The 136,901-nt window shown below is 37.9% G+C and overlaps 22 protein-coding genes, 1 long non-coding RNA gene and 2 other non-coding genes across 40 annotated transcripts; 12 read left to right on the top strand and 13 right to left on the bottom strand.

The window, feature by feature from the left end:
* The first annotated feature begins 17,949 nt into the window (after positions 1-17,949).
* Positions 17,950-19,647, top strand: PRXQ (Thioredoxin superfamily protein). The gene is made up of 4 exons (XM_086640463.1): positions 17,950-18,392; positions 18,470-18,607; positions 18,700-18,789; positions 19,313-19,647. The coding sequence occupies exons 1-4, from the start codon at positions 18,147-18,149 to the stop codon at positions 19,529-19,531; spliced, it is 693 nt and encodes a 230-aa protein (XP_086496589.1). The 5' UTR covers positions 17,950-18,146; the 3' UTR covers positions 19,532-19,647.
* A 290-nt stretch (positions 19,648-19,937) lies between these two features.
* LOC147540748 (20 kDa chaperonin, chloroplastic-like) lies at positions 19,938-22,175 on the bottom strand. Its single transcript, XM_086640462.1, has 6 exons — positions 21,823-22,175; positions 21,493-21,706; positions 20,906-21,085; positions 20,666-20,821; positions 20,498-20,575; positions 19,938-20,364 (listed from the first exon to the last, which is right to left on the bottom strand). Exons 2-6 carry the CDS (start codon positions 21,694-21,696, stop codon positions 20,191-20,193), a joined length of 792 nt encoding a protein of 263 aa, XP_086496588.1. The 5' UTR covers positions 21,697-21,706; positions 21,823-22,175; the 3' UTR covers positions 19,938-20,190.
* A 254-nt stretch (positions 22,176-22,429) lies between these two features.
* Positions 22,430-26,547, bottom strand: LOC147540747 (beta-galactosidase 15-like). The gene is made up of 13 exons (XM_086640453.1): positions 26,183-26,547; positions 25,995-26,090; positions 25,773-25,885; positions 25,593-25,659; positions 25,253-25,489; positions 24,892-25,086; positions 24,234-24,796; positions 24,048-24,151; positions 23,829-23,938; positions 23,505-23,732; positions 23,189-23,400; positions 22,822-23,098; positions 22,430-22,735 (listed from the first exon to the last, which is right to left on the bottom strand). The coding sequence occupies exons 1-13, from the start codon at positions 26,360-26,362 to the stop codon at positions 22,628-22,630; spliced, it is 2,490 nt and encodes an 829-aa protein (XP_086496579.1). The 5' UTR covers positions 26,363-26,547; the 3' UTR covers positions 22,430-22,627.
* Positions 26,548-28,235: 1,688 nt separating this feature from the next.
* LOC147540746 (sterile alpha motif (SAM) domain-containing protein) lies at positions 28,236-32,694 on the bottom strand. The gene is made up of 10 exons (XM_086640454.1): positions 31,332-32,694; positions 31,067-31,228; positions 30,563-30,916; positions 30,382-30,445; positions 29,985-30,202; positions 29,777-29,890; positions 29,247-29,352; positions 28,919-29,130; positions 28,640-28,743; positions 28,236-28,511 (listed from the first exon to the last, which is right to left on the bottom strand). Exons 1-10 carry the CDS (start codon positions 32,193-32,195, stop codon positions 28,367-28,369), a joined length of 2,343 nt encoding a protein of 780 aa, XP_086496580.1. The 5' UTR covers positions 32,196-32,694; the 3' UTR covers positions 28,236-28,366.
* Positions 32,695-33,317: 623 nt separating this feature from the next.
* Positions 33,318-36,669, bottom strand: LOC147540745 (putative polygalacturonase). The gene is made up of 5 exons (XM_086640458.1): positions 35,824-36,669; positions 34,972-35,092; positions 34,592-34,840; positions 34,263-34,416; positions 33,318-34,131 (listed from the first exon to the last, which is right to left on the bottom strand). The coding sequence occupies exons 1-5, from the start codon at positions 36,265-36,267 to the stop codon at positions 33,606-33,608; spliced, it is 1,494 nt and encodes a 497-aa protein (XP_086496584.1). The 5' UTR covers positions 36,268-36,669; the 3' UTR covers positions 33,318-33,605.
* A 1,437-nt stretch (positions 36,670-38,106) lies between these two features.
* Positions 38,107-41,231, top strand: LOC147540744 (pollen receptor-like kinase 3). Its single transcript, XM_086640455.1, has 2 exons — positions 38,107-39,721; positions 39,970-41,231. The coding sequence occupies exons 1-2, from the start codon at positions 38,335-38,337 to the stop codon at positions 40,626-40,628; spliced, it is 2,046 nt and encodes a 681-aa protein (XP_086496581.1). The 5' UTR covers positions 38,107-38,334; the 3' UTR covers positions 40,629-41,231.
* A 1,046-nt stretch (positions 41,232-42,277) lies between these two features.
* LOC147540743 (exocyst complex component EXO70B1-like) lies at positions 42,278-44,825 on the top strand. Its single transcript, XM_086640457.1, has one exon. It carries the CDS (start codon positions 42,699-42,701, stop codon positions 44,559-44,561), a length of 1,863 nt encoding a protein of 620 aa, XP_086496583.1. The 5' UTR covers positions 42,278-42,698; the 3' UTR covers positions 44,562-44,825.
* Positions 44,826-45,772: 947 nt separating this feature from the next.
* LOC147540742 (protein LAZ1 homolog 2-like) lies at positions 45,773-49,952 on the top strand. Of its 2 annotated transcripts, XM_086640460.1 has the most exons (10): positions 45,773-46,547; positions 46,639-47,140; positions 47,464-47,677; positions 47,821-47,877; positions 48,009-48,117; positions 48,281-48,465; positions 48,553-48,641; positions 48,798-49,047; positions 49,251-49,484; positions 49,572-49,952. In XM_086640460.1, exons 2-10 carry the CDS (start codon positions 47,109-47,111, stop codon positions 49,794-49,796), a joined length of 1,395 nt encoding a protein of 464 aa, XP_086496586.1. In that variant the 5' UTR covers positions 45,773-46,547; positions 46,639-47,108; the 3' UTR covers positions 49,797-49,952. The 2 variants fall into 2 exon arrangements, with proteins under 2 accessions (XP_086496586.1, XP_086496585.1); XM_086640459.1 differs by having other exon boundaries at positions 46,098-47,140.
* Positions 49,953-50,016: 64 nt separating this feature from the next.
* On the bottom strand, positions 50,017-50,574 carry LOC147540741 (protein trichome birefringence-like 16). The gene has a single exon (XM_086643239.1). It carries the CDS (start codon positions 50,572-50,574, stop codon positions 50,017-50,019), a length of 558 nt encoding a protein of 185 aa, XP_086499365.1.
* A 59-nt stretch (positions 50,575-50,633) lies between these two features.
* Positions 50,634-51,746, bottom strand: LOC147540740 (uncharacterized). Its single transcript, XM_086640464.1, has 4 exons — positions 51,510-51,746; positions 51,162-51,416; positions 50,882-51,080; positions 50,634-50,763 (listed from the first exon to the last, which is right to left on the bottom strand). Exons 1-4 carry the CDS (start codon positions 51,604-51,606, stop codon positions 50,757-50,759), a joined length of 558 nt encoding a protein of 185 aa, XP_086496590.1. The 5' UTR covers positions 51,607-51,746; the 3' UTR covers positions 50,634-50,756.
* A 651-nt stretch (positions 51,747-52,397) lies between these two features.
* Positions 52,398-62,260, bottom strand: LOC147540739 (protein trichome birefringence-like 16). Its single transcript, XM_086640461.1, has 6 exons — positions 62,188-62,260; positions 61,210-61,290; positions 60,771-60,992; positions 60,549-60,686; positions 54,171-54,369; positions 52,398-53,803 (listed from the first exon to the last, which is right to left on the bottom strand). Exons 3-6 carry the CDS (start codon positions 60,892-60,894, stop codon positions 52,975-52,977), a joined length of 1,290 nt encoding a protein of 429 aa, XP_086496587.1. The 5' UTR covers positions 60,895-60,992; positions 61,210-61,290; positions 62,188-62,260; the 3' UTR covers positions 52,398-52,974.
* Positions 62,261-66,808: 4,548 nt separating this feature from the next.
* On the top strand, positions 66,809-67,351 carry LOC147540738 (uncharacterized). Its single transcript, XM_086643238.1, has one exon. It carries the CDS (start codon positions 66,809-66,811, stop codon positions 67,349-67,351), a length of 543 nt encoding a protein of 180 aa, XP_086499364.1.
* Positions 67,352-76,023: 8,672 nt separating this feature from the next.
* On the top strand, positions 76,024-78,981 carry LOC147540737 (uncharacterized). Its single transcript, XM_086640452.1, has 5 exons — positions 76,024-76,777; positions 77,703-77,755; positions 77,842-77,886; positions 77,983-78,027; positions 78,421-78,981. The coding sequence occupies exons 1-5, from the start codon at positions 76,637-76,639 to the stop codon at positions 78,806-78,808; spliced, it is 672 nt and encodes a 223-aa protein (XP_086496578.1). The 5' UTR covers positions 76,024-76,636; the 3' UTR covers positions 78,809-78,981.
* A 1,555-nt stretch (positions 78,982-80,536) lies between these two features.
* Positions 80,537-83,162, top strand: LOC147540736 (Subtilase family protein). The gene has a single exon (XM_086640450.1). The coding sequence runs from the start codon at positions 80,546-80,548 to the stop codon at positions 82,928-82,930; it is 2,385 nt and encodes a 794-aa protein (XP_086496576.1). The 5' UTR covers positions 80,537-80,545; the 3' UTR covers positions 82,931-83,162.
* A 123-nt stretch (positions 83,163-83,285) lies between these two features.
* On the bottom strand, positions 83,286-93,963 carry GCR1 (G-protein-coupled receptor 1). Its single transcript, XM_086640451.1, has 9 exons — positions 93,561-93,963; positions 92,738-92,769; positions 92,437-92,606; positions 86,069-86,163; positions 85,268-85,369; positions 85,077-85,130; positions 84,166-84,309; positions 83,993-84,063; positions 83,286-83,891 (listed from the first exon to the last, which is right to left on the bottom strand). The coding sequence occupies exons 1-9, from the start codon at positions 93,726-93,728 to the stop codon at positions 83,786-83,788; spliced, it is 942 nt and encodes a 313-aa protein (XP_086496577.1). The 5' UTR covers positions 93,729-93,963; the 3' UTR covers positions 83,286-83,785.
* TRNAS-GCU (transfer RNA serine (anticodon GCU)) lies at positions 93,844-93,925 on the top strand. The gene has a single exon. It is a non-coding gene; the product is annotated as a tRNA-Ser (tRNA).
* A 1,175-nt stretch (positions 93,964-95,138) lies between the features above and the next one.
* Positions 95,139-97,315, top strand: LOC147540733 (F-box protein At2g16450-like). The gene is made up of 2 exons (XM_086640449.1): positions 95,139-95,284; positions 95,403-97,315. Exon 2 carries the CDS (start codon positions 95,432-95,434, stop codon positions 97,097-97,099), a length of 1,668 nt encoding a protein of 555 aa, XP_086496575.1. The 5' UTR covers positions 95,139-95,284; positions 95,403-95,431; the 3' UTR covers positions 97,100-97,315.
* A 1,142-nt stretch (positions 97,316-98,457) lies between these two features.
* On the top strand, positions 98,458-98,539 carry TRNAS-GCU (transfer RNA serine (anticodon GCU)). Its single transcript has one exon. It is a non-coding gene; the product is annotated as a tRNA-Ser (tRNA).
* A 3,761-nt stretch (positions 98,540-102,300) lies between these two features.
* On the bottom strand, positions 102,301-105,054 carry LOC147540731 (RING-box protein 1a-like). The gene is made up of 5 exons (XM_086642581.1): positions 104,829-105,054; positions 104,678-104,728; positions 104,539-104,598; positions 102,692-102,763; positions 102,301-102,584 (listed from the first exon to the last, which is right to left on the bottom strand). The coding sequence occupies exons 1-5, from the start codon at positions 104,962-104,964 to the stop codon at positions 102,547-102,549; spliced, it is 357 nt and encodes a 118-aa protein (XP_086498707.1). The 5' UTR covers positions 104,965-105,054; the 3' UTR covers positions 102,301-102,546.
* A 2,780-nt stretch (positions 105,055-107,834) lies between these two features.
* LOC147540730 (exportin-T-like) lies at positions 107,835-114,442 on the bottom strand. Of its 3 annotated transcripts, XR_015226345.1 has the most exons (16): positions 114,118-114,411; positions 112,109-114,010; positions 111,904-111,993; positions 111,732-111,821; positions 111,468-111,572; positions 110,923-110,982; positions 110,442-110,504; positions 110,271-110,366; positions 109,866-110,030; positions 109,403-109,576; positions 109,230-109,295; positions 109,046-109,144; positions 108,690-108,836; positions 108,395-108,582; positions 108,231-108,292; positions 107,835-108,140 (listed from the first exon to the last, which is right to left on the bottom strand). XR_015226345.1 is itself a non-coding variant. In XM_086644631.1 (14 exons), exons 2-14 carry the CDS (start codon positions 113,822-113,824, stop codon positions 108,493-108,495), a joined length of 2,961 nt encoding a protein of 986 aa, XP_086500757.1. In that variant the 5' UTR covers positions 113,825-114,010; positions 114,118-114,411; the 3' UTR covers positions 107,835-108,492. The 3 variants fall into 3 exon arrangements, 1 of the variants encoding a protein (XP_086500757.1); XR_015226346.1 differs by having other exon boundaries at positions 108,231-108,582; positions 114,118-114,442; XM_086644631.1 differs by having other exon boundaries at positions 107,835-108,582.
* Positions 114,443-115,214: 772 nt separating this feature from the next.
* On the bottom strand, positions 115,215-117,615 carry LOC147540729 (phenylalanine ammonia-lyase-like). The gene has a single exon (XM_086644414.1). The coding sequence runs from the start codon at positions 117,546-117,548 to the stop codon at positions 115,404-115,406; it is 2,145 nt and encodes a 714-aa protein (XP_086500540.1). The 5' UTR covers positions 117,549-117,615; the 3' UTR covers positions 115,215-115,403.
* A 2,125-nt stretch (positions 117,616-119,740) lies between these two features.
* LOC147540728 (PHD finger protein ALFIN-LIKE 3-like) lies at positions 119,741-123,305 on the top strand. 2 transcript variants are annotated; one of them, XM_086644630.1, is made up of 5 exons: positions 119,741-120,099; positions 120,201-120,233; positions 121,361-121,589; positions 122,125-122,260; positions 122,802-123,305. In XM_086644630.1, the coding sequence occupies exons 1-5, from the start codon at positions 119,997-119,999 to the stop codon at positions 123,066-123,068; spliced, it is 768 nt and encodes a 255-aa protein (XP_086500756.1). In that variant the 5' UTR covers positions 119,741-119,996; the 3' UTR covers positions 123,069-123,305. The 2 variants fall into 2 exon arrangements, with proteins under 2 accessions (XP_086500756.1, XP_086500755.1); XM_086644629.1 differs by having other exon boundaries at positions 119,748-120,099; positions 122,799-123,305.
* A 1,025-nt stretch (positions 123,306-124,330) lies between these two features.
* LOC147540727 (uncharacterized) lies at positions 124,331-125,132 on the top strand. The gene is made up of 2 exons (XR_015225212.1): positions 124,331-124,619; positions 124,726-125,132. It is a non-coding gene; the product is annotated as an uncharacterized LOC147540727 (long non-coding RNA).
* Positions 125,133-126,216: 1,084 nt separating this feature from the next.
* Positions 126,217-128,149, bottom strand: LOC147540726 (6-phosphogluconate dehydrogenase, decarboxylating 1, chloroplastic). Its single transcript, XM_086640448.1, has one exon. It carries the CDS (start codon positions 127,892-127,894, stop codon positions 126,407-126,409), a length of 1,488 nt encoding a protein of 495 aa, XP_086496574.1. The 5' UTR covers positions 127,895-128,149; the 3' UTR covers positions 126,217-126,406.
* A 937-nt stretch (positions 128,150-129,086) lies between these two features.
* LOC147540725 (polyadenylate-binding protein-interacting protein 4-like) lies at positions 129,087-136,269 on the bottom strand. Of its 12 annotated transcripts, none has more exons than XM_086638770.1 (16): positions 135,781-136,163; positions 135,277-135,398; positions 134,904-135,177; positions 134,670-134,831; positions 134,442-134,578; positions 133,454-133,644; positions 132,706-132,883; positions 132,377-132,613; positions 131,827-131,915; positions 131,597-131,669; positions 131,452-131,485; positions 130,745-130,932; positions 130,456-130,602; positions 129,976-130,074; positions 129,814-129,879; positions 129,087-129,418 (listed from the first exon to the last, which is right to left on the bottom strand). In XM_086638770.1, exons 3-16 carry the CDS (start codon positions 135,040-135,042, stop codon positions 129,389-129,391), a joined length of 1,770 nt encoding a protein of 589 aa, XP_086494896.1. In that variant the 5' UTR covers positions 135,043-135,177; positions 135,277-135,398; positions 135,781-136,163; the 3' UTR covers positions 129,087-129,388. The 12 variants fall into 12 exon arrangements, with proteins under 12 accessions (XP_086494896.1, XP_086494890.1, XP_086494893.1 ...); XM_086638764.1 differs by having other exon boundaries at positions 130,745-130,941; positions 135,781-136,033; XM_086638767.1 differs by having other exon boundaries at positions 130,745-130,941; positions 131,827-131,912; positions 135,781-136,033.
* Between the last annotated feature and the right edge of the window lie 632 nt (positions 136,270-136,901).

The following is a 136,901-nucleotide window of genomic DNA, read 5'->3' as shown; positions in this document are numbered from 1 at the left end:
AGAACCTCTTAAGCATCTCAACATTTGTTTCTTGCTTCGAATACTTATTTATGAACAAAACACCAACACATATATACAATCACATCACTCACACAAAAGAGCTAACACATGCTCAAACATACACAAAAAATCACTTTATTTCACTATTTTTCTTTCTTTTCTTTTTCTTTTTCTTTTTCTTTTTTTTTTCATATCACTTTTTTTTTCATTTTTCATTTTTTCATTTTTTCATTTTTCATTTTTTCTCATAACACAAATTCAATCAACCAAAATAAAATACTACACACATAACTCTATTCTTGCAATCAACTTTTCATTTCATACTTGCTTTTGACATTCTTCATTCTTTTATCTCATGTCTTCATTCTCGGGATATAAGATGATGGATGGTGATGGAGTATCCGCTTTCCTCTAGTTGGCATTCTCATTGGGTTTCATGGACTACAAGGGCAAGGTTAATTCGCTATCCTAATGTCACTCCTAGTGGCTAAGGAAATTGAGCACACGAGATCAAATGAGCTCTTTTATAAGTTACGAGGTTGAGTAGCTCTTCATTCTACTCGGAGTTAGCGCGGAAGAGTACACTCGAATGGCAATTTATGCTTTGAGCTCTCACATAGGTTAAGTCTCCACTAATGACTACTTTAGGTCTCTTAGAAATGTTTCTTCTTCACTAAGATGTAACTCACATGGCACAACACAAACACTAAAAGACTCGACTTTCATGCAAAGGCCATTAGCAATCACAAAACTCATCAACTCGACACATATGCATCAAAATTCTTAAAACTATCACTAGAATCACATGCAAATCTACTTAAATTGTTCAAAATTTTCAAATTTTGGCTAATTTGAACCCTTTTGTCTTTGAAACCCATGGTCATGCATTGGTTATGGTTATATCCCGCATCCCCAAACTTAAAACTAACATTGTCCTCAATGTTCTAAGCATATACTCACCAAAAGATAAAGAGGCACATCAATCTAAAGAGAAGAGTGGAGAGATATTACCATAACCGAAGGAGATTAAAGATGATACTACCAAGGCTCATGTATAAAGAGGTTCCAAGTTGATGCCAAGCTCGCGCCATCCCCAAACTTGGAACAAACAACGCCTTAGAAGTAAAACATATAAGAATTGCTCCTAAAATATCAACAAATATCATAAGAATGAATCACATAAAAGACATGACCACATACAAAATCTACCACTAACGCGGGTATACACGATTGCATTGAGCTATGCAATTAGCCTTTAGTTCTCTTGATTTCGCACAAGAACACGAGTTATGTCTCGTGGAGGGTTTCCAGAGATGATACCCACAAACATCAAGACCATTAATCGGCCTAACGATCATAAAGCAAAAGACGGAATATTTGGGGGTCAACCCAAAGAAAGCTATATGCAGGTGCTAATCGTCTCAAAAAAAAATAAAGAATACGAAGTGCACATGAGACGATAAAAGAAAACAAGCCATCCCCAAACTTAGTGGGTGCACAGTCTACTAAGTAGGTATAAATAGAAGGAACGACAACAAAGAAATCATCAAAAGGATCGACATACATGTGAAGAGTCAAAATATCAGTCGAAGGCAAAAAATCATCTGGAAGCTTAGTGGACAGAATATCCACTATGTCCATAGACGTCTTTGGAAAGACGTCTGAAATGTCCCAAAAGGGATCAACAACCGAGTTTGAGATCATGTGGAAAGTCGAATTAGACTCTAAGGGTAAGGCAGTATGCTCGGGGACCAAGTCAAGGTCTATGGCTTCCTTAGGCAAATAGTCTGACAAACTATCCAACATGTCACTAACTACTACGTCATCAATATCCTCAAAGACATCTGGGGCCTCGCAGTCAGTTATAATATCAGGCCTTCCTAGCATTGCATCTAAGACTGACTCCTTACAAGTGTCAAAAATTGGATAGTTCGGAATCGTGTCATTCTCAAAATTGTTCGTAGAGCAACCATGAACATCAACGTCTAATGTAGTCCTATCATGATGAGATGACACATGTTGAGGAAACGAGACAACAAGGTTATCAGTTTGTTCAAGCTCTTGGGTCCTCTCAGTTGATTCGTCGACATTTAACTTAGTACTAGGGTATGACGTATTACCCTCGCCATCGGACCTAGTACCCTCTTGAGTTTGGGGTGGTAAAACCCCTTCCTCGTCGGCTAATAACTGTGATGTAATCATCTGTACTTGATGATTTAGAGACTCAAACTGATGATTTAGAGACTCAAACCTCTGTTGTAACTCTTGTTGCATTTGAATCTGTGTCTCTTCATGTTGTAACATCATTTCAGTCAGACGACTCGCAAACTCTAATTGAGATCTATCTTCAAGAGTCTCTTCATGATAAGGCTCACAAGTGTAATTAAATGAAGACTCTTGATAATAACTCCCACCGTACATACTAGGATCATACCTGCCTCTAAAATCATTGGTCTCAGAATAGTGTGGACTATAAGGTCTCTCGTACATATTTAGTGTCGGACCATATCCATCACTAATTTGACCATCTCTATACATATGTCGGTATTCTCCTAGGGTCATACGAGATCGGTCAGGCTCAAATGGTCTATTCCCCTCACTAATCGAAGCATCTCTACACATCCTTTGGTATTCACCTAAGGTCATATCAGGTCGGTTAGTGCGGGGAATCCTCGAAATAAGCTCATCATCATCATCAAATGGCCAACCGTTATAAGAACGGGCCATGATCTCACAATGCTCAAGGAACTAACAAACAAGCTATCAATGCAAATCAAAACTCATCCAACCAATCACACACACATAAGAAAGAAAGAGATAGAATACGATACTAGCGGATGCTCCTCTCGTTTCGTTCTTCCTTCCGATTCCTTTGTGATTCTTTTGTTCCCCTTCGCTCATATGTTCCTGTTTTTTTTTTTGGCTTTTCTCTTAAAGTGGTACCTAAAAAAAAGAAAAGATAAGAAACTACAAAAATAAAGAAAGAAAAACGTCTAAGTTAACAAATAACACTAAACTAATGAACAAAACAAGCAACCGATATCCTAACTACTAAACCTATCCCCGGCAGCGGCGCCAAAAACTTGATGGGCCTAAAAATAGGTCTTTTCCCGCAAGTATACGGGGTCAAGTTATAGTATTGAAAATAAGATCGAGTATCGTCCCAAGGGATAAGTAGGCAATTTCGAATATTGACGGCGAGTTTAGCCCAATAATCAAAATGTTAATAGCTAACTTAGACTAACACACACACCACTCATGAATTTGATGGTTGATTTGGAAGAAGTAAGAAAACGAATAAAACTAAATAAACTAACTAAGAGAGAGGAGAAGATATCTAAGGTTATAAAATCCACCACATAATTTCACTTTATAAAACAAGCACTTAATTACTTAAATCTCTTTTGTATTTACTCGAGATCCAATATAATGAACTATTTGGATTCCGGATGATATTCTAGATGAAACAATTTTATAATTAAGAATGTATGATTGACTACCATATAAAACTAATTTCTTACACTATCATTCAAGATCTAAAAGGCATATCTCATCTAATAAATCAATAAAAGCATGAAATATCTAATTATAATACATGAATGACAATAAGGTTATAGAATCAACATGAAATGACAATCAATAGGCATTAAAGCACATCAAAGGATTTAATTAATCAAGAACAAGTATTATAAAGATCCAAAATGGGTTTCATTTACAACCTTAGATTGCTAAATTAACTATACATGGAATCTAGAATAACATTCATTGACATTGTAAAATAAATGAAAATACTAAGAAATTAATGGAAAGAAATCACCAAGAATGCTCAAATTCCATATTCCCATGTATCTCCATTTTGATGTCCAAGATTTGCTCCATTTATGTTCAAGAATTGTACTCCAAGAAATCCAAGTAATAGCTATTTTATTGCAACCCAAATAAGAAAAAGAAAGGAAAAGAAGAAATTAGATCTAGAAAGTTGGAAAGAAGAGATGAAGAGGGTAAAGATGATAGAAGAATATGGAAGGGAGAAGAAGAAGACTATTAATGGAAGAAAGAATAGTGGTAGAGAAGAAGATAGAAAAAGATGGGTTTCATAGAAGAGGGATTGAGTAAGAAGAGGTTTATTAATGGTAGAAGAGGTAGATGAGAAGAAGGAGTAGATAGAAAAAGAATGGAGAAAATAGATTTAGTAGTAGAAAAGAGAGAAAGAAATAGGTGAGAAGAAGTAGAAGAAAAGAATGGGGGATTAGAGTTAGAAGATAGAAAAAGAAGTGGCTTAGAAATTAGGTAAGGAAGCCATTTGAGAGGGTTGTTGAAGTCTAGGTTTTAATGGAGGAGAAAAAGACTTATTTATAGGTGGGTTAGGGTTTTTGGTGGTTAAAATGGTAAAAAGGGTAAAGCTGAGGGTTAGTTTTGGAATTTTTAGGGTAAAAAGCACAATCTGGTCGGCGGCTAGGGTTTGGTTGGGGTTTCGGATGATTTGGTGTACCCGGTTATAATATAATAGGGTGAGACGTCTCGGCAACCGTCGGATTTTCACGCGCACGGATCCGGGTGGTTAAGAGGAGGCCACGTGTCCGGGAGCAGGGTAATAAAACACTTCGGGTGCACGGAATAAACAATAAAAGAACGGGATGCACAGGAGCCGTCGGATCTTGAAAACACGGAAGGGAGCGGCTAAGATTAAAACCTGAGATCGGGGCTACGCAACTAAGTTGCTTCGGGTAACACGGGAATGGAATAAAGGGGTGACGCTCAGCAACCGTCAATCTGGGACACGCGGAGAAGAACGGTCAAGATTAAAACGTTGAAGTGGGACTACCGTACTAACTTGCAACGCGCTACACCAGATCATGCTCGATGGCTCCACTTCGCTGCTTAGCGCGAACACGCGATTTAGATGCTCCGGCCTCCGAACTACGACACGTGTCCCTAAGCATACCGCGGGCCAGAAACTTGCCCGAATATATCCCACCTGGTCAACAGTGTTTGACCCAACTTTGACCTTGATTTATTCCTCCATCCGGACTCCGATTTGACTTCCGTTTTCTCCTACGGACTCGTCTCGACCTCTACTTTTCAACCACGCACTGACTTCGGCCAAATTTCCAGAATGTCCTTGCCTCCAAATGACCAAAATACCCTTCATGCATCTTTTCCTCGTTTTTAACCGTTTTTCACATCTAACTCCGCAAAAGACACCTAATCAAGAAAACCAACCATTTTATTATAATAAGGACTCGAAACGAACTAACTCGACTAAATTAAACGACTAAGATGGGGCATTTTCATGACCCATCAAGTACAGACCGGATATAATGGGTCTTCATATGGATGATCGACAGATGGAGTGAGTGCTTCAAAATCTACACATGGTTTTGAGGGACAAAAGACAAAGCAATCTAGAGGACTATCAATGACACCCGGACTTAAACTAGGGTTCTCTAAAACAGGTACTTCGGGTTCCTTCAATGGAGAAACCCTACTATCAGACTCATCATCCCTAGAAGTCGAGTTAGATAGTCCTTCTATAATTTCTTTTATCATGTTATCATCGGTGTCCCTAAAGAATTCTAAATCTTCGCCTAAATCAGGCGAGTCAATCCTCTCATTTAGCAAATTGGTCAACCATGATTCATCATCCTCAGTTGAGTCAAACGACTTCAAATCATCTTCAACTCTAGTGAACTCTTCATTATGGTCTGAATGTATTTCAAGTTCGATACAATGAGAGGATATCTCAATATCGGGCTCCATCGTTTCTGAGATTTTAGTCTCAATAACGATGTTGTCGGGAGAACTGTACTCCTCTAAAATTGTATCCTCGTCATCATAGTACACAGGACACTGTGGACCGTACTCTACATTCTCATGGTGATCTTCTTCTATAATACTGGTTGTTATTTCTTGTAGAGGTCTACAGGTATTGTCAGTCTTTTCTTCTAAAGTCTGACAAAACTCGAAAGTACTCTTTTGAAGATCACTAACAGTTTGGGTCAATGAAGTGTAGGGTTTTATACCCTTCTACTAGTGTTTATAGCGGAAATATGACATCTAATGTCTACACTAGTATTCCCAGGATCACATGCAAAACTAGTAATTAATCTAATGGAGATAGTGGATTACCTTAATCGCTTTTCCCTCAAACTAGTTGAATTGATTGAAGAAGACCAAGAGCTTCAAGTGTAGCTCCTCTACTTGGGACACGAGCAATCAATTTGATCTCCCACCTTGTTGTATAGCTAGCACACCAATGGTGGTTGGATAATAAGAAGACCTTCTTCTTGCTTGACTAGATAGATAGTTAATGGGAATTAGCTCACTTTCTCCTCTCTACTTGATGTGGTAGAGTAAGAAAGCTTAGAGAGAAATTCCACACCTTATTCTCTGCCCTAAGAGTGTTTATATAGAACCCTAATAAGAATCCACCTCCTTTTAGGTTTCCCAAAACACCCTTTAGAATAAGATTTAGGGAAATAGTCGAAAATAGCAACTATTGGTATTTTCTCAATTCCCTAAGGAGATGACGTCCAAACCCAGCCAAAATTGGCAGATTTAATGTTCATAACATAAGGAAACGTCCCTCCAAAAATCAGCCCAATCCGAGCCCTAAAAGTGCCCGAATCGGCCTAGGCCCAAAAACCCTGCTTTTGGCCTTTTTGTACTATCTTTGCCTAATTCCTTTTTAGGCCTATGAGATATGTTTATGGGACACTCCCATGATTATATCTCACTCCCACTAGTCATATCCTAGATCAATTTGTCACTCTTATGTGTAACCCGTTGTAGGATCCGATCGAAGTTAGCCGCGAATTACTTCGTAATTCGACGATCGTAGTTGGTCTCTAGCTACAACTCTACGATCCCTAAATCAATCGGACTTGATGATCTTCCACATCAATTGTCCTATCCGACAAATTGTTCGCATTGTCACCTTGGTCGAAGGACATCTCCTTCAACTCCTTCAGACTCCCACTTGGACTTAGAACAAGTGCAATGCCTCGATTCCCGTGTCAATTTAGTATCCCATCTGATACGTCACGTCATTCAGACTTTCTTGATATCCGAGTACAACTGTAAAAGACAAACGATTAACTTTTAATCCGTTTGAGCGCGGCCACGCATTTTCAGTTGCTACTCATCAAGTGGCCTTGAGACACTTTGTACCTAATGTGATTAGGGTGACACAATCCATTCTTGCGCTCCCACTTAACTTCATGTCTATCCTGTCCTTCCCAGTGTCCGCCTTTATAACCTCCTTTTACGGCGCGGCGTTTAACGGAACCAAAGTCGGGCATTCCTTACATAAGATGAGTGGAGCACTCATGTTTTGAGGAATCTCTCCAATTGTCTTTATGAGAAGTATTGACGTTCATCACGAGTGATGTACTTCTCATTTGAGGGTTATCCAGTGTATAAACCTTTTACACACCCACGTAGTCGAATAGAATATACTATTCCTATAGCCCATGAAACTGCGCTATCCCATCGACTCCCGTGCTAGTCTTCGTGAGTCATCGTTGTCCATGCAATGACCTGGACCAGGGATTTGATAATAAATATTCCAAGTTCACTTAATAGGGTTTCATTCATCAGATCACGTATCTGACAAACCTATTCGGAATGTTTTATCATCAATGGACTGTCGTTTAAATACTAAACCAAATTTAGACGACTTGTGAAATAACTCTATTATTTCTGATAACGAGAGTTGTAAATCTGAGCCTCTTCCGTAAAACTCTTTTTACCCACTCAGTTTTACTCGTCGAGGTTTAAAATTATACCTCATGCCTTAGACTGTGTATGAATCTCATACTATGTCTTAGGTGACAGTTCAGTTTGACTACCGTGGTAGTCGGTTTTAAACTTTGCTAATTATCAATTAATTTGAAGACGGTTATCTTCAACCTTGATAATTTCTAATAACTTTTACTAGAGTTAAGGCTTTTAATTCTTTATGTAGTATTTGCAACAGTTCCCGGCTTAAACACTTTTAGCCTACTTTCCTTCCATGTCTGAAAGTTTGCTACGATGACATGTTCAATTTTGTACTACTTCATCCTTTAGCCTTCTAGGATGTACTAAGTAGTGTTTCGGTTTTCCAATCCGAATTCGGATGTTTAAATGCTAATCATGTCCAACATGATTGACTTTATGTTTTCGAACATAAATGTCTCTCTCATGCGTGCTAGCTCATCGGTGTCTTTTCAGACTCCGATTTTTGCAACGCCCTCTGTCATGAGTTTTTGGGTCGAAATTCTTTTAGACTTTCCGAGTCTTAGATTTTCTGTTTCGGATCTCAAGCATCTCAGCGTACTGAGTCTCTCTAATCCTATCATCCTTTTGATCTATGCTTATAGATCTTCAGATGCCCAAAATGGCATTTTATCCTTTTGTGTGTGGTCCTTTATTGAGTCAGTTCGTTACTGTTATACAACACCTTATGTCGTACTCAATCTTTTGTATGTACTCTGCATACGGACCCAGAAGGTTTGTTTACTCCCACTTACCTTCTTGAAACTCGTGATTCAAGATTTTCTTCATTCTCCATGAATCAAATTTCTCTGATTGCCTTTTGAATCGAAGATTCTAACTCTTGCGTGCTTTTAATCCGTCGATAGATTTCTGAAGCATGCTTGTGGACATAACTTGATTGGAAGAATCTTTATTCTTCTTGTCTCGTTTCGGGAAACACGAATGTTTCCATCCTTCTCAGTTTTCTATTTTGGAAAACCAATTTAGGTCTTTTGTTGACTTAAATTATCAAGCTTCATGTCTTGACGAGATATGGATTCCACGATGATTTTGGGTTCTAGCCAAAATCTAGAGTCAGTTTCCGTTTCTGCGCAGGTCTTTTATCTCTTCAGAAATAACCTTTATTTTCTGTGTCTTTGAGATTTGACCTTTTAGGGCTTTTGAACAACAATTTGGAATTTTCTCAATTACTTTAAGATATTCCTTTAGAGACACTTTCACTTGTTTTGAGAGTTCTCCGGCGAATGACATTCGCTTTTGTGCGGTGGGTTTATTAGATCATGTCTTTAACCTTTCCTTTTCCGAGGAGCCGCAGTTTGTTGCTCTTGGTCGAATTTAATCGACTTGTACAAGTTTCATGATTGTTCTTCATGACCCTCCATGATTTTTCTCATGATCGAATTAAATCGACTTGTACTTTTCTCCCACTTATTCTTTTAATAATTAGTGTTTTCTCCCAGACTACTAGGTGTGCTAATTATTAGAAGAATACTATCATGAGCAACAAACACTTTGTTCTCTTGATTAGTTATGGAAGAAGCCCAAATTTCTTTTAAAAGAAATTGCGTCAGATATTAGCTAGTTTTGTAATGCTTTTACAAGCTTAGCTGTTAGACGGAATTTTGGTAAGTGTGAAAACAATCGTTTATAGAATATGTCCCAAAATATTCGGAAGACTGGCTTAAACCCATCTTTGATCGAATTATGCATAGCAATGTTCGATTGCTCCCACTGAATCCACCATCCGTCGGATGTGTTCCATGGAGCAGAGTCGGGAAACTGTTTCTCAACTCTTTTGATGGTTATCAAGTGTTTGACTCAAGTTTTCACTATCTTGTCAAAGTGATTCTTTACTTCGGTTTGTACTTTGTTTGAACCTTTCAAACATTCTGACTTATACTTTATGATTTGTACGTTTCCATACTTCATGAAGTTGTCAGAGTACGTATTTGAAGTTTCTCTCGTTAGCTTCTGCAAGTAAACTTATAGGTCTGCATAACACCGTATGAGTCCTAATAGATTACAAGTCTTTATGTCTTTTGAAAAGGGTGACTTTGTCAATTAGTCCTTAAGACCCAATTGACAATGCTGAAGTTTAATGAGTTTGAATCTCTTGATTTTAGCCATTATCAATGTTAACCTTCAGTTAATTTTATCACTGGTTTAAAACATCAGACGTTTCTAGAAGAACAAAATAATCACTATTAAGTTCTAAGCTAGATCAGTGTCTAAAAGAAGACTTCGATCCCTTTCAGCATCCCTAGCATTACTGCTTCTGCTCCCTCTTGGATCTTTACTTCTTTTAGTCAAGTATGTGATTTCCTTGAGCTCCCGCTGAGCCGCTCATCTGGTCTTAAATACCTGATGAAGGAATTTTACGATACTTGTTTTTAACTTTGTTAACAAGGATACGGAATCGGAATTCATAATTCCATTCCTTTTGTCCTCCAGGTGCTAAAGGTAGTTTCCTTTTAAATGGTCTAGCCATTGTTCAGAAACATTCACAGTAATGAGAAATACTCTTGATCATGTACTCGGTAGCTGCTTTTCTTTGATCAAATGTTTGTCTCACTTGACTGATCCTTTTGCCCTTTTGAATCTATTTCTTAGATTTTTTGTACCAAATCTCAAGAACCTTTCTTAGACTGGATATTCCCGTATGTTCTGCTCAGTTTGTTTGTAACAACCTGAGTGACTCATCTAAGGTCTTATCTATCTTTGTTCAATCAATATTGAATTGGGTGATAGATGTATTCTGTTGTCTTCCGTTAGGATGACTTTCAGATTGCCTTGGAGGTCTCGTACCTCTCCATTTATGACTTCTGTGGGAAATTCTTCCTCAGTTTGTCTTAATGGTTATGCTAGCATTCATTATTCTTCCAAAGAGAATGTTATACGATTGCTTGCAAATGGCTTTTGACCTTCTCTTGTATGAGTCAACATTGGGATTGGGTATTCTAGTGACCTTCATTTTGAATCTGAGAATTATTCTCGGATTCATTCTTCCATTCTAGGAAGTGGATCAGCACCTCCCTTAGGTGTGATTCAATGTTGAAATCGTTTGTGTCATCTTAAAACTACATAAAGAAATGGCAAAGTTTTAAACTCGTTATCATTTTGAAAAACTTAGTTTTCCCACATTATTCAATAAAAATCGTCCCCGATTGAATAAGTGATTCCAAGACCCCAGTTCTTCGGAGTAAAGCGGACGAAGGCCCTACCCTTTGACTCCGTCGTTCCGGGTGAGTGAACTACTTCACTGATCATACCTTATGACTCTTGGTTGATAGATTTCATTAATGAATGACTAATCTATCCTTTTGCCTCGAGTATCCAAGACTCTCTTGCTGATCTCGTTGAGTAGAACCATTTAGACGTGTAGGCCTCTTCTATAGACCTACCCGCATTGTCCCAAGGTAGAGGAGGTACTCTGCGAAGGCCGACCCACCTTCCTCGAACAAGGGCGCAACGAGTGTCTTAATCTGGATAGGCGATTACTCAAGATTACTTTTGGGGACTTTTACGCTAGTCTGGCGTTTGTTATAGTGAACTATTTAGCCTAACTAACATCCACGACATAAAGCGTAAATAAGTAAGTAAATGCGCGCGAGAAAGTAAATCAAGCAGACATGGATCCTAGTATGGCCCCTAACCTAGAAGATCTAATCTCCTTTGGTTTTCTTCTTGTTTCGCCTTTTGGTTCGTCTAGATCTCCATCCTTGAACCTCCATTGATTTCTCCCACTCGCCTTTGGATTCCATCCTTGAGTTTTCTTCAATGGACTCATTGACCCTAAACTCTAATTACAAGACTCTAACGATTCGCAGATCGTATAAACTTGAAATTAAAATTAATTACAAAGCATGCACCCATCCGTGCTTAAAACAAGAATAAAGATATAAATCTATGGCCATACTAGTTTCCCGCATTCACATCACATGCAATCATATAATATATCAAGGCTAAGAATTATATATGCATGATTATCTTGGGAGATACTTTTGTTGACATCACATGTCACATTACGGACCTTAAGTCTAAATTCGAAGAATTCAACTAGTGGTGCGTTCCGGTTTTATCTTTTATGATTTCTAAAATCATCTTTAAGAAAAACTCCGTTTCGGGTTTTGAAAGCCCGGGTCAATTTCGGAAAAACATTGGTTCGATTCTTAATGATTTCATAAATCAATTTAAAGAGAAATCCGTTTTGGCCTTCTGGATGGCCCGGATTGATTTTGGAATTATTTGGTTGGAATCGGAAGAAATTTTGGCAAAAACTCCCACTCGAATGATGGTTCCTTTTTATGGTCCGAAAAGCCTCGAAAAAGCCCGGGACAAGTCCTAGACAAGTCCCGGCCCAAGCCCAGAAAAGGGCTCGGACAAGGTCCGGACATAGCACGGCCCATAGGCCGGCATGTCCTGGCCGAAACCTATCAAGGCCTGGTCTCGTCCTGGCCGGAGCCAGGACGCTAGTCCATGTACCAGACGCGTCCTAGACGTGTCTGATGCTGGACCGGACCAGCACTAGGTGTCTCGGACTAGTCCGAGACACCCAGAACCTCCCAGACGCGTCTCCAAGACGCGTCTGGTCGAGTGCTCTGGACGCGTCCTAGACGCGTCCAGGAAGCTCCCTCCGCAGCTGCTGGTCGCGTCTCCAAGACGCGTCCCAACAGCTGCTCTGGACGCGTCTTCAAGACGCGTCCAGAAGCTTCTGTCGCAGCTGCTGGTCGCGTCCTAGACGCGTCTCAGCAGCTGCTCTGGATGCGTCCAGAGGACGCATCCAGGAGCTCCCGGTCCGGCCAGGAAGCTTCCTGGCCGGACACTAGGGTTTTTCAAAACCCTAGTTTCCAAAAATTTTTTTTTTCTTTTGCAACTCTAAGTTGCTATTTTCCAAATTTAAAACTTTTCTTAAAATTTTGAAATCTTTTAGAACACTTCTAAAATTTTTACAAAACTTGTAGAAACTTTTAAAATTTCCAAATTTTGTTTTGAGAGTTTCCCAAAACTCAAAACACTTCTTTTTAGAACACTTCTAAAATTCCAAAAATCTTTGTTTTTCAAAAGTTTCCAAAACTTGAAAACAACTCTTAATCAAACCAATTTTGGATCAAAGTCTAGGTTTTTGAAAACTTTTTCAAAGAACAATTTTGAAATCTATTTGAAAAATTCTTGAATCCCATTCAAAATCAATCAATTTCTTATGTTTAAAACTCTTTTAAACATAACTATCAACTTAATCAAGCATGGATTAGTCCGAAATTCAATCTAATTGAGTTTTAAAACACTTTTAATCATCAATTTGATTCTTAATTTGAAATTCATTGAATCCCATTCAATATTATCAAATTGTGAGTTTAAATAGTTTTAAAACACTTTTAAAATATTTTTATAAACTCAATTTATCAAACTATCAATTATATCTAATATGAACTAGTTCGATTCTTAGCAAAAACTAGTTAATAGCAAGAGGCTCTGACGCCACTGTAGGGTTTTATACCCTTCTACTAGTGTTTATAGCGGAAATATGACATCTAATGTCTACACTAGTATTCCCAGGATCACATGCAAAACTAGTAATTAATCTAATGGAGATAGTGGATTACCTTAATCGCTTTTCCCTCAAACTAGTTGAATTGATTGAAGAAGACCAAGAGCTTCAAGTGTAGCTCCTCTACTTGGGACACGAGCAATCAATTTGATCTCCCACCTTGTTGTATAGCTAGCACACCAATGGTGGTTGGATAATAAGAAGACCTTCTTCTTGCTTGACTAGATAGATAGTTAATGGGAATTAGCTCACTTTCTCCTCTCTACTTGATGTGGTAGAGTAAGAAAGCTTAGAGAGAAATTCCACACCTTATTCTCTGCCCTAAGAGTGTTTATATAGAACCCTAATAAGAATCCACCTCCTTTTAGGTTTCCCAAAACACCCTTTAGAATAAGATTTAGGGAAATAGTCGAAAATAGCAACTATTGGTATTTTCTCAATTCCCTAAGGAGATGACGTCCAAACCCAGCCAAAATTGGCAGATTTAATGTTCATAACATAAGGAAACGTCCCTCCAAAAATCAGCCCAATCCGAGCCCTAAAAGTGCCCGAATCGGCCTAGGCCCAAAAACCCTGCTTTTGGCCTTTTTGTACTATCTTTGCCTAATTCCTTTTTAGGCCTATGAGATATGTTTATGGGACACTCCCATGATTATATCTCACTCCCACTAGTCATATCCTAGATCAATTTGTCACTCTTATGTGTAACCCGTTGTAGGATCCGATCGAAGTTAGCCGCGAATTACTTCGTAATTCGACGATCGTAGTTGGTCTCTAGCTACAACTCTACGATCCCTAAATCAATCGGACTTGATGATCTTCCACATCAATTGTCCTATCCGACAAATTGTTCGCATTGTCACCTTGGTCGAAGGACATCTCCTTCAACTCCTTCATGAAGATGATCCTAAAGATGGAGAGTCAATAGTTTCACCGTTATCCCACTGAAGTTGAGACACGTGTGAAGCATGAGACTCTTCATTAATCCTCCTTAGTGCACTCATAGACTCTTCATGAACCTTCTTTAACATACTCATAGTTTCGGCCAACGAAGGTGATGCTGAAGATGAAGGATCAATAATTTCACCGTTATCCCATTGAGGTTGAGATACGTGTGAAGCATAAAATTCTTCGTTATAATGCATGTAAGAGTCATTAGCTTCAATGTTTTCCCATTGAGGTTGGGACACATTTGGAGCATAAGACTCTCTACTATAATGCATGTAAGATGATCTGTCAGGATATCTATAATATGGTTCGTAACCTTCTTGAGGTTGATAATAATCCCTATGACCATCATTATGCACATTGTCTCTAGGATGACTATTACTATTCTGCCCATTTGCTAAATACCACCATGGTAGATTTGAAAAACTCTCGTCCCTTCTGCCATTCTGTTGGGACCACGATCTATCCATTTCTCATCAATATTTTTTTTTTTTTTTTTTTTGAGATCGAAAACCGAGGAAGCCCTACGAAGATCCTATAGGAAAGCAAACACAATCAGGCTGACTCCACCAAGCAACCTAGACAAAATCTAGCAATGGGTGGGTTTGTCAGATTCACCTAAAAAGCTAGACAGCTCCTACTTCTCCACAACACTTGAACTTTGACTGTTTATAAAGGTTACTCGACCAGAGTAGTCGGTAGACAATTCTCCAGGAAGACAACCAACGATGAACGTTGTGATAGCCGTCTTCCTTCGGCAAACGTTTCCTCTTCTCGAGGCGGCCTTTTTGACAAGAATTGTTTACAAACTTTCCTCTGAGAATGCCTAGATAAAAGTCAATTTCTCGAGTTGTTTTTGAAGGGTCTTATGAGCTCGATACCTTAGGGGCTGATGTCTAAATAATATTTTAGCTTTTTAAGTGAGGTTTGGGTTCGTGAATGTTGTCACCTATGTGGGCAAGAGAACGGTGATGAAATCCGTTTCTTATCTTGTAACTGGGTTAGTGCCCTTACTAGAATGATTACACTAAACAGTTCGATCAAAGCAATTAGGCACACGAATTCACACCAAAACCCACTGACAGGAGATTCGTGGGTGTTCAAGAAATTTACCTCCCGTTCAAGACGGGCGATGACCTTTGTAGATGACCCGCGAATGTTCCGACCCGAGGCTTCGTTTTGGTTTTCGGTTACAATTTAATTAAGCCCTCCAATTTAGGGTCAAAACTTAAAAATAAAAAATAAAACCAGAAAGTCTAAAAGTCTCTCTCTCTCACAAAAAAAAAATAAAATAAAATAAAATAAAAATAAAAAATAAAAGAAAATGTAAATTCTTCTTCTTGAGCTCCTCTCCTTGTTGCGCCTTCTCCTTTGCTCCTTAGTGTTTTTTTCTACACCAAAAACGGAAAAGCAAGTAAAAGTGTCCAAAAATATAAACTTACCAAAAATAAAAATAAAATTAGATCAAATTTAAACTAAGTCCCCGGCAGCGGCGCCAAAAACTTGATGGGCCTAAAAGGTTACCCTAAATAGGTTTCCACCCGCAAGTATACGGGCGTCAAGTAATAGTTCCGGTAAGACCGGTTCGTTCCTCAGAGACTAAGTTAAATTAATTCTAACCTTAAAACTATTGAGATTTAAAATTGGTTTTGATGGTGATAAAATAGAATTAAAATATAAAACTCAAGAAAAATAAATAAATAAATAAATATTTCGATATTCAGACAAAGGGAACCTAGGGTTTTCGAATCCGTTTTCCTAACAATTCTAAGGACAAATTAGTTTTGGTCTAATTCGATAGTTCTTTGTATAACTCAGGTTTTCAGTCCATGAACGGTCTAAAAAAACCCGGAAGATATTATCGTTAAAATAATAAAAACTGTAATAAATTTATCATTAGAATAATTATTTAAACTTTATCTAAAACCCTAGATATAACGGACTTAGCTACTCATGCTAGAAACGATAAATATTTGAAGTAATAGAAGAAAAAGAAGAAAGAAACTTACTTTTCTGCGCTTTTCCCACCAAACAGACCCTTAAGGAATTGATTTCCTTCTGTTTTTCCCGGAAATCTGCCAAACGCACCCTCTGGGAAAACGATTTTCTCGTCTTCCCGGAAATATTTTCCTCTCTGAGAAAATTATTTTCTCTTCTTCTTCAACTCTGTTTTCTCTCTCTAACCTCCTGTTTTCTCTTTCTTTTCTTAATCTAATCTCTCTCTCTATGTTATTTCTTGCTCTCTCACTGAACAGGAAACAAAAAGAAAGAGAAAATCGAATAATCAAATTAAATTTCTAAAACCGAGTCTCTCTCTCTCTCTACAATATCTCTCTGTCTCTCTCTTGTTCTTTCTCTCTTCCTCTTTAATCTCTCTCTCTCTGTCACTAAGAAAACAGAGATTATAAAAGGAAAGCAAAAAAAATTAAAAGTTAAGAAACAAAACGAAAGATCACTCTCGGTTATCACTTTCTCTCTCTACTGCTCTCTTCTCTGTTCTGTTCTTATAAAACCGTTTCTCTCTCTACTGTTCTATCTCCAAACCCCTTGATCTTTCTTAGCCGAGAGGACCCCAAAGATGAGATGCCCTTAATCAGCCGAACTCTTCTGTTTTTATAGAAAAACCAACTGAAAAATCCTTTGTTTCTGTTTTGATTCGAATTGAATCGAATCTCTCAGTTCTCTCTCTCTAAAACCGTGACTGTTCTCTAACAACCGTGATTCAACTCTCGGTTTTTGATTTCTCTTCTATCTTCTTCACTCCTTCTCTCTCTCCTGTTTTGATTCTTTCCGAGAATATCTCCTTCTCCCTCTCTCGGTTTCTTAGAAAGAGAGAGAAAAGCCCGATGAGAAGACGTCGGCCGTTGAGGAGGTTATATGCTCCTAATCCAGTGCGTCGCGGCCGGACGAAAAATGGTACGGCTCCTGCTCTTGGATGTCGCCACGTGTCTCGGCTAAATCGGGACCGTTAAATAATCCCGTGTTTTGATAATAGCTTGGTGTACTCCTGACCGTGACAGAAGGTGTCCCGCGATTTCTCTGGTCCCTCCGATGACTTCCTGGATGCGCGCCACGTGTCCCTCTTGACCTTTGGTCAACTGAATTTGACCCAAACTTTGACTCGCTCTATTTTACTCATCCGAACTCCGATTTGACTTCCGTTTTCGCCTACGGGTTCGTCTTGGACTCTACTTTCCATCCGAGCACTAATACTGATCATGAAATCAGAATCAGCAAATGACCAAAATACCCCTAGTCTGCGTTTTCTCCGACTTTTATCCGCTTTGCACACATAACTCTGAAAAAGGTACCTGAGTAGAAAAAGGAGTAATTTCATGAGAGTAACTGCCCTAGATAGACTAACTTGTCCAAATTAAGAGACTCAGATGGGACATTTTCATGTCTCATCATTAAACCATAATAATAATAATAGGTGGGGAGTTTGGCTGCCAACACAGGGATTTCCCTTGGCTTAATTATACCATCAATTTCATTCTTCATCATTAATTAATGATGAAGAAGAGAGAAACAATTAAACCCCAACACCCATAATCCTCTTGCTGTCTTTAGATGAAAAAACAAATAAACACAGGCCTAATGCCAAGATTAGGGGCTCTAATTTTAACCCCATACAACTAACTTCACCCCTAATCTAACAAATGGATATATCTAGATAGATCACCACCACCCTTAGAGGCTAGAGGAAAGTTTCTCAGTGTGGGGTCAGCATTAATCCACATTTACAAGATAGATAGATAGATAGATATAGTCCAAAAGAAAAGAAAAATGGTAGGTAAGGTAGTGAGAAATCTAACCCCATCCCATCTCTTCCACCGCTGCTTTAGGAGTGAGTGTCTGTGACTGTGAGGATATCTTCTTCTTCTTCTTCCTCATGGCTACCCTTTCTCTCTCTAATCACTACTCTCTGGTTCTACCCTCTCCTTCCTCATTTCCAACCACCACCACTCTTCTCCACAACCCTGAGAGCAGGAGGAGGACCACCCAAGTCTTTATTCTCTCCAAGTCTTCATCATCACATTCTCAATTTTATGGTCTCAAGCTCTCTTCTTCCTCCTCCTCCTCCTCCTCTGTTTCATTCCCATCTACTTCTTCAGCCAAGACCTTCATTTTCGCCAAGGTACATGCAGTATTTTCTTTCCCCACTTGAAAATGTGGGTTGTTGTTATGGTTCATGATTGAGTTCTTTCACTGCAGGTCTCGAAAGGTGCAGCTCCTCCTGCATTCACGTTGAAGGATCAAGATGGAAGGAACGTCAGTCTTTCCAAGTTCAAAGGAAAGCCGGTTGTCGTTTATTTCTATCCTGCCGATGAAACTCCAGGATGCACCAAACAGGTTCTCTCTCTTTCTTTCCTTCTTTGTGTTTCTACTACAATCTTGGCAAATTTATTATACTTGACTACAACATTTGTTAATGACACTCACAGGCCTGTGCATTTAGGGACTCTTACGAGAAGTTCAAGAAAGCAGGAGCTCAAGTTGTCGGAATTAGTGGTGATGGTCCCGATTCACATAAGGTAACACTAGCTGATGATACTTAATTTGTGACTCACTTATGTTTTAGATTTCGTTCTCACAACTACTAATTCTAGTAGCTCTATATCGACATGGGACATTCATAAGCTGTAAATTATACAAGGGTCACTTTCTGCAACCACTACTAGTCTGCTCAGGAATTAGCTGCAGATATACAATAACATGCACCTTTTTAGAGTCAAAACTCTTATGCAATTGAATGGTCTGAACCATCTGATTTATCACATTGTTTAGATAAGAAGCCAAGAGGGTTGGACCTTGCTTATAGGAGTCTCACCAAGTCTGTATGTATTCTGATGCATGATTGCCATGATATGTTCTCACTTAGGAGAAGGGTCTTGGTCCGGATTCTAAGCTCCACAAGGTGAAAGCTTTTGACCCTTTAGACTGAAGAGATACTACAATCTTATCTACAAGTAAACTGCTAAAAAGTAGTAAACTATTTGTGACATTAATTGGCTAGCTACTTGGCCCAATGAACACTGGTTGTTGTCGTTGTTACAGGCGTTTGCTAAGAAGTACAGGCTTCCCTTCACATTATTGAGTGATGAGGGTAACAAGGTAAGGAAAGAATGGGGAGTACCATCTGATCTATTTGGAACACTGCCCGGAAGACAGACTTATGTCCTTGACAAAAACGGTGTTGTTCAACTCATTTACAATAATCAGTTCCAACCTGAGAAGCACATCGACGAGACACTGAAGCTACTTCAAAGCCTTTGATTAACTTACGCTTTAAGTGGTTTACAATAATCTATTGCCCCATGTAATAGAACCAAAAAAGAAAAGGTTGTATTCGAGTTATCTTGTGCATTATTTCAGATCAATTTTCTCACTCAGATGTACCTGTTTTCTTTTAAGTTTGTAGTTGGAGTTCTTCAACAAAGATGACAATCAAGAGTTCTTCCTTCAAGGTCCCTATAACGCCCCAAGTCCTGATTTCCACCTCGGTCACTACGAAAACCAAGATTTAGAGCACTCTGTTACGGAATCATAACACAACAATTATGGGAGCCAAAGACACGACAAACAAATACATCATAGAGCTCATAAGAAACAATAAATCAAACCATGACGAATAAAATGAATCTTGAACTTTTTAGTGGCTGATCATTGGAACCGAAGCCGATTTTCGAACCATTCAAATATTATTATTCAGAAAAGACGTTCGCAACGGAGTTCCCTTTTCTTTTTTTGCATTATCAGATGATGTTTGAAAAGAAACCACCAATCGATCTTACATGAAGAATTTCATTATCAATTTTACAACTCAAAACAATTCATTGACTCGAAAACAGTAAGCGTTCATCCTTCGACAAACTAGTACCTTGCCTCAGAGTAAAACTCACTCAAAATTATTCTATTGAAGATGGAAACACCACTTAAGACAGCACAGCCATCACATCCGATACCCTAAGAGCTATGTAGTCAGAACCATCGTTTCCTTGGAAATCATTTCCTGCGTACTTGGAGTACAATACGGTATTTCCTGCTTCAACTCCTAGTGCCTTCCTTTTCCCTTCCTCGTCCAAGGGCCCAGGTCCAACCGCCACAACCTATTGAAGCATGGACAAGAAAATATTACTTCCAATTTATGTTGGGATGCAAACGAAACAGATTATCGTCCTTGGGGCGTATGCATAATCGAATAGGCACGCATTACTTGGAGGTATTAGGTTTGGTTCTTACCGTTCCAATGGATGGTTTGTCCTTGCTAGCCTCTGTTAGGAGCAACCCACCGGCAGTCTTATCCTCAGCCACGGCAACCTGGAATCAGCAAGTATACTTGCGTGAAGGGTTGATGCAAGTGCTTTAATTCTCTGTAGATACCTATATGCAGCTAGGGTAGAAACACACCTTGATTAGAACACGGTCATTCAGAGGCTTAAGATCCTTGATGTCATCGGTCTCTAGGACGCCAACAATGTCATCGTCCTTGAGTATGAGATGATTCAATCCATCGAACTCAACTTCTGTCCCTGCGTACTTGGAGTACACAACTTGAGCACCAGTCTACACCCACAAAAGGAAATTTAGATTTAGCAGCATGAGAAGTCAATTATGTATGTAACAAAAGCTAGGAAAAATAAAAATCACCTTGACACTGATGTCGACTTTGTTCTTCCCAACAGTCTTACCCTCTCCAACAGCGACAACCTCGCCTCCTTGTGGCTTTGTCTGGGCAGTGGAAGGCAGCAAGATTCCACCAGTAGTTTTCTCGTCTACTGTCTTGATTTTAACAAGCACTCTGTCGCCCAAGGGTTTGAGGGTTGTGTACTGCCAAACCGGTAAAGATCAAAAACAGAGAATCGAAACAAACCAACATACCATAAATCAGAAAGAAACCACTAGACTTTCAGACATACCCCACTAGAAAGTAGATTAAAAGTTCTAGTATCTTTTAATCTCAACATGGATTTATATACAAATGCAGAGTGCTAATAAGAGTTGCAAATGAAATCACCATTGTTCAGAGTTATATTGGTGTTAAGTTTGTGGTCATCCAACTCAAAACCAATTGTGAATTAGTGGAGAAGACCTAGACATTATATTCTTGATTGCAAGATCACCCTTCTTCTCCTAAGAAATACTCCTCTATAGAACTAATGTTGAGTAACAACAGAGACTTCAATTTAACAACAATAATAATAATAAAAGAGAGAGAGAGATTATGATGATACCACCTTAGGAGCAACAACAGTGGCGGCTTGAACTCGGAAAGACCTAGGAATGGTGGTGGTGGTGAGTGATGTTGGTGTTAGAACAGAAGATGAAAATGAAACAACATTTGAAGGTCGATGAAGAAGAAGACCTTCAAATGATGAGGGCAACCCTCTTCTACTACCAACTATTATACAAGTAGTACAACCAGTAGTTACATTCGCCATGAATTCCTTCCTACCCAATTAACAAAATCACAAAATAAAGCTCAACCCCCACTAGACCAAACACAAAATGGTGGATAAAAATGAGATTTTTGAGATAAAATTATGCAACTTTTGAGATTTTTAGACAAGAGAAAAAAGAAGAAATATTGGGTCGGGAAATGTTTACTACTAGTAGTAGTACTAGTATTCGGCGGATGTGAAGAAGATAAGAGAGAAAACTATCTAATGTAAATCACCTGATAAACCCCCCTGAAAACCCTAAATAGCCCAACCCCAAAATACTAATTAGATGCTGCTGCTGCTGGTTAGGTATTGGCAGTATTACCAAGCAACCGTAAAGCAACTATCCTATGGGGTGACCCGTCTAGGGGATAATAATAATAATAATAATCTGAAACACAAATCATGCCCAGCTACATAAGATTTCTCGTGAGAGTCTATGTGATTTTTCTAAATCCCTAACATTTTTTTAGAAGATCTCAAAATTGTGCGGCTGCTTCAATATTTTACGCGCTAGGGGTGCTACACTTAAAGAAATACTCTGATTAATCGAATTAAATTAACACACCGATTAAATATGACTATAACATTTCGAGTGGTTAGTTTGTGGGGGCAATAAAACATGTTTTACTATATTTCTCAATCGGAAAAGTTAGGAATAAGAAGTGTTATATGTGTGTGTTCGAAAAAGAAGATTAAAGTGTAGAGAGCGAGAGAGACAAAAGCCAACATATTAACTAACAACTATCATTAATTATTTTTAATATCAATGTAGGCAATGATTTGAACTAACAAAAGTTCTGAGAACAGAAACTGACATTACCTGTTACCTAATAAAAAACTAAATGGAAGTTTTTCGAAACAAAAAAAAAAAAAACTAACTAAACCTAGTTGATTCCCCTAATAACATGTAAATATAGAAGTAAAATTCCTAACAAACTAGCTCCACTGCTAGTCTCTTGGTGATATCTCCACAACTAGTCGTTCCGAAATTCTGTTCTGAGACATTGATAGAGCAACTCTCTTTACCCAAACATGCCTGCCAAATAGACATACATACATGTGTTATTTAAGATGAAATTAGACTAGTTATATGTTTGTATCGATCGTGTGAGAAGTTCATACCTTTTCAAGGATGGACAGGGCAGACTCATCACAACTACCTTTCTTAAAGGAACCACATTGTCCTTGTGGGTTTCCAAAACTAGCAAACTTGACAGCAGAGAAAGTCCTTCCGTTCCCGTGGCATGACAACTCCAAGGTGTTTCCTTCATAAGCATTCCCACAAACTGAACCAACTCTCACAGTTTGGAAGTTAATGTGTGAAGGATCTCCACCCATCTCCTCAAACAATACCAATACGTTCATGTCGTCACGGAGGAAAGATCGTGGGACATGATACCTACATTCACAAAATAACGTCGTATATATATTAGTACTTACTATAACTCATTACAAACTATATATTTGTTAGTCGTATATTAGTACTTACCATCTCTGAGAGGGTTCACCACAGTTGGTAACACATTTATTATTATCGTATGCACCACGGTAATCGCATGTCTCACTGCACCCATCGTCACCGGCTAGGAAAGTGGGCCAATACCTACCGATACTCTTCCCGTTAACCCAAGCATAACCCTTACCCATACCTTGCAAATCTACCACTACAGAGTCTAATCCCAAAGGAGCCTTGAATGTAGTCTGTACTCACAAAAAAACATCATCAAATAATAAGCTCCCCTTTCGAGAAAGTTAAGTTAAACAGCAATTCCACCTTTTTGGAAAAGAAACGGTAGGGTTATTACCTTATACCAAGTCATCATCCTCTTTGAAGGAACATTAGTTCCATGCCATCTAGCAGAGTGAGGTGATTCAACGTCGTAAATATGTTTGTCTTCGCCGTGCAAACCAACTCTGTATTCCCAGTTGCTCGAAGCCAAATTCTTAACAATGGTCTCGTCGTTCTTCATCTGGCTAATCAACTCAACACTTGCAATTCCAGTCGTAGCCATATCATATTTTGGTCCATAGTTCTGCGCATATATTAAAACATGTTTAAGCCTTCATCGTAATCGAAAGAAAAAAGACTATTAGAAATTTTGCATCGAGCAAGTCATGATTTAATTTACCTCTAAACCAACAGTAACACTGAGCAAACTTATCTGATTCTTTCCGGCACGCATGTGAACTTTTTCCTCGTACACGAACTTATAGTGTCCATGATCAGCCCATTTTGATCCTAAAATACCGAAACTCGTAAGTTTAGATTTCATACACCTAATTAAGCTAGTTACTACAACTATACATGTATTGCAGACAGTAAGAAAAAGATGGGGAAAATTAGTTACCAATATGTTTGCCATTGACAAAAGCATGTAAAACGTGACCGCTGGTATTCACTCGTAGAGTCATCGAATCACTCAAAATGGGATCATTCTCGTCAAGATCGATACTGCAAGAAGTAGAAAAGAAATTATGAACTTGACACTACTAGTAAGTACTACTGAAAGATGAGATATGAATTAGTTATATACCTGGTCATATACCACAAGTAGTCAGAAGAGTCATTGGAAGCTGCTTTTTGCTCAAGAATGCCTTTAAAAGAGGATGTGCCCTTACCCAAGATGGTAGCATCTTTAACCTGTTCAGGCCTCCATACCCAATCGAAACCGCTAGTACTAATTGTTTCGTCCTCGGATTTTATTACCATGACTGTTGTCTCAGTGTTCACCTTGGCAGTACTGTAAACTTCATTTTTACAGTCAGGAAGAATACTAACAGACCATGCAGGAATCTCATACTGACTTCCTTGGAAAGTGATTGTCGAATTTGAAGTAGAATTCGCGTTGCTTAAGAAGCAGCTTGACGTTCCGTTATACGTGTACATAGTCGCGGTAACAGAGTGATTGAAGTGGGTGGTGGATACATTGCCATAAGTAAGTACCTTCTCCATTGATTTGAGGATGAGATGAAGTTGTTTAAGATGACCCCATTTAGGTTGGTTCAAGTTACCATATTCATCAAGAGGTGCATCATAGTCGTATGATGTGGTATAGTAAGCCCCAGCTGATCTCCCAAAGTTAGTCCCACCATGATACTATATACAATAAAATATATATATACATTAGAACTCAATTTCATTCTAATATATAAATTAAGATATATATATAAGCAGGCTTTATAAAGACTTACCATATAGTAGTTTTGGAAAGTGCCGCCGCGTTGGAAGAAACGAGCAACGGAATAAGCAAGGTCCTCAGCAGTCCTGTGTGGAACTTTGCCTCCCCAGTTCTTAAACCAACCAGTCCAATTCTCTGTCCACATCTTTGGCACATTCTTACTGTTTGGCTCGAAAGAATCGCAGTACCAACCATTGCAGGTATTGATCTATATATATATATGTATGTATAGAAGAAATTTCAAACTTACATTCTGATTGATGACAATATATATATATATATATATATATATATATATATATATAGTCTATATATATATATATATATATATAGATAGATAGATAGATAGATAGATAGTTAATAGAGAGACATACCATTGGTTCGGGTGCATCGGCTTCTTGACACATAATCCATGGAACACCAATCTGTAATGATTCAGCGAATTTGGCACACCAGTTGATGTATGCGTTACCAGCGTCACCGTAAATTGATTTGACATTACCATATTCATTCTCAATCTGAGCAATAATGATAGGACCACCTTGTGATGCAAATAGCTTCTCTTTTCTCATCATATCTACTATAAGAGTTGTGAAATTTGCCATCTCATTCTGAATATTAAGAATAAATTAATTAAAGAGAGCTAAGCTAGAGGGGTTAATGGAACCAACATGATAATAAAACATTAGTAGTAGTAGTAGTATAAGAATGAACCTTGAAAACATTATTATCTGTCCTGATTTCAACACCATCCATATTGTGTAGCCACACTGGTAACCCTCTGGTAACATACATACATACATACATATATAGAGTAAAAAACTTCATCTACTTAATTTGAGAAGAAGAATAGTTAAGAAAGAATAGTAGCTAGGTATGAGAATATTGAAATACCCATAGTTCCATTCAGCACAGACATAAGGTCCAATACGAAGTACAGCGTACAAGCCTGCGTCTTGCACCGTCTTAAGAAATCTTACAAGATCCAAGTTATCTGAGAAATCATACTGCATGCATGCATGTATAACCAAGTACGTATTAATTGTCAAAAACTAACTCTTCTTCTTTATCTAACTAGTAGTACTAGTATGAATGAAAATATAAATATAATATAACCTGGCGGTGTTGTGGTTCATGAGAGTTCCAAAAGACATAAGTCTCAATAGTATCAAGGCCACCTTCTTTGGCTTTCTTTATCAAATCAGGCCACATCTATTAACATATATAGCAGAGTTTTTAGTAATCATGTTTTTTTCTCTCTTATATATACTACTAGTATAAATAAATAAAATGTAGGTAGGTACCTCGGGTGTGCTACGAGGATAATGAATGGAACCAGACAAGAGAACTCGTCGTTCTCCATCGATTGTTATAGCTCTTCCGTCGTATGAAACATCATGTAGTATAGCAGAAGAAGAAGAAGAAAACACGAAAAAGAACAAGATTGTTATAGCTAGACCAATTATTCCTCCTCTCATACTCATCTTCTACTTATTATTAATTAAAATTTGATGAAGACTAGTTTGGATATGTGGGTCATATATATAATAGCATTCCAACAAGTCGTACTTAGAGGAGTTTGGATAAAATCAAAACTCTTGGGTAAATAAGATTTATATTTATCTCAATCTATTAATCCTAATTAACCCTATCTATCTATCTATCTATCGAGTTTGGAAGATAAGTAGTAGTTTAGTAGATAACCCACGTGGATAGTTTTAGTAGATTTATATTTATCTACTCTATTATTATTATTATTATTATAACTAACTACGTACTAGTATCCTATCTTTCTACTTTCGGCCTTGTTCAGTTGGGATTGTACTTCTTAAAAGAGGGGTGCTTTTAACCAAATACACAGAAATGAGGGGTGCTTTTAACTAAATACACACACACACACAAAACAAAAAAAAAAGACCAAAAAAAACTTCCCTCCCAAGAACGTAATGGCATCCCTACCCCAAGAATGTAGAACTATCTCACCGGGAAACCCAAATTCCAATTTGGTTTTGATCCTTCCACTAATGAACACAAATTGGTCCGTGTGTGCCAATTTTTTTTCTAGATTTTAAAAGAACATGTTTCACTTTTGACGATAGGACGTCAAGGTATTAATCGTAGTAATAATAGATGGAGTATGATCGAAGAGGTCCCAGATTTACCTTATGGGCAGCTTAGGGGAGGATTCCATTCATGTGAATGGTGTTATTTATTGGACAAGTGTTGACTTTCATAACAACGTTTGGCATAGTAACTATCGTACTATATTCATGGTGGCATTTGATGTAAGAAGCTAGGAAGAAGTTTATGACAGTCACAGTATCTGATTTCATCCTTGATCAACCCAGAGATGATTTCGGAGTAGAATACAACCCCCTCGACAGTAAATAATCTTCTAGTGTGTACGTAATGAGCATGTAAGTTTTTTAGAAGTGAATGGACATTTAGCTATGTTAGTTAGAATGAACAACTGTATGTTCAAGATGTATATTTATGAAGATGATGATTACAAGTTCGAAGAGGAAATCAATAGAACTCCTATTGGTAGCGGTTGGAACTTCTCAAGTACTAATAACAATGGAAGATGGAGTGAGGCGAGTAGTATCTCCTTGCCTTTTAGTTTGGACTATTCAAGAACCTTTATCTCTCCAACATTTCTAATTCGCAATTACCATAAATAAAGGAGGTAGAAAACCTGCATAGATCTTGAACTTATTCTGTCACTTTATATTGATAGTAACAAAATACAGGGTTTGATATAATAATCCAGAAGGGTTTTAGTAAGTTCGGTCACTCTATTAGCTTGCACCTTTAAAGTCCAAAACAAGTTTGATATGTGCTATAGCAACAAAGCAGCCTTGTTTTTTGCGAGTGAACTGTAACTACTGGGGAGATTGATGGCAAAGAGTTCCGAGAGAGTGACCATACCTGGATATCTCGTGATTGGCTTTGTTACCTAGAAACTGGTTCTCGTGTTAATAGGATCGCTTGGACGGCAGAAAAGAGGAAAATTGGAACGGTTGAACGACCAACTGCACCAAATCAATGCAGCACTGAGACGGCAGAATATGATCGAGTCTTATGCACCCTCCTTGAGTTATGCGCCAAGTGGTACCAAAATACGAGAGAATGAAACAATTGTGGCTTCGGAAAGCAAGACTTAATTTCACATTTGAAAACTGAGTAGAACTTCCTGTGGAATCAAGACCATGAGTAGGCATTTGTGGAGTTTAAGATGGCTTTGGAGCTTGCTCAAAAAAATGTGATAGATCCTCTTGAGGAGAAGAACGCTGCCTGGGGGGTTAGGAATGTCAGAAGTTGGGAGGGTCAGACTATGGGAGGGAGGGAGAAAATCAATAGCGATCGATGAATATATCTCTACTGAATAATCAAGCAAGTTCAAACTCTTTTACAAGATTCATAAATACAACAGAGAAAAGCAAATTACAGTTGCTTTCTTTTTCCTATATAATAACACAAATTGTTGATCATGAAGTGAGTAAAGTAATCATGGAATTTGCAGACTCTGGGCCATCGTTATTCACACTTGGTATTATCTTCTGCGGCGATATAAACTTAACAAACTCTTGTAGTTCTGTAAAGCTACAGTGCTCACTGTACGGAACTTCATACCTGAAAAGAAAAATATAAACTTCGGCGTTAGATTCATTGTCATTATGCGGATAACCTGAACAAAGTAACAGCTTCTTATCGTCTTTTCCTACCTAAGACAAGGGATATAATAGAAACAAGAAAATCACCTAATGATTGTACCCTGCTTCCACCTTCTCCCTGGTGATTTCTTTTTTCCCTTTCCGAAACTCCACCCAGTTGGTGAAATAGCAACTATCAGACTGAAGCGATTCTGCACCACCAATCAAATTTTATGATTTTATCAGACATTAAGAATAAGGTTAAGACACTTGGTGGGTAGATATCTCTATTTTTTATGTACAATGTAACTTTAGAAAACATTCTAATTGTTATTGAGTAAATTTAGCTATTCAAAACTATTAAAGTAGAGATTTTGTAAGACTGACCGTGTATTGATTTGTTATGTGTTTCATCCGTTTGAAGCTTGCAATTGTCCACATCGGCACAACATGAATGTGACTTTCATGTTCGTTTGATGTAAACCACTGCATGTCTTCCTCAGGAAAGCCCAAGCATTTTAAAATATTCAGTTTTGCAGCACCCACATATACCTTCTTCCGTAAACACCTACCAACCTCTAAGAACAGCCTTTCTTTCCCTGTATTTATTATACCAGCGACGTGAGTGACTATGCGTGCGTTTGTGTGTGTGTCTGTGTTTGTTTGTGTTTGAGAGAGAGAGAGAGAGAGATGCACTGCCAGATCAGAATATTACCAATGGTGTAGCTACCAATCAGAAAAAGAGTTCTTGGGTTGAATTCTTCAGCTTGGATGGCATCGATAACAAATTGAATTACAGTCTCCTGCTTTGGAAAGTCATACTGCACAGAATCATGGTATCAAATTTCAACATCCTCCAATATGCAGGAAAACATCCTCAAATCAATACGTAACACAACCACAAAAATAAGATTTAGAACGTGTTCCATTGATTATTTTCATATAATGCTATCTATAGGCGGAATCAGACAAAGGCAATGGGTTCATCTTCCTATCCAAATAGTTGAGATCAGCCACTAATAGTCCTTTTACAGTTCCGAGGCTTAAGCATCTCTTCAGGCCACTGTATTTCCTTGCTGTCTGTGTGCTGGTTTAACAAATATTATTTGACAACTTCTGACTAGTTTAGATTTTATCTGGAGTAAAGTTAACAATCCAGCCCAAGAGACAGGCTCCCAATTTCTGAATTTCCAATCAGTTATGAATAGGTCATTATGAAAAGAAAGAAAATCACCCTCTAAATACCTGGGGGTTACAGTAAGTAGTGTCGAGGATGAGTGTGTCAACATGAGAGGTACTCAGAACAGAATCATTTGCCATTTGCTCACTAAATCGGAAGTCACCTGTGTGTAGAACTGCCTGAAAGCAAGAAGTGTACAATGTCAAATGAAAAAGACGGACGCCAATTGGGTATTGACGACAGAGTATCCTAAGGAATCAAGCAGGAACAGACCTTTCCATTGGTTGGTTCAAAAAGAATGATTATAGAACCTGGGCAGTGGTTTGCATCAAGACACGTCACATTAACACCCCCAATACTAATCTTCTGGTTGAGAGGTAAGACTTCTAATCTATCCCATGGAACCCCAATCTTTGTATTAACAAGTCTTGCGGTAACTAAAGAGCAATATATCTTCCCGTGGCAGAAACTCTTTGTAAGACCCTGATAATCTGCAGGATAACATTTTCCTCAGAAACAGCAAGAAGAAGGACAGCAAAGTAAGAATGTAAGATGTTGATTTTTACTAAGAATCACCCCAAAAAACTGGCTTCATGCCCGAATTACTAGTTTATTTCTCACACTTGTAAGGGTAAACAATTGAATAACAAAAAGGTACAATTGGACTTACGGTCAATATGAAAGTGAGTTAGAAACCAATGTGCACAATCTCCTCTTAGATACTTGAAAGCATCCTGTCAATGGACAAAAGCAAGTACTTAGCACGGTACACTTACACTACCATCGAACTCCTAAAACACAAAGATGGTACAGATTATCCAGACTGTTACGTTGGTGAAAAAATGTCATACCACTCGAAATGGTGTTCCCGGTATAGAACACCATGAAGGGATGTCTCTAATTTTTGTGTTCCTGACTTGATTTCTCGACACAACCCTTTTGCGACCAGAATCTGTATTGCTTTTCTGGGCCACACTTTGAGTGCTAGAGGATGAGCAAATTCTATTCCTATTAGCAATAAATGAACCACCAAAATACTCTGTAATCAGCTTATTCCCAGGTAACTTATTGGTCTCGTCATTACTAACTCTTGATGCCCCAATATGTGTGCCATCAGCTTGAATTTTGCCTTTCCTTAGCTCATTAAGTGCATGCATAATTTTCTTCCTAGGACCAAGCGCAGTAACTCCTATGCTGAGGAGATCCTGCAACACAAATATCATTCTTAATGGATCGAACGTAAATCAAGTAGTATCGCATTTACACCATTTGAACATCCACTGAACTATGGGTCCACATGCTCATTATAATAAGCAAGCACGCCATACAGGAGAACGTGGTCTTAGAAAGCAAACCTCTTCCGTCAGACACTGAAGTGCTTCCCAATCAACCTCTTCTGTCACAAAAGCTTCTTCGTATCTTGTTAAGCCGAGACCTCGTAACCATTCAACAACTGGGGAGACACCACCAGCTACTTGAGGAGATTCAAGTTTTGTGTCGTCACTAGAAAGAGCAACCTGCAATGAATACCCTTTTGATTAATAACAAAGTCTCAAAATAGGATTACAGTTTCATGATCTGGTGAACCTGTAAGCTTTGCTTATAGGAGGGACATCTGACCTTTTGAATTTCATCTCTGTCAAGACACTCGTTGGAATGAAGTAGACGCGATTCCTCACTCAAATGCGAAATGTCGATTCCACATAGAGGGCATTTAACTAGAACATCAGATCCAAATTGTTCTAGAAACTCATCACCATTTGACTTATTAGATTCATCACCAATTTCTGAACACAAATCCATAAGAACATTAAGCTGGGTACCCGGCTCAAAATCTGCTAAACTTACCTCATCCAAGTGATTATCATGAGTATAAGCTGATTTTGAACCTAGTAACCTAGATTCAATAGAATTTGATAAATAACTCTTGTCCAATTCAAATCCTTTTTTCTTCTCACTCTCAGCATTGGAACTACAATACTCATTTTTCGTCTCAATAGAAGGAGAACACTCAATTGATGCCAAAATGTAATCTTTTTCATGTCCCTTTATTTCCTCATCATCATCATCATCATCATCATCATCATAAGTTCCAGCATAAAAATTATTTTCATCAGAACAACCAGTGCCAATCCCAGATAAACTATCCTGGGTTGACTCAACCAAAACCCTAGATTGACTTGGAGTAGAAGAATAACTCACCTGTGGAAAAACTGAATCTTCAACCCTAGAATCACATACCTTGGCGTCTATAGATTTGGAGGAGGTTGTTGATTTCAAATCTAACACAGTTGATGTTCTGATATTCTCTTTCCCTGGTCTGATGGATCGTTTAGGTTTCTTTGAAGATTTGTTGTTACCCGAGGAAGAAATGAAGAGATGATTTTGAGTTAGAGAAATGGAATAATGGGTAGGGTTCTGAAAATCGTCATCGTCATCGGACATAGCTACTAGGGTTAAAGAATTGGATTTGGAAGGCGCCATGGATTCTGACGATTTGAGCTCCTTGGGTTGCCGCGTCTGTCAACTTGGCGGGATTTTGGAAGGGTTTTATATGAGAGGAGTATTTTGTTGTTTGACAAAAGTGGAGGGAGAGTGAATTTCGAAATAGTTGGGTGGGTGAGGCAGCCGAAAACTCCGAAAAAGAATTAAATCTTAGTCTAAAACTCAGAAAAGCCTTTAAAACTTCGTCTCGACATTTGTAGAACCGAAACTACCAAGATAAAACTAAAAAATTTTGTTGTTTGACTTTGATTTTGGTCCAATCGACCAATTCCTCTGTATCTCTAGGATACTTGCATAAATTCTATTCCTTTCTCGCCATTTGCTCCCCTGCTGATGTTGCAATGTCTAGCTTGAGCATGGGAAAAAATGGAGAGAGAAAATGTTCAAGTTAAACGTTGTCACACCAGGCGGAAGGTAGGGGGAAGGAGCAAATGGAGGGAAGATAGAAACAGAAGTTCCACGTGCAAAGTACTCCGCCCTACAACATTTAATAAGACTTTACAGACTTCAATTGTAACAAAATTTCGTCTTACATATTGGTTGGGTCTTTTTGATGAGTTTGACGCCTAGATTGACCGGGTGGGTAGACCCAGAGTGGTTTAGGATAGGCTCATGCCAATGAAAAGCCTTGTCCCATGTGGAACTATGTGTTGATGGTGTCTATATCAAGGACAATATGGTTGGCACTGAACATGTTGTGTGTTAGTTACATCTTAATAATAACTGTTAAGTTTGTGGTCATCAAATTCAAAATCAATTGGCAATGAGTGGAGAGATCTTCCTTCTCTCATTTGGGACTATTCTCGCACACCCCCTCACGTGTGTCATCTTTGGGCCTAACACGTGTTCTTTTTTTTCTTTTCGGTTGATGTGGAGCACATAGCTTTTAAGTCTATCATGTATAGGCCTAGCTCTGGTACCATGTTAAGTTTGTGATCATCCAACTCAAAACCAATTGACAATGAGTGGAAATGACCTAAACATTGTATTCTTGGTTGCTAGTTTGTACCCCCCAAGCGGATGCTTCTAACAAGCAAGAGGAAAGCAAGATCTGGCTTCCCATTCACCAAACCCAATTTACAGTGATTGTTAGATTCCATATTGTGCTAACCCTTTGAATTGTATTATTATGATATTTATGGTTTGTGATCATACATCAATTTCTCATGTTTATCTTAAGTCCGAAACAGGACTTATGAACGTATATACAAATTCCTGACAAATCTTAACGAACGAATCAAACTAAACAAAAGGGCGGAAAACCCAAAACAAAGCTCCTCACATCTCCGTCTGCACCACCTACAACAGTCTGATAGATATACACATGATCGAGAAGCCATTATATAACAACACAGACGCTAAACCAAAAAGACTTCAACATCGATTTCCTCAGAAATCGTAATCAATGTTAGTGATATTCTGCAATTCAGATCGTTCAATCAGTTGTTCATGCTCGTCATATCGATCTAGGTTCTCACACGGGGAAGGGAAGATTGTCCCAATTACACGACCATGAACAAAAGCACATTGAAAAATATGTTTCTTCTTATAAGTTATTCCAACTGACATATTTCTGAAACTAACCTTCTTCACGGGTATCTCTTCACTACCATTGATTCTGACTGGAACTCTCACTCCTTCGCCATAGATCCCACTGAAGCTTATGTCCTCAAGAACTGGAAGTGCCTTGGGGTTATATCCCTCGTCAGGATGCTCGTTGTAATCTGTCTTAATGACGATTCCTACTCGAAGATTGTCAAACGTAATATTTCGATATGTAATGTTTCGAACATATCCTCCTCTACCAAGACTGGTCTTGATTCGGACACCCCGTCTTGAGTTCCATACATGGAGGTTCTCTACTCTGATGTTTGAAACTCCACCTGACATCTCACTGCCTATTGAGACTCCGGCACTGTCATAGTTCAACCAAAGGAGGTCTTTTGTTAGCCTCATTTGCATAAATACAGGTAGAAGAAGGATGAACGACCTTTTCTGCATAGACCTGTGAGCTAATTTCAGAGTACAATGTGGAAAAATTCTAACCTGACCATTGATCGGATGACAACATTACGAATGAGAATGTTGGTGGAAGGCCGTCCGTAATTGATGCCGTACTGATTCCAACCGCTTTTTATTGCAACACCATCATCCCCCACGCTAATGTAACAGTCTTCTATTACCATATTCTCACATGAATCTGAACCGAACACAGTAGTCATGAGACCAAAGTACGATTGAAGTAACTAATACTGATGTGGACTGATGTGCCAAATTTAGGAATTTTGGGTGTATCCAAGATTATAGGCCTAGTTTATACAAGAAGCAACAGGAGAGAGGAGGAAACGAGGGAGGGTAGTAGTAGCATTCCTTACCAGGATCTATTCCGTCCGTATTTGGGGCTCCAATTACAGGAGCTAAGATGGTGACATTTGTGATAAATACGTTCTTGCAATCGTAAGGATGGAGAGTCCAAAAAGGTGAATTTTGTAATGTTATGTTAGAGATATGAATTTCACTTGACCACATGATCTGGACAAGTGGACCCCTTGTGTGGTTGAGACGCTTTTGTCGAAATTTATCCCACCATGCTTTACCTTGTCCATCTATGGTTCCATTGTGACCTGTTCATCAGCAAATGCAGATCATGATTTTGCACCAAACAATCAATTAGTAACTAACATTAGTTCATACCAGTAAACTACGATTTACCCAGAATGGAATGATCTTTGAAACTATAACGCAATCCACCAACCTGTGATAATGACATCAGTGAGATTTTGACCATGGATTAGACTTCCGTACCGAGGTCCAGGGTGCTCTCTCCCGAAACCATATGATGGCAATGGAGGCATCAACTTCCAGTACTTCTCGTCCTATTTCAATACAAAATGAACCCAGCGTAAGTCATACATCCTGCAAAACTAATGAGTTTTTGGTCTTAATATGCTGTTCAATTTTACATTGTTTTGGCATAATTGAACTTGTACATATGCTCGGAGCCTTGGGTTAGTTAGTCTAGCCCTGTTCAGATTCATGGAATCCATTCGCATGAATAAGATCATGACCTTGTTTACAAAAGATGTTTTCTTAATTTTTAAAACTCTCAACTACTCCCGAATTGGAACAAAACTCGAACTACACGTAAAGAGTAATAATAGAGAAGAAGAAGAAGAAGAAGAAAACGAAACAGATTCTGGGCAGAAATCCTATGTGGTTTGTCGTGATTCGCCTTTCCGATAAGAAAAATGTTAGGGAACAAGAAAAACCAGGCAGACTCTTGACAGAAATCCTATGTGGATTGCCGTGATTCGTGCTTTTGATGACTCTGAACCACTAAGCAGCTAATCACGGCAAACGAGGCAGAATCTCTACCCCGAGTCCGGCTAGTTTTTTTTGTTTCCTAGCCTTTTTTACACGTAAAACAACTAGATGAGTTAACCTTACTATATTTCCAAGTTCTCATGATGTGGTGGTGATTATGAATGGAACTACTAGTGACAAAACTAAAACTATCATCTCATGTAACAAGTGTTACAATTGTCAATTTGATTATAAACATGAAACAATGGTGAGAAAGAAATAGTACTAAGAGAGAGAGATAGACCTGAATAGCAAGAATGACAGCATCTTGAGCAAGAAAAAGAGTCATGTGACTAGTGAGATTAAAAGGAGCAGTGAGCCAATAACCATTTTGAACATTAAGTTGACCTCCACCTCCGGTATGCAATTTTGAAATGGAAGATATTGCCTCCTCAAAAGCTTTAGTATTTACTGTTTTTCCATCACCCACACCACCAAAATCTGTCAAATTGAACACCACTGGTCTTAATTTAGGGATTGGAGTAGTAGTGGGTCGCCGGAAAATAAGAAACCCATCAATTAGATTCTTCTGCCATATAAAGAATCCGGCAAGTAGAAATAACCAGAGAGAGATCAAGAGTGTATAATGGAATGATAAAAACGCCCATTTGAAATCGGATCTGGTGTTGTTATGGTGGTGGTGGTGGTGATGATTAACCCCACCCCTCCTACTTAATGGTCCTACCATCAATCTAAATATGCTGCAAATCTATCTAAATGTGGATTTCTCTTTCTGAATAATTCATTTTCAAGCAGGAGAAGTGAATCTAGAATTAGTTAAAGACAAACAGTGATGTGATCCGGAGGACAAGTAAAGAAAAGGGTATGAGAAGAATCTAGGGTTGCTTCTTCCATGATTTAAGATTTTGGGTAGATGAAATGAAAGTAGAGTGTGCCTGGGGGGGAAAAGGATTTTCCTTGACAATGAAGATCCAAGAAGAAGAAAGAGTGTGTGTGTGTGTGTGTGTGTGTGTGTGTGTGTGTGTTTGGGAAGTAATATAGTAAAAAAAGAGGAAAATGGGATACAAACTGTAATAATAACCACCCTCACGGCCTCACCTAAATTATAATAGTGTGTCACATCTCCTCCTTTATTTTGCAAAAAGGAGTACATAAATCATATCCCTCTTAACAAAAAAAAAAAAAAAAAGAGTACATAAATCATATCCTATTGTATATTGAAGTCAATGACCCATCTAGTTCCTTTATTATCCGCAACATGACCTATTGACCCATCTAGTTTATTATGACCGCCCTGTCTCCCGGGGGAAACTAGACCACGTCTCTCTCTAAATCTCGTCCAACCATGCCACTTGGTTAGGGGTCACCCAAAAGATGAGTATGGTAGAGTACTTCGGCTAAGAAATGCTATGTCTAAAGGACCTAATTAAATTTTTTTTTACACTCGCAACTCATTGAAAGCTCGAGATCTATGTTTTACACTTTGGAGATCTTAATTGATTGCATAAGCTATTTATTCTCAAACTTCCACATACATACAAAGACAATTGATCTGTATATATAGATTTACTCGTTGAAAAGACATTTGTGAACTGATACACTAAGGAAACAGTTGTAGCAATAAAGTTGTTTAACATGAAGAGGAAAAATGAAGGTTTGGTGTCTTAATAAGACATTTGTGAACTGAAACACTAAAGAAGTTTAAAAAGCGCCCCCCAAAAGTGTTAAACTGTGGTAATCCAACCTCATAGAAGTTTCTCAAACGAAAAAAAAAACCTCATAGAAGTTTCATTGGCACCCAAAAAGTGTTAAAGACGCCTCCAACCTTCACAAACTCCTCACAATTTTGTCTGGAAGGAAGTGCCTTTAACACGTATAGGAGCACTTCTAACATTTCCTTTGCATTAACTTTTTTTTTTTTTGAGAAGATAATTTCCATTAAATAAAAGGATTACAAAGTTCAGTCCTACACAAAAGCACATGAAAAACAGAAAGACTAAAAAGTAATACAAATTAACCATAGAGATTGAAGACTAATCTACGCGTCATTATATCTGCGGCCAAGCTATGAGCCAGACTGTTGTCCGTTCTAGGACAGAAAGAGATAAGTATGTGTCGCTCACGCATGCGAGATCGTAGACCGTTGATCTGGTGATACAGACTCCTTTGCATTAAATTGTTCTTTCATATGCTAGCAGGCAGAGGAACTAAAAAACATTACGTTCGCCAACAACTGGTAGTCTAGTTGGTAATGCATCTACGTTGCAGTACGAAAGTCGTAGTTCGACCTGTGGGAGTGCAAATCTAGCATTTAACTTATTTGAAAGGCCATCACCACATATTTCCAATCTATTTTGCCCAAGTCATGTGTTAGACTCAAGAAGTGGATTATGTAATGAGCTATTTACCAAATCCTTTTTGCTAGAGTGACATCTCCCTCCAAGTTAAGAGTTGTGCTCTTAGGGATGACATTCATTCATCAACCATATTAACTGTTTCACCTCTGATTTGGTCAAAATGGTTGAAATTCTACCTCTCTCTCTCTCTCTTAGGAATCTCAAAATCTATTCTTAGTGGGGTCAGCTTTCTCTCTCTAAAGTCTAACCCCACAAACACCTCCTCCCCTGTTTTCATCACCACATCAAACATGAACAGAGCAAAACAGAACAAAAAAAGAAGAACAATCCAAAAATAACAAATCAAGATAACATCTTGATTCCTCATTTCTCTCTCTAGCTAGAACGGCGGACATTTCCTTCCCTTCTGAAGGTGTTTGATCTCTCAAGGTCAAGCAATGGCCGCTGTTCATCGTCTTCTCCATCCATCCCATTCTTCCCTTCTCTTCCTTCTCATTTTCTTCTTTCTATTCCCTCCATTAATATATTCAATTACAGAGACTCAAGCTCTTATGAAACTCAAAAAATCTCTCAACGATTCGAAAAAGGCTCTCGATTCATGGACCGACGATTCTGTACCTTGCTCCGGGAAAAATTCATGGCTTGGTGTTGTTTGTTATGAAGGAATCGTTACGGGTCTTCATCTTGGACAATTGGGTCTCTCTGGAACTATCGACACCGATGCTCTGCTTCAAATTTCCGGACTTCGAACTATTAGTATAATTAACAATGAATTCTCTGGACCAATTCCTGATTTCAATCGTCTCGGTGCTTTAAAGGGTATATTTGTATCAGGGAATAAGTTTTCAGGTGAAATACCATCGGATTTTTTCGCGAAGATGGAATCTCTGAAGAAGGTTTGGTTATCCGGTAATGCATTTACAGGAAACATACCAGTATCGTTGACGTTAGTGCCTCATCTCATTGAGCTCCATCTTGAGCACAATCAATTTTCGGGAACCATTCCTTCATTTTCACAATCAACTTTGTCTTCCCTTGACTTGTCTAATAATAAACTCGAAGGAGAAATTCCGGGTACTCTGTCAAAGTTCGACAAGAGCTCTTTCGCAGGAAATACTGGACTTTGTGGGACACAGTTAGATAAGGATTGTAAATCTTCAGCTTCAACAGGAGGAGGAGGAGGAGGAACAGCCACCACCACCACCACGGCTGCAAGTAGCCTTGACCCGGTAGCGACAACCAAACAAGCAAGCCCAGAGCCGACGAAATTAGCTGCAGCGATGGTGATTTTGATATCAATGCTTCTATTGCTTGTAGTTGCAGCAATTTTAGTAATGAAGAGAAGAAAGGAAGAATTTGATGTATTTGAAAGGGAAAATCTTGATGAGCCAATGGAAGTACAAGTGATAGCAGGATCAACGAAAAGGGGAACTGAATCAAGTCGAAAAGGAAGTGAATCAAGTACCCGAAAAGGTTCAAGTCATGGTAGTAAAAATGCAGGTGTGGGAGATTTGGTTATGGTGAATGAAGACAAGGGAATATTCGGGTTACCCGATTTGATGAAAGCTGCAGCAGAGGTATTGGGTAATGGAAGCTTAGGGTCGGCTTATAAGGCAGTTATGTCGAATGGAGTTGCAGTTGTGGTGAAGAGAATGAGAGAGATGAATAAACTCGGTAAAGACGGATTTGATATGGAAATGAAACAACTCGGAAAGTTAAGACACCGAAATATATTGACGCCATTGGCTTATCATTATCGGAAAGAGGAAAAACTTTTAATTCACGAATACGTTCCCAAAGGAAGCTTGTTATATCTCTTGCACGGTACATGACTTATTATGGCTTTATCGACCACCATAGAATTTTGAGCAATGATGGGGAACAAGAAAAACTAGGCAAAATTCCTACGTGGCTTGCCGTGATTCGTGGTTAAGTGGATCAGAATCATTTGAAGCACGAATCACAACAAACCACATAAGGTTTCTACCCAGAGTCTGCGTAGTTTTTCTTATTCCCTATCATTGCTCCTTTTTGAAATTGTCTATGGCTAAATTTCTGTTTTGTGATTATAGGTGACCGAGGACCTTGTCATTCGGAGCTCGACTGGCCTGCCCGTCTAAAGATAGTTCAAGGAATCGCACGAGGAATGGGTTTTCTACATAATGAACTTAGTTCTTATAGTGTTCCTCATGGAAATCTCAAGTCAAGCAATATTCTTCTAGGTTCGGATTATGAACCATTACTAGCCGATTACGGGTTTTGTTCATTAGTGAACACAACCCAATCGGCTCAAGCCATGTTAGCTTATAAAGCACCTGAATCGGTACAATTTCATCAAGTATCTCCAAAATGCGACGTCTATTGCTTAGGCATTGTCATACTTGAAATCCTTACAGGAAAATTCCCTTCTCAATATCTAAACAATGGTAAAGGTGGAACCGATGTCGTTCAATGGGTACTATCAGCCATTGCTGAAAAGAGAGAAGCAGAGTTATTCGATCCGGAAATCTCAGGTTCGAAAAGTTCGATTAGTGAGATGGAAAGGCTTTTACATATTGGTGCTGCTTGTGTTGAACCAAATCCAGAACAAAGACTTGATATGAAAGAAGCTATTAGAAGGATAGAAGATATACAAGTAGAGAGAAATCAAGGAGGAATTCAATTTGCACCTTCACTTAGAGATGGATATGCTGATCAAAACTCTCATGCTTTGGACGTGTTTGAGGGGTGAACTCAATTTTCGATGAAAAATGGTTGAAATTCAAATGACATGGGAAAATCTTGGGACTTCATAGGATGCTAAATTCCTTTTTTTTTCTTTTTTTTTATATATTTTCTTGTCAATTTAAAAACAAAAAGTTACGAAAAACTCGAAAACGAAAACCTTCTCTTTCTCTTTGTACATCTTTCTCTTTCTTTCTTCCTATCTAACTTTCTTCCTCCAAATGGGTGAAATGATAAATATCCTCATGTTCTTGAGGTGAGAAGTTATGATCCAAACACAATGAACATGATGAAGAAATAAGTATATTTATTGATGAAGGGTGTGTTTTTTTTTTCTTACAAGAATTTCAAAATCAAAGGCCAAAATAACAATTTATATTATTCATTGGTACTTTTTAATTTTTATACTAAAGTTTTGAAGGGTATTTATTTGTTTTGGGTTATAATGGGGAAGGAAGAGATTTCATGTTGCTTGTTTTTTAGGCATAGTTTGGGAGGTTATATCAATCTTAAAACTTTTTATTAGGATAATTTTTATGTAATTTCCTTTTTCAAAAAAAAAAAATTATGTATCTTTTCTCCTTTGGAATGTCTCTTTACTAATTTCTTATTTCCTTGATTTCTTTGGGCTTTGGCTGCATTTTATTTTGTTATTTAAGTATATTTTTTTTTTGTTGAAATTTGTTATTTAAGTATATGTGTGGCCAAACAATTACTTTCTTTGTTAAGAAATATTGTTTGGCCCAAAAATGGGGGCGGACCTCGGCATGTGAACTGATGTGAGCAGTTCCCGGTGGTCCAGACCTTTTCTCTCTGTATGTGGACCAATTGGAGCAGGTCACATCAGCTTTCGGGTTGAAGTCGACTTCGTTTTCGAGTTAAACAACATTTTTGTTATTTATTATTTTCTTCCCATGACATAGGATTAATATCTACAACCTCTTCTCATTCTTTGTGGTCACTACCTTCTCTAAGTTTCCAACCCACACATTCTCCTATCATGGTCCCTCATTTCTACATGAAAAACTATCTCAAGAATTACAAACTTTTTTTACTTTTTTCATAAATACATAAATAAAAATGTTACAATTGATTTTGTAAAGTTAACAACAAAAGCAAACAGTTTAAACTCTCAATAAACCTCTTATATATTTGTTGTCAGTGCGACTTTTGAGACCAAAATATGTGTTTAGCAATATGGTCGTTCTCTTTTCCTAATCTCAACACTCTCTTTTAAGCTGAGAGTTTCTTTTTGTTGAAAGTTTTAAGGTGAGAGTTGAAAGTTGAAACCGATGTTTTGAAGAAAAGTTGAATTAAACTATTGTTCGTATTTAAAATATGACCCATGATTTTAAAATATAAAAGAAAAGCTGTCTCATACATTTTGTATTAGGAATTCAAAATTATAAAGACAAAATATATAAAGTTGTCATAGTTATAAAATAATGTAAGCATACATCAAACCCATGAGTTGTTAAATTATGACCTTCAATCGTATCCCTTTATCACAAATCTTCAACTCATTTTAACCATCAAGATGGATTGTTGACTATTTCTAATTCTCTAACAAAAAGAGCATTCATTCCATCAAACATTCAAACTCTATACATCTTTGACTTGAAAACCAAGACCAAAGCCAACTAGTTAGTTGCCTTTCAAGACCAAAAAATCTTCCAAGGAAACCATTGCAAAAGAAATAAAAAAATCTTCCAAGGAAAATGATTGAGCCACCAAATGTCAAAACCGATTGTTCGCAGAAAATGAAATGGACGGCAAGAATTTGAGGGTCAACTCTCTTTAGATTGTAATAAAGATTCCAAAGAATATTTTGACCGTTGATATCATTTTCTACCCAGAGTCTAACTCACCTTTCTCTGGTTGTATCAAGATTGATCTTCAAAACAGACCAAAATATTCTCTCTCTCTCTCTCTCTCTCTCTCTCTCTCTCTCTCTCTCTCTCTCTCTCTCTGTCGTTGGTCTAATAATTTCATCTCACTAACCCCATTACAAAAGCTTGAAAATTTTCAGAGGTTAAACCACCACCACCACCACCAATAAAACTGTTTTGAGGTCACCATGGAATCAGCAGAAAACATTTCAGAAGAAATTGAACAAGCTGAGAAGTGTATTCAAAGGTGGGGAGGATTAGAGGAAAGAAAAGAACAAATTATGATCTTTGATGGTGATAGAATTGAAGTTGATCAATATTTACAAGCTGTTGATGAAATTCAAAGATCTATGGATGCTTTTACAGTTTTTGGTAATCAACATAAAAGTACCCAAACTACAATACAAATTGCCATGGCTAGACTTGAAGATGAATTTCATCATATATTGATCACCCATACCAACCAAACTGAAACTGATTCAGTACTTATAAGTTCTTCTTCTTCAAAGTTTAGATACCCAAGTTCTAGAATCAAAAAAAGTTCAGGAGATTTCAGTTTCGAAGAAGAAGAAGAAGAAGAACACGAAGAAGATGACGACCCAGAACATAAAGAACAGAATACAGGTCATGAAGGAGAAGGTAGTACTAGTACTAGTTATCGATCGACAAGTGGTATTCATGAGATTGATCTGATCCCAGAAGAAGCCATTAATGATCTTCATAGTATAGCTAAGAGAATGATCTCTGCCGGGTATTTACGCGAATGTTTACATGTATATGGAAGTATTCGAAAGCCAACCATTGAAGCAAGCTTAAGACATCTAAAAGTCGAAAAACTCAGTATCAGTGATATTCAAAAACTAGAATGGGATGTTTTGGAAGTTAAGATTAGAAGATGGATTAGAGCAGCAACAGTTTGTGTAAGAGTTCTATTTGCAAGTGAGAAGAGACTCTGTGAACAGATCTTCGAAGATTCAGCCGACGAATCTTGTTTCGTGGAGATTGTTAAGAGTCCAGCAGTTCAGCTCTTGAACTTTGCTGATGCAATTAGTATAAGTAACAGAGCACCTGAGAGACTATTCAAGATTTTAGACCTCCATGATTCTTTATCAGATCTTCTACCAGATATTGAACAAGTATTCGAATCAAATTTGTTGGAGTCAATTCGAATTCAAGCTTCTGAGATTCTATCAAGACTCGCAGATGCAGCGAGAGGGATTGTGATCGAGTTTGAGGATGCAGTTCAACAAGAGCCATCTAAAGTCCCAGTACCTGGAGGAACAATTCATCCATTAACAAGGTATGTTATGAATTATATCAGTTTGATCTCTGATTATAAACAGACATTGATTGAATTGATTGTTTCAAACCCCATTACTACTACCACTACGTCTACCCAATTCTCCTCATCAGTTACTGATCAAATAACAACTTCTGAGACGGAAAATCGATCACCATTAGCACTCCATTTGATATGGATCATATTGAACTTACAAGTAAACATGGAAGAAAAATCGAAGCACTACAAAGACCCATCTCTACCTCATCTTTTTCTCATGAACAACATTCACTATATCCTTCATAAGGTCAAAGAATCACCTGAGCTCCAAGAGATGATCGGAGACGACTACTTAAAGAAGCTATCGGGGAAAGTAAGGCAATCGGCTACTAGTTACCAGAGATCGACATGGATGAGAATTCTATATTGCTTGAGAGATGAAGGATTACATACAAGTGGTAGTTTCTCCTCTGGGGTGTCAAAGAAAGTATTGAGAGAAAGATTCAAGACATTCAATTCGATATTCGAAGAAGTTCATAGAACACAAGTAACATGGGTGGTAAGAGATATACAGTTAAGAGAAGAACTAAGGATATCAATAACAGAGAATGTTATACCGGCTTATCGATCTTTTCTAGGGAGATTCAGGAGCATAATAGAGAATGAGAGGCACCCAGAGATGTACATCAAGTATTCAGTAGAAGATATTGAGAATGCCATCTTGGATTTCTTTGAAGGACACCAAATTTCCTTGAACTCCAGGAGGAGATAGATAGTTGACTGATCTCAAGTAGTCGTAAGCTACCGAAATTCATTCAGTTTCTTAATGGTTTGGTTTTCTAATGTTAGAATAATAGTTGAATGAAATTGAGTAATTGGGAATGAGTATATGTCTCTCCCACTCTATGAATCGTACGAAAAATTACTGATATTTTGGATATGTTATAGGATTTTTTTTTTTTTTTTTTAATTTGTTTATACATGGGATGATTGTGTGTTTTGGATGAATTGAAATTAGAGCATTTCTTGTGAGTCATCTTTGCTGTGCGGTCATGGCAATCTTTTCTGAATCGTTCGAATATGACTGACATTTTGGATGCCCTCCTACCTCATCCGCTACACGGATAATAGGATAAGAGCAATGACGAGATTACTCCTCGAACCATGTTTTTCCGTTTGTCCTATCCAACGTTAGTAAACTAAGGAATACCTGGATCAGCATCGTTAAGTCTACTCTTTTGAGTGCACACCATCTTTTCCAATATCATATGTAACCGGGATCACTTATCCGCTGAAATTGCTGTTGGCTTGGCCAGTGAATGAACCAAAACGAGCTACTACACATCGAAGTAGTGGCTAGAGAGTGTTGCTAATTTGAATACTTACAGGTCTCCAAAGAAAAAGTTTATATGGTAGAAAACAGCTTTAGCTCTTTCAAAAAGGTTTCTAGGTCAATGGGCTATGAAGTATTTGTGTCCGCGCATAGAGCTGCTTAGCAAGGCAGTTGAAGCTCCTAGAAAGGCAGTAAAAATAGCTCCAGAGGCAAAACCTTCAAGCAACTTTTTTTTTTCTACAAGCTCTGCTAAGATATTGAGCCTACACCTCTTAGTCATTCATTGAGACAAGTAGAAACTAAAATACAAGACAGTAGGGAAGTTATAGCATTGAAAAAGTTTCATCATTCAAAAGAAACAAAACTTTACCCAAAAGTAATATAAATCAAAACAAGCCACCTTACTTCTTACAAGGATGGAATGAAGTTGGTCCGTCCGCTACAATGATGTGCTAGCAGTTATTGTTAATTGGTAGAAGGTTCTCCAAGAAAGTAGTAACAAAACTTCCGGTGCATGAATGTGGAACAGACGAGGGGATTCCACTTACTTCAAACTCTCTCAAACTGCCCTTTTTCCAATTATAAGAATAAAAAGACACACATTTCTTCTTCCCTACTTGTTTATAACAATCCGGTCCCTCAGATTGTGCTAATAAGATTATTTTGTCATATGATCCTACAAACTTACAAAACCTAACACCACTACATTTCTCCAAGTTAAAAGGTACTGTGATACTACTTGCATCTTTGGACGCTCTTACTTGGAAAACAACCGTTGCTACTAATAGGCGTTTTATTGATCTCCTCTTCCAACTTGTAATCATCATCATCTTCATATACATACATTTTGAACATACAATTGTTGACTAACATGCCTAAACGCCCACTCACTTGTAATAAAATAACGTACTCACACTGTCGATGGACTATCGAGGGGGTTGTATTCTCCTTGGAAACGATAGGGAGGTGATGAAAGATATTTCTGAAGTTTTCTCTTCCTACATCAAATGCCCCCAGTATGAATATAGGACGATATTCACTTTTCCAGGCTCCAACATTAAGGTCAACACTGCACCAATAAATAACACCATTCACATAAACAGAATCCTCCCCCCCCATAGTTCCCAAGGGGATACCTCTGGGACCTCTTCGATCCTCCTCCATTACTACGTACTAGTATGAATATATAAGTATGATGACTGACTTACCCTCCTAGTTAGAAGGAAGATCAACTTCAACAGATGAGCAGAGAGAGAAGAGGCCTTCTGGTTTGTACTACTACTACTTGTCTTTTCTCTAATAGAGGAGGATGTCTTTTTGCCCTAGTCTCTACTACGGTTGGGATTTATTTGGTCCGTTTCCGTTCCAATGAATCCGCCCAGCTAGGAGGGTCAAAGGGTTCTTTTCTGCCTGCCTGCCTGCCTGGTAATTTCTTGAACTAGTAGTACATTGTCCTGCCTGCCTCAGACTTGTCTTATATTTGCAATGAATCTTCTTTGCCAACAATTTTTCTTAGGACGACATTGAACAAATCTTCATGAGCACCTTGTTGTGTTTGGAAAGCGGTGCAAAAAACAAAAACAGAAATTTTTCGAATGATTTTATTAAATCGGGCACTGAGTAGTAAATATTGACCAAGCTGGATCTTTTAGAAAAAGCGGCGGCACGAAACAAAGGCATCGGTGGTGGTGGTGGTTGCTAGGCTCATGATATATATAGTCATGAATAATGTAAATATTGGGGGATCTCTACTTAATATTGGACAACATTGAGTACGTACGTAGGGATTGATTTCCAAGTTGAGTTGGATGACTTAATTTGGGGGGAGGGGCACGTGGAGATGGGAAAACAGATTTGTGGGCGTGTCAACATCTGAGCTTCCGTTTTTAATAAGCTATATATACTCATGTATATTCATTCTCCTTCTCCTCCTACTAGCTACTACTCTGTTATCCATTTTATTTGGTCAGTTAAACTTATCAACAGATGAAGATCGGCGGTGGATTCTATCAGAACAGGTCAGTCAGTCAGATTCATAAATTTATTTGGTATTTGTTGAGAATCGAAATTATTACTATATGCTCTTGAGTTCCATTGATTGATTGATTGATGTGCACTAAAAAGGTTGTCAATTTTATGCTTACCTATGTATGTACTCTTAGGAAATTTGAATTGGTTGTCAATTTTATGCTTAAGGTTGTTATATTTCAATAATTATTTGTTTATGCACCAACCATATATATATATATATATATATATATATATATATATATATATATATATATCCGTATTGTGCTGAGTAGATGCACTACCAACTGGGCTACCTGTTTACTTGTTGCAGGTTTTTTATGCTGGTAAAAGATGATGATATAGGTGGTGGTGGTGGTGGAATATCGAGGACGACAATGAGTTTAGTCTCAAACATAATTCATAGAACATCATACAGTGATCTCCATGGTCCAGCACTTACAATTGCAGGGATATGTGTACTTGTTGCCTTGTCCATCTCTATCTTTCTTATGTTCCAACATCTCACATCATACACTAATCCCCCGGTATTATTATTATTATTATTATTATTTTTCATATGTCTCTCTTAATTACTAGTAGTATATGTTTTCTCTTAATATAAGTACTATTATCATCATCATCATTGTTTTACAGTTCCATCCAAACTGATCATTTATTTACATGTCAGGAACAAAAATGGATTGTAGCTGTTGTTTTCATGGTTCCTTTCTATGCTTGCGAGTCTGTAAGTATTACTAGTAAAAAACACTCTTCCCTACTTCTTGCTCAACCTACCTACCTACCTACCTGTTACAAAATACACATGACGATCGAGTAGAACATTATTATTCAAAAATGCAGACTTTACTTTTTCAGATCATCTCACTCTGGCATCCCAGATTGTCCGTTGCCTGTGACATTTTAAGGAACTGCTATGAAGCATTTGCCTTATATTCTTTTGGAAGCTATTTGGTTGCTTGCCTTGGTGAGAGCTTTTCCTTTTCTTTTTTTTTTCCCTTCTTCCGAAAATACTACATCTTCTCTCTCTCAATACTGGTGAGATTGTTTCGTCTGGTTTTTCTGTGTCGAAACAAAAGTTTTATTGTGTTAGATTATCACTTTCAGTTATTAGTCATAATCTAATGTAGGTGGTGAGCGAAGAGTTGTTGAACTACTTGATGATGAATCGAAAAAACATCTCTATGAGCCGTTGCTGGAAGCATACGATGAAAATCAAGAGTTACAAAATCGATCCTTCCGAAACTTTTTTCTTCGTCCACACGTTCTCGGAGAAAACCTATACACAATAGTGAAATTTGGTCTTGTACAATATGTAAGTTAAAATGAAACTCTACCTAGCAGCTTATAGGTGTGTGTGTGTTTCTAGTCCTGTTGAATTCTAATGTCGTGAGGTTCTCAGATGATTCTAAAGACGCTTTGTTCCTTCTTGGCGTTGTTATTAGAGCTTTTTGGTGTCTATGGTGATGGAGAATTCAAGTGGTACTATGGGTAAGTATCATATTTTCGTAACTAATCGTTGATTGCAATCTCGGGTACTAGCTCTATGAAACATAGACTTTTTCTGCATGTCTTCTTGGTTTCATCTCGATATTTGATGGAAGATCAGTGAATTTGATTCACCCGTTATAACTTTTGCATTTGCAGGTACCCTTATATAGCTGCAGTTTTGAATTTTAGTCAGATGTGGGCTTTGTATTGTCTTGTGCAATTTTATACTATGACTCATGAAAGACTCCAACAGATAAAACCACTTTCGAAGTTCATTAGTTTCAAAGCTATTGTATTTGCAACCTGGTGGCAGGGTGTGGGTATAGCATTGTTATGTGCAATCGGTGTTTTACCCAAGGAGGGTAGAATCCAAAACGGACTGCAAGATTTTCTCATATGTGTCGAAGTAAGTTAAGTTGTCTCTATCCGGCGTATGAAAGACCAGCCATAAGTGTTGCGGTCCATTGGGACCAACAAGAAAAGTGCATATAAGTGCATACAAGAAAAGTGCTACCCGACGAATCTTTAGTAGATAAGATCGTTACTATAGTATTGTATTTGATTTTATTGTCATGATTGAACTTTGGGTTTTTTCGTTTTTGTGAACAGATGGCAGTTGCAGCAGTAGCTCACGTTTATGTCTTCTCGGCTAAACCGTATTGTTATCTAACAGCCTCTGAGCAAGGAAAAGTAGTATCGTTTCAATCAAAAGCCAAGTTGAAGGTAAAGGAGGACGGAAAGGAGATACCAGCAGTCGCCGAACAAAGGGGAATTTGGGCTGAGGCGCCTGGAACAAGCATAAGTGAGAGTGTTCAGGACATAGTTGTCGGAGGTGGTGAGCATGTAAGTCTCTTCTCTCCTTCTCTCTCTCACACACACACTGCTTTTTCGACTGTTCTTAACTTTTCATAAATCAATTCTGAACACTAGGTTGTGAAGGATGTAGTATTGACAATAAACCAAGCAATGGAACCAGTGGAAAAAGGAATGACAAAAATACAGGAGAGGTTCCATCATGTCTCCGTCGACCCTGACAAGAAAGAACCCAAGTTAGAAGTAGAGCATGTCGAGAAAAGCATTAGGGGAAATGAATCCAACTTAATAACATCTGAAGAAGTTATCAGCCACAACAACGAAAACGAAAGATTTCACTAATCCCTTCTGTTTATGGGTTTAGGGTTTGAGATTGTTAAGAACAGGAGATTCTTTTAAAGGTTAATGCAGCATTTATTTATTCTGTAAAGACAGTATTCTATCCATAGATTGTATAGGCAATGCACAAGTTCGAATTTTCTATGCCACATTGGTTGTGGAATGCACCTTTCAGCTAACTTTTCGGGCGTGAGAGGCGTAAGACCACCCAAACACTGAAAACCTATAATTGAGCGACGAGAATTTCATTCCACGTATCGGGAACGCCGGGTAAACACCAATGAAGACAATCTTGTGTGCCGGGTTTACTCCGAATACTGTAGCGTGATAAATGACCGTCGTCTCTCAGCTCCGAAATGGCAGTTATGTCCAACAGCTTAACTCCTGTACCATTCACAGCCCCAGATACAGTAAGATCAAGAGACTCATTTTGTGTAACTTCCTTTCCTCTGCTCAATGGAGTTGTATTATCACAACCTCCACCAGTATTCCATTCACCATTAAAGAAATGTCGAGGCGAGTTTGTTCTGAAAAAGGCTTTCAGTCTTGGATGCTTAGGAAGCTGAAGATTCACCCAGTTGACAATACTATTGATCTTGAAATTCTTGGCCCGCCCGATATCTGCGAGATTACTATCAGTGTTGGGCTCGCCTTCCACATACATTATCCATCCATTTTCGTTGAACTTCCCTCTGTTCCAATGTGCACCTGTATTAAGAACCAAAACGTCGAATTTCTCAAGATAACGATGCACGAAAGCTGGTGGTTTATCAAGACGCATAGCCACATTCTTTTATCGATCTGACGTATTGATGGGCTTTAAATAAGAAAGGCTTGCGGACCAGTAATAGACGATAGTTGTGTTGGTGCTTGGGAACCGGTAAGCCCAACCGTCAGGGCGAGTAGTACCTCGGTGTTTTACAAGCCCGTATTCTGGCCCAACATTTCTTACTGGGTCTGCCTTTACCACCTGCTACCATACACATTAGAGAAATGAATTGCTGCTACATTGTTTCGACGTTATTAAACAAACTTAAGCACATAAAAAGATCAAACTTTCACTTATTGAGAACAAGATATAGTGTTACCTTTTCAAGAATGAAGATCCTTCAAACTCTGCCATCTCACAATTAAACGGCTTCCATCGAAACTTCTCATAGGCAAAATCCTTTCGTTGGGTCAACCTACAAGACCATATCTTTGTCAGCAGTTTTTTACAACCGAATCCAGAATATAATGGTCGTTTACTGTCTTCTTCCCATTCTCCCTTGGCATAATTACAGGCCTCTGAGAAGAAACAAAATCAAAATCAGATCAACATCAATAGTTAATATGAAAGAAGATAGGATGGAAACGAAGTCAAGTAACTCTTCTTCTCGGTACACGAAACGACATTGTCACCATCATTTATACTGGTCTTTGGAGCGCTCTTAGCAGAATGGACCGGAGCTACAGAACTAGTAGTTGTTATTTCTACTACTGAATCAAATGATAGTGCAATGTTGGAACTCTTTTGTGGTTCTTCAGTTCCGGTTTCTCCATCTGGAACATCTAATATATTAGCCTGGGGACTAATATCTGGTTTCGAAGGAACTGCACCAGCTGCTGTTGTATCCAGGAGATCTGCACCACCAAAGGAAAGCTGTGAACTAAGATCAATCAGATTGAATGAGATAATAACAGAAGATGAAAGAAAACCAAAATGAAAAGACAAACCTGGAGGAGAAAGGATCGACAATCGACTCTGGATTGGGAAGAACATAATGAGAAAGGGAGATATGTCTGATGCCCAAATAAAAATTGTGATGGACATAAAAGCAGTGAGAGTGAGAGAGCCATTAATACCACTTTTTACTTTCAGACTGGATACATCAATGGATGCGCTCAATGGCGTCTATAATAGCTTCATCCTTTCACACTCTGGTTCTAACTGAATAAAACTTGGAAAATAGCTTCACTTCTTCATCTTTATTAAACAATTGTACTTCTTGTGCATGATAAATGCGCGCATTGTTTAGTACTTTCTAATGCATTAGAATAATATTAATAGGTTTAATCAAACTTCCACAGTTCATAAGAAGCCCCTAATCCCGAAATTCAAGTGCCCCTAATGCACTTAGATGTGTCAACCATTTTTTGGGAAGTAACATAAATGTCAACTTGACCATCAAGCCTGGCTCCAATTAGTTGTATCGAGGTTCGTTTTCATGTCACTAGAAGTCTCGGGGAAGTAAAATTTATGCATTAATATAACAGATCTAATAAACAATTCATTAATGACAAATCTAATAAACAAAGTACGACTACTATATTACTCCTTAGTTGCAGTTGAAAACACAAATGATTAATACAGATTAAACTTAAGCAGTACTCTGAAGAAAACAAACACGTGGTGACGTTTATCGCAAGGAGTATTACTTGATTTAATGTTCATAAATAAATCTATTTTAACATGTTGTTTGGTAAGATCTGGAGGCAATTGGATGGTTATCTCACACGGCAAGATTTTCTATCTCACTTTCTCTGCTATTGCAGTTCTCCAGAGTTTCTTTGTTCGAGTTCCATACTAAATCAACTCATGCACAGTTTGAAGAGTCTAACACATGAACATAAAATTTAAGTTTATTTAATATATTGCATATTTAGCTCTAATATATCTCACCTTCTTTAATCTCATCCTAAGAAATAAAAAATTACACTTGTAGCATCATTTGTAACTTTCTAATTGACCACCAAACACTAACAACTTCAAAAGAATGGCGATCTTATTAAGCCAGCTGACATGCTTACAGTCATTTATCTAATATTATATATAAGAATGTCGATCTTCACAGGCGCAAGCTTACATGCATGCTCTATAATTAAGTATATATATATAAGAATTTCTCTACCTGACCAGAAAGTCACTTCTCGCTTCTCTCCGTCCACTAGCTATCAACTTTCAAAAGGCAAGGGACGAAGAAAGAATCTACCACGCCAAAAAGGTGGTTGAGGAAGACAATCAAGGCTATTCTTAACTGAAACCCATTGAGGTATGATGGTTTCTTTTGAATGAAATGAAGCGACATTTTGTTCTGGTGCAATCACTATACTCAAGAATCAAAATACACCTTTTATCTGTAATTCTGTGCTCACGACTGTCTGTTCTTTTGCGCATTAAGATTTCAAATAAATCGGCAGCTTATATTTGCGCAATCAGAAGTTCGTTCCAGGTATCAGGTATGCCAGGTAAACACCAGTGCAAACAATCTTGCATACCAGGTGTAGCTTTAATGCTATGCCGAGATATATGGCCTTCATCTCTTAGCTGAGAAATAGCTGTTACATCCAATAGCTTGACCCGTGTGCCCTTCACAGCTCCAGAAACACTAGGATCAAGAGACTCGTCTTGTCTAACTTCCTTTCCTCCGGCCAGTGGAGTTGTATTGTCACAACTTCCACCTGTATTCCAGTCTCCATTGAAGAAATGCCGAGGTGAGATTGTCCTAAAGAAGGCTTTTAGGTTTGGATATTTTGGGAGCTGAAGATTTACCCAGTTGGCAATACTATAAATTGTGAAATTCTTGGCTCGTCCGATTTCAGCAAGCTTCCTATCGGTGTTCGGTACACCTCCAACATGCATAACCCATCGGTTTGCCTTAAGTTTTCCTCTGTTCCAGTGATGACCTGTATTGAGAACAAGGACATCAAATCTGTCAAGATAACGGTGTAAGAATACTGGTGGCCGATCAAGATGCATCGCCCAATCCGTGTTCCGGTCTAAGATATTAATAGGATGTACATCGCAAAGGCTTGCAGACCAGTAATAGAGTATGGTTGTGTTGGTGCTTGGGAACCGATAAGCCCATCCGTCAGGACGAATAGCACCACGAGGTTTTACGAGTCCATATTCCAATCCAACATCTATTACATCTGGCCTGTACTCCCCACCGGTAACCATACACATTAGAGATTGAAACTGCTGCCTTCCCAGGGAATCCCCAACAATGGCAATAGTTTTGTGTTGCATCCTGGAGTACAACATCATCTTATTATATTGTCAAAAATCTGATAGAGAAAGGTGAAATATTGGATATGGACAATAAGCTTTTATCACAAATGAGAAAGCAAGGAGAGATAATGCTTATTAGCGGGAGTAGTTGCTCATTTGAGCTTAAAACAATTTCCATGAGTGATAGAAAGAAAAAATATTTTAAAAAAGAATTCTTATCCACTAGATAAAAGGAATTGGGGAAATTTGCAAAACTAAGCAGTGTACTTTACTAAAATAAATTATGAAGTAGGGACGAACTTCGAAGTTCTAGCAGTCTCTCATAAACGAGACATAAATGGATCTAATTGGTTGTAACTTCGCTTCCTAAAAACAAAACAGCATACCTTTTCAAGAATGAAGACCCTTCAAATTCTGGCATCTCACAATCAAACGGCTTCCACTTAAATGTTTCATAGGCAAAATCTGTCCGTTGAGTCAACCTACAAGCCCACATCTCCGACAGCCATTGCTTACAACCAAAACCAGAATATAATGGTCGCCTACTATCTTCAACCCATTTGCCCTTTGCATAATTACAGGCCTCTATAGAAGCAATAAACCAAGAAAGTAATAACTGTAAGATGATGATGATGACAGTAACAGACTATACAGGTAATAAATTGACCACTGAATCAACCCATCTAAAAAAAAGGGTTATTTCCCTAATGGCCCCCTACTTTGTGACCAGCTTCCCGCGTGGCCCCCTACTTTACCGAAAATACCCATATGGCCCCCTAATCGCCGTTAACGTCAGAAAACCGTGAAATCGCACATTTCACTTCCGTAATTGCCCTTCCGTGTTGTCAGGTGTGTCTGACAACCACGCCCAGTCAAATCCAAACATTAAATGCCCAGATTCACCTTTTTGTCAATTCCAACACAAGATTTAGTCCCATTAAAGACTCTACCTCCATCTTCACAAGTTCATCTTTCCCAACAACAAGCTTAACTCTCTGTCTCCATCTTCATCACCATTAAAGACTGGTTCATGAGAAGATCAAAAAAAGAAGATATGGGTGGTGGCGATGAACAACAAAGTACAGTTACGGTAAGATACCTTCATTTATCTTCACTCTCTCTCCATCTTCATTTTCCCCCATTTTTTTCCCCAATTTTTCCCCTTAAAACTTCTCTGGTTTTACGTTTTCTCTCTCTAGATTTGTCAAATTTGTGATGAAAAAACACATTACGGGTTAGATTGTCCATGGATCTACAGTCCTTGCAAAGCTACAAAATGTATAGGCATTCGATGTGTTTCTGCTGCGACGAACAGGGAAGGTAAAGTTCGAAAATACCTAGCTTGTCAGTTTATTACATGCCCTAGCTTCCAGTGGCTTGATGAGGCGAAGGAGGAAGTAAAAATTGGATCAAGTGTCTCAAAATCTTCACCGGTTTCAAGAAATGGCTCAACTGCTTCAGATTTGCCTAAACCCTGCTTCAACTGTGGTCAGCTTGATCATTGGGCTAAGGAATGCCCATGGTCCGATACACCTTGTCCGAGACCACATTGCACAGGTAGGAGGGTGATCCGAACTTCCTTAACGACTCAAAATTATGGGAGAAAATTCTTTACTTGTGGTACTTGCAACAAATTCGATTGGGTCGCGGAATGGATTGAAAAGGTTGAATCACCCAAAGGAAAGTCTAAGATGGTATGTAGTGAGGTTCCTTGTGATGAGTTCTGTAATGATTTTATGAAGAAGAATGTTATGTAACCTATAAACTTTGTTCTACCTGCTGTTATTTGAGTATGAATTTCATTATATTTTGCCCATCTTTGTTCTACCTGCTGTTATTTGAGTGGATAGATCAGTCATCAGTATCACATAGTGAGGGGGTCATATGGGAAAATGGGGCCTTACGGGAAAATGGGGTCATATGGGAAAATGGGGCCATATGGGAAAATGGGGCCATATGGGAAAAGGCTCAAATATAATGTTCAAAACACATCCAACATACCAAGTTGAAAACATCACTCATAAACATCCAGAATACTAAGCTCAAACAAAATCGTAACACTAAGGAAATTGATATGTTCAAAATCACAACACATTCATAAACATCATTCATAACATCCAGAAAGTATAAGTTCAAAACACATCGAATTACCAAGTAAAAACATCATTCATACCATGTCCAAAATATCAAATAAACACCATTCACGAACGTCAAAAGACTTTTCAAAAGCTATCACAGGCCGCCCGGGTCTCGGCTCATACTGAAAAAGGTTGTGCGTCGTCCTCCTCGACCCCTTCGCTCGATGAAGATGGGCTGCGTGTCGGGCCTCCCAGGAATTACTAACCTTGGCCTGAGGTAAGGCCGCGATTGAGTTTGCTGACTTTGCTGCCCGACTACACTTTGCTGACTGGCTACACCACTTTGTTGTTGACTTTGCTCCTGACTTCCTTCGTGAGTCTGCTCACTGTGCTGAGTTCCTTGTTGAGTGTGGTCACTGTGCTGAGTTCCTTGCTGAGTCTGCTCACTCTGTTGATTTCCCTGCCGAGTCTGAGTTCGACCTCCTGAGTTGCCTCCCATCCTATTCCGCCCACCTCCTCGCCCACCTCCTCCTCTTCCTTGACCCCATCCAGCGGCTCTCCTGCCTCTTCCTCTACCTCTTCCTTGCTGACTCTGAGTTCGACCTCCTGAAGATGATTCTCCCACATTTGCTGCATTTGGTGGTGGGGCTCCTCTGCAACTCTTCTTGTTGTGGCCTCTGTTACCATAAGTTGTGCAGATGTAACGACCATCTTCGTCCCGATCTCTCCTTCTTTCTTTCCTTGGTCGACCTGGAGGTCTTGCAAGAGTTGGAGGCCTTACTACATATTGGGGCTGCATTAGGCATATGAAGGAAAAGGGGTTAAATAGGAGAAGGGGCTAAATAGGAAAAGGGGCAGAAAGGAAAAACTTACCTCTCCCCACACTGATTCATCAGGAATTGGAACAACTCGATGGTTATACGTCTTCGAGAAGGCTTCAACAGTGAAGAAGGGACTGCAATACCTATATATGAACAGAAGATAACATAGTATAAGTTGCCACTTTGTCCAAAATCACAACACAAGGAAAGGGGGCCAACAGGGAAAATAAATCTTACTTTGTCAGATCTTCTCGCCTAGGCACTATAACAGCCAGTGCATGTACACATGGCAAACCAGATATCTGCCATGCACAACAGGTGCAAGTGTTCAAGTTCAGATCTACTTGCCACCTAGCCCTATTAGGTATAGAAACGTTCCAAAGAGTTGAGTCAGAAGGTGATACAATGAAGTCCCTAATGCTCTCCTTCCTTTTTGTCAACTCCTTCTCCACTTTTGGGACCAATCCATCCTGTTTCCATCCCCTGGCCTTAATCTTTCGGTTATATATAGATGACATAACCATCATCCAGTACATTTCAATCATCTTACACAAAGGTTTGTCTCTGAACTTCAAAATTTGACTGTTGAAGCTCTCAGAGAAGTTGTTGGTGATGTACTCACACTTAGCAGATTCATCAAAATGGGATCGTGCCCATGTACTTGGGTCTTCTCTCATAAGCCACTGTTTGGCGACTAAGTTGGTACTTTCCATTACTCCCATCCATCTATCAAACCCACTCCTGGTATATGACTTAGCTGCATTCCAAGCCAATTCTTCAAGATGCAGACCAGGGTGGACCCTTTTGAAGTTTTTGTACATATGCCTGAAGCAGTACCTATGCCTACCAGGACCAAATACAGTATCTACTGCATCTACTAACCCTTTCTGTCGGTCTGAAATAAGGGTAAGAGGTTGAGGGTGTCTCTGTAGATGACCTCCAACAGTCTCAAGGAACCTAGTCCAGGTTTCCTTACACTCATTTCGACAGATGTATATGGCTACTGGAAAAAGGCCATTACAAGCATCGAGAGCCATTATAGACAAACATACACCAACATATTTACCCTTCAAAAAGCACCCATCGAGACCCAATACTGGTCTACAACCATTCAAGAACCCATCAATACTAGATTTGAAAGAGACACACATACCTGTGAAATTGCCACTGTTGTCATCCCTAGAAACAGTTGCAATGCTACCTGGGTTAGACAGAAGTATCTGTCTTGCCATTTCTGGTGCGAGACGATACCCTTCTTCAAAATTCCCGTTAACCTTCTCCAGCATGATATTCTTAGCATTCCAGGCAACTTTGTACGTGACATTCACCCCATGATTTGCCCTAACCCATTTCATTATAGTATCGACAGTCATCTCTTGGTTTCTCATAAATTCCTCTATCAGACACTGTGCTATCCACTGAGAATTAGCCATTGGGTTTTTATCTTCAGCATCCGCGGCACAAGTATGCACAAAATCACATTTCTTCCCAACCCTATAAGTATTGCCATCAGGCATTTGAGCAATGGTAACCCTCCAACCACAACTCGGTTCCCTACATTTGTACTTCAACCTCTTCCTCTCATTCTTCACTTGTTTGAATGTGAAATGATGAGAGATGGCATATGACCTCATGAATGATCTGGCCTCATTAATGGTTGGCCACATCATCCCTGCCACCAGTGGTTGCTCCCCAGCTTCTCTTTCGGCCCCTGCCTCCTCTGCCATGTACATATTCTGAGTCCCTTCAACAAAATCTAAATACTCATCAAATCTTGAATCGTATTCAGCATCTTCGTCCTCTGAATCCATACTCTGATAACCTTCTTCAGGATCGACATTCTCATCTAAGTTACAACCCTCCTCTTCTTCAGTAGGGTTATCCTCATCCCCTCTTTCAGTTCCTCCTACTATGACCTCTTCTGCCCCCACCATCTGTCTTAGTATCGATCTCCATGTATCAGCATCACTAGACATAAACTGATCCCAATCAAAGTTGGCCCAGTCAGTATCATTTCCTGTTTGACCCCCTAAATCATCCTCAACTTGGTTTGAATCTGTTCGAACCCCTAAATCTTCCTCCTCAACTTGGTTTGAATCTGTTCGAACCCCTAAATCTTCCTCCATTACATTGCTTCCTGTTTGGCCCCCAAGATCTTCCTCCATTTCATTGTTTCCTGTTTGGCCCCCTAGATCTTCCTCCATTTCATCGTTTCCTGTTTGGCCCCCTAGATCTTCCTCCATTTCATCGTTTCCTGTTTGGCCCCCTAAATCTTCCTCCATTTGACTGTTTCTCGTTTGACCCCCCAAATCTTCTTCCAATTGATTGTTTCCCGTTTGACCCCCCAAATCTTCTTCCATTTGATTGTTTCCCGTTTGACACCCCAAATCTTGATCCATCTTATCAACCTCAGTATCTCCACCTATGTCTTCCTCCATTCCATCAATCTCTGTGCCTTCCCCAAAATCTATATCTGGTTGATCAATTTCGGTTTGCTGGCATGGTGAATCTTGTTCGTTCTGGTTAATGTCTGGTTGTCTAACTTCTGAACCTAAATCTGACGAATCTGTCGATGATGAATCTGTTGATGTCGATGATGAATCTGTTGATGTCGATGATGAAGCATCTCCCATTCGCCCCCCTGAAGATTGTGGACAACTACCAGACCCGCTAGCAAAATCACCTCTTGTCTGTTCACTCTCATCATCAGAATCAATAATGATCAGGTTAGGTCTTCTTTTTACTGCTCCTCTAGTCAACATAATCCTTTTTCCCTTCCTCTGTTCTTCTAGTAACCTCAACCCTTTTGTGGCAATTCTTTCCCTCAGCCCATGCCCACCCTTCGACTTAAACCTCTTCATTTTAGGGGGGTTATGCCATTCACCATGCCATTCAAGGTACAGACATGGTGGTGGGGGGGGGACTTCTGGATGTTCAACACCAAGAAAAAAATGGAGATATCCACCGCCCCTACTCCTAGTTCTAGCCTTCAGAAAGCAAAGGTTCAATGTTTCATCGTCTAAGACCATACCAATAAAGGACTTGCTTTGAATAATTGCCCACAAACTAAGCACAAGCGTTCCCTCTGGTAACTTAAACCCTTTGCATGCGGCGTCAAGGAACTTCAGGAGCGTCCACTCCTTCGTCAGAGGGACATCAATGTCTTGAAATATAACTACATCTCCACCAATGTACTGTGTGTAGTGAATATGGTTCCAATCGGTGCCCTCAGGAAAATAACCACCATAGTGAACCTGAACATCGATCAGATCTTCTACTGGATAAAGGGGTTTGTATTTGTCGGCCATGGAAGAATTTTGGGGAAAATCAGATGCGAAGAAGAAGAATAAAGTAGATGAAGCAGAGTTTTAGAGAGAGAAGAGATAAGAGTCAGAAAGAGAATAAACCAGAAGAAGATGGAAGTTAAATGCTGGGTGGGTGGGTGAAGTAGAAGGGGAGTCGTTGTCTTCCCAAGAAACGGCGGGCATGGGGGAAGTTTAATGCGTCGATTTGACGGGCTGCGTGGATTTGACGGGTCGCGTGCATGTAAAGCATCTGATCGCGTGCGGGATTTGACTGGGCGTGGTTGTCAGACACACCTGACAACACGGAAGGGCAATTACGGAAGTGAAATGTGCGATTTCACGGTTTTCTGACGTTAACGGCGATTAGGGGGCCATATGGGTATTTTCGGTAAAGTAGGGGGCCACGCGGGAAGCTGGTCACAAAGTAGGGGGCCATTAGGGAAATAACCCTAAAAAAAACTTGGGTGACTAAAATGGTTAGCATGGCAGAACCAGAAAGAAATTTGACATTAATTCTTTCTCTTGTTGAAAGAAAAAACTGGGCATGGTGTAACATATACCTTTCTTCTTAGATGATGCGACAATAACGTTCCTCTCTATACTTGTCTCAGGAATACTTTTCGTAGCTGAATCATCTATGACAATGGAACTTTTTTCTGATGGTTCAGCTTTAGTTTCTCCTTCTGTGACACTAGTATCTAGTTTAGAAAATAAATTGCAAGAACGGTTAGCATGGCAACGAAGTATCCAAGCACACTTCGTAAATAATGGTGTGTAGTTACCTTTCTTTTCAGTGGAGGAATCAATTGTGTTTTCATCATATAAACTTTTCTCAGGATTGCTTCCAGGAGTAGATTCAATGGGTCTAACAACAGTGGGAATCTCCTCTTCTGTTTGGACAGTCATTGTCTCTCCTTCCGGGAAAGCACGAGATAGATTCTCCCTCACAGTAATGTCTGGTTCCAAATATACTGCACCAGCAGCAGCTTCATCCAAGAGTGTCTCTGCACCACAGCGGGGAAATTAAGTTTGAATTGTATTAAGTTTATGGTCATCCGACACAAAACTAATTGGCAATGAGTGGAGAGAACCTATGCATTATATTCTAGGTTGCTAGATTGTCATTCTCCCATGTGGGACTATTCTCAGAAGTTATCAACTACTGCTCGCTATAACAATAGCTGAATATGAAACGGATTATGTGAAGATGAAAAGACAAACCTGGAGAAGGTACCAAAAACTGATCCTGGGGCGGGATGAACGTCGTAAGAAGTGGTGATTTCTCCCACGCCCAGATTAAAACTGTCATGCAAATAAGAGAGATGAGAGTAAGAGAGACCTTTCTCCCTCTCAACCCCTTCAACCCTCCTCCTCCTCCCTTCATTATATACAAATTTGAAGCTACATGTGTTTGGAATGCCTCACCAAATTTCTGATATTATAGATAGAGTCTCGGGGAGGGGCGACTCAGTCTATTTATCTCTCTCTCTGCAAAATATAAGAAAATGGGTTCAAGCCATACTACTACTGTAGAAACCTCTATTATTATTACATTGTTAAATTTAGTTTACATTCACTTTGGAACGAACCCATGCCATGAGTGAGTTTCATGAAAGATAAACAAAACTTAAGCTGCAAAATCACAAGAAAAACAAGTAGTACTGATACTTGGTAGCTCTTTTAGGTAAGTTTCATGTGGATCTCAAAAGTACTTATCAAGCTACAGCATATGTTATGAACTTATTATATCTTGAAAAACCATGAATTCCCTTACTTATAAAAACTTATGGTTTCCAATCAAATTAAACTATGGGTTTTTATACATTCATATGTCAGACAGTGGCCATCAAACCAAAAATCTCCAAAATAGTCTATCTATGACTATGAATGATTAAAATCTAACCAAAAAAGTATAAATACCCAATCTTAAAAAAGCAAGATGATCAATACTTTCATTGTAATTTTTGAGGATTCTTCAATAAAAAAAAAAAGGAAAGATGGGTAACACTTGTGAGATTTTGTATTTTGAGGATTCTCTTCTTCAATGTGTGTTTAAGACGAATCTGACATCTTTATAAGTAGTAGTATAAAATTTCTAATTAAGAAACAAACAAACAAACCAGATCGTCGTGACCAAAAGTTACAATGAACAAAAAATCCTTTTATTTGGAACCCTAATACGAGTAAGTAAGATCTTACCAGCCAGTACTAATAAATTCCCCAATAGAAAGAGAGAAGTAGAGAGAAGAACAAGGTGGTTAACTGAGCTGAACTTGGGACGTTATCTTTCTCTTCATTGGTGTTTCGAATAAAAATCACTTCAGTATTTCACCACTCAAATATTTCTTCCTATTAAGTCACACTGTCCATTAGTTCAACAAAAAAAAAAAAAAAAACGTCACACTGTCCATAGGTTCAACCAAAAAAAAAGTCACACTGTCCACATCTTGAGGATATATTATAATTCGTGGCTCCCCCAAAACTAATTTCTTTTTCTTTTTTTTTTTGTTGAACTTCCTACACTAATTTCTTATATAAGAGATTCCAATTTGCAATTGAAAATTATAACATCCATAAATAAATAAAAGGAATTTTAATTTCAAACTCAGTAAACAAAATTCCAAAAAAATATTATTAAGAGGCTCCAGAAGATGAATAGAAAAATTGGTATACCACTTATCTTTTATCGTGTTTTTTTTTTTGTAATAATTATGTCGTGTTTTTGTTGAGATATTATTTCTTCGTACCGGAAAGACTAAAACATAAAATATTTCTTATATAGCATACTAGGTAATAACCCAAGGCTACGCCACGTTCGCTAAATGAAAGTTTTTACGTGTTCGAACCTTTAAAACATCTGAACTACACTTGACCGCTCAAAAAAAAAAATGAATACCTTTGCCCGTAGAATCCAAGATAAAGAGATAATGAAGATGTAAATGGAGGAAGAGGCGTTAGGTTTTAGGGGAGAAGAAAGTTGAGGCGACTATAATAACATCACCATGAAGAAGACAGACGTTACTTCTCTAAGAAAAACACAAAAAAGATTGGATTCAATATGGATGGTTGAAATAGAAGACTCAACTAGAAATAGGGAAATAACTAAGGACTTCTAAAAAACTGCCATCTTCACTGCAATGGACTTCTAGAGAGAAGATGAAGACGAAGAAGTTGACCATTCTTGGGTTGTTTCTCTCACTACAATTTCTCATGAAAAACTATTTCTATTCCGGAGAGATTTTGGTTAGGAAATTGAACTTGAATATAAACAATACTAACTCCATTATAAGAAAGAAGGATTAGAATTAGCAGAGCAAGAAAATAAGTAGAAACAACAAAGTAGAGAGAGAAAGAACTTTATTTAGCTCTGTCAAAGCATGTTATTGACTTTTGCGGATGTAGAGTTTATTTGCTTTATTTAAATAGGTTAGATCTTATTGACTGATATAAGGGCAAAACCATTGTGAGGGGGTTGGGCTCCCAAAAATCAAATTTTGGGAGCCCATCCCCTATCGCCCAACCCGGGAGCCCCGGGCTTCTGGGCTCCCAGTCCCCAAATATAGCCGTTGCCTTGTCCCAACTGCTATATTTGGGGCGGACCCTCTAACAAGGGGATCCACCCCACTTATATTAATTTTTTCAATTTTCTTAAAAAAGTTACTAAATATGCCTAAGTATGTGTATTTACACTTATCATAAAAAGTGTTGCAGATTAGTGGTAGTTGATTGAGGTGAAGTCTAGGAGCATCTCAGATGCAAGACTCAAATTCTAAATCTTAGAGTGCCACGTGGGATTATTTAGAGTTTCTCTTCAAAATCTATCTCCAATGCAACACTTAATTTGGATCTTTAAAATGAGGTGGCGGTAGTTATTTTAAAGATCCTTAAGAGGACACTCTAAATTTACACTAAATTTAGTGTGTCCTCTTGAGGATCTCTAAGTGTCACATAAGCAAATCAAATAAATTTACACTAAAAATATAGATTTTTAGAGTTTCTCTTGAGTGTTGCACTGGAGAAGGCTTTCCAGTAGAGTATCTCTAAATAGCCAAATAGAAAAGAGACCATTTAGAGATTCATTTTTCACACTTGACACATAAGATTTTTTCGAGTTTTTCTTTAGTCTTGTATTAGAGATGCTCTGGTCCTCTTTAAAAAAAAAAAAAAAAACCCAAGGGTCAAACATCCTCAACTTTTTTTTTAGGAAGATAAATTGATTATGAACTTAATTTTTTAAACTACCTCTCTGCCTTTAAAAATATTTGTTCGACAATTAACATGTACAGTGAACGATTGTATTCACACTAGAATTTGTTTTTTTTCGAACTAGTAATATGAATCGATTGTTTCAACAGAAAAAAAAGTAATATGAATCGATCTTTTTTTTCCGTTGTAATCTATGATCAATTTTGTCCTCAATTTGATATTCATCTCGAGTATAATATTCTATAATATACAATGTATTTGTATTGATAATTTTTCTCTCATTAACTATTATGCTTGCAATTTTTTGGATTGCTATATATCATTGGCACCTCCTTGATCTTAGGTCGGTTGACAATTTGCATCAGAAGGCAGTACAGGAACCCGGAGCTTCTCTCTCTAACTTTAGAGAGAGAAAGTAGATCTCAACATATCCTACCAAGAACAGAGTGCAAAAGAAAAATTTTGCTTTCAAACTTTCCAAACCATCTCAAATCAACCTAAAGATCAATCAGTTTTTCAATCTCAACTACTATGTGCAAAAGAAGCATCAATTTTCAACCATTAACAGTTCTATTTTCCTTTATTATTCCCACTTGAAAACCTAATCTCAAAATCATTCCAGATTAGAAAACAAAATCCAAACGAATTTCTTCAACAACAGATCTGTCATATATTAATAGGAACCCTAAAGTTAAGTAAATCAATTACCGGAGCTCAAATCCAGGAAGCAATTAGGGGTAATATCGAGTTGAAGACAGATTCAATTCCTCGACGGCGGCCGTCTTGCATGTCTTCAAAGGCAACGGTGAATCAACGACAAAGCAGAAGCATAAGTTTTCTCGAACTTAGACATAGACAGGGAAGTAATCTAGACTTTTTTATCTTTGTTTCTAGGTTAATTAGTTAGTTCCTAGCTTTTATTTCAGTCTTGGATGCCGTTTAACAAGCATATAGTCCACCATCGGAGGGGGATTTTCTTCCCACTCCGGTTAATCGATGATCATATCATAGGTTCCAATTTCTCTTCTATTTCAACTGAATGTTACTCTAAAGTTAATCCAACTCCTATCATCTTACTTTTCATCTCCAAGAAAGGTTGTAAAGTATGTAATCATTATCATTTCATGTTTATTTGGATCCATCGCTTAACCTTATGGATCATGAGTTCGTATCGTATGTCTTATAAGAGATTTAATATTAGCATTAACTTACCTTTCGACCCCGGAAGACACTTCGATTCACATAGGTATGTCCATCTTAGTAGCCCACCTTTTGTCTCTTACGCTTCAGCTCAATCTCTTTCGAATTCTTTCGCTTTTGTTTTTAGCATAGATTTAACTACTTATCCAAGATCCTTAACATGCTCACTTCCACCCCTTGTCGCATCTCATGTGCGATCTTTTGTCGAATTAGCCGAGTATTTATACTCGGGCTATGACGGCGATCCCATTTACCAGGTGTCTGATCAAATTCTACTTTGTGGAACTCGAACGGATATGGTCTCTGCATACGGAGAATACTGGCGGGATACCCCGGAACCATCCTTTGGCTCCACCCTACAGACACCCTTGTTCCGATCTGGAACTTCGGGTGTCTGTTTAATCCATCTTACATGTTACAGGAAGGCAGGTACTAGTTACATCTTTCAATCTATCGGAAGAAATCTCAAGACCAACTTTCACGTAATCATCTTGAAGAGCTGCCAGACGTCTAAGCTACAGAATAAAGGAAGATCCACTACACGAAGTTATTTTACGCAATTCCTCATTTCTGTATTTTGGTGTATTACTTTGTTTACTGTTTATGTTTATCTTTTTAATCTGGATATTGTAATAGACTTTTAAGTTAATGTATTTGATTTCAACAAAAAAAAAAAAAAAAAAAGACAATTTGCATCAGAATGTTATATTTGTTGCTATTGTTATAGAAGGCAACAAATAATTTCCAAGGAAATGCCAGATCATACATGACTAGTCTTCACAATAAACCAGCTGTGAAATTTAAATGACAGCGTGGATTGATGACCTGTAATGAATTGAAAAAAAAAAAGGTAAAATCAATCATTGGGAGATTTTGTTGCCCTAGGGTTTACACACATAAAACTCTTCCAATGCTCTGCTCATACACAAATAAAACTCACACGCCACAATTTCTCAGTCTTGGAGTTCAAGTTTCTAGAGAGAGAAAGATACAACTGTGAGAAGAATAATCAAGGAATCTCCTCTTTCACTCTTTCTTTATATATGTATATAGAGTTAGAGAGAGATTGAAGTTTCTAGAGAGAGAGAGAGAAAGAGAGACTCTAGCAGTTAGTACTCCTCTTCTTGAGATGTCTATCTGCTGAGTTCTTGTTTCTCGAATCCGAAAAGGTTGAAGGAGAGTGGGAGAAAGAACGATAAATAAACAACAATAAGAAGAAGAGATTCGATCAAATCGATTCAAATTTCGAAAATCAAACGGTAAAAATAAAAAAAAGTCTTTCAATCTCAAAACCGTAACCGATCGATTTCAATTCGCGTTATTTCCGTTCTTATTTACTCCGTCTGATTTATTAAGCTACTAGGTTTAAAAAGTATTAGGTATTTTTAGTTTTCATCAGCGGCAGAAAGAATCAATGGCGGTTTCCGGCGGCACGGAATCTCAATCTACCGCTGCTGTCAATAAAATACCTCCTTGTTCGATTCAATCTCAGAATAACGAAGTTGAATTTGTTAAATGTGATTGTTGCGGATTAACAGAAGAATGCACACAAACATACATACTCAAAGTTCGTGACAAGTATCAAGGGAGATGGATCTGCGGTTTATGTACTGAAGCAGTTAAAGATGAGATTTTTAGGTCATCATCATCATCAGAGGAGGAGGATGAGAAGAAAATCAACACAGAAGAAGCTCTAAATCGTCATATGAATTTCTGTAATAACTTCCGATCATCAACTCCACCTTCAAATCCAACTAAACATTTGATTTCTGCAATGAAACAGCTTTGTTTAAGAAGTCTTGATTCTCCTACTACAACAACAACAACAAGAAGATCATCACTTACATCATCAACTAGTAGTCCTGATCTTAGAAATCAATCCTCCCATGATGATCATCCTCGTCTTCCTCCTCCGCTTACTCGATCAGGTAGTTGTTTCCCTACTCTTACTAGTTGATTGATCTTTCATCCTTCAAATTAGGGGGTTCATCCTTCAAATTAGGGGGTTCTGAATTATGATCAGTACTATACTTTTTTTGGTTTTAATGTCAATTTTAATTAGTTAGTTTGTTTATGCATTTTTCTTGTGTTTTTGGCTGTGTTTTTTTTTTTATGGTGGTTTAGGGTTTTTATTTAAAAGTTACAGAATTCTCAATTGTAAAGCCATGATTGAATAAATTTTTCCATTCAGGACTTCAATTTTAAATTTTCGATAAATGTTGTTGGTAAATTAAAAAAAATGGTCAAAGAGAAAAAATTATGGGAAACGAAAATAAGTTGATAAGGAGTTCAAGGAAAGAAATGAAACAATTAGAATAAGGGTAGTTGTGTACTTTTAAGTTCAAAAAAGGGGTATCTCGAATATCCAATTAAATACCCCTTTTCTTTAGAGGGGTTGGGCAAAAGGCTTAATTCTTGACCCAAAACAAGAAACAGGTCCACTGCAGGAAAAGAATAAGGGGCAGGTCCAATGGTTAGAAGATGGGGGTGGAATTTTAGAAACACTCTTCTTCTTTTCGAAATTTACGAAACAGTCATCGAAAAATTCCGGGGAAACACGAAAATTTTTGAGAAATAATCTGACGCGCCTCCCATCATACCTGTGTACTTTCCATAAATTTACAAAATTGTCACCGAAAAATTCTCGGGAAATGTGAAAAATTTTGAAAAATAATCTGACGCACCTGACATAAAACCTTGTACTGTCCACGAATTTACAGATTGCCATTACAAAATTTACCAACTTGCCATTTTCGTTTTTTTTTCCAGATTTATTTATTTTTATTTCTTTTTCTCCCACATATATTTCTCTCTCCAATCTCAACAAATTTCGTTCTTTTTTCCAGATTTATTTCTTATCTCTTTCCAATCTCTTCTTCAGTTTTGGTTGTGTTTTCTTGAATTTGTACAAGGAAATTCTTGTATATCGGGAATTATTTAGTGTACTAGTCATTTTTTTGGATATGTACTACACATTTTTGTAATGGGAATTTTCTTGTGTACCGGGAATTGTTCTGTGTGCTGGCCATTTGGTTATGTACTAGACATTTCTGTTCTGGAATTTTCTTGTGTACAGGGAATTGTTCTGTGTACAAGCCATTTGGTTATGTACTAGACATTTTTGTACTGGGAATTTTCTTGTGCACCGGGAATTGTTCCGTGTACTGGCCATTTGGTTCAGTACTGGACACTTTTGAACTGAGAATTTTCTTCTGTACCAGGAATGGTTCTGTGCACTGGTCATTTGGTTATGTACTTTGATATTTTTAGAGATGAAGAAGATAAATTGTGAAACAAATAAGAATGATGAAGAAGAAAAATAAGAACATAAAACTTTTAGAGATTGAAAGAGATGAAGAAGATAAAATGTGAAACAAAATAAGAATGATGAACATCCAAAAATAAGAACATAAAACTTTTAGAGAGAGTAAGAACAGAAAATTTATGTTCTTAGAGATTGAAAAAGATAAAGAAGATAAAATGTGAAACAAAATAAGAATGATGAAGAAGATTTTTGGATGTATAAATAAGAAGAAAGAAGGAGTTGAAACAAAATTTAATGGGCAGGATCCAAAAAAATTGCCTGAAATATCGTCAAAAAATGGCGTCAGTTTTGAATTTTCAAAAAATCTGAATGTTTCTCTGACATTACGTCATGTACGGGGAATTAATTGCTTCGCTGTCATCCGTCAGATTGTCAGAAAACACAAAAATTTCCCGTGAAGGGATAAAAGAGGGATAAATAAAATAAAAACCAGAAAAGTGTGAGCTATCATCATGACTCATTTTTATTGGTCGCGGCTTTGGGGAATAAAGAAAATTCTCCGGGGAATAAAGACTAAAGGAGCATATTTACATTTTAGACCGAAAATTTACAAAGTTGTATTTTGCCCCCCTAATCTTCATCTTCCATAAAGTTTATCTTCTTCTTCTTCTCTCTAAAAACCCTAATCCAAGAAACCTAATAGTAGTACTACAAATCAGAATCCCGAATAAATCAAGAGAAGAAGATAGAGGAATTAGGGTTACAAATTGAGTTTTAGAAGTAATATTCGTACACCTTCACAAATCCAATTAGTTTGAATCCTACAAAGTTAAATGTTATATCAAATCCATTTTAGACCGATCTGGTCTGTTCTTCAACTTGAAATTAGGGGGACACAAGGCCGGCATGCACAAAAGAAGTTACGGGACAAGGATTGTGCCTCTTTTATCGTGCCAGACTCTACCTACGCACTCGGTTCGCATTTTCTAGCGCCTGCCTGAAACCACCGCTAACCTACTATACTACCACTATTACTACTACAATATCTATATAACCTGCGCCTGCCAGAAAAGAAAGTAGTATTAGTACTACTACTAAATGGGGTGAGTGAGTGAGTGACACTTCTCTTGTACAACTAACTACTCCCTCTGTCTTGTCTTATTAGTTAGAATCTCTTTTTTACTACTCCTACACAATCTCTTTCATCACTCCATCTAGGACAAATATAACCCTCGTTTGTTTTTTTTTTTTTTTTTTTTTTTTGAATCCAAGCGAAACATTTCATTTCATAAGTGATAAAAATCACAATTTACATGGATGATAATTCTTATTTCTCTCCTCTGAAAACTTCATGAGAGTTACATACCTTTAAATGCAAAGTACCTCATGAAGAGAAAGAAATTGGACTAGACACCGACTCGATAAAAAGACCCTAAAGGTCGAGAATGAAAAGACCCTAAAGGTCGTGAATGAAAAGACCCTAAAGGTCGACAAAATACTGAACTAATATTAAAAGAACCACCGTAGCCATATCCGGAAAACCGTCGTAGTCGTCGGAAAACCGTTTCCATCACCGAAAAGCCGCCACAATCGCCGGAAAAACCGCCAATTTTATTATACAACGAGAACACCCAGCCGATAGAGCCACCACCGCCCCTGACCACACAACCAAAAAACACCACCTTTCCAAGCCACCACAGACCACACCTACGCCACAAACTCACCACCACCACCTTGAACCACAACCCCCATCGCCTCCACCACGCCAGCACCATCACTAAAAAAATCACCACGGAACCCTCCACCACACCACCATCAAGAATCTCTATCTTCTACCTGTCACCGTTGAAGTCTTCACCAGAAAGCCGTCGTCGTCACCGAAAAAAAAAAACGCTTTCATCATCGGTAAATCGTTTTCATCGCCGGAAAAAGCCGCCATCCCCGAAGAACCACCACCACCATAGAGGTACCGTCTGAAGGATTTATCCGTTCGGTCTGAAGGAGATGTCCTTCCGAAGGAGTGTCCTTCGACCAAGGTGGCAATGCGATCAATTTGTCAGTTAGGATAACGATGACCACACGTAAAGATCATCCAGTCCGGTCCAATTAGGGGTCGTAATGTTTTGCTAGAAGCCAACTACGATCATCGGATCAAGGAGTTGATTCGAGGCTAACATAGACCGGATCCTACAACGGGTTACACATAAGAGTGGTAACTTGATCGGAGAGATTTGACTAGACGGGAACTGGCTAAAGTTGGATGGGATTCAACTGGAAAGGCCGAAAGGGTCCGAATGGAGATTCGGGACAAGATAGAAAGGAGGCTCTTTGGGCCGGCCATGAGATGGCCGACCAGAGTAAGTGGGCCGGCCACATAAGGCCCATAGTGGGCTGCCCTGGCCGGCCACACTTAAGGGGATTATCAAAATACCCCAAAAAGGGTATTTTGGTAATTATCTTTTCTGTGACCCAGAAAATAGAAAACCTAATCTGAATGAGATTCTAATTAGGGTTTGTCTATATATTGGGTCAGTTGAGAACAGAAAAGGTGTGGATTTTTCTCTAAGGAAAATTATACAGCTCTCTCTCTCTCTGAATATACAGCTATTGGAGAGAGAGGAATATAGAGAGAAAGTTCCCATTCTATCAATCTAGTCAAGAAGAAGAGTTCTTCTCAACCTTCTACTAAGTCCTAGCAGTCTGAAAGGAAGGGAGATCAAGTCTATTCACACGGTGTCTCAAGTAGAGGAGCTACAGTTGGAGCTCTCGATCTTTGCATGCGATTGGAATGGTTCGAGGGAAAAACGCGTTAAGGTATTTATCCCTCTCTAGTTCATTGATTAGTTTATGCATATAGATCCTGGGCAATCTAGTGTTAAACATGAGATGTTTGAGATTCCGCTTACAACACTAGGTAGTGTATGGGATACACAAAACCCTACACCGTCACCAATGCAACCACCCATTGTCCCATCTCTTGACTTACACAAAAACCCCACACATGGTAACCCATTTCTATCTTCATCCTTATTTCAATCTTCTTCATCATCTTGTTTGAATGCAAAAACAGGATTCAATTTGAGTCGGTCAATTAACAAAACCAGATAAGTGAAACCATTTGATGATTCAAAATTACCATCCCTACCCAAGACTTGATGATCAATCAATATTGTTGAATCGATTCTTGAGAACCCCATTGATTCTAATAACCCAAAGAAGGAAAATCAAAGTTGCTTTCCAATGATAACTCTCTTTCTCTCTCAGTTGCTTTCCATTTACGATAGGGGATGCTAGTGTTTCCAATAATAACTCTAAAGATGTTATGGATCTGAAGAGGAAGATAATGTGAAGAAAGGTGAGTTATGGAAAAGAGAAATCAGACAAGAACTTACGATTCTAGTCGGAAAGAAACCGATGGAGACTATCAAAGAAACCGTCAGGAACTGCCATTTCCTCGCCGGTAACCGCCACCAGTAGGCGGCGCAACCAGGGGGAAGATCGCTCCGCCCGACTCTTTCTCTCTCTCTGGGGTGAGTATTCTAGTTTTATATGAAAAGCTTCTTCTATAACCCTCGTTTATTAATTTTACTCATGTTTTGGGAAACAAACCAAGTTTGCTCAACCAAATTCGAAAGGGTGCCTCCAATAAAAAGAAATTTTTTTTGAAAGGATGGGGAAAACAAAATTTTCCTCTAATTATATATTTCTTCTTAGTATCATCTCTTAGTAGAATTCATTTTCTCTCGTTTGCATCCCACTTCATGCCTTTTTTTCTCGTTTTAAACTTCGACGAAGGAGAGGGTCCTTTGCTGTAATCTTTCGTCTGAATCTAAAACTTCCAGATCCAAACGAAGCAACGTCTGATTTTACTAGATATTTGGCTTTCCAAATGACTCTTTGTCTGTCGAAACCTAGAGGTGAGAGAGATGAGGGATGGTGGGGGCGCCGGAATTTTTAGTGACGATTAGATAGGAGATGAGGGAAGAAAAAACTGAAAAATATTAAAGGTGAGTGAGTATTTAGAGGAGACAAAATATTACAATTTTTTGACTCCCCGTGTCCCAAAATAGACACGACCACGCCCCGGCAATTCACAGACGAGACAAAAATCCGGCAGAGTCTCCTCTGTAAATCGAACCGGTCGCACCTGTAAAACCTGTCATGCAAACCATACATTCGCATACACAAAGAGATAAACTATCGAGCGGAAGCTAAACAAACTCAACTCAGTTTCGGGTCGAAACCCGAACCACGAACATACAAACGCCTCATAAAACACCGATACAACTTATAAACAACTCTAAGTTTTACGTATATACATATTAGAGTTTGGTTTCTGCAATAAATATATAACTTGAAAATAACGAAAAACCATATAAAACGACATTACTCCACTAGCCTCGTCAGACAAGATCACCGGCTGGAATACACACTCCGCCTCGAGGCTACGACAAAGCACCTGCACACTAACAACTGGTAAGGGGTCAGAATACTCACCGACACGAGTTATTCTAGTAGAAGACCAATCCAAAACCCATCACGTTTTCAAAAGTTCATTTACTAAGTTGTAAACATCATGACAAAACAAGTTATCAAACCAGTTACCATATATACTATATACAAAACCATTTTCCTTAATCTAGCAAGCAATAATAGTGATTAGCTGCCCACCCATGGTGCGCTCCCAATAAGAGGAGAGTTCCTCAGGAGAACCTAGAGTGCGTTAGATAGTACCAGCCCATTTATGGCACTAGCTAATGCACTACGTCTCCTCGAGAAAGAGACTTACCCCTAGCCGGTAAGTCCCTCTCCCACTAAGGGACTCCGCAATCATTGAAGAGTTTACCTCATGATACATATATACCTTAGGTATCTAAATACATTTTAGATCACCGAGTTCGAATAAGAGAGCCGTCCCCCAATACCCATGGAAGGACCTGAACCTCATTCTCTTCGGTACCCTGTCGTGCATCTAATGCAATCTTTCAAAATCAGTTTCATCCATTTATCAAAACCAATATTCATATTCAATTCATTATCTTATCAAACACGGAAGTGGAACAACCAAGAGTCATATCGCCACAAAGTAGAGGGATTCCCAATCAATGTCACCGCCCAGGCGAGCGGTCAGGGTGTACGGCCCTGAGCCTCGAGCTGGAGGTACGAGCACCAATGGCCAGCAAGTGAAGCACTCTACTCCCACAGGTCTCATGACTAATGTCGCCCACCTCACCGGTCTCACACGGATCACAACCGTGTCCACATGTCACCTACCCTCAATGGCTACGTGCCCGTAGGTTGACATAATCCGCAGTCGGGTACATACAAGAAAATCCCAGTAGTTCGCAATCACAGTAAAAACAGTTCGAAAGCATTTCTCATATCTCAGTAAAACCATTCAACCATATTTCAATTCATCACATAAATCGATTTTCATGCTACCTAAACTCTAGTTATAATGGTGCATATATAACTATAGAATCTAGCATATTCATTATCTATAAAACCATGCTGGATAAAGGATTCAGAACCCCTACCTCAGTCCTTGCATAACAAAAGACCTCCCGCCTACCAGACGACCCAATTCCTCCTCATTCACAAATCTGGGATAAGGAAGAATAACCAAAACCGAATAAAAGCATTTTTCATTTTCACCCAAAAAATTGTACTCTGATGCTGTTTTCACAAGTAAAGTACAGGTGATGTGGTGATTGTTAGATGAGGTGGACAAAGAAAAAGAAAAAAAAGATAATTACAGAAATGCCATGGGGGTAAAATTGGGAGGTTGAAAAAATTTGGGGCCATTTAGGAATTTTTTGGGGCCAAAACGAACTGCCGGACACTTATGGGGGCCAAAACGGCCAGTTGGTCACAAATCGGGGGCCAAAACGGAATTAACCCTTCAAATTATTTACTTGTTTTTTTAACAAAAAAAAAAAAAAGTAGAGCTCCAATAGAAGGGTGTTGTGGTCATTCTAACAATTGAAAGTGTACTAAATTTGTAATAAAATTGAGAGAGGCCCGAAATTCAAAAAATGCAGTCCTACTACTGACTGCTATATATTTTTTTTCCTCTTTCTTCCATCATCATCATCACGTGATGTCTGAAGTACGACCGTCGTGCTTTTCGCCTCCTCATCACTTTGTGCTGACTGCAACCACCACCACCACTTCGATACGCACACACACTCAGACCAGAGAGAAACACCACTACCGGTGGTTGCTAAAGAGACACCAATTATGTTAAAAGACACACCTATCTAAACATCAATTTCCATATAAGATTCACAACTCTATACTTATTATCTTCAAAGACTTATATCTAAGAAGCTTACATTTACTACCCTAATAACTAACTCCTCCTCAAAGCATATATAGACTTCTTTGTCAATGGTTTCTCATTTTGAAAAATTGTGGAGAAAATAAAATATTAAGAAATCATGGAAGTGTCGTCATTCTAACTTCTTAAGACTTAATAGAATTTGATTTAATCTAATTAAGTTTTAGGATTTTGAAAATTTATTTTACGAGCAACACCTCTTGCTTTCTTCGAATTAGAAACAATTGGATATTTAATCTGAATTAATTCAAATAGATAAGTTTTCCTTTATTCACATTAAGACCGACCTATTTATAATGTGATTAGACATATATATATATATATATATATATTCACATTTCTCTCTTCGTATCTTTGTCTTTCTAAGTTGTAAATAAACAAAAGTGCTTTACTAATATATGCACATTAAAGTTTTAAAAAATTTGGCCTATTTTATATCTTGTAGGATTTGTTATCGAAGATTATTAGAGAGTGTTGATTGAAATATTAGCTAGTATACACATTAAAGTTTTAAAAATTTGGGTCTATTTTATATTTTGTAGGATTTGTTATCGAAGATTATCGGAGAGTGTTGATTGAAATATTAGCCAGTTGCGACCATATCAAATAATCAGTAGATTAACTAAAAACTGAACCTTAAGCTGAACCTGAGACAAAAGCGAAGAAGTGGATGTGAAAGAACTCTGCCCACAAGCTTTATTTCAATCTCGAAACGAAGTAGAAAGGTCTGCTAAAGTAAGCTCGACAACATGAACCCCATGTTGTCTCAACACATGGGAAAGTGGATCTGAGCCGACTCCGCAATCTGAGTCCTGGTTTGATCAGAGAGACAAGTAGTAGAGATGTCAACAGAACTTAGGGAGAGATGAAGTTGTGGAGAGATGTGACGAAATTAAATTTTTGTGGGGGTAACTCGAAGGGGCAGACACTTGTATCATTGTATGGATCAAAATGGTGAGTATGTCACAAATTAGGAGCCATAACGGAATTAACTCAAAAATCAAAGACTCTGTGGTGTCCATGTAGCAAAATTTGATGTCTCTTTAACAAGTAGACCATAATTTATAGAGAGAGAGAGAGAGAGAATGCTCTCTCACTCACTCTGATCAGAACACAACAAGGCAACTACACACTCTCTCTCTCCCAATTTTTTTTCTCTCCCTGCAAAATCTCTGATAATGGTTTCGTACGGACATTTTCAATTTACTTTTTTTATCTCTCTCTCTTCTCCTTCTCCACCATTATTACTATTCTTCTTCTTCTTTGGTGAGATTTCTTCTAGGAGGGTTAGGGTTAGGTTTCGTTTCTGGTGTAATTACTACTTACTCCACGCCGCATTTAAATCAAAATGCATTCATGTACTACTTACTACGTCTGCTAATCCCTGCTACTATGGCAGAGTCCTTTCAGAACTGTCAATTTTACTTTCCGAAAAACCCTAATTCTCAATAATTTCATCTCCCCCCCCCCCCCCCCCTCCTTTTTTTTTATCTCTACTCCTTCTATCAATTTCTTCCTTTTTAGACTCTTCACTGTCTCTGTGTGTTAGAGAGAGAGAGAGAGAGAGAGAGAGCAGAGGGAGTTTGTCATTGCCGTCGCCGGGTTCCGGCCATTGATTTGGGGGAGATTTACAGTAGATGGCTGCTACCAACTATTCTTCTTCTTCTTCTTTGCCGTATCCTTGCCCTAAATCTCCACCCAAGTATCCAGATATGACTGGAAAGCACAGGGAGCTTGTCAAAGTTCAAAAGTTAGAGAGAGAAATCGGATTTCTTCAGGTAACCCACCCCACCCTATCAATCTATTATTACTTCTGGTTTTGAACATTTTCATCCTTTTAAAAGTTGAATCTTTTTCACTTAATCTGAGTGATTAATCTTTTATTTCTCCAATAAATAGTTTATGATCAGGGAAAAATTAGTCATTTTGAGGTAAAAAGGGGACTTTTTATTTTTTATTTTTTATACTTGAAAAACACCTCAAAATGTCTAGGTTAAAACTTGCACTAGGGATCTGATTAAAATGGTTAAGAATTAGTACTTTTTCATGTTTAGGGCTCCTAATTAGTGTTCTATCCAAAACTTGAGAGACGAGAGTACATCTTTGATGGAGTATTTGATTTGTTGTGTTTAATCTCACTTCTTTATGCATAATTCCGGATTAGGGAGCCAAAGGGCATCATAATTTTCTTGTTGTTATAACAGGGAGATTGAATAATCTCTTCGAAGCTTTTTTTCCTTTAGAGATATATTATGAGCTCGACTGTATGATTACTGATTCAATTTAAGTTCGCTTTAATTAGTAAACTCTACTTATCTTGTATAATGGATGAACAATTAAGTTTCGTTTGACGAAATAATTGTGTCACAACTGGAATGCTTTCACTTCTAATCCGAGATATCCCCCTGTATGTTAAGTTTGTGGTCATCCAACTCAAAACCAATTGACAATGAGTGGAGAAGACCTAGATATTATATTCTTGGTTGCTACATCGTCATTCTCTCATGTGGGGCTATTCTTGCTGGCCCCCTCATGTGTGGCGTACTTTTGAGCCTAACACACGTTTTTTTTTGGGTGACGTGAAACACGTGTGGCTCTTAAGCCTGTCACGTGTTATTATTGTATGCTATCGACTTTCGTGCTCAACTTCTTTTTTATGGAGATTTTGCAATGTCTTCTTAAACGCAATTTCTTTTCGAGCAGGAAGAGTTGAAATCAATTGAGAGCCTTCAGCCTGCTTCTAGGAGCTGCAAGGAGTATGCTTCACCTCAGAAATATATGCATATTTTTCTTTAGAGTTGTTGCTTCATATCAACTAATGACATAATGTGGTATATTTCAGGGTTAATGATTATGTAGGAGCAAACCCAGATCCCTTAATACCAGTGTACGGTCATTCACTCAGACAATTACGTTTTGTACGTATATCAAGATTTATGTTCATAACCTAATCAAATATAAGTTTTTATTCCTTTTGTTACAGAAATCAGAAGACTCGTAATCACTGTCGGTTTTGGAAGTGGCTATGGTATATTTTCCTTTTCCATGCCTTGTCTCTATATCGTGCATTTATAACATTTTTTTTCCTCGAGAAGTCGAATTGGTAGACAGTAGCTAGACTGTATATTGTCTTTGAAAGTAAATTTGGAGATGATGCCATAACAGGCGGATTTTTGAGTTGAAGTGAAAAAACGATTCATATCCTTCAAAGGATTTTGTTTATTGATACTTTTTTTTTTTTAGCTTATGGTGCACCTTTATCGAAATTAGCAATTACCCAGGATTCCTTGTTACTCTTCACTGACTTTAATTTATCTCGTCAAAGAACAAATAGAATTTTTTTCTCACTTATAAAATGGGTATGTGTCAAATCCCTTCTACTTCATCTTTGACATGATTTTTTCCTTTGTTTTATGAGCAGTGGAAAGTCATGTTTGAACTTGTCGTGGATTTGCTGCTCCAGTAGGTGCTGTCTAACTTCAAGCAACTGCCCTTCATGTTCATCAAAGAATAAAAAGAAGAGGCATTGTTGTTTCGGCTGTTGCGGTGAATGCAGCAAAGCTTGCAGCTGCCCAAAGCCAAGCTGCTCATGTTGCAAATGCAGCTGCTTAGGAAAACTATCTTGCAGGAATTGCTGCTGTCCGTGCTTATTTCCATCAAAAAAATCATGCTCAGATTGCTGCTCCTGCATCAAATGCACGTCTTGTTCCAGTTGCTATAAATGCCCTAAATGCCCGAACCCTTGTCTCTGTTCTTGTTCTTGTCCCAATTGTACAAATATATCTTGTAACCCATGTTGTCTGTTTTGATAGCCATTTCCATGTCTGACTCTCATATGTATGCTCTTTTAGTTCTTTGGAATACCACGGTAAGTCAACGGACGTGCTAACGTGACATCTTTTTTCTTTTCGATAACATAGTCGTTTGATGAATAGGTATTTATTTTGATATTTTTGTTAGATAATATATTAATATTTCTCGAGACAGGGTAGTGGGTAGATGGTTGTTGAATGTTATGAGGGCATATTAAAATGCGGAAATCTTTCTGTCTGATAGAGGCATAGAGCTAGCTAACATCGAGATTCACGTGGATTTTTTGAGTTTTGGCACATTTGGAAACTAGAATAAGGAAAATATTGCTGTGCCAGGCAACTCTCCCTGTGGCCAGGCCAGATTTAGAGTTCTCTTGTAAGGGAAGACGATATCATATTGTGTGATGGTTAGAAACACAAAATTCTTTCTCTGTCGAATAGAAGAGGAGGCTGATTTAGAGCACAAAACGTTTATTAGCATAAAACAAGCCAACTAAGAGAAGTAACAACATTAGCTAAAATATTGGACAATTATATGTGGCAATGGGAATGTGCCTAGTTTGTTTCTTACCTAAAATAATAATAAAAGATAGGGTTGTATTATCAATACTCCAATGATGATGATAAAGAAAATCAATTTTAGACAAAAAGTTAGTACATTTTACCAATTGAAAAATCCAAAATCAAGGAAAAGAAACCTAATAATGATTTCTTTTTGTTGATAGTTATTAAAGAACAAAAATTGAGTTACTTGCTAAGTAACGAAATTGATTCTCACAAGTCATGTTAGACTAGAGGTGGCAATATGAATTATTGTTGGTTATCCGTCCCCATTCAATATGAACTCACTCTTAACCAATCATATCTTCTACTACTAGTTCTGTGGTAATATAGTAGTATTTGAATGGAGTATGAATTAGAAATAATTTTGATAGAAAATTGTCACTTTCACCTATATGTCCTGTTAAAATGCAGCTACATTAACTTACACATACATGTGGTAAAAACTTGGAAAACAAACCCTATTTATTCAATATTGTGATTCAATTCAATATCCCATCTTGTATATTGAATTGAGAACCCATAAATCATTTGCTTCAATCAATTATGTCAGAAAATTAAACAATCCTATTGTACAAATCTAGGGAAGTCTATAGATATGGTGAAAATTCCAAATTTATATATGAACATTTCTATTTTACAAACCTTCTAATGAATACACTTCTCAGACTTATATATTAAAAAGTTGAGATTATATCTTTCAAATTCATCTTAAAAGATTGAGATTACACTTGTCATACTTATCTTCAAATACTATCCGGTGAATAAGAAGATTACACCTATCAAACATATATTTACAAGGCGAGATTAGACATTTGATAGTAATGCTCGTAGGGGCCTTGGCAAGCAAACATGGATTTTACCCGTCTAAGCATCAATTACCATGCCAGTCAATAATTAATTGCCAAAATAGTTAATAGGGTTGACATAAACTCCACTGAATTAGATGGACTTTAGCCTCGATTTCTCAAAAATAAAAAAATAAAAAATTAATATCCCACTTAAATCTAAATATCAAATGGCTCACACTGAACCACCTCAACATGACTAGTCAATTTAATAGATTATCCCATTATTTCATTAATCTTGAAAGAAAGATTCGTTTGAGTGCGTGGACATTTGGGCCATCTCCAATTTATAAGGAGATTTTCTCACAAGAAAATCATAGACAGAATGAAGATTCAAGGGATGAATATCATCATCACCTTTTCCCCTCTTCTCATTTCCTTTCTCCTTTTCTTCATCATCTCTCCTTCACTTTCTACTACTATATCTTCTTCTTCTTCTTCTTCTTCTTCTTCTTCTTCTGAAGTAGAAAAAGAACAACACTCAACATTCATCATCCATGTCTCCAAATCAAATAAACCTTCTCTCTTCACATCTCATCATGACTGGTACGCTTCAACCCTAAAATCTCTCCCTCCTCATCATCAGACCAAAATCATCTACACTTACTCCAACGTCATTAATGGCTTCGCAGCTCGACTCACACCTTCTCAAGCATCTCACCTTCAAAACCTACCTCAAATCATCTCAATCCTTCCCGATCGACCTCGTCATATCCACACAACTCACACTCCTCATTTTCTAGGTCTCGCTGATAACTTCGGCCTCTGGCCTAACTCTGATTACGCCGATGATGTTATCGTCGGTGTTCTCGATACTGGAATCTGGCCTGAACGAAGAAGCTTCAATGATTCGGGATTGTTAAGTCCCGTACCGAAGAAATGGAAAGGTACCTGTGAATCTGGACCTAATTTTCCTTCTTGTAATCGGAAAATCATCGGAGCTAGAGCTTTTTTTAAAGGATATGAATCGGCGATTGGATCTATGGATGAAACTAAAGAATCGAAATCACCACGAGATACAGAAGGTCATGGAACTCATACTGCATCAACAGCTGCCGGATCTGCTGTTAGAGATGCCGGTTTTTATAAATACGCAGTTGGTGAAGCTAGAGGTATGGCTACTAAAGCTAGAATCGCTGCTTATAAGATCTGTTGGAAACGAGGTTGTTTCGATTCAGATATTCTCGCCGCCATGGATCAAGCCGTCGATGATGGAGTGGATGTCATTTCATTATCCGTTGGATCTAGTGGATACGCACCGGAATACGATCACGATTCAATCGCCGTCGGAGCTTTTGGTGCTATGGAGAAAGGAGTTTTAGTTTCTTGTTCTGCTGGTAATTCAGGACCTGGTCCTTACACCGCTGTTAACATCGCACCATGGATTTTGACCGTCGGAGCTTCGACTGTCGATCGTGAGTTCGTAGCTGATGTTGTTCTCGGAGATGGAAGAATCTTCAACGGAGTTTCACTTTACTCCGGCGAACCACTAAATCAAACTCAGATCCAATTAGTTTATGCTGCTGATTGTGGTAGTCGTTATTGCTATGAAGGAAGATTAGATCCGGCGAAAGTTTCAGGTAAGATTGTGATTTGCGATCGAGGTGGAAATGCGAGAGTTGCGAAAGGAAATGCTGTCAAAATCGCCGGTGGTATCGGAATGATTCACGCAAATACGGCCGAAAACGGTGAAGAGCTTCTTGCCGATTCTCATCTAATTCCGGCAACTATGGTTGGTCAAATTGCCGGCGATAAAATCAGAGAGTACGTGAAAGTGAATCCATCTCCGACGGCTACCATTAATTTCAAAGGAACGGTCATCGGAGCTTCACCTTCTTCTCCCAAAATTGCTTCTTTTTCTAGTCGAGGTCCCAATATAAACACGCAGGAGATTCTAAAACCGGATGTTACCGCCCCAGGTGTAAATATCTTGGCGAGTTGGACCGGTGCACAGAGTCCAACCGATTTAGATATCGATCCGAGACGAGTCGAGTTCAATATAATCTCAGGTACTTCCATGTCATGTCCCCACGTCAGCGGATTAGCTGCTTTGCTAAGAAAAGCTTATCCCACGTGGACTCCAGCTGCGATTAAGTCAGCCTTGATGACAACTACTTACAATTTAGACAATTCAGGCAACATTATTACTGATCTTGCCACTGGGAAAGAATCTACACCTTTCGTTCGTGGAGCGGGTCACGTCGACCCGAACAGAGCACTTAATCCGGGTTTGGTATACGACATCGACACGACCGATTACGTTTCGTTCCTATGCGCTAGTGGGTACGATTCAAAACGGATAGCGGTTTTCGTTCGTGACCACGAGAAAGTCGATTGCGGGTCAAATACTTTAACGAGTCCGGGTGATTTGAATTACCCATCATTTGCTGTTGTGTTTGATGATTCTAACAAGCTAGGAGGACAAGGAGTAGTCCAGTACAAAAGGGTAGTTAAGAATGTTGGTAATTCAGTTGATGCAGTTTATGAAGCTAAAATTAATGGACCATCTTCTGTTAATATCAGTGTTTCACCGAGTAAGCTTGTGTTTAGTGCAGAAAACCACAGTTTATCTTACACGATATCGTTCGTTAGTGTGAAAACAGTTCTGGGGAGATCAGAATTTGGGTCGATTGAATGGAGTGATGGTGTTCATGTGGTTAGAAGCCCGATTGCTTTTACATGGGGTTCCAGTTTGGTTTCTAATGCTTGAATAATATGGTAGGAGGGAAGTTTGATTGTTCTAATAATTTGGGATTGTTGATGGCTTCAAATCTACCGGATTGAATGTTATCTGGATGTACAATTTCATGTGTTTGTTAACCAACTTAGGAGGTTAGTGTTTGTTATGTTATCAATCTGAAATCTTAACAAGATTATGGCGTTTACTTGTTAAGTGTTCCCAATCTATTTATCTTATTAACAAAGTAAGATCTTAGAATAAATTATCGTCTTAGTACACAGTTGCTTTTAGTTGAAGGACAGAATTTAGAAAGAAGAAATTGATTTGATGTTATCTGAGAAAATAGAAATTTAATGTATCCAAAGTCTCACATCACTCAGTATAATGCAATCCAACAGATGTTTCAGAAGTAATAGTTTATGAATCCTAACATAAATACATTCACTCATTTGTGTTTTCTAATACATAACAAGAGAAAGAGGACAGAGAAAAGGTTCCCTATCTATCACTCATGGAGAAATAATCTCAGCTTTCACTTCTAGTAATAAAACAACATGATAGAAATTTGCTGTAACTACAAATACCACCAGAATTTTCGGAATTAAACAATCCCCTAGTTTGAAGAAATCAAATCTTTGCTCCACCAAAATGTAACCCTTTGAAATTCGAGAGCGAAGATGTAGGAGAGAGGCTAGATTCTGTGTATTTTGTAGTACAACATAAATTTATGTTCAAGAAAATTCAAGAATTCTGAAGCATCCGATGTGAAGGTCTCGATCATGGTCCTCTTGAGTTTTATGGTTCGGCTTTGTTTCCTTATATCCCAAGAAGGTTATAGTTAAAGACGAAAAAGTGCAGTGAGAATACGAGTAGAATACTTAGCTTCTATTGCTGGTCTTCGACTTTTAACAAGACTAGTTCACTTTCTTCTGATTGGAGTCGTGGCTTTATATATGTCGGTAACCATCTCCATACTCTGTCGGGACACCACCTGATAAAAACGAAACGGAATATCAATCAACTTAAGTAAATTTGAAAAGCAAAGATGAATAACTAAACTACTTCAGTGAGTTTACTACTCTTATAACTTACAGAACAAATCTCTCATAAACTGCTCTTCGCACCGATGAGTTAAGGCCATAAGCAATTGAGTTGAAGAGACCCTAAATTAACAACAATTGAGTTGAATGAATCTCTCGTAATACTAATAGAAAATAAGCTTCCAACAATCAATAATAGCGGTGTTGATGCTGGAGGAAGTTTACCATAAGTGCAGCTGTTCCAACATCAAGAATTGATAGCCATAAAATTTTATGTTCTGGTTCAATAAAATCATGTATACGGTTGATTGTACCGAATGCCCACGATCCTATTAGAATCAACGGGTAGTAACCCCACCGGTTTAACGCCTACATGAAATCCGATATCAGCATAAAGCCATAAAGCAAAAGTTTCATACAGAATTTCTGAGACACAAGGTGACCAACATAAAAAGAAGGAAGAACAATATAATAGAGAAACACAAATTGCAAAGAAAAACTAGGAAGCTCTCATGATGTACCACCCGTCTCAATACCAGCAATTTTGTACTTATTTTAGCCATCGACGAGGCTCAGTGCACATCGTACAAGATGTTTCCTTGATATGAACCACCCCTACAGCACCCTAGGCTTCTGTGCCCGACCAATCTTAGCCCAAATCTACCCAAAAGGCCTAGCTTATATGTACGAGAAGGTGTTACCTCGCACATGAAACTTCCCTTTTACATCATGTTATCATTTCATAATCGTTTTAGATCAAAGGTGTCCTAAAAACTGACCATTCTTACTTTGCTTTTCATTTCGGCAAGACAAATATTGGACATTTTCGACGTTGTTTTGGGATTTCAATACTAATTAAGAGGCTATTTTTCACCACGTTCAAGCAATTAACTCTTTTTTTAATGGTATTCTTCTACTTACTATATCGACTCTTTCTATTGTCCAAAGAAGTCCAGAAAACTGCAAGAAGAGGACTAGTTGTTCATCGTGATGATATTTTCTCTTCTGCTTTTCCCATTTGGTTGGAAATTTGCAACAATCATTCACAGTAGTAACAGGAACTCCTGCTTGTACTTAGGTCTATCTGATTCTATTTCTTGTTAACAGAAAAACAAAAGAAAAGCTAATGCAGGTACCTTCATGTCCGGCCTTCCGAACTGTTGTGACCGGTCGGACATGCCAACTGCCATCTGTGAGGAATAACTAATAAGCAACTTTCACTAAGAATATAAGTGCGTCGCGAAAGTACAAATGTTGAGATGTCACTTCAATTAAAACTAGAAAAATGTAGTATGCACTTTCATGAAATTTAGAAAGAAACACATACACGAGCTGCATTGTTTAGCATGCGTATCACTTGAAAATATGTAAATCCGTTAAAAAGAATCGCTCCCCAAAGTGGACCATAAAATGTTAGGAAGTGAACCACCTGCACCATGAAATATAGAATTATATGAAAAAAGACTAACAAACAAATAAGATATTCAACAAAGTTTCCTAAAATGAGTAAAAGCAACTCAAGGATAGACAAGAAAACTGGTGTCTCAACTCTCAACTGATACAGACGTGAAGTGAAATAAGAGAGAAAAAACTCAGACGCAAAAGTTTAGCATGGTCAGTCACCAAACTCATCATCTCTTTTTATTGTAAGTGATCCAGAATTAAATCTAAAGAAATCACAGAAGACTTAAAATATGTTCATTAATTTGAACCCTTCAAATCATGGTTCTTTCGTGATTTTGTTTCGTAATGTTATGATTTAGCTTGTTCAGAATCCAGATATTCTTCAGGATCTTTAGTTATGACCTTCACTCGAACATTAAATAAGTACATATACAATACTAATAAATACTAGGGCTTGTACTTTAAAAATTTAAAGTTGAGCTTGGTGGATCATGAGCCACGTTACAAATAGCCTTAAAGTAAATCTGAAGAAACTGCAGTAAATCTGAAGGATGTGCATATTAGCAACAATAGCCGTAAAGTAGAGTTCAATAAATACCAACATTAGTGGCAAATTTTTGGTTGTTCAAAGGTCTGCCTATAGTACAAAGTAAACAACTAAATTCTTTTGGAAGAAAAATATGAAAAGTAGAGCATGTATCTTTTCCGCTAAAAACTCACTTGCCTTTCCTGCTTGTCCCGTTTGTGTCCAACACCACACACCTAAGTGTCCAGGATCATTACCAATTGAGCGTATAACAGTCACTACAAGCGAAGTTCCTGCAAACGAATCAATAAAATATATCTAATTATAAGATGAAAGGTAAGTATCAAGAGCATATAAGTTCCCGAGGAGTGGCTCCAGCAATAAGAGACTCAATCAAGGACATCAACACAAACAGTAGTTAAGTACTACACATCCAAAGTATTCAACAAAAAAAAAAAGAATGAACTTATTATTAAGATTTAAAATATTAATCAAGACCAACAAATAATATTAGTGACGCAGCGGAAAAACTGATAAAAAGCCTTAGAACTCCGTCTAAAGACTATTGAACCGAAATTGATAACAAGAATACTAAAATACTGAATTTTATTGATTGAATGAATGACTGAAACAACTTCTAAGCCCTCATTATATAGACTTAGGGTTTCCTAATCTTGGTCAAACTCCAATAGAAAGTCCTAAAAATAAAATACTAGAATAGTAGTAATCCTAAACTGAAAATAATTACCAAAAATAAAAAAAAAACTAGTAAAAGTCCGTTTTGAGGCCCTAAACGATGGAATTTGCCCCTCAAAGTGGGTCCGTTGTGGCGAAGCTACAACGAATGACCGGAACGCTATTTCGGACCATCCCTCAAAATTTCGTCCAATTCCGACACCCGTAGCTTCGATTTTGGCCGTTTTAGTCTGTCACCCTTGTATTTGGCCGCTTCGATCTCATCCATGTATTTCTCGGCCAATTCCTCTACATCAGTCTCCTCCACTTGAAAAGAACTCGACCTCGAGTGATTGTTAGGATAAAGTGGTGTATCTGGATAAAAGGTATAGATATCAGCAACATTGAAAGTATTTGAAATTCCCATGTCTTGAGGAAGATCCACCACATAAGCATTGTCATTGATTTTCTTCAAGATCTTGAATGGACCATACTTCTTAGGTTTCAATTTATTATATGTGCCTGCAGGAACACGCTCTTTTCGCAAGAAAATCATCACTTCATCTCCCTCCTTATATACCTTCTTTCGACGATGTTTATCGGCAGCTGCTTTGTTCTTAGCGTTAGTCTCCTCGAGGCGAAGTCGCACTTCGTCGTGCATTGTCTGAATTTGCTCGGCCATGTTTTCTGCTGCTATACTAACTCCTATTCCTTTGGGTAACTTCGCTAAATCTACAGCGTGATTAGGAGCTTTCACGTAAACGACAGAAAATGGAGTTCTTCCAGTTGCACTATGCACTGCATTGTTGTAGGCAAATTCTGCTTGAGGTAATGCATGATCCCATTGTTTGGGTTTATCACCACAGATACATCGAATCATGTTACCTAAAGTTCGGTTTGTTACCTCTGTCTGTCCATCTGTTTGAGGGTGAGCTGTAGTACTTCTGTTTAAAGAAGTGCCGAACATCTTCCATAAGGTGACCCAAAAATGGCTAAGAAACTTTGAGTCCCGGTCTGAAGTAATCGATTTGGGTACTCCATGTAGCTTGACAACTTCACGAAAAAACAATTTTGCTATATGGGTAGCATCCGAAGTCTTCTTACACGGAATAAAGTGAACCATCTTCGAAAACCTATCGACGACCACAAAAACTGAGTCTACTCCCCTTTGTGTACGAGGGAGTCCTAACACAAAATCCATGGATAAATCCTCCCAAATGGTTGCTGGAATGGGAAGAGGCATGTAAAGACCCGTATTTTGTGTCTGACCCTTTGAGACTTGACAAACATAGCACTTCTGAACATAATTCCCCACATCTCTCTTCAACTTTGGCCAGAAATATCGACTGGATAAGCTCAGAACTGTTTTATCTCTTCCGAGATGTGCGTTTAATCCACTAGCGTGTAACTCGCGGATCAAATTTTCCCGTAGGGATGTTTTGGGAATGCATAAGCTGCTGCCCTTAAATAGGTAACCCTCTGAAATAAGATAATCTGCCACATGTTGATCTTCCTTACACTTAGCCCAGATTTCTTTGAAGTCCTCATCATCTTCGTACAACTCTTTTAATACTTCAAAACCCACAACTTCTTGTGTTAACGTTACCAACAGTGTGGCACGTCTACTAAGTGCATCTGCGACTCTATTCGTTGCTCCAGATTTGTGTCGAATAACAAAGTTGAATTTCTGAATAAAAGTGGCCCACCTGATGTGCATCTTGTCTACTTGTTTCTGACTGTTAATGAATTTCAGGGCCTGATGATCTGAGTATAAGACAAACTCATTCTGGTACAAATAAACCTCCCAACGTTGTAAAGCTCGAACTACTGCATAAAACTCCTGGTCATAAGTACTCCACTTTTGTCGGGCTTCATTCAATTTCTCACTAAAGAAAGCTACAGGACGCCTTTCTTGTGATAAAACTGCTCCAATTCTTACCCCACTAGCATCACACTCGACTTCGAAAGGTTTATCAAAGTTGGGTAAGGCTAAGACCGGTGCATTGCATAATTTTTCCTTAATAAGGGAAAAGGCTTCGTCTGCTTCGACACCCCAGTCAAACTTGCCTTTCTTCATGCACTCAGTGATAGGTGCCATGATAGTGCTAAAATTCCGAATAAATCTTCGGTAAAAGGTGGCTAATCCATGAAAACTACGAACTTCAGTAACTGTTTTAGGAGTCGGCCACTCTTGTATAGCCTGTATCTTTTCGTTATCAACATGAATTCCTTCTGAACTTATTACAAAGCCCAGAAATATAAGACTATGTGTGAGGAAAGTACACTTCTTTAGATTCAGGTGTAATTCATTCTCCTGTAGAACCATCAATACCTTTCGGAGGTGTACGAGGTGTTCCGCCTCAGTTTTACTGAAAATAAGGATATCATCGAAATAAACAACAACGAATTTTCCAGTAATACAAGGTTCAAGTACCTGGTTCATCACTCGCATGAAGGTGCTGGGAGCATTGCTAAGACCGAAGGGCATGACCAACCATTCATACAGTCCATCTTTACTTTTGAAAGCCGTTTTCCATTCATCTCCTGGTCGGATTCTGATCTGATGATATCCACTCCTCAAATCAATTTTGGAAAAGATTTGGGAGCCCTCTAATTTATCCAACATATCCTCTAGTCGTGGAATTGGAAAACGGTATTTCACAGTTATTTTGTTGATAGCTCGACTGTCCACACACATTCTCCAACTTCCATCTTTCTTTGGAATCAATAAAGCAGGTACAGCACAAGGACTCATGCTTGGGCGGATGAATCCTTTACTGAGTAATTCTTCGATCTTCTCTCTTAAAATCTCATCTTCCTTCGGACTCATACGGTAATGTCTCATATTAGGTAAGCTGGCTCCTGGAATGAAGTCGATATGATGTTGTACGTCCCTAAGAGGAGGTAGCTTTTCAGGTAAATCTTCAGCAATGATTTCCTGAAACTCTCCCAGTATTCCCTCAACCTGTTCTGGAATTTGGATTGGCGGCTTATGTACTCCTTCTTCCACTGCTGCCTTAACGACAATGGCATAGACTCCTTGCGCTTCCTTCACATCAGCAAAGACTTCGTCCTCTGACCTGCTCAATGTAAGAAAAGTTTCTTTAGATGAGGATGTAGGTGAAATACTTTTAACCTTACTTCCTTGGGGCACCATGAGAATCTTATGTCCCTCCCAATCGAATGTATAAGTGTTGGATCGGCCTCTGAAGGTACAATCGGTGTCCCATTGCCATGGTCGTCCTAGAAGAACATGACTAGCATCCATATCGGTCACATCACATACGACTTCCTGTTTGTAGTACTTTCCGATAGAGATAGGAACTCGACACGTCTTGACAATTTTCTTAACATGTCCCGGTTCTATCCAACCAATGGTGTATGGTGATGGATTATCTTCCACGGGTAATTGTAGATGCTCAACAAGTTTTCTAGAAATAAAATTCTCAAAACTTGCGGAGTCAATGATTAGAGAACACACTTTTCCTTTGATAGTACATTCAGATCGGAAGATCTTTTTCCGTTGGCTACGATCTTCCTTCATTGGTGTGAGTAAGACTGGATGAATCATGCAAGCTACTCGTTCACCTTCCTCTTCGGCACATTCATAACCCTCATAATCTTCACCACCATCTTCGTCTTCTTCCAGAAAACCATCTTCTCTATTATCTGCCACGACGTTCACTGACCTTCTGTTCCTTCCTTGGGGACAATTACTTGACGTGTGGCCGATTTCTTGACAGGAGTAGCACTTAGTCCCACGAAATTTTGTATATGGATTTGGATTGGCTCCTGTGTTAGCTGGGGGTCTCTGATTAGCAGTACTGGAGCTGCTTCTTGTCACGTTTCGTGGGGGTTCAGTATTTTCCCCGAGTCCCTTGCTCTTTTCAGCAGTCAATCGAGGTTGTTCGTCTCTTCTGAATCCTGAATTGAATCCTGAATTTCGACGATCTTTCTCCCAGGATTCCGCCTTTAGTGCTAAATTGTACGCGTCCTGGATAGTCCAAACCGTAACCAATCCAATCTTTTCCCTTAGATTAAATTTTAAACCATTCATAAAACGATCCACTAACACGTTATTTGATTCTGTCAATTGTTCCATCCTATTTCTCTGGGCCAATCTTGAAAACTCCTCGTAGTACTCTCCCACCGAACGCAACCCTTGTTTACAATTTTGGTAGATCCTGAACAAGTGTTGTTGATAATCAGGGGGTAAGAACCTCTCCCTCAAGTGTTCTTTCATAGATGGCCAATTCTGGATTGGAGCCTTTCCTTGCCCCTTTCTTTGACGTTGTAATTCATCCCACCAAACCGCAGCACTTCCTTTGAGTCTACAAGCGATAATGTTTACCATCTGTTCGCCAGGAACAGTATAGGACATATCCACTTGTCGTTCCACCTCATGTAGCCAATCAAGGAACTCTTCGATCGGCAAATAGCCACTGAAGATTGGAATTTCTGCCTTGATTTTGTATTCATCATAATCTCTGCGCGGGTAATGTTGGTTAGGATAATAGTTACCATCACGTTCTTGGTTGCCAGCATATTGTTGAAGTATTTGTGGTCTGCCTTCGTTTCCATTAACAGGTTGGTTGTGGGCGAATCCCTCAACACGTTCTCTGTTAATAGGTTGCCTAGGGTTTATGTTGACATTCAGGTTGTTAATCATCTCCATCATCTGATTTAGTTGATGACTCAAACCGTCAACTTTTACCCACAAAGCATCGTTACCTCGTTCACCGTCGAGGTTTGCGTTTCTAGCTTCGTCTTCTGCCATTAAGCCAGGAGAAACCTCGCTCTTGATGCCAACTGACGCAGCGGAAAAACTGATAAAAAGCCTTAGAACTCCGTCTAAAGACTATTGAACCGAAATTGATAACAAGAATACTAAAATACTGAATTTTATTGATTGAATGAATGACTGAAACAACTTCTAAGCCCTCATTATATAGACTTAGGGTTTCCTAATCTTGGTCAAACTCCAATAGAAAGTCCTAAAAATAAAATACTAGAATAGTAGTAATCCTAAACTGAAAATAATTACCAAAAATAAAAAAAAACTAGTAAAAGTCCGTTTTGAGGCCCTAAACGATGGAATTTGCCCCTCAAAGTGGGTCCGTTGTGGCGAAGCCACAACGAATGACCGGAACGCTATTTCGGACCATCCCTCAAAATTTCGTCCAATTCCGACACCCGTAGCTTCGATTTTGGCCGTTTTAGTCTGTCACCCTTGTATTTGGCCGCTTCGATCTCATCCATGTATTTCTCGGCCAATTCCTCTACATCAATTAGTTAGCAGAGAATACAACTAATCCAAATTGTGGCGCCCCATATCTCAAAATAGATACGAGCACGACCCAACAATTCACGGGCGAGAAAAAAGTCCGTCAGAGTCTCCTCTGTAAATCGCATCGGTCGTACATCTAAAACCTATCATGCAAACCATACATTCGCACAAAATAAAATTTCGAAGGGGAAGCTAAACAAACTCAGACTAACTAAATACTACTTCGGACTGAAGCCCGAACCACAAGAAAACTACAAAATCTCTTGTAACATAAAAAACCTAATCTAAATCTAAGTGTGATACTGATATATATATATATATATATATATCATTTGTTTATCCGTGAGAGAACAAGTACCATCTTGTGAATCGCAATTAAATGAGAAATTTGCAAATAGCAATAGGTAAAATTTAAGAGAGCAGTCTATTATTCATCGTTATTTGACCCAAATTGTACATAAACATGGTCCACCTTTCAATTAGTTGACACTGACAACTAAGAAGGCATTTTATTTTATTTTTAAAAATGACAGTTTTTTAAGCTAGCAAAACACCAAAAAGTAAAATAAGCAACTTAAAGGAAAGGGATAAGTTACATGCATACCCCAAACATATAAGTGAAACATGGGTTCCAAATCTTCGACATCAGTTTTATGTCTAACAACAGTTCGGTGAAGAGTGAACGCAATAGTCGTAGTCCACAGAAAAGAAGCCACACAAAAGAAATGTGTGCTGTATCCCTGAGCATGACAAAAGTATCCCTTTGCCGGATCCCTGAATAAACACAAAACAGGAACAATGTGAATTGTAAGGCACCAAAAAATCAACAGATTTGAAAAGCCCATTAATTCGTTGAACTTAAAGAGTCATTTTTCCTGAAAGTAACATAAATCCAGTAGGCTTACCCAACTATGCTGAAGAAACTGCAGAGCATATCCTGGACCACAAAGACAATCGAAGAAGAGTGAGAGCAAGGATCAAATACGAAAATGGTAATGAAGTAATTCAAGACTTCAAATCTTGAGTATGTGGTAAATTAAGTGTTGAAGTAGTTCAATATGTAACCGAAAGTGACATGAGAAAGCGATTTTAGCAGTGCGGCCTGTAGCTCAGAGGATTGGAGCATGTGGCTACGGACCACGGTGTCGGGGGGGGGGGGGGGTTCGAATCCCTCCTAGCGCACGGCACGTTTACTTATGTTTGTCCAAGTCTTATAAAGGGCGGTTTATAAGTTGTATCCTATTTTGAGAGAAAGTTATGAAGGTCAGAGTGGTAGGGTTTGAGTGAGCAACAAGTATTGATATCTTTGTAATCTTGTTCTAGTAGTGAAATTTATAACGGCGGCATGGTTGGCTGTGGAGTAGGGGTCTGTGTGGGAATATATTCCTGGGATGGGAAAGGAGGAGGGATCTAGCAAACAAGAATCCCTATAATGTATATATAGGTCCTCTCCACTCATTGCCAATTGGATATGTTATTGTATTGAGTGATTAAGTCTGCATTAGGTATTACAAAAAATGAAAAATAGAGCAAGCTACAAACTAATACTAAGAGTTAAGAATACAATGAAGCTAATCAGAGTCATACAGAGATCAAATATTCATCCCTAAATATTGGGGGGGAAGTTGTGTAAATAGCCTCCTTCTATCGGGGGGTTTATATTTGGGGGTTATTAAAACTCAAAAAATGTAGAGATCCAAAACCAAAAAAATACAGGTAGAGACATACAGAGAGAGCGAGGAAGAAGACGAGTTTGAAGGAGAATTTACGGAGGTCTTTCAATAGAAAGTAGCATATCACTATCAAGGCCGACCCACCAAGTGAGAGTGTCGCTCCACCTCTGTTTATTGATGTTAACAATCGCCGATCGCTTCCCGTCAAAACTCCTCCTCCCATCTTCGCCGCCCCCTATTTTTCTCTCTCTCTCTCTCTTTAATAAATAGTATACTACTAGCACCAACGACGCAAGAATAATAAACTTATAAAGACGGACAATGAAGACAATCACAAAGACGCTTTGGCCGAGTGGTTAAGGCGTGTGCCTGCTAAGTACATGGGGTTTCCCCGCGAGAGTTCGAATCTCTCAGGCGTCGACCATTTTTTTTTATTAATCTTTATTCTCTTTCTTTCCTTTCTTTGCAGTGGTGGTTATTTTAGTTTTGTCAAATTTTTATAGACAAGATCGATTTGTCAAATTTTGGGAGAAGCATATTCTTTTCTTTTTCGTATACCTAAATAATGAAATTGCACCTTAATCCAAACAAATGTGAAACTATGTTCTACTGGAAACTTGTCTTGTACACATCTTTCTCCCAGTATGATGTCGACCTTACTGATCCATGATGTTCCGTCCATGATCAGATCCACATCAAATTCCACACATTCTAATTAACTTGAAAGGACGACTACCCATTTTTTTGTTTCCCACTAAATCATCAATCTTTTATGTTTCTCCTAAAGTTGTCCCTTCTTAGACACCTCAATCCAACATAAAAAAGGTATGCTCCTTCTTTACTGAAAACTTGTACAATGCAATGCTCCCTTTATTTCGATCATCACAACCAACATTTTAGAGTCTAAGTTTTTATTTTTATTTTTTGTTGAGCTAGTCTAAGGTTGTTAGTACCGGTTTCGTATAACAGGTGCGCCCCTTATTTTCGAATCACGTTTTTCAAGTTTCTACTTTTCTTTTTTGATGAAATTCAAGTTTCTACTTAATGTAAAGATGGTTCAGGATGTCATATGTTTAGAGTTTTTAGAAAGAGTAAGTTTAGATATTTTAACTTCGTCGTGTAAATTGAATAAATAATGTTTGCTCTTTTTTTTTTTTTCTTAGAGAACATGTGTACTTAGTACTTACTAAGAGGGCGGTGTGAGAATAGTCAAACATGGGAGAATGAATATCTAGCAACCAAGAATATAAGGTCAAGGTCCTCTCCACTCATTGCCAAATGGTTTTGAGTTGAATGACCACAAACTTAACATGGTACCAGAGCTAGACCCACACGTGATAGGGTTAAAAGCCACACGTGTTCCACGTCGCCTAAAGAAATACACGTGTTAGGCTCAAAGAACCCCACACGTGAGGGGGCGCGTGTACGAATAGTCTGTATCTAGCAAATAAGAATATAAGGTCAAAGTCCTCTCCACTCATTGTCATTTGGTTTTCAGTTGGATGACCGCAAACTTAACGAGACTGAGGTCCCATTAGAGAGAGAGAAGAGTCACTTTACCACGTACCCGTAGCAAAAGAATTTTTTTTTTTGTTAAACGTAGCAAAAGAATTTGGCCAACCTATCATTACTGATCGTAACCCTGAATAAATTTAGTAATTTCATAAAGAGAGGAGTCCTTTTTTTTTAACGAGGATCAATCAATCAGCTCCTTCCTCCTTCTATGCCGGGGTAAAAATCTCCCTTTCTCTCTCTCCGTCGGTTTATTCTCTTACTCCGGTGAGTTTGTTTCGCATACTCCTGTTGATGATCCTATTTTATGTGTTATGTCCTAATTAATTAATTAAATCAAGGGCTTTATAATTATATATGAGGTGTGGTTGTTGGTGATTTCTAGGAGATTACTTACTACTAGGTATAAAGAAGATGATGATGATGATGATGAAAGCTGGTGGTGCTTTTAATTTCCCAATCTTCAAAAGAAAGAAGAATAAGAAGAAGAAGAACAAGGTTAGTAGTAGTAGTAGTATTAGCCCAAAAAATATTACAACAACTTCCAAAGGTCATAAAGGTATTATTACTACTACTTGTACTAGTACTAGTACTATATCATCATCATCATCATCACATTCTACTTCTTTTGGTATTGTTAGATGTACTACTACTACTACTACTACTAGTACTAATAATTATTACAGTAGTAATGATTGGTTTGTATTTGAGATACTGACTAGACTTCCAGTTAAGTCACTTTTTCGTTTCAAATCTGTTTCCAAGAATTGGTCTTCCTTGATTCAAAAAGATCAACAACTTATGGATTTACACTTCACCCGTTCTAAAACGCGCCTTCCTCCTCGCATACTTATTGTCCTTCCTCTACCACCCGACACAAAGGACGAACAATACAGGCTAAGGGAATTTGGTCCCTTTTTATACTCGCGCAAAAAGAAATTGCACATTACAGCTGACCTCGTGTCTGAAGAAGAACAAGTATACACCAACAATGGTGCCCCCACTGGTCAGGGCACAAAACTGAAACTAGTGGTCGACACTGTAAGGGAGATAACCAAGCCTTCTTATCATACCATTTCAAAACCTATAAACGGTTTAATCTGCCTCATTAATAACTATACAAAACCTGTTGCTCGTTTATGCAATATCAGCACCGGAGAACTGTCGCCTTGGTTTCCATTAAACCATTATTTTGACTCATCCTACGCATTTGGTTTTGATCCTGCTACTAATGAATACAAATTGGTACATGTGGGGAGGGACCAGATCTCTCGTATATTTTGTGATGTTCTGACCATTGGGCGCCAAGGTGTTAAGAATAATAACACATGGAGAAAGATCAAAGAGGTTCCACAATTAGGATGCACACGTGATTATGTTTATGTTAATGGTGTTATTTATTGGTATCCTCCTGATTGGCTTATAGTTGGTGTCTGTCGAGATGTAATCTTTGTGGCATTTGATGTAGGAAGTGAGAAGTTCAAAACAATCACAATCCCTGATTTCGTTCTCCGTGATGTTGAGAAGCCTAACGACATTTTCGAAATTGATTATGTCGGTAAATTACTTGAAGTGAATGGGAGTTTAGCTATGGTAGTTCGACTGAACAATCAGACGTTCAAGATGTATTTATATAAAGATGATGGTAACACGTACAAAGAGGAGGAAAAGATCAATGGGATGTCTACTGGTAGTTGTTCTCGTAGGAAGAATGGAAGATGGAGACATAAGAAGGGAATATGGAGAGAGAACAACAAAAGATGGAGTGAAGTAAGTACAATCACATTGCCTTTCCAAATGGGAAATGATCATCGTGTTAAGTTTCATACTTTCGTAGGATCAGATGACAAAATTTTCATAACAATATCTATTTTGGGTATGGAGAAGAAGAAATGTGTGTCTATTTATTGTTACAATTGGAAGAAGTTTAGTTTGACAGAAGTGGATGTAAGTGGAATCCCTTCTTCGATTCCACAATTGTGCCCTCAAAGTTTTTTTGCTACTTTCTCTGAAAGTCTTTTGTCCATTGACGCACAATGCTTTCCGACGCTGCTCTCCGACGCGACCGTAGCAGAGAGATGAACTTCACCTAATCTAGAAACTTTATTTGCCTTTTTTTTTTTTAAAACTTATGTTTGCATTATTTATGTTTCATGCAGCTGCTTTGTAGTTTTAAGAAAAGAAATTGGATAGATGGATTTGTTTTCTTATTATCATAACCCTTGATAAGCTGCCTCTCAATTTTCTTTAACACATTGTTAGTAAGCAGTTCTTCGTTATAAATTTCATTATGATAAAGGTTCTTGCTCACCGGTGGCTTGGATGTACGTATAACGTATCGTGGTGGCTGCTGCACCAAAAGCAAGGTTTGTTTGCTTTTGCTCTGTGGTCGGTAAGAAGGAACCACCAACAGGTATGTTATTCCAAGACACAATATATATGTGTTGAGTTTTTTCAAATAATGAATAATAAGGGTGAACGAAAAACGGATAATTTTCTCCAACAAGTTATAGAGGTACATTCTCGTTCATTTGTCAATAGAGTTTCTCTACAGGCTAGGAAGAAGATTAAGAGTTTCACAGGCAATAGAAACACTAATTTCAGTGTAACTTACCTGAACTTGTAAGAGTGAAGCTAGCTGCCGCAGATGCAAGCCTGTAACAGCAGCAGCTAGAAGAGATGCCGGAACCTTATTTCACTCCATACTTGAAGCAGGTCGAGACTTAGAATACAATACCCGACCCCATTACACATGTACGAGCACTTGAAGGTTGAGACTTAGAATACAACACCGGACGACCATTACACAAGTACGAGCAGACGCAGGATAAATACCATCCATTGCCCAAATATGGTTTTCCTTGAAATTAAGTGGCCGGCCCCCGATATTCAAGACAATTTTAACAATCAAGAGTAGAAACAAACATGTGTCTTATTTATACTTATGAACAAACATTTAGAAATCGAGGCAGCAAACTACATCCTATAATTCATTTAAGAAATAGTACTAGTAGTAGTTACTTGCAGTTAGAAATATAATTAGCTGCCCATCTTCTTCGATCAGCGGGGCTTTTTGGGGCCTGAAACAGGAGCACCCTATTAAAAAGCAATAAATCAAAAAACAGAAATCCTTTACTATGGATTGGCTGAATTAAAAACATGCACTCAGAAGATATATATCATACGACTCTCATGATCAATATATGACAACAAAAAGAGTTCCGTAAAAACAGTGCTCCACTGGCTTTAATTTTTTGGCTAATCAATTTAGATGTAGTAACATCATCCACATTACTATGAAGGCGGAGCCACCAAAAGAGAGTGTTGCTCCACTCGTGTTTATTGATGTTAACACCCAAAGAGAAAGTAGCATACTAGTATGCACGCACGTACGCAGAAGATCAAATTTTATTTATAACGAAGGTTTCTACAACCACAAAGACGCTTTGGCATAGTGGTTAAGGCGTGTGCCTGCTAAGTACATGGGGTTTCCCCGCGAGAGTTCGCATCTCTCAGGCGTCAACCATTTTATTGTAGTGTCTTCTTTTATTTCTCAAATCTTCTTTCTTTCCTTTGGTTGTAGTGGTGCCGTGGTGGTTAATTTAATTTTGTCAAAAGTTTATAGTGTTTTTTTTAGAATACGGACTATGATTACGTTAGTCATTACATGACATTGATACATCATTAATGTGTGATAAGCACGATAATTGTCTAAGTTAAATTAGGAATTAAAGAGGCCTAAAGAACAATAACAAACTAAAGAAGCTTAAAGTTCGACAAACTTATCAGGGGCGTGGGTGAGGGGGTGCAACCGGTGCGGCGGCACCGGGCCCCTCTCTATTCAAGGGCCCCATTTTTTGTTATGCTAAAGACGAACTTATACATGAGAGGTCAGTTTATTTCAAAATGTTATGCGTAGCTCAGTTGGTTCGTTGCGTACCCTACGCGTGAGAGGTCCCGAGTTCGAAACCTTTCTCCCCCGCCCTCCCTTATATTTTTTTATAATTTAAGTTTTATTAAGCTTCAGATTCTATAGGCAGCCATACAGCTAAAAAGTTTTCATACATTCCAGTTTCTGTAGGCGCCTCCCTTTACTTTTTATGATTTCATAACCCTCTTCATATATTTTCTAAAGGCTGCTCCAGTCTTCCTCTCTTTTTCTCCCTCTAATATGTAATAGGTTTTCACGTATTCTTTTCCTAATATACATACTTTCTATGTTTTCATTATTCAATACAGTATTGTTTTCTATTTGTTGCATCTAATTTTGTGTCATGCTTAATTTGTGTAAGTATTTATTTTAATTTATAAAACTCGCAACTTTCAAATAGTGAGATAATTTGTTTTCGAGTTATATAATCTAGTTTATATAGTTTGAAAGTTATGTAACAATAGAGATAGTAGTACTTTTTTGCATAAACATATGTATTTCATGATATTTTATGAAAAAAATTCTTCGGACAAATTATTTAAATATTCATCTATTATATCACATAATTTTTTCTAGTTCTCACATCATAAGAAGGGCCCCCAAAATTTTTTTCGCACCGGGCCCCGAAAATCTCGGCCACGCTACTGAAACTTATTATTTATATTTTTTGTCAAAAGTTTATAGTGGTGCCGTGGTGGTTATTTTAGTTTTGTCAAAAGTTTCTAGTGTTTTTTTTTGGCATACGGACTATGATTACGTTAGTCATTACATGACATTGATACATCATTAAGATGTGATAAGCATGATAACTGTCTAACTTAAATTAGGAATTGAAGAGGTCTAAAGAACAATAACAAACTAAAGAAGCTTAAAGTCCGACAAACTTATTATTTATATCTTTTAATAATCAAAATTCAATAACCATGGATTCCACTTCCTTCAGGAATTGAACCTGAGACCTCCGAGATTTTAGAGTTTATGTCAGTACTTATCAACCACTTGGGCAACCAAGTGTTCACAAAAGTTGATAGTGTTTTAATGAAATAGAAAGTTAGAGAGAAATATTTTATAGTCTTATAAATAGAGGGAGAGGCTAAAGGACCCGACATAATTACTATAGGCTCCCAAATTACACACAAGACCTTGTCACAATTTGTGTTAATCCCGGGACCTACAACAATTATGTCGGGGCCTTCTCAAAAATAGAAAACGATGGAGAGAAAAGATAGAAACTATAATATCATTGTAGTTTTTTTTGACTTACTGTCTTTTTTCTCTCTCTCTAACCGTCTCTCTCTCTTACCGTTTTCAGATCTGGGTTTTTCCACCGGCGAAGGGTCCTCCCTTCACCGGAACACTGTTTCCTTGCCATTGTAGTTTGTTTTCCCACCATTAATAATCTCTCGGATCCTCCATATTGTAGTTTTTTGCAGAGTTTCTTCTTTGCAGAGAAAGGGAAGAGATCTTCTTACTCTTTTCCCTCTCTCTATCTTTCTATCTCTACAGTTTTACTGCATTGGGGGTTAGATCATTGGTGGTAAAATCTTTGGAGGAAGTGAAAGAAGATTATTATTCAGACCATCATTTCAAATCAATCACTAAACTACGTTATTGGACAAAAGGTGGAGTTCTTCGTCATGTTTCGACAGGTGTTGGTTGTCGAAAATCAAAGAAATCAAAACAAAAAGCAAATAATAATCTTGTTGATGAAAGGGTAATTTTGAAGATGGGTTATTTCTAGAATTTGAAAGTTTTAGTAGTTTTATGATGATGAATGGTTAAGAAATTTCAAACAGAATTAATTCAGATTATCAAGGATTATGTGATTTCCAAGGATTAGTAATTGATTCTGATGTTGTCGATTTTGTTATTATTGATTAATTTATCTTCTCAGAAGAATTCTGATGTTGGTGGTATTATGATATGCGGCTTTACCAAGGATGATTAATCTACTACAACAATGGTAGTTGAGAGGAATGTAAATTAGTATTTTCTTTATTAACAAAATCTAGTAAAAAGGTTTGAACGAATAACAGTCCCTTAGGGTCCTTTCATCCGTGATCTTTAGGATCTTTTATCTTTCTACCTTTAGAGTCATTTTACCGAGTCGGTGTCTACTCCCATTTTTTTCTCTTCATGAGACACTTTGCATTTAAAGGTATGTAACTCTCATGAAGTTTTCAGAGGAGAGAAATAATTATGATCATCCATGTAACATTGCGATTTAATCGCTTATGAATGAAATTTGTTTTGTTTGGTTTAAAAAAAAAAACTCATGAGAAAGATGTCAATTACAAAGTAAAAGAGAGAGGAGAGGGACTCAATCCAAAATTCTCTAACCAGATTATACCAAGAAAAATGAGATATGAGTTGTACCTCATATCTCATTTTTAATATACTAGGGTATAACCCATTCCCGTAGGGCACGAAGTTTTCTATAAGTATTTTACGTTAAATTATTAACATATGTTTTGGTCATTAAGAAATTTTCAAGTCGATAAAACAAAAATGATAATTGTAATAATGTGAAATTTAAAGAACGAAGAGAAAAGAAAGAGACTCGTGAAAATTTAGAAAGAGAGGAAATAGGGAGAGAGAGATAGTGTGAGATTTTATAGGAAGTGGGTAGTTTATTTTGATTTTATGTCTTTATCTTTTAAAATGAAGGGCCATGATTTACAAAAGAAAATTGTACAGATTTATAAACGAAAGTTATGACATGGCACCAAAAAACCTATGTCATTTGTTATATAGATAGGATGAGTTGTTTTAATATATAGAATGAGTCGAGCTCGAGAAAGTGGATAATTACTCGGCCGAACTCGAACAAACAGTCAAAGACACTGGCCAAACTTACATGTTACTACTCACATCGGCTCGACTCGAGTACAATCCTAATGGCAAAGATGTTTACTGTTTTGGCATTAAGGAAACCAAACGCCCACCATCAATTTCTGCCATTATTTTCAACTAGAGGTCATTTTTTCTTCTCCTTTCATATCTCATTTCTTTTCTCGGAGTGATCTGAAAATAAATATACATATCAAAGGTCGGCGACTCTTGTGGGTACTAGAAAAATAAAATTGGTGGTGGGGAGTTTAGAGGAAACAAAATTGTCCCCGGAAATTAAACAAATGGCCTTAACTCCTTCCATTTTGACTCTTCCACCATTGCCTACTTTCTGGTTGCTGAGTGAAGCATTTGCCACCAAGAAAGGGAGAAGAGGTAAAACTAGGTTTAGAAAAAAGAGTTCCAGTTTAGATTTTCCCCCGATTAATAGTGCTATTCATAACACTGATCCTGCTGTAATTCATCAAGCCAAATCAAGGAAGAAGAAAGATTCACCTTGACATCAAGACAAAGAACCCCCTCACTTCCTCATTCAAGCAGCAACCAATAACATATAACTAAACTGTTCATAGTCGACGAGATTGTATAAAATAAAAATTCAAATCTTTCAATAATTCATCATATCCACACTTTTGAAATTTCTTTTTTACTACAAGAATCGTCATCATCGTATCAGAGTAGTAGAATGAAGGAAGAAATACTTGTGTGAAGTTTCCATAGTTTATCGAACACCATGTAAAAACCCACCTCAGTGGCCATACTTCTGAAATTCCCACTCGCTGTTATCTGCATGTTCATGATATACAAAATCCCCCAATTTTCAAAATTCACTCGGGTGAAGAAGAATAAGATACACAAAAATACAGCGGAATAGGGAGGTAGCGAAAACATACCCAATGGACAAACTTGACGAGTCTTGAGCCAACGGCTAATGCAGTGAAAGTGAAATGCATGATTACATACGCCTACATAAATCAATAGCCAACGAGTAACTTCAGAAAACACTGCCGTAATATGATGTTAGAGAACACATACATGTATATCAATTAGGTATAAGAACGAGCACACGTACATTCCAATAATATTCTAAACACATCATATAACAGAGGGACAAAGGAACCATATATTATTGTACGCCAATGATTCTTTCTAACTCTTATTTAGACTTTTATCTCCACACAAGGAAAAGATCATCAGTATATGTTTGTGGGTTCATTACGACTAGTTTGTTTAGAACTGGCGTCAGTAACAAGATTGCAGCTGTGCTTCTCAGTTTGTAAATTACTTGCTCAATCCTGAATTTCTATTTGTTCATCTGGCTTTCAGTATAACTCACTTTTAACCAAAATAACATACCTAAAAAGTCAAATATCGATAATGTTACCTTTTGGCTTCCAATAAAAACTCACCACCTTTTGCCTCAAAGTAACACCCATAAAAAACCCAAAAAGTAACATCATCAATTTTTTACTATTGTATCGTTTAACTGGAGGAGCCCCATAAGACGCTTGTGCCAGCGGTTGGTATTTTCTATTGGGTCCAGACTAGGTTTGTTTGCAAAAGTGCCAATTTGTCATTCCTTTAAAAACGACTTGCACATCACATCTCCATTCTCAAAGTATCAACAGACTGAGAGGTCACAAGAACCAAATGATGTGAGAACTATTTCTAATGGATATGCAACACCAGAAACTGGTCTGTCAGAGACTTTTCTCGTTGAGATTCAGTCTGGGTCGTTGTAACCAGATCCGAACACGTTTGTAGTGGTATATGTAGCTAGTCAGTTAGACATTCTTCCATGTCCATCATGTTGATGTCCTTATCAAAACAAGCAGTGATGGATGAAAGAATATTGTGCAATAACTTCAATCAATGTATGTCATGGCATAAAGATTATGCCTAAATAGAGAACAACTCACTGAGGAGAACCATTGTACCATATACTTGCAGTGAGGTCCATAATTAGGAAATTCGTAATTGGCAACAACATTTGTTTCGGGAAAATTGGGATTTAGGAGCTCCTTGTCATGCAATTTAGGTACTAAATTATATTTATTTAAAGTATTGTTTATCAGAAATTAGCACTCTAGTAGGTCATTCTATTTAGATTTCCTACCTAGATGGGGACGTAACTCCTCAGAGATATATATATATATATATATATATATATATATATATATATATATATATATATATATATATATATACGGCAACCAAAATCTCAATCAAGCCAGATGGCATTTTAGTTTAACCTAATGCCGTTAGTCGGGTAAACTCCTCCTCGAGTTTACACGTAGGACTACCATATATACTACAAAACCTACAAATAATACTTCCTACTACACTGTACTCTGCAACATCATTTATTAAAATGCTAAATTATATCTCTTGTTCAATTTGAATGGAAGTTTATTGAACTATGAACGGAAACGGGGACATGAAATTAAACCAAACATATTCAAACACTCTATAAGACTAACAAGATTTAAGCTAAAACAAATACATTAATAGATCATGCAAGTTCAATCCATATATATATATATATATATATATATATATATATATATATATATACGAAGAAGGTCTTCTTATGTTATGATCCATCTAAACGAAGATCGAAGATAAATGAATCCATAACCAAAGGAGTAACCATATAAATATTTCATGTGGTTCAGAGTATGTATAAAATCATATAATTAGGGTTTATAAAAGGAGCAAAAATTGATTGATTGATACATACCCCAAGCAACAGTACACTCCTCGCTTGTAGCACTAGCTTGATTAGCTTGGCATTCTATACCTAATCAACAAAAGTTTTTATATCACAAATTCACAAAAAAAAAAAAAAACTACAAGTAAAACCCTACCACCCTACTTACAGAGATCCATGATATGATTCCTACAAATCGCACAATTGTCCACCACGATATCTGAAATCAAAACGATTAAACATAAGGAACAAATATCAAATTATGAACAAACCCTAGAAAGTAAAAAAAAAAAAAAAAAAAAACTAGGGTTATGTAGTACCCCAAGCCCAAAGGGAGACAGCGTTCCACTTCTTGATTTCGAATCTCTTTGGTTTCTTCGAAGATGAAGAAGCTCCGGCGCCGGTTGAACCTTCGCCGGTCGGTACCATGTTCACGTCCGTATCCAAAGTCGCCATTGCTGCCTTCACTCTATAGAGAGAGAGAGAGAGAGAGAGAGAGACGGTAATTTCTACGTTTACTGACTTCTTCCCCTCGACTCTCTTTGTGAAGAGAAGGAGTGTTTCGTTCTTCACCCACGTTATAAAGAGGGTGACTCAAACACGCCGTCACTCAAGCCGTTAACATTTCCGAAAATAAGCCAGATACCAAACCGAATCCCGATCAAAGTATGTGAGTAGACAGAATTTACTTAGACAACAGAACAATGGTCGGATAAGCTATCACTCTTGATTTTGTTTTTGTTACCTTGAACAATCACAAAAATAAATGATAGTACGTAATAATATCGTATACCAAGTTGACTTCAAATGCGTAAATGACCACACAAAATCTTACCATTATTTCTATTGTTTTCGAGATTTATTTATGGAAATATTCGTAACATGTTGAGTTAAAAGATGTTCTTGTATTAAGTAGTGCGGAAAAGATACTGGACAAACATGTAAACGTAATATTTTGAAAACACGTGGATCGTTATTCAATTTGAAAAGCGACTCTAAAAATTGTTCTTCTAATCAGAATTTTGATTCGAACAGTTAGTTTATTTTTGTCATAGTTTTTATCAAAAAAATGATTTCAATGTGACAGATATCTTATATTCTCATTTTGGAGGGAGTCAAATGACGTGGAGTGGGAAGGCTAGTGGTATTAAAACATTTGAAATATTTGTAATTTTGTTCTCCATCCCCAATGAAAATCGTCAGGGTACTATTCATCATAGAATAAATTTTAATAATCGAATCACGCAAATCTCTTTGTGGTATGTGTGATTCTTTACTTTCGTTGTTGTATTTATAAAGGGAAAAAGTCTGCGTATAATTATTTTTGGTGCTCCAACTACACACACCGGAATCTCATCAAAAAAAAAAAACTACACACACCGGACATCTAAATTTTGCTCATCAAGAGTCGCCAACAACAATAATAATGAGGTACTCCAATAGAACCATCTTAAAGGGAAACGACATGATCAATAAGCACCACTAGGTGGAAACATTGGATGCTATTTTTAAACGCAATAATACAAATATATATGAAATGGAAATGTGAATCACATTGAAAAAAAAATGATGGTATGAGTAGTATTTGACTTCTAATTAAACTCTAACACTATTATTATTATAATCAATGCTAAAGTTAACGAAAACCTAAACCGATTTAAAAGATAATTCTAAATCAACGACCATAATTTTCTTTTGTTTAAAAAGAAAATTGATCAATGCAGTTGATTTGGAATTCTCTCTTAATTTCGGTTTAACTTAGACGCGGCCTTTTTCATTAGCCCATTTTACAACTCCAAACAGCCGACATGGTCCCACCCAACCCTCAAACATTCTCTCTCTCTCTCTAAATAATGATACTACTTGCTCTTGAGCATTTGCCTTACCTTTTTAAATTGCCAATTGCCCATCACTCTCTCTCTCTCTCTCTCTCTCTCTTTTAAAATTGTTAATTGCTCTTCCTCTTTCTTCTATCTCCTTCTTTCTCTCTAACAGTTGACATCTCTCATGGCTGACAAGGAAGTAATCAACCACAACCAAACAACCTTGAGCCGCCACCACCACCACCACCACCACCACCACCGTACATCGAATTTGGGTTGGTCAACGAAGAGGAGTTTTATGGGTCGACGAAGAAAAGTAGCAACGGTTCGACTTGGGGGTGAAAAGAAGATTAGAAGAGGAAGAGGAATAGTGATGATAATGAAGGTATTGAGAAGAAGAATAAGGTTAAGGTGGTTGAAACTTCAATACTCATTTATGTTGAAGAAACTTAAAGAAACATATTATTCAATGGTTAAAGAACTTGTAGCAGCTGGTGCCACACTTGATACAATTCAACAAAGGATTATGTCTCAACCTAGTTATTTCTCTGTTCCTGTTATGGGTGCTCCTTCTTCTGGTATCTCTTCTTCCGCTCTTCCTCGTCCCACCAAACGTCTTTCCTTGACTAACTAACTCTGTAAGAAGAACAAGTAACGAACAGAAATGATCGAGAACAAGAAAAATAACGCTGATTACGGACAAAAATATTGCCCTGTGATTAGTGATAAAATCATCGAAAGTCCGAATCCCATCAAGCCACTAAGATATTTGTCTCAAATCTGCCTCCTTTTTCTTCTTCCCTAGCTAGCTTTTCCACTAGCTAGATATCTACCTATCTCTCTCTCTCTCTCTCTCTCTCTCTCTAAGTATGGATGGTGTCTGAGTGTGTGTATGATTTGATTGTATGGTAAATTAAGATGGTATTATAACAAGAACAAGTGTGGGTAGTTCTGCATAGTTTTGCAATTTCAGTGTACTTATTGCATGATTCTTCAAATTTTTCTAGCTCATATGTTATTTTTAGTCCTTTTTCATAGATTTACTTCCATGGAAAATAGTAGGAAACAAGAAAAACCATAGGACTCTAGGCAAAAATCCTATCTGTATTGCACGTGATTTGTATTTCGATAATTCTAATCCGCTAAACAATGAATCACGAAGATTTCTACCCAGAGTCTTGACTTTGATGCACGTATTTCTACTCAACTCATCATTTCCTTATCAAAGTGAAACTTAATTTGGGATCTGATCTTCAATTTCCCTTTTTTCTAGTCCATTAGGATGACTCCAATGAACATGTGACAATAGTGGTGGAATCCAGACAGTTCTCCAAACTGCATATTACCCACCACATGATGTTTGTTTGTTCCCCGGACACAATCTGAATTTTATTTGTGACAGATTTACTCGTATAATTTTTGTATGTATTTTTTTTTTTGTCGAAGAATATTGATTACCAAGGAAGATGGGTAGGGCCGGCCATTTCCCCCTTCAAATTTTGATTAACAAAAGTTCAAAACATTATGACATTCATAAACCAGGTATCTTGTTTTCGAGTTGAAAATTTGTTACAGACCAATCATTTCTGATTTCGCCTCAACAAGAGAATCTATAACTGTAAATGAACAAGTCAATAAAAAAAAGAAAGCACCAGCAAAGGTGTCCATATCCTGTTTCAAAATCTTGTCCATCTTCCACTAAATCAAAGAGTACAGTTGAAACAACAAAATCACCTGATCAAGACCTCAATTTTACACTCGCCGCCTTCAAACTTAAAAAAAACATAGCTGCTCCCAGCAATTTACAGTCTGTTCGAAAAAATTAACAAATACCCGGATTATGAACCATCGAGCATAGCTAGATCGAAGTTTATAAAACGGTTGAGGGTCTAAATGTACCTTGTCATCAACAGTTCAGAGTTGCCATTATATTATTATATACAAAGGGGAGCGAGCACATCCTGCAAAACTTACCCGAATGACTGAAGCATATAGAGAAGAAGTCCTCGAGCACCATTGGTGAAAGAATAAGTTACGATAAATGTAAGTATCATCAGCCTTACCCATCTGTTTTGTGATATGGAAGTTCACTGTGTTGTATTGAAGAACAAAATCATTAAGAAAATAATCGCCAATCTCATCTTAGTTAATGGGGCTGCTGCTATCTGAAGACGAAATTTCCATTTTGTTGGCGTCGCATATTCTCAACAAGAGACTGGTAGAATGATTTCAGAGACTTGATATCACCTCCCTGAAGATAAACATACGAAAATGAAGATATGGATTAGGAAAAATGAAAACAACCATGATATAAGAACTGAAGAAACTATAAATACAAGGAAGAAAATTTCGGTTTACCTGCAACTTTTTGCAGTATTCTTCAGCTAAATTCTGTGGGCATTGTGCTGTTGGGAAACATTTCAACACAAAATGGATGAGAAAATCATCCCCAAGCTTCTCATACATGACCTTCTGAGCCGTTACGATTTCTCCGAAAAGAATGAGCTGGATTATTCGATCAGAGAGTGTTAGAAAAGTAGTTCACCTATTGCTTCATTTTTTCAACTTGTAAACGAAAAAGAAATAAACAAGTAATAAATAAAGCAATTGGTAAAAAAAATCAAAACAAATCTGACTGGGGAAAGGTGATTTGCCTTTTCGGCTAGCTCGATTTAACCTTAACAAGCATAGATTAGTTGGTATTAGGAGCTTACAGTATTTGGGTCACGAAACTCAAAAGACTTGTCAAGAACACTGTACAAGCAGCAGTTGGGGGCAAATGTCTCAGTTATAAAGTTCCGAAAACCTGGTACCTGAGGAATTTAGGTTGGATAAGTACATTAGTTTAAAATCAAAGAATACAAGTTAATCAGAGATGAGTTCACACAACGATATCACCTTTTCTTCGTCATTAAAACCCGTGCACCAGTCTTTGATTAATTTAGTAAATATCTGCACACATGACTGAATAGCCAAACGACAACAAGAATACAAGTTAGCGTACTGTTATTTCGAAGATATATAGGAACTATTGAACTAAAATTCTTCTAGTATGTAGCAAATACATGTACCTTCCTAACAATAACGTCCTTATGGTTGCAAGCAGTACTCAGGAGCAACTGCATGATTGTATTCATGTAACCCATGCTTTTGGAGGAAAGCAAAACCGGAGATAGATCATGTGTAACCGTCACATGTAGAAATGTGTAAAACGTTTTTTGAAGCTCTTGTAACTCCCGTATTTCCTATCGGAATAAAATATACTGTGAGATACGAGACAAATGTTTAGCAAGTATAGAAGAGCAGGTTTGCAACAAATGTTTAGCAAGTATGGAAGAGCAGGTTTGCAACAAAAAAAAAGTATAGAAGAGCGGCAAACACTTTTAATGCCATCTTCAGTTTTTCTATGAGCGAATACATTCTTGAGTATCAGGATTGGTATTTATGATATATAAATATACATATACTGATATACATAATTATACATATATAATCATTTGAACACACTTATACCTTCAAACCAGATATCCATACCTCAGTATTACTTGCAGGCCCTGAAGGAGCCCCATTATTTGGAAGAACACTAAAGACCCTACTTGCAATAGCAGGAAATATTTCTTCCAAAATGTCGCGAACCAATGTACTGAATTTGCATATAAGCTGATTGATGAGCACAAGGAGACCCACCAGTTCCTTTGGCTGCAACAGTCAAAAAGTTCAAAGAGCAAAACAACAGAGCAACTTAAGACACATGTAATATGTAGGAAAAACATGCAATACGACATCGAAATCACAAACATGCAATGCTACCACTTAATAGAGCTGAAACATCGAGTAGAAAACAGAAAACCGAAAAAAAAAATCATGTTTTCTGTAGGGTTCAATGCATATAAGAGGAAGTCATTACGAAAACCAGAACACGAGAAGCCATTACTTTACCTCACTGTCTCCAAGCAATTGCTCCAGTGCCCCAGGGAGGCAAGGAAATACAGACGCTCCCAAAGTCTCCACCATGCGATGAATAAATGATGTAACCTGCATGTTTAGAAATCTAACATCAGGCGGAAAAAAACTCTGTTTTCTTTATCAGTGAATTGTCATATTTATTACCTTGCTTCGCAAAGGATCAACCTTTGGGAATACCACAAGAATTTGAAGAAGAACATCTAACGTCTGCAACAAAAAAAAAAAGAACCGGAGTTTACATGCCACCAGAGTTCATACAAAAATCTTCTCGAACAGTGATGAAATCCATAAAAATAAATAAGACGAACTAGCTCCGGCATATATTGTCCTGGAAAAGATACTCCAGTAAGAAGGTTGGACTGATCATCAACCAATTTTTCAGCATAATCAGATGCAGAACTCAGGTCATATAGTTATTACTTATTAGTGTGCTGGAGACAAGACTCGTCATATCTAACGTTTCTCACTAGTACTACCATTATTTATAGACTCAACTGAAAATGATACAACATTCACTATTCCAGAGCACTTAATCCATACTCCACAAGATAAACTGAAAATTTTATAACAGGGTGAACGTAAAATTATCCACAACTATAACGAAAACCAAATTCAGAATACCAACCTGCTTGAACATGATACCAATTGCAGGGCGGCTAGCAGTTACAAGACGTTCGCTGAAGCCCTGGAAGAACCAAAATATTGGTAAGAAAAATATGTGTTTGCCAAGGCAAATCATGCATAAGCATTAAGCAACTCATGCAATATCTAATTAAGGGAACCGTGACAAAATGCAGTACAAAATTGTCAAAACCTAGAAATTATATGTGAATGAGGCAGTGCGAATTAGCTAATTAGGTCCAAGTCGCAATAAAGCCACAACGAGTCGACGTACAATTATGAAGATGCAAAAGAATGACAGTAATTAACCAAACAATCGTACATAAGTAGGAAAATAACATGTGTGCTAATATAGAAACTAAAAAGAATAAAAATGGGAAGTTATACACACAAGTCAATTAATAAAGATTGGACGAGTCTAAAAGAGATATCTAGTACATCAACCAAACAATTGTACACAAGGAAATAAAACAATGACAATCAAATACAGAGCCTGAATAAGATGATAAAAGGCAAGATACACATACTGGACAAGAGAAAAAGAGTTACCTTGCTCAGTGCATTAATGGCCATGACCACTTGCTGTATATTTGCGATTTTTGCAGCGGATTCTTCAGAATTTTGTACTTTGCCATCTAAAAGCAGTCCCTGGACCTGTATGTGAGTTTATTTTTAGGCTAGAAAAGTCCAACATCAATGGTGCCATTTGGCTCATGGAAAGAACTGCTTACAACATGCATATAATGGCAAAAAAGGTTTAAATTTAATATTTCTTGTCTATAATTGATACATCCCAAAGGCATCCACCCTCACCTGTTTGCATAACGGTATAAGCAATGAAGAAAGGTATTCCGATTGCTTTTCTAGCGGTACTTCTTCCATCCCAATTAATAAACCAATTGCCTGCACTCAGGGAATAGCAATAAAATCATGAAAACTAATACAAAGATGAAGCCTATATATAAAATAAGATTCTCTTATGTACCTCAAATATGTGACTACTATCTTCATTTCCCAATGTTTTCAAATCTTTACGATCCAAAAGTGTAAATTGAGCTACTCTATCCTGGAGACTCTGGAAGCAGAAATAATGAATGATAAGAGACAGATAGTACCAGAAGAACAACATATATGGGAAGTCTAAGACAAAAATAGGAATTAATAGAAGACTTGAAATCAATATAAAATACCTGCAAGATTGTCTCAATGAAAGGAACAAGCTTTCCTTTCAGCAATTTCACAACTTTCATGAAGAGATAACTGGCCCTCTGACTTACATTGGGATTCTGATGGTGTATACCTCTTTCATCTAAAAATGCAGCAAGCACAAGAGGTATACATTGATCGTTATCCTGAACAAACTTCACATATCTAGTTATAGTCTCCAAGTATACAAGAGCTACCAGTCGGTTAGAATGGCATTGGAACCTCGCTGCTAAGAGCATTGGAAGCAATTCTCTCAAGAACCCACCTCCTGTTTTCAGTGCCTCTTCAGTTAAAGATTCTCCAAGGGCATAGAAAAGTGAAAGTGCTGCTTCAACCTCTTCAACATTTGTCTCCGAAGATGTCACAAGGGAACTAGCTAATAAATTCCTAATAAACATTTGTGTGATATCTGGAGCCACACGACCCAAACTACGAAGCAACACAAATAAGTCCTTACGGTCTTCAGTCATCCGTTCTTCCTCTTCCATCCCAAATTTATCAGGAATACTAAGATTATCTCTATAGACAGGGTCATAACAAATTTTAGCATGTATCACCTCCAAAATCTGACGAACATGTAATACCCGCTTTTCCGTTGATGGAGAAAGACTTTTCAATGTAGAGACATAATTAGATAGAAATTGGACAGTTGAATCCAGTTCACAGTTACGCATGACATAGAAAACGGAAGGTAAGACTTCATCCAGAATCTCCGTTGAAATTCCCTTCATTTCTGCAGATTCTAGACGTTTGGAGCACTCTAGAGCCTCTGTTGCAAAACCGGTAAGTAAGAGACCCAAACTGGAAAGCAAATCGGCATCCACGTCCGCAGTTATCAAACTGGAAATCCTTCTTATCTGAAGGCTCCTTAAAAGTGTTAGCTTTGATCCTGATTCCATTCGTTTGGAAACTACAGCTAGTACACATCCGACAGCTGCACCACGGAGGTCTATTGGCCCTTCTACCAAAATAAACTCAAAGAACAACGGAACAAAAGCATCATTTGCAACCAGACCTATATCAATCCAGGAGATGTATCTCCTCATAGTTTTTAAAACGGTAGTAACGAGGGTCTGGTTAGAATGCCTATACAAGGTAATAATTTCATACCAAAGCCGAACAATTTGCGGCACACATTGCTCCCTCATTGCATCTTTAACCCGAGCCGCTACAGCCACTTCCTCTGAATTATGCGGGTAATCCAAGCTAATAAGATCATTGTCTAGGGCTTCCAAAATTCGACAGAACAAGTCAATAACTGAAGGACCCTTGACTAGTTGCGGAAGAAAATCAACAAACGCAGATGCCCAAGTTAAAGGGTAATCAAATCGAATGAGGGTGACAAAAACCTGAGCAAATTTGTTCTTTACGAAATCAGAACAATCCACAACCCTAACTATGTTACTATTATTATCAAGACCTTCTGAATAAGCCATGGATGTTACCCAATTTCTAATAAAACCTTTTTCGTCAGGATTCATTGATGAGTATTGAACACTAAGTACTTCTTGAAGAGTTTGCAAACACCAAAACTGAACTTCAACAAATTTAGAGTACGAAAAACGTTCTATACATAAACGAGAGATTGAAGGAGTTTCTTTCACTTGCTTACAGTAAGCATCTGCCTGTGCTTTCAAATTAGCATCATTACTTCCAGATACCCCAAATATAATGAGAATAGCTCTCTCAAGATCATCCATAGTGATTCACTGATTCTAAACCCTAGAATGAAACCCTAATAACTTAATTTCTCAAACACAATTTTTACTTCTTAAACCCTTACGAAATTCAAAATCTATCAAAAACCCACTTCAATTTTTCAATCTTATCGTTCTCGGTTCATCAATAATAACAAGATTATGAACCCAACCCCATTGATGAGAATACTGAAATAAACATAGAAACAAATCAGATTAAGAAAAAAAAAAACAGACAAGTCCAGATTAAAGGAATCAACTTGATTGAATGTCGCAGATGTTTCAATCCAACTTACCTCGATCTACTTGTTAGAAGATCGAAAGGAGAAAACTTTTTCAGGAAATTAGGGTTTTGAAGTAGTGACGAAGTAGGGTTTAGTGATTCGCTGGTTGTTGGATGCGAGGTCTAATGAGAAAGATGAGAGACTGATGAGGGAGGAAGGGGGGGTGGTCTTTGTTGGATTCTCAAAGAAATAATACGAGAGACGAGAAGCGCTTCAAGAGGGGTATTTGTCCCTTTTTATACCTAAAAAAATTTCTATTTTATTTCCACCCCACCCCCTTCTTTTTCATTTGAATTTCTAAGCCATATGTTCTCTATTTTCACCCAACCTCTTATTTTTTTTATTTTTTTTTTTTTTGTTGAAACAACCCAACCTCTTATTTGCATTTAATTATTGATACCCCTTTTGCATCATTGTTGTGTTGAGCCTATATGTTAATGTGTGATAGAGTAACTTATTTATTACATTTGTGGCTTAACATGGACAAACACAGATCTTATACGTCTTTTTTCAAGTAAGTTGTTTTTCCTTTATCTGCATAAAAATATTTTGGCGTAGACAGATAGACTAAACTTATCTTACCTAATTATAAGTAAAGTATTAAGTACGTACTCTTGATCGACAAGGAAACTAATAAAACAATATAGAAATGCACAAGGAAAACAATCTAGTCCAAGAAGTTCAATAATAGGTATCCTTGATCAACAAGGAAACTAAGTTTGGTAGAATAAAACGATGCAATAGTCAATATTTTGTGTTTGAAGTATTATCCTGTATTCAAATATTTTGAGAGTTCAATCCGAACTCCTTCCTTATAGATAAGAGTAGTTTCTCCGTTATTAGTGTTTCATTTATTTTTGATCTTGAGAAAATCTATGAATCGCTCAATTTGGTCCCTCCCCCACCCCTCCGCCTGATGTGGCGACATATCATTTGAGTGTGGAGCAAATAAAGAGATAATATGTCTCTACATCAGGCGGAGCGGAGGGTTGGGGTAGGGACCAAATTAAGGGATGAATATAATTTTTTATCTTCTTCTTACTAAACTAAGGTCACCTAGCTAGGTAACAATAGTTATACTCTATGTCTCAGCAGCAAAAGTCCTAAGATATGAAAACCAATACTCATTATTCATTACTTTCAACAACAAAAGAAAAGTACTCATTATTCATTACTATAAAGGCTTAGAAGCTAAAGTCCAAAGCTTCAGAGATTTCAGTATCCTCTCCCCCTCGATTACAATTTCTGGGTGACGCATCCGACACTAATCTTGGCGTAAACGACCCCGAGGAACCTCTTCAAAATGACATACATTTTGTCAAAACATCTCCCAACTTTCCATCATTAATGGCTTCATAAACCTTCTCTATATCTTCTCCTGGGCTCACTTTCTTCTCACCACTCAGTAATTCAGTTCCAACTTCATTCCTTACAAATAGATATATTGGATAAGTCCTACATTTCTTAATCCCATTCGATATCGGAAAATCTCCATTATCAAATCTCTTCCTTGCGTTACTTATTTCTTCTCCTAACCTTGCCTTCAATTTATCTAGAAAAAGTGGTATTTTCTTGAATATCAAGTACCCATCTTTAGTTTGACTATTATGGAGTGATTTCTCAACTAAAACCTCTGTAAGTTGACGAAAAAGCGCGTAAGAAGGATTGGTTGGATCGCCTAGATATGAGAAAACAGGTTGGCGTTCGATTACTTGCAAGAGTTCTTGCTCACAGAAACAATATTCGAGCTCTGACCCATCTTCTGCAGTATGAAGTGTTTCGAGTACTACTTGTTGAACAACATGCTTAACAATTTCTTTCATGTTTTCTTCTAAATGACGAAGATCGGTAGCTTGGCAAAGTGCAACCATGAAAGTTGCAGACATTAGCTTCAGGATCTCAATAGCTTCTGCACTTTTTCTTGCGGAAATTAAACCGAGCGAGTTCACATCTTGATCGTGTTGTCCTGCACTTTGAACATGAGTAGTAACTGGATTAGCTAAGTATTGAAGCTCAGAACAATATGAAGCCATGGCAATCTCTGCACCTTTGAATCCATAATCTAAACTTGGGTTTGATCCACCACTTAGATTCGACGGTAACCCATTACTGGAGTAATCACAGACAAGTTCCGTGAGTTGTGCAAACATGAGCTTTCCAATAGCTGCAATGGCAATCCTAAGATTATCCATTGAAACACCAATTGGTGTTCCTTGAAAATTTCCTCCATGAATAGCACGATCGCGAGAAACATCGATCAATGGGTTGTCATTAACCGAATTGATTTCTCGTTCTATCGAATGGGTAGCCGTTCGAATTACTTCAATTTGTGGACCAAGCCATTGTGGTGAAGTTCGAAGTGCATATCGATCTTGTTTAGGCTTTGTGAGTGGATCTTTCTCGGCTCGTATTTTAGCTTCTTTCATATACTCACTTCCATCTAAGAGGAACTCCATTATTGCTGCAGCTTCAATCTGGCCTGGATGGTGCTTTAGCTCATGAGTAAGTGGATCAGTAAATTCTTGGTTTCCATGCATAACTTCACAGAACAAAGCAGAAAGAATTTCGGCTAAAAGACTCAAAACATTTGCGTCGAAACAAACTGTTGCAGCAACTGCAGATCCGACTGCAGTTCCGTTAACTAGAGCTAGACCTTCTTTAGCCTGCAACTCGAAGGGGCGTGAAATCCCCACACGGGCCAGGGCCTCTATGGAACTTATCAGTTCGCCTTCTCGTGTAAGTACTTGAGAATTATGTCTTCCAGTAAGTAATCCAGCAATATAAGATAACGGAACAAGATCGCCCGATGCAGTTATAGTTCCTCTTAGTGGCAACTTTGGGATCAAATTTTCATTCATCAACTTGGCCATGGCTTCTAATATATCCCATCTTATGCCAGAGTAGCCTTGCATTAGAGTGTTTGTCCGGACGAGCATGGATACCTTCGAGTAATTTGAAGGAAGATATTCTTTTCCGATCACTCCAGCATTGAGAAAACGAATTAATTCAGTTTGAAGATCGGTCGGTTTGTTAGTTCGAAGGTAAGAAGCAGAACCGAAACCTGTGGTGACACCATAAATATCCACTCCTCTAGTGATATTATCGACAACCCAAGTAACGCTTTTTGTTACTCGTTCCTGAGCTACTTCTTTATCGAGGTTAACCTTAACGTCTAGTCGTCGAGAAATTGCAGCAACTTGAGCAATAGTAAGTGCAGTACCTTGAAGATTGACAACTTGGGTTTGTTTAAATTGTGATAACATCCTCTTAACTTCATCAAAATGAGAACACGAAAGAGCTTCTGCTGCCTTTGCCCAATGTGGTGGTGGGGTTGAAACATAAGAGTTCCCCGGTACGGATATAGGGTTAATTCCATCCTTTGGGATAGGTAGAGTAGGCGGGCGACAGGCTTCAGTCGGACGTGGGATTCCATCTGTTTCCATTTCTAGAAAAAGATTGAGCTGCTTACAAAATGTGAATTGGAGCTCGAAAGAAGTAAATGGTTTTGATGAACATACAAAGATGAAATGGATTATATATATGAAAAGGGGGTGCTTCCTGGAAAGTCTATGGTAGTTGGTGTGGCATTAATAAAATAAAATTCAAATAAGCCTTTTACAAGTGGGCTCAAAGTATTATTATAAAAAAGAGTAGTTAGGGTGAATTTGTTTCGGTGACTTCCTAAGTTGTACCATATTCAATGTCGAAACAACTCCCAAACATATCTATATAATAAGGGAAGAATATCTATATAATAAGGGAAGAAGGTATCTTTTTCAAAATATAGAGAGAAGAACACCCATCAACTTTGGACCGTAGAGAGAAAAACACTTGGACCAATGGGAGGCCATATCAGCTTTCGAGGCTGAAGTCGGCTCCTGTTTTTGGGCCAACCAGTTGTTCTCAATTCATAAAGCGATAACACGAGCCAATAAAACAGCAAATGTCACATTTAGCCCATTGAGGAACTCATGAGGGTATAGGCTACCCAAATTTATAGCCTAGCCCCTTCCTTGTTTGGGTAAATATGGGCACCTAGAAGCATTTTCCGCTTTGAGTGAAAAGCACGTAGAGCCATGATTTCATTCGTAGGGCACCTGTTATTGGGTCGGGCGTACCCTGGTTGGTTAGTTTTTCGTCGAAAACACTTACAAACATCTTTGATTTTGGGTCATAAGCACCTCAATGCCTTTGACTCCGTCTCATAAGGCACTCAAAATGAGGTGGATACCTACTACTACGTAAAAGGTCAAGTTTTATCGAAGCGTCAACTCTCAATTGTGAAATTGTAATAGAATTTTAGACGGGCGTGAAGCAGCATTTGTAGGAGGACTACTCGGTGAAGCACCCTAACCAAGTTTCGTTGGCGTTCTTTCCCCCACACATGGGCGAGTTGCCACGCGGCTGCCACTTATGGGGTTGGTTAGACTCGAGTGGATATGGGCTCTTCAGCCATTTTCCATGTCTGTTCCCCCTCACGTAGGCAAGTTGTCACAAACCACATAGTCGCCACTCATGGGTAGGATTTTGCCCATGAGCCCGCACCTGACCACGGGCACCCGCACCCAACGAGGACCACGGACGCCCCGTGCTCGTCTCGGGCATAACCCGCTCAGTCCGCCAAGTTTTGGTGGACGGGCATGGGTTAAAACCTCTACCAGCGCACCCGTCCATGCCCGCACCCACTTAACGTCGTCCAATGATAACAAACCAAATTACATCAACTTTTTGGGTTGATGAAGCCTAACATTTCATGTTGCTAGGCCTAGTTAAGATGGTAAACAATATATTTAAGGGCAACCGTACGAACCAATTCATTGTTTTGCAATGACCCAAGAGAATTCCTAGTAGGTTATTGAAGTAGTGTTTGGCTTTGAAGGAGCAAGGAGAGGGATAAGTTTATATTATATCTCATGAAAATTCTTCATTAGTTATTAATGTGGGATTAAATTTCTAAAAAGAACAACACAAATAATGTCTAATTTTAATCCCAAATTGCCTTTTTAGAATTAGGAAAAGTGTTCTGAGACTTTACAAAAGGAGATGGAAAAGTGAATTTTTTCAAGTAATGAGCTTACCCACTACCCGCCCGCCCATACCCGAATTACCCGAACTTCTTAATGGGCTTGGACGGGTAATGAGCAAGGCGAATTTCAAAATTTCCCGCCCGATTAAACCGCTTACCCTAATAGCCATTGAAATTTCGTGCCCGACCCGCCTGACCCGATGCTTCAAGTGCCCATGTACGCCCGCCCAATTCCCACCCCTACTCATGGCTCTGTTGGACTCGAGTGGATATGGGCCGACATAGGCACATCAGAAATGGTGTTTAATCTCTGGTTTACAATACATATTTAATATTTGTCAAGTTACTGACTTACCATCGGAGTCCTTTTAGGAGACACCCCCCTCACGTCGTAAGGATCTTACCGTCACGTGTGTTCTGTTTCTTGTCACATGATAAACTTAAGGACGTCGTCGGTGCTCATAAATTAACTACGAGTGACGGTCTGACTTTCGGTCCACGTTCCGATTTCATTGACTTCTTGACCCGCGATTTCAACCCCTCACACTCATGGGCTCGGTTGGATTCGAGTGGATATGGGCAAATATATAAGGGCTCTTGGGCCATTTTGCAAGCCCTAGCTTGATCCATTTTAAGGCCTCTCTCTCTCTCTCTCTAGAAATTCGCCCTCAGTTTTCTCTCAACATCAATTCTCTCTTTCTCTCTCTAAAATCTTTGCTTGCTTTTTCTGTTTCCCTCTCTCTCTCTCTGAGAAATCGACAATTCACTCTTGTCTGTGCCCTAATTCCAGACTTGGTTCTTCAAGTCTGATTCTTCATTACTACTTCTCAAATTAGGGTTTTGAAGGCGTTCTTGTACAGGGAGAATGGACGGAGGTGGCCCTGCGCAGTACAATCCAAGAACAGTGGAAGAGGTTTTTAGGGATTTCAAAGGTCGAAGAACTGGAATGATTAAAGCTCTCACCACTGGTTCGCTAGATTTACTTTTCTCCATTGCTTTTTGTTGTTTTTGTTGGAGATCGAATTGAGGGGTTTTGATGTTTAACTCTTTTATGATTTTGATTTTGCAGATGTTGAAGAATTTTATCACCAGTGCGATCCTGGTTAGGGTTTCTACTCTTACTTCCTTTACGTTTTATGGGTTCCAATTTGCATGTCTTTTTATTCACAAATGGATTTCTTTTTTTACTCTCTCACTCTTCTGGGTGATGGTTTTTCTTTATGGGTTTGATTTCTCCATGCGATTGAACTTGTGTTTATATGGAAGTTATGGTTTTCATTTATGTAGTGTTGCTTCAATTGGTGGAATGTTTGTAAATTTAACCATTTTTGTTTTAGAGGTACAGTATTGAAAATTTTAAAGCTGATTTGCTATAACAAGATTGAGACTGCTCGTTTTTGTTGGATCTTAGTATCTTCAGTAAGAATGTATGACTTAATTTGGTTATGACATGTGAAGTAGTTCGTGTTGTGCTGCATTTTCTGCTATTATTGATACTCTCAAACAGAAGCACAGTAAGGCTAAAACTGAGTTAAGAGAGAGAGAGAGAGATAATGTGAAACTGAGGGTTTCTGTTGAAGGAGAGACTTTGCGCGGGAAGGAAATGAGAGATGGATTTTTTTAGTGGGGTTAGGGAGAAAGAGAGTTTGAGCGGGAAGCGAGAGAGGCGTAAGAGGACCGTGATATTGAGGGTTTCTGTTTAAGGGAAGAGTTTGCGCGGGAAGGAAACCAGAGATGGACTTTTCGAGCGGGGATGGATGAGGAGAAAGATAGTTTGAGCGGGAAACAAGAGGAGGCGTAACAGGAATATGCTGTTTTTGGTGTTACTGAATATTGCCCATCAGATGGTTTTGCTGTCAATCAAAACCGTCGCTGAGGAGAGGGACAAAAGATACCTTTCTGTTTTATTATATGAATTTTTTATATCATGTAGAACTTCGGTAAACGAGCAGCTACGTGTACGTCGTCTAATTGTTCTTGACTCGTTCTTTTAACGTTATTGTATCATAAAATCATGCTATTACTTGACGCAATTCTAGAAATTTTGCCAGATGAGATGACATTATTGAACCCAATAATTTCATGATCATGTTTTTGATTGGATAAGATGTCCTTCCTAATTAGACAGAGTCATCAGTTGTGTGAAGTGTATATTTTTCATTAGTTTCTACCTTTCACGTCAGCTTATTTAGGGCGATTTAGTTATATATGTAAACTTATGATGCGCAGAGAAGGAAAACTTGTGTTTGTATGGTCTTCCTAATGAGCAGTGGGAAGTCAATTTACCTGCTGAAGAGGTTCCCCCGGAGCTTCCGGAGCCTGCACTAGGGATTAACTTTGCTAGAGATGGCATGCAAGAAAAAGACTGGTTAGCTTTGGTCGCAGTCCACAGCGATGCATGGTTACTTTCTGTTGCATTTTATTTTGGTGCAAGATTTGGATTCGACAAAAATGACAGGTACACTTTCGCGATTTCTTGATATTTTGAACATCATTTGCTTGCTTCCCTAGTTATTTATTGTGTAATAGTATTAATATTGATATTATTATTTTTTCCAAATTGATAAATCATTTTAAGCGTGTGAATGGAGTGGAAGGGGTTATTATTTCTCCATTTTTCTTGTATATTTGGTAAAGAATTTCTTAAGCCAGTAACCAATATCTTGCTTGATATAGACAATTCTTATTCTGAGTTATTTTACGAAGTCTCGACCCTTGTTAGCAACAAATGAGTCTATATGCTTTGATGCTTCATAGTTTATTAGATCCTTAATATATTTACCGTTTGATTTATGCTTAATTGCCTTCAAAGTTTTGTATTATTATTCAAAATTTTAATCTTATGTTCTTGTTATGTCATTCAAGTTTTCTAATGCTGCGCTGTTTTGACTCACAAATAGCCTATATCACTTGTGTTTCGCTTCAGCCTTCAAGAGCAATGATTGCATATTCCTTGTGAAGCTAATAATTTCTTGTTGAATTTTGTGATGCAGGAAACGTCTCTTTAACATGATGAATGACCTTCCATCGATCTTTGAGGTTGTGACTGGAACTGTGAAGAAACAAGTGAAGGAGAAGTCCTCAAATTCAAATCACAGCAGCGCCAAATCTAAGCCGAACTCCAAAGTGGTAAAAACTTTTTAATTACCTGAATGACCCAGTACTTGGAATTGTTATACCTAGATACTGTTTTATCGGAGATGATACGTGCACTCAATCAATGACTTGAAACTGATGTTGTACAATCTATACCTTTGAATGGAAATATCTGAGGTTTTCAAAAAGCAGTTCATAGAAGTATGTGGCTAGGAAAACGTCACACAAGCTTTGAAACATAATCAAGTACAAGTAGCATTTCCCCTGTTTATTTGGTGGAGAGTAGATGAATTCGTTGAAATGTTTGATGAATCGTGTTAGAGATCTGCCTGAAGAATGGTGCTTGTCCCTTCCTTGATAAGAACATAATTTTATGTCCTTATCTTCTAAAGAATGACAATGTCCCATATTCCCGCTACTGATTTTCCCGTTCATTACTTTCCAGACTCCTGATTTCATATTTTGTTTTGCATTTATACGGGTTTGGCTGCCTATTATTGACCTCCATATACGTTAATCTTATTCCATAATTTGCTTTACTCACTACTTGTTATTTGTTTGGTAACAAAAGCAGAGAGGATCGGAATCTCAGGTGAAGTATACAAAGGCGATTCAGCCAAAAGAAGATGAAGAAGAGGGGTCAGATGAGGAAGAGGACGAGCATGGGGATACATTGTGTGGGGCGTGTGGGGAGAATTACGCGAATGATGAGTTCTGGATCTGCTGTGACATATGCGAGAAATGGTTCCATGGGAAATGTGTGAAGATAACTCCTGCTAGGGCTGAGCACATCAAACAGTACAAATGTCCTGCTTGCAGCAACAAGAGAGCTCGCGCATGAGATAGTGTGTGTTCTACTTCAGCAATTATCTGTCTAGTGATCTTCCTTTCTTCTAGGTGCAGTTTGGGAACTTGGGTTTTGGTAGTTCAGTCTGATGAAAAATTTCAGTTTTTTTTTTCTTATAATTTTTAGGTCTTGGATTAGTACTGTTATTTTCAAAAACAAAAATTAGTACTGTTATTTGGATGATTTTAAATCAAGGGTACAGATATATATATTTTGTGATTAAGATAGGAAGTTGATTTTCTTTCTTGTTTTAACACTATTTTGTGAGAGAGGCATTGGGTAGTTCTGAACCAGGGACATCTGAACAGTGTCGATTTGGTCTAACTCTTTATAAAGGAAACTTTAAACAAATCACTTTTACCTGCCACACTCACATGCCTCCCAAAACCTAGGAATTCCTCCATTAACCACTCATTACCCCCACATTTTCAAGTTTTTTTATTTGTCGATGGAAACATCGTGAAATCAAACAATTATGTTCTTCTTATGTCATATTCAAATTATTATAACTTTTTATTAGTGTTTCAATGGTGAAAATCATGGAAAATAGAGAAACTTCAAATTCTTATTTTGATCTAAATGGAACTCTAAAACCGAAGGATCACCCACTAAAAATGTATAGAAACATCACATAAATCTTCATTTTAAGTTTTTCTTCTCAATGAAAGCGGTAATATTCTTGAAAAGCAAAAACTTCAAAAAAAATATTATCTATATGAAGTATGAGTCCGGCTATTGCATTATAGGTTGTTGACATGAAGCTACTGATATGTAATGGAACACATCGATTTTATCTTATCGACAAAAAACTTATCAATTCTTCAAATGTTTTCTTTTGTTATTTTTCGGAAGGGGTGTACCGATTCCTCATGTTACACATCGGTTTCATTTTTCTGACAATTTGAATATAACGGCAGTTTCATCTTATCGACGAAAACATTTCAAAAAAAAATCCCTCTTTGTTTTGTGTCAGTATTACTATACTGATGCCTTATGATATACATTAGTTTCATCTTTCCAATAGTTTGAGTATTGAATCGATTTCATCTACTTACTGATGGAAACTGGTCAAGGTATTTGAAACATGTGTGTATAGGAAAAGTGTGTCAGGGTAAAAAGGGAAATTTTAAAGGCAATGTCCAAACATGTTAAAGGCAATGTGTTATTTAACAAAAATTTGGTCAAAACAAGTTGACCAAGTGCGGTTAGAGGCAATGCCCAAATTTGAGGGTGTTTATCACCCACCTCATCCTTTTGTTTTCTTTCGTCAAATGTGGCAGAGTGCGGCCAGCAATCCGGCCGGCTCCTCCTCCTCCTCTATTCTCCTCCTCCTCTATTCTCTCTCTCTATCTCTCTCTCTCTGGATCTGGCAATGCCTATCCAGCTTCCCACAGGAGCCAACACAAATTTGCCTCCCAAAGCTATAAAAATGCACTCACAAAATCAATCCTATTTTTTGAAGGACAAAGATCAGAGAAGCTCCCTTCTATCCAGAAAGTCACATGGAGAAAAGATTCAGGTCTCTCTGATGGATAAGCCATGAATGTTAGTTTCAACCTTCTCATTACCCATCTTAACTTCACTTTCTATGTTTTTGTTCAATATATGAGGGTGAGTTTGTTTTAATGGTGGAAAGAATGATAAAATGCAGGTTGATTTGGTTGGAGGATTCTATGATGCTGGTGACAATGTGAAGTTTGGGCTTCCAATGGCTTTCACAAACCATCATGCTTTCATGGAGCGTTCTTGAACTTGGTGGTTTAATGAAGAGTGAATTGCACAATGCAAGAACAGCCATTCGTTGGGCTACTGATTCTCTTGCCAAAGGAAGAAAGAAAGTTGAAGTCGTAGGCGGCACGCCGACCGGCGACTGCCGGAAGAAGAGAGAAGAGAAGAAAAGCAAGAAGAACGAATTTTTTTCTTTCTCTTTTTTATTTTATGAAGGTCGATCGCCGCCCAGAGATTGCCGACCGGCGACGAACCTAACGACATCAATTGTATCGTTATGTCAATCATTAATTGAGGCATTGCCTCCTATACACCTATTGCCTTTAACCATTTCAGGGATTGCCTGCTTGCCTTTAACAACTTTGGACATTGCCTGTGAAATCTCCCGGGTAAAAAAAAAAAAGGTTCAAGTGTGAGAGACTGAGAGGGAACATCCGCGAGTGTATCAGGTAAAAACATTAAGTGTATATAACATTTTCCTTCCAACAATATATAGGGAGGTGGCTCAATTCTTCATTTAAGGAGAGAAGGTACTGACTAAGTATAAAGGAAGAACTTGCTTAGCCCAGCACACATCTCCTAATGCAAACGTCTAAAGAGGCACAAAAAGGGAATTTTGTGTTAATTGAATTCTAAGGACAAGCGCTTACACTTAACACAAGACTACCAACTTTTCTGTTTCTCATCAACATTTTTAACCATAAACAATCATCTGAAGAACAACTGTGAAAGGTTTTCAATTTTGATTTCAGCTTACAATTAGATAGGAAATAACCTACTTACTATAACACAGGTTCCTTCACTATATGCAACATACAACCAGCATCATGAAACTGCCAAGTCTAAGTTTGTGCAGAGAAGAATAACCTAACTTGAGTAAGAAGCTCACCCTCTTTCAAATTTCCAGTGTTGGAGTAATCAACTACTGCAAGTTCGAATTTCTAAGCGAGAGAAGAATCATGTTCAGTTTAAAAGCTTCGATTTAGAATTTGCTCGGCTATATCGTGTATGGGTTCTGCCGAACTCCCAACTAAACAGTTCTTCGAAGTTCTGAAGTGAAAGAATAAGTGGATAAATTTCTCACTAGCAAAACTATCCAAAAACAACGAGGTATATGCCTTTCAGAATGCCATCGGAAACGACAAGGTATACACGCCTTTCAGAATGTCATCGTGCATGGGTTCTGCCGTTGCCTAAAATGTTACTGTTTTCGCAGTATTTTCCGATTCTCCAGGACTATGCTACAAGGGTTGTAATGACTATGGTGTCTGTTGCATGACCTTGTGTACTTCTAGATATTGCCACGAACCAAATTTTAAAAATTGATGACATGAAATTATTACCATAAGAAAACTGAGGCATAAACATAACACTCTCCACCTCATCAAATGAAGTGATAAAAAAAAAATGTAACTTTAGAACTCAAAAGACAAATCACCACTTATTAATAGCAGAAACTGAAAGGGTCTAAGCAACAACTTGCAAAGAACAGCAGATAATCATTCATGGTGACATTTTTCTAATCCATGAAAACTTTAAAGGAAAAAACATAAATAACCCTTGAACCAAACTAACCCGAAAACTGCAAATAAGGGTTGAAAACTTCAATGGAGAGCACCCACACCAGGCTTACTCTGTCGAGCGAGCTTGGTCCATTCGGTATGGTAAGATCCAGGACGATCAACTCGTTCGTAAGTGTGAGCTCCGAATAAGTCCCTCTGAGCTTGAACAAGATTCGCAGGCAATCTCGCACGTCGATAAGTATCGAAATAAGAAATACTAGCAGACATTCCAGGAGTACTAATTCCAGCTTGAACAGCTAAACCCACAACTCTCCTCCAAGCAGCTTGTCTTTGAACCATTTCTTTAGCAAATTCAGGATCAACAACTAAACTAGCTAATTGTGGGTTTCTCTGATAAGCTTTCTTAATCCTGTCTAAAAACACAGCTCTGATAATACACCCACCTTTCCAGATCCTAGCCATTTCACCCAAATTCAAGTTCCAACCTTTTTCGATACTTTTGGCTCTTAACAAGTTCATTCCTTGAGCATAACTACAGATTTTGGATGCGTAGAGTGCTTGCCTAACATCATCAATCAATCTCTTCTTATCAATTCCTGCCCTAATTGATCCAACTTCTTCACTCAAACCAGCCTCTTTAAGAATTGCAGCTGCAGCTTCTCTCTCCTCTTTCAACCCACTTAAATACCTACAATCCAAAGATGCAGCAATTGTTGGTGCAGCAACTGATAACTCAGCTGCTTGTTGAACTGTCCATTTACCAGTTCCTTTCATTCCAGTCTTATCTAAAATCTTATCAACTAATTCCCCATCACCCAAATCATCCTTAACCTTGAAAATATCACCTGTGATTTCAATTAAGAAACTTTCAAGCTCCCCATTGTTCCAATCGTCGAAAATCGAAGCTAATTCAGAATTGGACAACCCACCCACATTTTTTAATACATCATAAGCTTCAGAAATCAATTGCATGTCACCATATTCAATACCATTATGAACCATTTTAACAAAATTACCTGAACCACCTTCACCAATATAAGTAACACAAGGACCATCTTCAACTTGAGCAGCAACCTTTTTAACAACATCTTCAATATTCTGATAAGCTTGAAATGAACCACCAGGCATTAAAGATGGTCCATTTCTTGCTCCTTCTTCACCACCTGAAACACCCATACCTAAATACAAAATCCCCCTTTCACTAACTTCTTGGATCCGACGTTCTGTGTTCTCGTACCATTCATTTCCACCGTCGATGATTGTATCGCCGGAATCCATGAATTCAGACAAAGCCGAGATGGTCTGATCGACAGGGGAACCAGCTTTAACTAAGATGATAACAGATCTAGGGCGTTTAATAGAGAGAACGAAATCACGAGGTGAGTAATGACCAGTTAGAGGAAGATCTCCTTCTTGTTTAGCTCGTTCTAGGGTTTCATCAACTTTAGAAGTAGTACGATTGTAAACAGAGATAGGGAAACCTTTTTCAGCGATGTTTAGGGCTAGGTTTTGACCCATGACAGCTAGACCAGCTAGACCAATACGAGAGAGAGCAGATGAAGCTTCCATGGCGGATGAGATATTAGAGAGAGAGAGAGATTAGGTAGAGAGAGAAAGAGGGGAGTTTTAGAGAGAGAAGAAAAAGAGAGTAAGAAGAGGGGGGTTTTATTAGTGAGTGATTAAGGGACGGACGGACTCATCGAGGGAGTGAAAGGTCAGGTGGCTAATCGGAGCCAGACGAGAATTGTTTTCCCTTTTTTTTTCATTTCTTAACGGCTCTACCTTCATAGTGTTATTTTACTTCTAGGAGCATTGAAGTTTGTCTATATTGTCTCTCTATCTATCACTTCACATTCGTACATAATTTTGTTTTTGGCAAAAACTACACGCATCCCAAAAGACCTCACTACACGCATCCCAAAAGACCTCAGTACTTACTACACTTCAACATACACTTATATCTCAGACTCTAGACACTCTCGTAAGCGATGTCGTACTCCACAAAAAAATGGTCCATACAGGCGATTTTGTTTCTACCCCAAATCATATAAAAGGTTCTTATTCAACGAATTCAAATCTTGACAAAGCTATATAAAATTTATGTTCATATTCAGCCTCTAATTTTTCTTGTTCTCTAATATTACTCCGTACCTGTAGCTGAGGTTGTAGACTATCTCCTTAAAAAAAAATGATGAAGATGAACGGTCTAGATTAGGAGGATATGATAGGTGAGTCTGAGATTGTTGATGGGTTATTTCTTCCCAGAACTGTGATTTTGGTTGGTAGAGATGGGCCATATGGCTAATGGGGTATCCACTTTTTTTTTTTTTGTTGAAAATGGGGTATCCACTTGGTCACCTAGGACTTGCCACCCTTTTGTCTTTCATAAACAAAACTTGAAAGGTCAACTTTCATTTAGCCACCCAGATGTAACCAACTCGTGCATGTAAGTCCCAACATTATCCAACTCCGAATTTAACCCTTTCTTTTTAGTAGCTGTTACAAAAATTAGCCAAGTTTTCTTTATCCTCATCTGTTTTCTCTTCATGTTTTTGAAAAGGTAAGGGTTTGTGTCTGCCTCTCTAACTGAAAATCTATAACTTGATAATGACGACAAACTAGATTTTATAACCCTTGTTTCCATTAGAATGATGGTTTTGAGAACATCTATTTTGCTCGGACAAGAACGTTTCATCTGTTTTTCTTCAAAAAATAATCAAGATTTCACACGAAAAAGAAAAGGATAAAAGAGGGAATCACATGAGCAAAGAAGGGAATATAAAGTAGAATTGTGAAAGTTTTGAGAGATAGGCAGAGTACAAATCCAAGGTCATATTGTTTAACTTAAATACGAAAAAGAGAAAACAGAAGTGAGTGCAAACGGAAATTTTACAAGTACAGATAGTTTTTGAAAATGATATCCTGATACAGAAACTATTTGAATCTTTTCTCCTATCTTGATGAGAATTCAGACCCACCATTCATCTCTTCTTTGAAACTCTGTTGTTACAGAAACCATCACTTATGAGCTTCCAAACCCTAGTTGGGCGCTCCAAATTGCTTTTAGAAATCCCTTCCCTTGTAGGGCATATCCTACATTCCATATAAGAACCAACAGTTTCTTGGTTAATAAATGAAAATGGTGCAGTACCATGCAATTTAGAAATGCAAGAACATGGTTTGTTTAAACCAACAAAACAGTCAGAATTGCATTAGATGCATAATTCGTAATTGTGGTCCATCTTTTTGTATCTTTACTTTATTCTGGAAAACGGTACAATTAACCGTAGATAGAAACTTCCGAAGCAGAAAAAAATCGTTATCTGTCATGTTGCGGAATTTTTTTTTTTTTTCAGTGGAACAGAAACAAGGTACTTTTCTGTTGCCAAACACCGGGTTTCTATCGAAACAGAGCCGTTCTCATGGAAGAGGAACGCCTCAGAATGTTAGAACTTTTAAAAAGAGGGAGAGAGAATAAGTTATCTTACCGGGGGATAATTTGGCATATAAAAGACTTGCCTTGGGTGCCCAAGAATCATCTGCTGTCCATATTGCTGGCATCAAAGATCACAAGCAAAAGTAGTAAGTCCAAGTTCATATGGATATCTAGAAACTGAAAATTTGATGCAGAATGCAGTTTTATTATTCACCATATGCTCATTCGGGTGGACAAATGTCTGAGAAGATTGGATTGGTGCAGCCTGGGGAGTGTAAATAATAGGCTGTGGTCCAGCAAATGAGGTCCCAATCTGCAGAAGTGGAACATCTAAAATTAACTTCACCAATATAAGTGACTGAAATCAATCGAGAGATAATTGAGAGAGAAAAGAAAGGGTTCTTTCAGATAAAATAGTCGTGCTCAAAGTTTGACTCAAATATTGAGGTGCCATCCTCTCCATCACATGCTTACATCACTAGTCTTTCAAAAATCTCAATGATTCAAAATGGAAGGTGCATATTGTGCCATTAAGGCATGAGCCGTGAAGGTCTAACTTTGAGTCAAACTGTAAGTGATTGTAGCACTCCCTTTCAAAAGAATTATTTTGCAGCGTCACGAAAAAAAATTGTTGTGACAAAAGGAAAAAAAAATTGTTGTGATGAACCAAACAATGGTTAAGTTGAAATCTCACCCCAACGCCCACCGGCATGCCGTGCATATGCGGTACAGCAGATACATTATTTGGGAAATAATAGGAGCCATCAGATGCTGGAGAAGGAGGCCTTAGAGGTGTTTGGGACGGAGTGAAGCTCTTAGCGTTCGGATTTAGCTTAAATTCCTGGATTCCATGATGTCAGAGAAGCAAATAGAACATACTCGTTAGCCACACATTGTAAGAACTGAAATACCATTGAATTAGCAGGAGAACATGGAGCAGAATGGAAAAGGTAGCAAACCAAGTACATGTATATAATTATCACCTTAGCGTAAGGATTTAATGTTGACTTTTCTGAAGATAGTGAACCTATGGATGAGCTTGGTGACAAACCAGGACGAGTCAAAGATGAGGTAGCAGCAGCACTCCCTGACGTGGAAGATGTCGAACTACCAGGAAGTCCACGGGAATTCGCAGGTGGAATTGCAATTTGTGGTTTCTTGGATATTGATCCTGCACAATCTGATTAAATCACTAAACGAAATTGGGTATTATGGCCCTAAAAGAAAACAAGCGAAGGAGCATATGCAGTCTCACTGTCACAGTAGGATAAAATCTCTCTGATCTAAATCTAGACTGTATCTACCTTGTTCCGGAACATTTCCCAAATTTTGACAATATATAGACATTATTTTTAATCAGTCATCAGAACTGCAAAGTGCAAATACTTTAGAGCTTGGTTTCCAGGTTTTTGTGCTTAATCGGGATATAAAACTTGGATGAATAGAAAGAAAAAATATAGATTGGGCTTATAGAGGCCCTCGCATGTCATATAAATGATGGCTACTACGATAAGTTCCTGAATTTCCTTTTCCCAATGGACAAACTAATAAAATGGTGCGCCTTCTCAGGGAAAAACAGCAACAAACACAATTCACCCGAGTTTAGAATGATACAAGATATAGGAATAAAACATCGATCCCGAATCATCTCAAACATCATTCTTTTAATGAAACTCAGTTTCTCACATACCCTGATGTTTCAAATTTCCAGTCTCCACATTAACCTGCATTTGTCGTACAAGAGATAAAAAGTATATTACAAAGATATGAAAGCACAAGTTGCAAAGAAGTTGTAAGTTGTAATCACATAGCTTGCATAGTGGGGAACTACTCACATTTTTCCTTTCAATGAACTCCTTAGCACCACTCTTTCCTACATCATGTTCTCTAAATTGGTTCTCATTCACCCTGAAATTTTCAGAAATTGAAACTTGAAAATATGCAATTAGATTTGGTGACGACAAGTGCACTTCCCTTCATATACAAAACTACCAGAAATTTGTTTTACTAGAAGTGCTTGCAAAAGTACAATTAAAATTATGGAATAACTGAATCATCTAGAAACCTGCTTTGTCCGTCTGAAAGACTGGCATGTTCACCAACACCACAATATTGATCCCCACCAGCTTTCGCTTGAGAGTGTGTTTGATCCTGCTGTGCAAACAAAAGTAAACGAAATGGGAGCATTAGCTATCTGTGATGACCGAAAAATGTCATATTATTGATTCTAGCATTTTCAAACTATCATGAAGTTTTTCGATATCTTTCAGGGTAAACAAAGTCTCCAACGAAAATGATCCATCTCTATCTGAAACATTAGAAATTTCTAATACAATCTCCTGCTATCATGCTTCATTTGGGATTTGGTCCTTTCGTCTAAGAAATTTGATGATCAACTCTGAATATGAAACACTAAAGAATATATGTATCCAACATTTATGTGTACGCGTATGATTTAGCAGCTATACATGCAGACCTACTATTATACACTTACACATACATTTAAAGCAAGATGAAACAGTATCATATCAATTTATATTTTCTATTCATAGTTATCCTTACCAAACAAAAGAGCAAAATTAACAGATGAAAGCAAGTATTCAAGAGTCTACTACCAAAGAAGAAGAGGTTGATGCGGCCTGAGCACTAGTATCACTTTTCCCTCTAGCCAAGTCAGCGAAGGACTTTTTGGTGGCAGAATCTGAAGAACTCCCAAAGGTTTCAGTGTTCTGTGAATCCAATACTATGTCTTCATTTTCATAGTATCCACTGTCGTCCATCGTCCTCAAGACAGATGAATATCTTGTCTCCTCGTCAAAATCAAAATTCTCATGCAAGTGAAGGCCTCTTTCCTATAAATAAACAAACGCGTTTAGAATGAGTGGAAACTAACAATGCTTAACTCATGAAAGAATCTCCATGTATGAAACTGAAATAAATATACCTCGGCTAAATGAAGATCGCGAGTGTCCTCGCCTTCAATTTCTCTTGCTATTCTTGAGGCTTCTTTTTCCAATTCTCTCATCTGAGGGCCTCTCTCAAGTTTCGTTGTGTATAATTCCTCATCGAAAGTGCTCTTCACTCCAAATAGCGCTTCGTTAGTTTCAAACTGATCCCAGTTCCTGTAGGAAATAGTAAATACAGTTGAACTTGGTAAAATGACCATAAAGAAAATGAACAGAAGATACGGAATGCCACTTCGTAAAATACCTGTGAAGTAAAAACTAGATAGAAAAGTATTCATAAAAAAAAGAGCAGTAATAACAATGCAAATCATACATCCAGAAATGCCAATTTAACTCTTGTTCCAACAAAATAGAAGTGATAGAAATCATTTTGATTAACAAAGTAACTCCATGCACAGCCGCAATTTTGTTTGATCAACAAATTTTTTTCAGAAAGCAGCTTGTAACTTGAAAGATATATGCCGAATTGTATATTATAGTATCATGGACTCGTAGACACTTAGTTACAAAAAGTATATGCAGAATTGTATATTATAGTATTGCACCCACTAAAGTTACTACAATTGTTCAACAAGAATATATACAAATAACAAAAACGAGTATCCGTATTGCATCTCATTCGCATCATACAGAAACAAAGTGTAACACGCATGTGTATGGTTCCCACAATAAGGGAATATGGAAAATCAATAAAACAGTATCCACAATCAAATCACAATTAACTACCTGTTCCAGGTGCCATCAAAGATATTATCCAACTCCGGACATTGCAGATCATCTTCATCAGGCGCCCAGCGCCCTAGTTCCCTCTCAACCTCAACAAAGCGGGACTTCGATATGTAGGAGTCTATCATAATATCCTGACGTTTTTCACTTGGTGCACCGTTTTTTAGACCATCAGTGGTCACACATACATCCTGTCACAATGTAATGACATAACGAGATCTGTGAGCCATGCAGCCATTTATATGAAAGGATGCCATAAAGTTTTAAGACGAGAACAGTTTTTAACTTACAGTAACCCACCACCTTGGCCTTAAGAATACCTAGTACATGCCATGTGCTTTTGCAAGTAGGGATTTTGTGGACTTGTTTTTAGTTACGGGTATTGCTACCTACAGGGTATCGGGTACAGAGTATGAAAAAAGACAAAGCGGAGATTGGCAGTACGAATATTTTCTCATCTTAGTTATTAGGTCCTTCATTTCTAGTTCTACTGTTCTAACTTTTTTGGGTCAACCATAATAACAATATACACACAAAAATGAAGTCTTTCACTCCATCCAAATGAACCAAATAATCGACATGGGAAAAAAAACTCGGTATGCATGACATTTTTTTAAAAAGGGAGTTGATGCATATATGAAAATAAATGAAAATGAGTTTTCATGTCATACTTTCTATTGTAATAAGTATTTTAATTTAGTAATTTAGTCTTATTCGACAGTAAGGACAAAACTTTAGCTTCAAGTCAACTGCACCATTATCTGTCACAGCAACTTTTATATTTTAGTTGTACAAATTGATACAAGAATTTCTTAATTAGAACTATCTTCATTCTGAAATTCAAACTGATCTCCAATAAACATCACAAGTTCATAATAGCCATATACATGAGGGAAAAATAAAATATTGCACAGCGAAAACAAAAATTCCTACTCGAATCCTCCAAACAATATAGCAATTAAAATTTATCAGGACATGCATGCGCTACCTTTCCTATCACTTGGACAAGTTCTTTTGCAGGTATTATCAAGGTCTTCGCAGGAGGCTTCGTAACAGAATCATAAGTGAGTTTCTGACCTCTGAGGGTACTATCCTTCACCAGTGTAGCCATTTTTAGAATAACTCCTGCAAGTAACAAGAAATCTTATATGGAACTCTCAAATTAAATACCAAACTTGTAGCTGGAATAACATGTTAAAAGGGAGAAAATACTTGCCAAAATCGTTTTCCGCATTCATTGCATGAAATATTCCAGAATATACGGATCCATTTTTCACTTGCACCTCTACACGATGTCCAATAAGACATGAGGCCAAGTATATCAACCGATCACGTGAAGGACCTTCGTTTCCTCCATCTCTATTCCCATTCAGGGTGCCTGTACAAATGTGCTTTTAGAAAACAGAAGAAGGAAAAAAAGATGTGTTACGAGTACAGGGGGAACTATTACCTCCAACGCTGACCATACCATGGTTCACCTTTGCAGTTGGAAAACTATTGCCCGGGCGAGACCCTGTCTCACGTTCAACTCTTTGACGTACAAATCCATTTGCAGAAGTCCTGGGCTGTACAACTTGCTGCAAACTCATTGTCCCCGGCAACTTCTTACAAACTGAGGCCAGTACAAGAGAGAGTCTAATTACACTTTTTCGAACAAAAGTTTTGATGCAATATCAAAGAAAAGAAAAGATGACGAACAAAAGGCAAGAGAGTTTAGAGGGTTCCTGTATGATATAAACAAAGAAACGTCAACTGTTAGCAAGGACTAAACCAAGCTCGTACATGTGTAGTGCAATAACAAGACGAGTAATAGTTTTCACAACCTGAGAGATCATTCACATGATAGAAACCCCAGTCGTATAATCGAAACCTCAAAGGCTTCACAAATTTAGCACTAACATGACATCGTGAAGCCAAAACTTCAAAGATACCTTTTGAATACAAACTACAGCACAAGATCATATGATGTCAAAACTCCAAAAGTATCATTTTTATACAAAAAAATGAGCTAAACCCAAAATTAACTTAAAAAACGTTACAGACTCAAAGTTTACATCATATAAACCTAACTCGTTTGTCAACCAAAATGGAGCTAAATTCTACTCTAACCACATGACAGATCTAATCGAACCCTAAAACAACCTAGATAAACAAACTTCAGCTACAAAAAGTTAACGCCAATGCGGATCAAACGAAGACATAATCACAGAAGCGCAGATCGTACAAACATAGAAATAAACTAACTGAGTCAAAATTAAGTGTTTAATGCAACCAGAAATAACAAAAAAAAAACGAAGCTACAAGGAAAATGAAGGAACGATCCTCACCTATCAACCACGGATACTGATTTGTTTATCTTCTCCTTCACGAAAAACACCAGAGAAACTTAATGATTTTTAGGGTTTTCGATTAGGATTCAGATAACAGGGGTAATTGATAAACCACGATGATCTCTGAAGCGCGAACGGAGGTTGATCGGAGGGCGATTTGCGGGAAAGAGGAGAGAGAAAGAGAGTTAGGGTTTCAACAAAAAGAGGGGAAATCGGGAATTGGAGTAAAAGTCTTAATAAACTCAACGTTACGTTGACGACTGGTTGTCTCCAGTTAAGAAGGACTAAAGTAGTAATGTTGAATTTTTAATGGATATAAAATGAAACTCTAATAAGAAAAAAAAGGGACTCCTACGATATCTCGTACCAACATCTCTGACAAAGTGGTGTTTGGCTAAAGCATTGCAAAGAGTTTTGATTCACGGGTGGGAGATTTGAAATGTCTTCTGATGTCTCTGTCATTAGATTATAAAATTTTGGGAGTCCTTAAATGTCAAAAAAAGTTGTGTTGAGATATAAGTGGACAATAGAAAAACACTCGGTTGGAAAGTCGATTGTAGGCACCAACAACCTACACTTTAAAACTCTACGTGAAAGAAGTGACGGCTAGAAAACGAGTCGTAGACACTATAAAACAAATGGCTGGTGGGGTGTTTGTTTGCAACATCGATATATTTAGGTAAAAAAATGTTATTTTGACCCGAAAATAGGGAAAAACTGACGTGGGCGGCTCCCGTTGGTCTGAGCACGTGGAGAGAAAAACGTATGGACCAACACGAGCCGACCATATTATTTTTCCGACCGTGGTCAGTTTCTATTTTTTGATCAAATAACATTTCTTTAGAGCATCTCCAATGCAAAACTCAATATTAAAAATTCAGAGTCACCACATAAGATTTTTTGAGTTTTTCTAAAAAAAAAAAATCATCTTTTAACACAAAACTCAACTAGGATCTCAAAGATGATGTGCCGATGGTGGAATAGAGATATCTCAAGAGGACATTCTATTTCTAGAGCGTCCTCTAGAGATATTTCTAATTGTCCAGTTCATCAATATTTAAATTTTAACCAATAGAAATCAAATCTTCGTATATTTTTAAAATAATTGATTATATTTT

Source organism: Eschscholzia californica, unplaced genomic scaffold (genome assembly GCF_041429995.1).
Source record: "Eschscholzia californica isolate CP2 unplaced genomic scaffold, dmEscCali1.0.p SCAF_5, whole genome shotgun sequence".
Lineage (NCBI taxonomy): Eukaryota > Viridiplantae > Streptophyta > Magnoliopsida > Ranunculales > Papaveraceae > Eschscholzia > Eschscholzia californica.
The sequence above is the reverse complement of the archived record's forward strand: the minus strand, read 5'-3'. Positions and strand labels throughout refer to the sequence as shown.

Coding starts and splice junctions, on each gene's coding strand:
- PRXQ (XM_086640463.1), top strand. CDS start 18,147: ATGGCTACCCTTTCTCTCTCTAATCACTACTCTCTGGTTCTACCCTCT. Junction 18,393..18,469: donor AGACCTTCATTTTCGCCAAG/GTACATGCAGTA, acceptor CTTTCACTGCAG/GTCTCGAAAGGTGCAGCTCC. Junction 18,608..18,699: donor CTCCAGGATGCACCAAACAG/GTTCTCTCTCTT, acceptor TGACACTCACAG/GCCTGTGCATTTAGGGACTC.
- LOC147540748 (XM_086640462.1), bottom strand. CDS start 21,696: ATGGCGAATGTAACTACTGGTTGTACTACTTGTATAATAGTTGGTAGT. Junction 20,822..20,905: donor AAGTCGACATCAGTGTCAAG/GTGATTTTTATT, acceptor TTGTGGGTGTAG/ACTGGTGCTCAAGTTGTGTA. Junction 20,365..20,497: donor ACAAACCATCCATTGGAACG/GTAAGAACCAAA, acceptor ATGCTTCAATAG/GTTGTGGCGGTTGGACCTGG.
- LOC147540747 (XM_086640453.1), bottom strand. CDS start 26,362: ATGAGTATGAGAGGAGGAATAATTGGTCTAGCTATAACAATCTTGTTC. Junction 23,939..24,047: donor TGTCAATGGCAAACATATTG/GTAACTAATTTT, acceptor TCGGTATTTTAG/GATCAAAATGGGCTGATCAT. Junction 23,733..23,828: donor GTGTTACTGTTGGTTTAGAG/GTAAATTAAATC, acceptor ATATATGCGCAG/AACTATGGACCAAAATATGA.
- LOC147540746 (XM_086640454.1), bottom strand. CDS start 32,195: ATGGCGCCTTCCAAATCCAATTCTTTAACCCTAGTAGCTATGTCCGAT. Junction 29,891..29,984: donor TTGAACCAACCAATGGAAAG/GTCTGTTCCTGC, acceptor TCTTGCTTTCAG/GCAGTTCTACACACAGGTGA. Junction 28,744..28,918: donor ACATAACAAATCAATACACG/GTCAGTCTTACA, acceptor TTGGTGGTGCAG/AATCGCTTCAGTCTGATAGT.
- LOC147540745 (XM_086640458.1), bottom strand. CDS start 36,267: ATGGTAGGACCATTAAGTAGGAGGGGTGGGGTTAATCATCACCACCAC. Junction 35,093..35,823: donor CTGTCATTCTTGCTATTCAG/GTCTATCTCTCT, acceptor GTATTGAAATAG/GACGAGAAGTACTGGAAGTT. Junction 34,132..34,262: donor GTCATCCGATCAATGGTCAG/GTTAGAATTTTT, acceptor GAACTATGACAG/TGCCGGAGTCTCAATAGGCA.
- LOC147540744 (XM_086640455.1), top strand. CDS start 38,335: ATGGCCGCTGTTCATCGTCTTCTCCATCCATCCCATTCTTCCCTTCTC. Junction 39,722..39,969: donor CTTGTTATATCTCTTGCACG/GTACATGACTTA, acceptor TTGTGATTATAG/GTGACCGAGGACCTTGTCAT.
- LOC147540743 (XM_086640457.1), top strand. CDS start 42,699: ATGGAATCAGCAGAAAACATTTCAGAAGAAATTGAACAAGCTGAGAAG.
- LOC147540742 (XM_086640460.1), top strand. CDS start 47,109: ATGAAGATCGGCGGTGGATTCTATCAGAACAG. Junction 47,141..47,463: donor GGTGGATTCTATCAGAACAG/GTCAGTCAGTCA, acceptor TACTTGTTGCAG/GTTTTTTATGCTGGTAAAAG. Junction 49,485..49,571: donor TTGTCGGAGGTGGTGAGCAT/GTAAGTCTCTTC, acceptor TCTGAACACTAG/GTTGTGAAGGATGTAGTATT.
- LOC147540741 (XM_086643239.1), bottom strand. CDS start 50,574: ATGCGTCTTGATAAACCACCAGCTTTCGTGCATCGTTATCTTGAGAAA.
- LOC147540740 (XM_086640464.1), bottom strand. CDS start 51,606: ATGTCCATCACAATTTTTATTTGGGCATCAGACATATCTCCCTTTCTC. Junction 51,417..51,509: donor GTCGATCCTTTCTCCTCCAG/GTTTGTCTTTTC, acceptor TTGGTGGTGCAG/ATCTCCTGGATACAACAGCA. Junction 51,081..51,161: donor TTCGTGTACCGAGAAGAAGA/GTTACTTGACTT, acceptor GTTTCTTCTCAG/AGGCCTGTAATTATGCCAAG.
- LOC147540739 (XM_086640461.1), bottom strand. CDS start 60,894: ATGACTGTCCAAACAGAAGAGGAGATTCCCACTGTTGTTAGACCCATT. Junction 54,370..60,548: donor CGCATCATCTAAGAAGAAAG/GTATATGTTACA, acceptor TTGCTTCTATAG/AGGCCTGTAATTATGCAAAG. Junction 53,804..54,170: donor GGGTCTTCATTCTTGAAAAG/GTATGCTGTTTT, acceptor GTTGTACTCCAG/GATGCAACACAAAACTATTG.
- LOC147540738 (XM_086643238.1), top strand. CDS start 66,809: ATGGCGGTTTCCGGCGGCACGGAATCTCAATCTACCGCTGCTGTCAAT.
- LOC147540737 (XM_086640452.1), top strand. CDS start 76,637: ATGGCTGCTACCAACTATTCTTCTTCTTCTTCTTTGCCGTATCCTTGC. Junction 76,778..77,702: donor GAGAAATCGGATTTCTTCAG/GTAACCCACCCC, acceptor CTTTTCGAGCAG/GAAGAGTTGAAATCAATTGA. Junction 78,028..78,420: donor CGGTTTTGGAAGTGGCTATG/GTATATTTTCCT, acceptor TTTTATGAGCAG/TGGAAAGTCATGTTTGAACT.
- LOC147540736 (XM_086640450.1), top strand. CDS start 80,546: ATGAAGATTCAAGGGATGAATATCATCATCACCTTTTCCCCTCTTCTC.
- GCR1 (XM_086640451.1), bottom strand. CDS start 93,728: ATGGGAGGAGGAGTTTTGACGGGAAGCGATCGGCGATTGTTAACATCA. Junction 84,310..85,076: donor TCGGAAGGCCGGACATGAAG/GTACCTGCATTA, acceptor GATTTCATGTAG/GCGTTAAACCGGTGGGGTTA. Junction 83,892..83,992: donor GTTTATGAGAGATTTGTTCT/GTAAGTTATAAG, acceptor CGTTTTTATCAG/GTGGTGTCCCGACAGAGTAT.
- LOC147540733 (XM_086640449.1), top strand. CDS start 95,432: ATGATGATGATGATGATGAAAGCTGGTGGTGCTTTTAATTTCCCAATC.
- LOC147540731 (XM_086642581.1), bottom strand. CDS start 104,964: ATGGCGACTTTGGATACGGACGTGAACATGGTACCGACCGGCGAAGGT. Junction 104,729..104,828: donor TGTCTCCCTTTGGGCTTGGG/GTACTACATAAC, acceptor TTTTGATTTCAG/ATATCGTGGTGGACAATTGT. Junction 104,599..104,677: donor GAATCATATCATGGATCTCT/GTAAGTAGGGTG, acceptor TTTGTTGATTAG/GTATAGAATGCCAAGCTAAT.
- LOC147540730 (XM_086644631.1), bottom strand. CDS start 113,824: ATGGATGATCTTGAGAGAGCTATTCTCATTATATTTGGGGTATCTGGA. Junction 110,031..110,270: donor AATTGCTTGGAGACAGTGAG/GTAAAGTAATGG, acceptor TGACTGTTGCAG/CCAAAGGAACTGGTGGGTCT. Junction 109,145..109,229: donor GTTTTAATGACGAAGAAAAG/GTGATATCGTTG, acceptor TAAATTCCTCAG/GTACCAGGTTTTCGGAACTT.
- LOC147540729 (XM_086644414.1), bottom strand. CDS start 117,548: ATGGAAACAGATGGAATCCCACGTCCGACTGAAGCCTGTCGCCCGCCT.
- LOC147540728 (XM_086644629.1), top strand. CDS start 119,997: ATGGACGGAGGTGGCCCTGCGCAGTACAATCCAAGAACAGTGGAAGAG. Junction 120,100..120,200: donor GATTAAAGCTCTCACCACTG/GTTCGCTAGATT, acceptor TTGATTTTGCAG/ATGTTGAAGAATTTTATCAC. Junction 120,234..121,360: donor TTATCACCAGTGCGATCCTG/GTTAGGGTTTCT, acceptor TATGATGCGCAG/AGAAGGAAAACTTGTGTTTG.
- LOC147540726 (XM_086640448.1), bottom strand. CDS start 127,894: ATGGAAGCTTCATCTGCTCTCTCTCGTATTGGTCTAGCTGGTCTAGCT.
- LOC147540725 (XM_086638762.1), bottom strand. CDS start 135,042: ATGAGTTTGCAGCAAGTTGTACAGCCCAGGACTTCTGCAAATGGATTT. Junction 131,486..131,596: donor AGTTCATTGAAAGGAAAAAT/GTGAGTAGTTCC, acceptor CGACAAATGCAG/GTTAATGTGGAGACTGGAAA. Junction 130,942..131,451: donor TGGAAATTTGAAACATCAGG/GTATGTGAGAAA, acceptor TGATTTAATCAG/ATTGTGCAGGATCAATATCC.